Genomic DNA, 144,179 nt, shown 5'->3' with positions numbered 1-144,179 from the left:
AGCGAAAAAGGAAGACAGTGGCAGAGCCAAGAAACAGTCTGAACTGAACATTAAACATGTGAAGACATGTGAATGCCTTAACAGAATACAGTGCCATATGCATTAACTACACTTTCAGACACAATTTAAAGGAAGAAGTTGTTAGTTATGCCTCTTTTGAAAGGTATTTTTGTAAGTTTATGTGTCTGTCTGTGCCTGCATGAGATTATGTGTACTATATCTATGCTTCTGCCTGTGGAGACACAAGTTATGAGTCTCCAATTTTGGGTGTTGGGAATATATTTTGGGTCTTCTGGATGGAGAACACATTTTTATATATTTTTTTATTTTTATATTAATCACAGGTTATTTACTTTGTATCCCAGCCATAACTCTCTCCCTAATTCCCTCCCAATCTCACCCTCCCTCCCTCATCTCCTCCTGAACCTCTCCAAGTCCACTGGTAGAGGAGGTCCTCCTCCCATTCCATCTGACCCTAGTTTAACAGGTTTCATCCGGAATGGCTGCAATGTCCTCCTCTGTGGCCTGGAAAGGCTACTCCTCCCCTGGGGGGTGTCAAAGAGCCCTCCACTGAGTTCATGTGAAGGAGAACACTTTTAAAGTGCTTAGCCATCTCTATATTTTTCTTGGTTACAGATATTTCTGTCACTGGTTGCTTACTTCCTTTGAGTGGACAGAGCCTATCAGTGGGATCAAGAAAGTGGAGTTTCTTCACCTCAAGAAACACTGAGAGCAGAGTGGAATGGCAACAAAGAAGACCCACACTGGCTCTAGCCCTGGATGGCTCATCTCCATCTACCCAATTCCTCTAACCTGCTCCCTCTAATACAATTCCACAGACTCTCAACAGTCTGTTCAAATTTTGAATCACTCAATGGATTAAACTATGCATGGGTTAATGCCTTGTTAATCTAATTACTTCTAGAAATAGCCTTTGAACACACCAAAGGGTGTGTTTTCTACCCAACCGTGTTAACAGTAAAGACTAAGCAATGCACTGAGGAGTTCCCTCATGAATGTTCCTGAATTATATTAATTTGCATTATTTGCATTGTCTTGAGAGTGACCATGTCATGGAAATTCCCAAAGTAGAATGTGGGAACATTCAATAGGTCAGAAAATATAAGTTGAAATTACAGGGAGGACATGTTTAAAAACTGCTTTTTTGTGGCATAGAATTTGAATCACCTTTTTTATTCATTCAAATATTACAATGAAAAACTCTTCTATATAAGTGTTGGCTGCTGTATTATTTTCATATATTTCTAAACAGTTGCCAAGGTTTAGAAATTCAGTTGTGTAGATTATATTTCAAAATACCTGGACTGGACTTGAGAACTAATCTTCACTCTTCAACCAATAAACATAAAAATCATAACCATATGACCAAACCCAAATTGTTTGCTAGAGTAGAATAAAAGCCAAGCACATAAGAGCAGTTATCTATCCCAGGTAAAAAGAGTCAAGTTAAAACAATGTAAGAAAAACATACTTGCATATAAAATTAAAATTTTCAACCTTATGAAAATTTACCAAGATTTTCTCACAAAATTATGAACTAGAATGTAGTTTTTTTCACTGCATTTTTTTTTCATGGAGATTCAGGTTCATTTAAAATCAATGCATTTCCTTTCCTTCCTTCCTTCCTTCCTTCCTTCCTTCCTTCCTTCCTTCCTTCCTTCCTTTCTTTCTAAATATATTCTTCTCTCATATGTCCTGACTACAGTTTCCCCTCCCTCATCTCCTCTGACTTCCTCCTTGTTATTTTCCCTTTCCCCAGATTCACTTCTACATTTACCTTCATAAAATAGCAGGCATCCCAGGGATAGCAACCAAACATGGTGTAACAAATTACAATAAAACTCAACACATGCCATCAAATCAAGGCTGGATGGATGGGGCACTCTGGTAGGGGAAAAAGGGATCCAAGAACAAGCAAAAGTGTCAGACACTGCACCCACTGTTAGGAGTCCCACAAGAATATGGAAGCAGTCTAAGTTTATGTGTACTGCTGTAAAACAAAACAAAACATACAAACAAAAACTTTCTAGATACTGCATCACTTACAAAGAGCGGGATTTTACTGTTCATAGTTCTGAGGAGGGGAAACCTAGACCCAAGGGTCAGCAGATTTGATGTAAGTAGTTTCTACTTCCAAGATAATAATTTACCATTGCTCTCTCATGTGCTAAAAAGCAAAGGGCAAATGTACCTTCACTATATGATAAAAAGTTAAATTCATAATTCTATGGGAACAGGTGGGTGCTTTAGTATCTATTTGGAATGAACAGTTTAAGACTGGAGTAGAAGATATGGTGGATATGTTTGTGGCAAGATTGACTTAGAATGGAGAATTAGTAAATTTGATGACAATTTTCTCAAGAATATTGATTTTATCAAGTCAGTCTCTAACTTGGAAATACAGTATAGATTCAGACAGTTATAAATGAAAGAAACATTGGTCCCTTCTTGAAATCAGACTTTGCCCAGTGAATTTCTTTTTTGTGTACACAAATATATCACATTTCACTGAACTCTCCTTCTCAAAGCCATCCAGAAGGAGAGCTGAAAACCACAGCAAATGACTCTTTATCTGTGTTAGTCTAAGTTGCAGGTGAAATCAGTAAATCATTTGCTGCATGGATTTTAGCTACAATGGGAGAAACATTTTGCTTGAGAAAACTCAATAATTTGGTGCTCATATCTTTCACTTTAATATGGAGCTCTATGTAAATTCACTACTTTAAAAAGAAAAATAATCTGAGGTATATAAAATCCCTTTAGTGAGGATTTCATCAGCAACTAATTTCCTCTCCAAATTCCAAGTCAGCTTAGACATAAACTAAAAGTAGAGATATGTAGGAGCCAAAATACCTCTTTAATAATTGAGAGGTCAATAATGATGAGGAAAAAATTTGTTCACAGGAAGCTGAACTTCTAACGACCATGTCCTCAGACCCATACAGTCAACAGCAATGGAGCCTGAAAGTCTAGCTCAGTGTTTCTCAACTTGTGGATTGCAATAGCTTTGGGGTTTGAAAGAACTTTTCTCAGAGGTCACATATCAGATATTCTGCATTTTAGATATTCACTTGATTCATAACAGCAGCAAAATTTCAGCTGTTAAGTAGCAATGAAAATAATTTTATGATCGAGGGTCTCCAAATCATGAGGGTAGCAACATTAGGAAGATTTAGAATCACTGGTAGCTGAAAGTACGCTCTCAGTGAGCAGCTCAGTTTCAAGGCATAAGGTCACTATGCTTTGGTCCTTTATTTTCTTTTTTTTAATTTTAATTATTTTTTTTTACAATTAATTCACTATATACCCTGATTGAAGCCCCCTGCCTAAACTCCTCCCAGGCCCACTGAAAGGTGGAGTCCCCTGCCATCTGCCCATAGCTTATCAAGTCTCATCAGCACCACCTGGATCCTCTTCCTTTGTGGCCTACCGAGGCCACATCAATAAGGGCAAGTGATCACAGAGTAGGCAACAAAGTTCATGAGAGAGGCAGCCTCTGCTCCCCTTACTCAGGAAGCCACATAGATACTGAGCTACCAATCAGCTACATCAGAGCAGGGGGTCTAGGTCATCTACATGCTTGGACCCTGGAGGTGCACCATTCCCTGCAGGACCACCTGGGCTGAAACTTTTTATATTTGTTGGTCTAGCATACAAAATGGGAAAAAGAATCTTCACCACCTCTATATCTGAAAAGGGCTGATATAGAAAATATATTAATAACTCTAGAAATTAAAAAACAACAAATCAGATAATTAAAAAATAAGGTACAGAGCTAAATAGAGGATTCTCTGTAGAGGAATATAGAATGGCAGAGAAACATTTAAAGAAATGCTCAATGTCTTTAGTCATCAGAGAGAAGCAAAACAAAACAATGCTGAGATTTCACCCTACACCCAGCAAAATGGCTAAGATCAAAATCTCAAGTGACAACACATGCTGGAGAGGTTGTGGAGAAAGGGTATACCTCCTCAACTGCTGGTGGGAATGTAAACTTGTACAAAACTTTGGGAATCAATCTGGTGCTTTCTCAGACAATTATGAATAGTGCTTCCTCAAGTTCCAGCTAATATTGCATAGAAATAAATACAAAATATACTCAAGCATGCAACAAGGAAATTTGTTCAGCCACATTAGTAGCAGCTTCATTCATAATAGCCACAACCTGAAAGCAACCCAGATGTCCCTCAACAGAGGAACAAATATAGAAATCGTGCTACATTTACACAATGGAATACTACTAAGCAATTAAAAAAAAAGGAAATCATAAAATTTGCAGACAAATGGTGGAATCTAGAAAAGCTCCACTCTGTGACTCCTGTAGACGAGTCCTTCTCTGATTGGCTCTTGGTCTGCTCCTCAAATAGACCTCACTTCCAATCAAGGCCCTTGCCCTCTCCAAACAAGACTTCCCTACATTGCTTGGGATTAAGGTTGAGTCCTAAGGGTGTGTCAGCATTTCAGCCAGGGGGCTTTTCAGGGGTGTCTGCGTTCCAGCCCCAGCAGGCAGACCATGAAGATCTCTAGGTGTGACCCCCCCCATTGCCAGGTTGCAGGACTGAAATTCCTCTAAAACGGCCTCCCTCCACCAATCCGTTTTGCTTTTTAGCAAGGAAGACTCAAGAGCCACCTGCTCAGGGGAAATCCCACTAGCTCAGAGAGACATGGAGAGCACCCAGCTGACCTTGTACTCAACTGAGGACACAGAAGGAGCAAACCCTCCCCCGACCCCCTTCACCAGGCTGTCCTAAGGACCCTCTGATTCAATCTCTCTCATTCCTGGCATCTTTCAGCCGAATGGAAACATTGTGCTGGGTTTCAGACTTCCAGCACAGACTATCACCCACTCCCCTAAACTAAACAGTGGAAAAATCCACCTGAAGATTCATGCCTTCATGCCACTTTCCCCTCGAACATCTGTAACCTCAGCAAATGTCCATTTCAGGATCTAGGTCTTCCCGTCTGTCTGTTTCAGGAACTCACTGTCCTCTTTCAGTCAGGTCGATGAGCTCTTCCTGCACAAGGGCATGGCGGTTGTGGAGCTGGTGTTGGTGTTGGTGTTGTGTGTGTGTTTGTGCAGGGGCTGTGGGTGGTATCAACTTTCCGGGTGGGACCATGGCTCCGGGTTGCCCTCTATCTGCCTCCTTTCCTTCCTTGAGTAGAGGCTTTCATGGGGAATCCTCTCTCACTGGGGATGGGCTCCTTTGCAATTTGATGGAACCCTTAGGCTCTGCTCACCTGTGGAAATATAGGCAAAAGCTGCTTCTCTGAGTGTCCCATTACCTGAAACCCATCCCACTCTTTTGAAAATCCCATTGAAGAATGGAAGCTCACACTCATCATCACGTTCTCCTACAATCCAGGGACTTTAAACAGCAGTTATCTTCCTGGTTGCCAATCAGGAAATTTCAACTTAAAACAAAACAAAACAAAACAAAACAAAACAAAACAAAACACAATGGTCTGTATTTGTGGGAGTTACTTCTCCCTGTTTCTGTTCATTTAGAATCTCCATTTTGTGTACACCAAACATCTGTCACTCCTTTCTCCCATACCATACAGCAATGTTCCCTCAGGGAAGGAACTACCAACAGGTGGCAGATCCTAGTTCCCTCTCCTGTCCTCTCCCCACCACACCGTGAGTGCAGTCTCAGCCCAGCTTTGCATCCAACACGAGGCCAGGGAGGGTGTTCAGGTCTATCGTGGATGGATGAGCTAGCAGAATCTGGTCAATTCTCCGTTTCTGCTCAGAGTGCGGGAAGATGCTCATCAGCGCCTCCCTCAACTCGCTGGTCTCTGCCCAAGATCTCTGTGCGGGCCTGCCCAGTTTCTGCTGCATCCTAGGCAGTGTGACCGGGACAGTGAAGAGCTGTTGCTGAGGCAGCCCAGGGCTTGGAGAGGCTCCGTGGTTCTGGGGTGGTGGCCAGTGGCTGGGGCTGGGGCTGGGGCTGGGACTGGGGCTGGGGCTGGGGCTAGGGCTCCTGAGGACAGAGTCCAAAGAGCTCATGCCTGGCGGGCCGCTGTCATCAACCAGCTGCTTGTCTGGAGGAAAGAGGTCCTTTTGAAGAAATTCTTACAGCCGAGGTCCGTGCCTTCCCAGAGGGTCATCGGGAACCATAAATATGTCTCCCACGAATGTGTACTGAAGCAGTCTCCTGGCAACAATTTCTCTCCAGGACGCCGACTCAGTCACAAACTCTCTCAGGTTATCATTGGTCACGATGATCCCCCCGGTCTTCTCTGCCAGGTGCAATAGGAACCTGTCATCATGAGAAGAGATTCTTTCTCGGGAGACCATCCGGGCAGGAGTCAGAGCCACTATGCTGAGGTCCTGGAGCTGGCCCAACAGGTGTTGTTCCATGAAGTGAGGATCCCGTCTCGTTCTCCACTGCGGGACAAACACGGTGATGTTTCTGTTGCCAAGCTTCCAGAAATACTCCACGGCGAGGGCTATTCCGTGGCAACTGAAGAACTTTTTCAGGCCATGGGCCATGGCCACGTTACTTCCGTCTATCACCACATGCTTCAGATCTGCCCTGCTGGGCTCATTTCTCAAGGCCAGACTGTATGGGGTCTTGAGGGCCTCTTGAAATCTCTGAACCCCTGTGAACGAGGCAGTGGGGTCCTCATAGGATCCACCCAATTCTGCGGATCCTGTCTCTGAAGGAAACAGCCGGGGCTGCTGCAGGAGTGGCTCAGAAATTGGGGGGCACCTCGGCTTAGGCTCAGGCAAGCCCCCTAAGTGTGAATGCTTTCCACGGGGAGGCTCCTTAGATTCTGCAAGCACAGGTCCCGCGGGTTGTTGAAAACCCTTGTCAGGCGTTCCTCCCTGGGCCAATGGGAAAGGTGGTGGGGGTTGCTGCCCTTGTTCGGTTTCCTCCTGAGCCAGGGGCGACTCAGGTTCCATGGGCTGTCTGTCCATCCCGGCCCCCTGACCCATCACGTACCCTAGTTTCTCCTTCGAGGGCCTTCGGTTCTCTCACTCCCCTTCTCTCGTGTCTCTGCAGCCTCAGTAACATCACAGCTAATTTCGCTTGTTGCACGACTACCACTTCTTGCAGTAGTGCTGCTTTTCCAGAGGCTATTGAGGTACGTTCTTGTTGGACACATATTGGTCCAAGCTTCTCGGAGAGAAAGTAGAGAAGGACAGCTGCAAGTCCAAGTACAAGCAGGCTGGTGATCGCGACGGTGATCAAGGCCCAAAGAACTGCCGCCATGGCTTTCCCGAGGAACCCCTCTAGGCCTTCAGTTTCCCCCCTCTCCAAAATGAAACCTCCTATGTGTTCTCCAGCAGGAGCCAGGTGAAACAGATGCATCCTCTGCAGAGGATCCCAGGGAATTTCTCCTCCTCCGAGGCTCTCCCTCAGACGTCTGCTCTCCTCTGAGACCTTTCTGTCAGATGTCCTCTGCCTCCTGCAATCTTGGTGGGTTCTCTCCTTCCCGATCAGGTTGGGTTCCACTGCAAACACTTCTGGTCCCTTCTGACTCTCGGGATTCACGTGCCTCTCTTCACCAGCACAGAACCGCACTCAGAAAATCAACAATGGGTGGTGGGTTGCTGGAGGGAAGGGGGTGGGGTGGCGATCCAGCACTCAGCTCCACCTCACTGCACAGTGAGAACTCAACTGAGCTGCTCTAGAGTGCTGCACTCTCTTTAAGAAGCCTCCCTTTCCTGGTGGGCGGATCCTATCTCTGATGCTTGCTGAGGAGTCCTTCTCTGATTGGCTCTTTGTCTGCCCCTCCACTAGACCTCACTTCCAATCAAGGCCCTCTCTCTTTCCAAACTAGAGTTCCTTACATTGTTTGGGATTAAGGTGTGTCCTAAGGGTGTGTCAGCCTTTCAGACAGGGGGATTTTCAGGTGTGTCAGTCCCAGCAGGCAGCCCATGAAGATCTCTTGGTGTAACCCCTTGCTAGAGCAGCCAGGTAGCATGATTGAAATTCCTTTACAACTGCCTCCCTCCTCCAGCAAACAAACAGACCAAAAACAATAAAAAACACAAAAACAAACAAACAAACAAACAAACCAGTCTAATTCCTTTTGCTTTTTGCCAAGTTGGACTCAAGTTCCACATGCTATTTATTGGATGATGATGCTGTAGGGTGTTCGAAGTTTACAATGATTTGATCATTTTAGGTGAGCAGTACATCTAGTCCTGCCCCTATCTGATTTGGTGAGCTATGATTTTCTGGACTGGTTGTTGGGCAATGTTATCTCATACTGCATATCTGGACATTCCTCTGCATCAGGGTGGAGAATTTTGGTATTCCTTTGCAACAGTGTGGGTCTTTTCTCAATTCACCTGCTTTTCCTTTTGTCCTTCTGCTTTCTGGAAAAGTACTGATTGAAGTTAGTTTATTATGGGGTATAGATTTCATAAAGTGCCCTGTAGAGCCAACTTGTTCCTTTCATTTTTCTGTATTTTTAAATATGTTTATGTCATGTATTGTGTATGTCATGTGTATAGCATTGTTGAGGCATGCACATATGAATAAGCTGCCCATCGGGATTGAAAAGGATGATCAAATCATGAGACAGACAGTGATGCTGGAAATTGATCTGGGGTCCTTTATGAGGGCAACAGACATTCAACTGCTAACTCATTGTCTTTCTCCAACTTATCTAAGTTTCTTTCCACTTCCGTTTCAAAATCATTGCTAAAACCCCACAGAAACCCCCACTGTTTTTCCAGGAGCTCATTTTGAAATAATTATAATTCCCATGAACTAGTCTCATTATAATAGTTTTAATATATTTTAAATAAATTTTAATAAAGTATAAATAGTCCATCATTCATTATTTTGACACATATTAAGTAAAGGTATTCCTGCTATATGATACATTTCTTCATTATTTACAGTTGCTTTGACAGCATCAAAGGTGGTAATACTTCAGAATAAAATAGACCTCTGCACCCTGCTGTCTGGAACCATTTCAGTGGTACCCAGAACACCAAGTATTTGTTCAAAAAGGCATGTAATGAAGACAGTTATTTTGATCTGTGGATACAGAGTCAGGAGTGGTGAGAGGATGGAATGATCCTTACATTAGATATAGAATGCATGACTATCTGATTTGCATGGATATCTCAGAATGAAAGAAAAAATGGTAAGTAGCTTCAAGTAGCTATTTCGATATAATAACAACACACACAGAGACATACACACAGGAACACACAGACACACCACACACATATACACAGACACACACATGAGTCTATGAAGTCTATGAAGTCACGGTTCCTCACCAGGAACTCACATAACAGTTATAGCGAATCCAAAACTATTTAGAAAACAAATACAATATCATAGCTTTATCTGTATTCTCTGTTTATGCCACTCAGGCACAATATTCCTCCGCAACAGTTTTGATGTGGTTTTTCAGAGGCTTTCTCATTGTATAGTAACTGCAGGAAGTCCTTTTAATATCTAAAATTGTGAGAGGAGAAAGGGTCTTAACTGACATACAGGTTTATATGAGATGTGAGTCTCACACCCATAAAACTATTAGAAGTATTCTAGCTTCAAATAAGAAGTAAACGATTACTCCAAGGTGGATTACAGATTTGAAAAAGCATTTCAAGATTCACAAAATTGGATTTTTTTAGATGGATGTATTTCTAAGTGCTGGGTGCCTTTTAATAGGAAGTTCATTAATAAAAAAATATGGGAATCCTTTTTCTAAAAAAAAACACATTTACTTAGTTCAAGTTTCCTGATTTTTCAGGCATCATTGATTTTATGAATTAAACCCCTGATATCACTAATGGAGCTACTTTATGAATTTGCTGTTAGCACAAGGTGTAATAATTGATAAAGTAAGATTATGTAAAATCCATCATTAATTTTTGTTTAAATGCCTTTATTAATTATCAACTGCCTAAATATATCTGTACAAATATTCCTGTAAGATACTACTATTCTACTGCTGTAAGACTTACCATGATAAATTTGTTTGAAAACATAATTTGGTAGTAAAATAACAACTGGTTCCAAAATTTTATGAAAATTAAATTATATTGTAAAACCTAATTGGTCTCAACAAAGCCTTCATTGGAATATTTGTCTGTTTTGTTGGGTTTCTTATAACTCTACCTCCCTTCCAACTATTATCCAACCTAATCCCTTCCAACTCCCAGACACTAGGTAGTAGAGAAAGAATGATAAATGGGAAAGGGCCATAGATTTCTATGGACTATTTCCTGATGTTTATGCAGCTCTTATGCTATTTCCAGGTTTCCTGGGACAAGTCCAATCTTCGTCTTCAGGATATTCAGCAATGCAGCAAACCAGCAAGTCAGCAGTAGCAAATGTAACAGTCAATGCAGCAGCAAATGCAGCAGCAGGATGAACCTTAGCAGGACGGAGATCAGAAGCTGCCTTCTCTGTCTGGGAGTGCCCTCTGGCATGCAGACAATGGTTTCTTATCTGCTGTGGATTTCTTACCTGCTACATTTTACAGTTTGAGCACTGCAGAGCATTCATACTGTAATGAAGATGACACCATCTTCATAAATTCTGGCCCTATAACACGTGCTTCTAGTTGCAATATGTCACATATAGGCATTCTAAGAGAAAACATCATTTAAGACATGTTTATATACATATTATTTTATTTAAAACTTGTAACATGTTCCCCTTTAAGATTAAGAGTATTCATAGTAGTGGCGGGTTTTGGGGAGAAAAGATCTTATTCTACAAATGGGAACATGAAGGTTAGGCTAATTCTGTTGTTTCTTTGTCTACAGACAGTATTTACTGATATTGAATATTGTGTTTAACTATGTTGCACTATAAGAAAGAAAAGAGCCTTCCACCTGAGCATATATGCATTCAATTCTTGAGACTCACATGGTGGAGTGAATTGATAACACAAATTGTCCTCTGATCACAAGAACATATGTACCCATACACATAGTAATTAAAAAAGAAAAATTCGTTGAAGATATTAATGCAATAAATAAATAAATAAATCCATTTAAGTTCATGTAATTAGCAAGTAAAATAATCTTGTTGTAAAAAGGGATTCTTCTCATATTGTAAGTGGCAATTAATATTTACTATTGATACATCTTTTAGTAACGCTGCTGTTAGTCCTAAACAGCTGTATAACCAAATCACCACACAGAGATTGGGTTTATTTAGTTAACCTAAATAAACAATCATTCCCAGTGATAATGAACTCAATCCTGTGTATGCAACAGAGCATACCTATATCTTCTTGAAAAAACAAGTAAATTAAATAAAGATTGGATATGACTACATCAAAACACTTTATAAATTATATATGATGATTTCCATAAAGATAGGTTCTATAGATTTATAGAAAAAAATAAGCTTATGATGAATGTCTGGGGGTATATCCAGTTTGGTCTCTGGACTCGGAACACAAACTTCACCCAGACAGAATGCACATCTGTTCCCAGCATTCAGGGAAGATAAGAGGTTATCCATACCTTCTGTTGAAGGAACACCTCAGGTTTCTTGAGTGATTCTCTATGAGAACATGGGCCTCCATACCTCTTACAGTGGCTGAAGTGCTGTCAGAAGAAGTTGGTCGCTGCTACATAGTTCTCAGTCTGTATCAACCATAATGGCTTTTTTGCTTTCTCCCAGCTACACAGAGAATTGTCTGTATCACTCTCATTTCAAAAGCTCTCTGGCTTTTTCTCTTTCTGCCCAATATTTTTCAAGTTCTGTTGAAATATAAAGAATTCCACCTAAAATAATTGTATCATGTATATGTATGTATGTATGTATGTATCAAAGCAGAGTCTCACTTTGTAGTAGCCCTTACTGGCCTGGAACTTGCTATATAGATGTGTCCTGAAACCTACAGAGATATACATACCTCTGCATCTTGAGTTCTGGAGAGTCTTGCACCATTACATCTGGATTGAATTACATCTGTGTGAGACATCACAATCCAATCATGAGAAGATAATCTTCACATGATAAGTCCTTCCCATATTAAAGGGAAGAAGATTATGTAAGAAGTGAGAATATAGATAGTAAATTTCTGATTCTGTGTATCTCAGCATTATCAACAGTTCAGCATTTACTAATTTCTAGACATATCTGTATTGCTGAAGAGTTGGTTCAGCAGTAGAATCATACACTGTAGAGAATATCAGTTCACCTTCCAGAAATCATTTTGGGCAGCTTACAAGCACCTACAACTCCAGCTGCTAGGAATATGTCTCCTTCTTCTGGTCTTATTTGGTCCTGCACCCACATGCACAAAGCCATATTCTCCACAAATGCATTCACCCCATTAAATATAAAGGTTTAGAGACACTTGCTTGTCTTTTAATTTTGCAATATTCATTCCAGCAGAAAATTTAGAGGTTATTGTGCTAGTGTTCTTTCTACTTCTATGCACCACCTTCTTTCTAGAGAATCCCTCATTTTTTATTATGATAGATTCACTACATGTATCTGATTAATTTTAGTACCTCTTACACACTGCTATTTTTGTCTTTTCTTCCTTCCCCCATTGAATACCTTCTTTCCAATAAGTCATCCTACTAATTTCACATCTTTTTGTATTTGTAGCTTACTGTGATATAAAAAGGTTACCTGCCTCGCATGGATGGGAGGTTGCTTACCTGAGTATGGACTAGTTCTTGTATCATCTGTACAAGATTGAGCACCTCAATATTTCATTACAGAAGGGGTCAGAGCTTATAGGGGCCTACCCTTTCCTGAGGGACTGTGGTGACTTAAAAAATGGTGTCACTTAATTTTTTTTATTCTAAGCCTACATCATGACCTCAGTACTTTCCATATGCTCAGTTTTCACTTATTTGTAACCTCAAAAGGATAGGATTCAGTTCAGAGTAAACACACTAGAGTGAAATATGAGATCTATATCATGAATAAAATCAAGTGGTCAGAGTCCAGGAAATATATGTTTTTATATCTTTTCTTTATGAAAGAGTATGCTTAGTAGTTCCAAGCATTATTTCCCCTAACTTCTTGTAGAAATAGCTACAGAACTTACAAAACAAAACGATGGATACTCAGAAGTACTAGGAACTTGATCTAGCCAAGACATTCCACAATCTGCTGCCTTAATGGGTGTGTTGTTTTGTGTTTTGATAAATTATTTTCTGAAATGTCAAATAGATAGCATAATCATGGCCACCCAAGTGTGCATAATTTTACAAAGCTGACACATGCATGTCTTACTGTTTTGAGTTGGTCTTTCAGCCACAGATCAGCAGTGCATTCTTCAAGGATAAAAACTGAGCAAGTATTTTCTTTGTCACCTACAAGTGCAATTTACTGTCTTCGCAATTTTCCAACTTACAAATACAAAGCAAATGTAGGACATTAGAGAAATAAGTACACTAGGTGATTTATGGGGAAGGGGGTTTCATGATACCCAGAATAAACCAGTGTCACATGGTAGATGTAGTAACATTATTGATATCTGGTAAAAACAAACAAACAACAAAGGCAAAGAATGTAAAAAGTAAAACAGTAGCAGGGAAAAATCACATCTGAGTGTGTCAGAACCATGTGTGTGTTAGAACTGTACTGAGCTTCTACTGTGAAGAGCAAACAAATCAGAACTCAGTCACTCAGAAAACAGGGTCAAGGGAAATTCTCATCCTTACATTTCAGCAAATAGTAGGAAGAAAATGATTTCCTGTCATCTAAACATCAGTTTCCAGAAAGACAAATCAACAAGCACCTTGTGAAATGTATTCTAGTAAAAAGTATTTTTCCTTGGGATATTTTGCTAAAGATTCAGAAAGCTGCAAAGCTTTCTGATTTTACAAAGCTGCACAAGGTTAATATTTATTTGCTCAAAAGTTTTTTAACAAAATGACAGACATAAGATAACAACAAAGGTAAGAGACACTATCCTAAGAATAAATCATAATATTGAACATAAGAGATGCTCACTTCACAAGTAGCTAAAAAAAAATCTATCAGAGCGTAATGCTGCAGTTTCATTATCTCAGACACGTAGACAGTGGGCACATTGCAAGTTCAAAACTAGCCTGGATTACAGACTGTGCAAAGCTAGCTAGCCTCCATAAATAGGACTGGGGCTAACTAAAGCTAACTGACATGTGAATGGCCCTTTGTCTTGTCACTTTTACTCTAGAAAAAAAATCCAATGGACAACAATGCTACAGATACAAGACAACAACAACATCACTAGACACATGGCATAAGAAAACGAGGAAAGGTGTAATTTTTTTTGCTATTCTTTTGCATAAAAAGGAAATATTCAAACACATACCTTGGCTATTATAATTACAAACCAAAAACAAATGTTCTAAACTTCCAGGTAAATGATTTGCTTTGTTCTACGTATTAGAGTTACATCTGGTTTCATGTTCATGTAGAGACACATAATAATAAATTCTGATTTTTGTACTATTTATACTGAATAGTAGAAAGATTAAAACAAATGCAGGGATGATTTGCTTTAAACAATCAAACAAGGGAGAGCTTCACAAAATAAAGACAGGAATAGCATAGTAGAATTTTTATGTACCATTTTTCTGTCTAGATTAAATATATTAATTTTTAAGTGCATTGAAAGATCAATAGAGAAAGTGGTTTAATAATCCAAAATTACAGAATCAGTTTTCCTTGGGGGTGGAAATCAGAGCAATTTTTATTTTTTATTTTTTTATATTACAAATGTTATTTCAATAGTCTCTAATGTTTCATTATGAAATTCCTTATGAATATAACTAGTCCAGTCAGTTTTAAATATCTTATATTATTAAATTAGGTACATTTATTTGTTAAATTAAATAAATATATTTTGTAAATAATTTTTATTTTACGGAGGTGGGATGAACTTTATTTAGAAATCATATCAATGACTGGTAGGAGAGTTCATGGATGCTTGTGCCACATTCGTGGATCTCTAGGACCTACTTGGCTGAAGGACTAACAAGTTGTCCTTTAATCTCCACACCCACTCCATGATATAGCATACACATAAATAAATGTAGTAAAAAAATTTAAAAAATAATACCAATGGTGAACGGTTAATAGACTCACGGCAAGAAGTTGTGACTGTTGTCATATCAAAATACTTTGATCAGGTAAGTAACACTTCCTGACAGTCTGTGTTTAATTGGTGGGCAAATATGTTTACTTAAGACACACAGAATTTTTCACTGTTTGAATATAATCTTAGTTGGAAACCATGGAGCATCTACTCCTGTAGATAAAAAGACATAAAAACATTATAATTGATTAATCAAGAGGACATATGCAAGAAAAAAAGAAATTAGCTAACAGATATCCAACCATTTGTTGTGATATTCTATTCATATTAAATGATTTTTACCATTCAAAGAATAAAAGGACTTATTATAAGAAAAGGCATTACAATAGCTTTGTAAGGTATGTTTAAAGAATTATAAAGACATTTTGAAAACATGTCTGATGAACAGTAATCATTTTTTAAAGTACTTTAAAGATTATTTGGTTGCATTAGCATGTAATAGGATTCCAAACACTTTTGAAATATTATGAAAAGGAATAAGGTTCACAGAAAAAAAAAAAGAGTGAAGGACACTTTATTCTAGTCAGGTTTTTGATTCTTGCTGTATGTGGGGTACCGCTGTCATGCTGGGAATGAGCTAATATCGCAATTCTTACAGTGCATGGATAATGAGCACAGACTGCCAAGAAGTAACTCTAATCATAATAACCTCCACTTGCAGCCAGCCACATCTCTGCTCTGCTCAGTCTTTCTTCTGCCCATTGACCATCTAGCTTTCTATTTCAGTGTTCTCAACCTTCCTACTGCTACAACCTTTTAATACAGTTCCTCATGTTGTGATGACTCCCAATCATAAAATTATTTTTGTTGCTACTTTATAACTATAATTTTGCTACTGCTATGAACTGTAATGTAAATATCTGATATGCAGGATGTCTATTATTGTGACCCACAAATAGAGAACATCGGTTCTAGTTGGTCATGGAAGGGAAATGTGGTCCAGGATCTTCTGTTCACTACTTCGCTGTATTTCAACCTAACACCAAGCTTCTTGTAAAAACAATTTCTTTTGTTTTTGTGTTGGTGTTTGTCTACTTGCTTGCTTTTGACATTTAAATAAAATAAAGAAAATTAAGCAAAAGAAGTCCTTTGCTGTGTCTGAGAATATTTTCTGAAAAGTTAAAATTTGCTAACAAAACTGACTGCTGAGGAAAGCATGTATATCATGTGATATATGATATCATGTATATCATGTAATCCTTGCCTGAGCAAGGATTATTTTCCATAAGATCATAATATTTGAAGAGAAAATGTGGACTCAGTAACTAGAGACAGTAAATGGGTGTGGAGAAGGGGAAATCAGAGGTAAAATGTTTGGGTTAGGATAAGAAAAGATTGGATGGTATTTCATGGGTGGGAATAGCAATTCAGCTGCTATAAAGGATCATATGTACAGCTAAATTTTGGCTTCTCATTTTTAAAATTTTCTTTCTGTTGTTTTGGGTTTTTTGTTTTTGTTTTGTTTTTTGAGATAGGGTTTCTCTGTGTAGCCTTGGCTGTTCTGGACTCACTTTCTAGACCAGGATGTCCTCGAACTCAGAGATCCTCCTTCCTCTGCCTCCCTGAGTACTGGGGTTACAGGCATGTGCCACAGCTATTGGTTTCTTTTTTAAATTCCTAAATTTTGGCTTTGAAACAATTTACACTTATCTAATTATCTATATCTTTTGTCAAGATTTCTAAGGATGCAAAACGTGTATTGTGCTGGATCCCCAGCCCCATACACTAGAGCAGACAATTTCCTCCACCATTTCTTTATGTGTTTTCTCACCTGCACCAGAATCTAGGATGTGCACCCCCATTTCTCACCAAATTGTTAGGAGGACTCCATTTCAGGCCACTTGTCTTTCACCAAGTACAGCCAAATATTTCATTACGGGATTGATTTTACTTTCTTCTCCATGGACACATCCCATAGATACTACCCACACAGCTGGACAGCTGTTAAGTAGTTCTATAAATCATTGTCCTACTCACTTGCCTTGCCACCATTCAAGAGAGACAGGGGTAATTGATGCGGCTGCCGTCTTGCCAGATCTATTTTACCAACCACAAGGAACTTTTCAAGTGCACTGCTGAAGCCTCCTTTCCGACACTTTCCATATGATACATGGAAACTTACGCTTTTAAAAAAGAAAGATTTTCTTTTGACAGTTTTAACTTGAGGACAAGTCTGTGACAAGCAGCTATTGTGCCTTCTTGCCATTGCCTCTGTGCATTCCTATGGCAGCGCAGTGCCAAACTTGTGTGTGAAGTCTTTTGAAAAGGTTTTTGTGGTTCATTTGTTTTTTTTTTTTTATTATTATTTTATTTTTATTTTATTTTTTAAATTTCTCATCAATTACACTTTATTCATTCTGCATCCCCCCATAAGCCCCTCCCTCCTCCCCTCCCAATCCCACCCTCCCTCCTCCCTCTGCTTGCATGCCACTCCCCAAGTCCACTAATAGGGGAGGTTCTCCTCTCCTTTATGATCTTAGTCTGTCAGTTCACATCAAAAGTGGCTGCATTGTCCTCTACTATGGCCTGGTAAGGCTGCTCCCCCAAAGAGGGAGGTGATCAAAGAGCAGGCCAATCAGATTATGTCAGAGGCAGTCCCTCTTCACATTACTATGTAACCCAATTGGACTCTGAACTGCCCTGGACTACATCTGTGCAGGGGTTCTTGGTTATCTCCATGAATAGTCCTTGGTTGGAGTATGAGTCTCTGGGAAGTTCCCTGTGTTCAAATTTTCTTGTTCTGTTGCTCTCCTTGTGGAGACCCTGTCCTCTCCAGCTCTTACTATTTCCCAGTTCTTACCTAAAATTCCATTCACTCTGCCCAACAGTTGCCCATCAGGCTCAGCATCTGCTTTGATAGTCTGAAGGGCAGACCACTGATATCAAGCAGACAGTTAGGAAAGTAACTGATTTCCATTCGATCTTGCTGTCTGAGTCTTGTCATGAGTACAGGAACTTCATTTCATAGTTGTCTTAATAATAATGTTAGGCATCTCATCCTCTTCACTTTTTAAATTTGGAAGCTAAATTGATACAATTGACTTAGTACCTCATTCCTGGATTTCTTCATGTATTCTTAAATAGATGGCAACCAGATTTATGACCTGGGGCATGATCCCGACACTTAGAAGAAGGCTGAGGAGGTTTGTTAAATTCTATCAGTGCTTCGTCACCTGCTTCACATGTGTGGAAGATCATGGTGCACTTGAAGTCTTACAATCTCAGAAAATGCAAATTGTGCTAATTCAGGAAGCATCAGTCTTACAAAACATTTATCCATCAAGGTTGCATTTTTGTCTCATGTGTTTATTTGTATATTCTCAATTTGCATGCAAACCTGAAACTGTTAAGCATTTAAAAAATACCTCTAACAGCATGTTATATAAAAAGCCAATCAAAGTAAGCTAAAAATTTGCTAAACAGGCTTGTTAAAAGCCTCTCTAATTGTGCAACTGACATCATATTATCTTCAAAAATTATCCAAGTGAATGAGGAAAAATGAATCATAAACTTGAATATTTTCTTTACAAGAAATAAATCTTAATAATAAAGGTTTGAGATTGAATAAAGCCAAGGGGGTAGGGAAATTTTAATTCAGAATATGGCTGTTTTGAAAAGACATCACATCCAACGACCTTACTCGATCTCTGAGTTCAAGACCAGTGTAGTATGGAGCAAGTTTAAAGTAAAGAAAAGCTTTGGTTCAGGTGTGGTGGTACATGCCTCTAATCCCAGCACTCATGAGACAGAGACAAGCAGATCTCTGAGTTCTACTCAATTCTCTTCAAGCAGTTTGGGTGAGAGTGAGTTGGGAAATAGTATGGTGGAGTTCATTTTGTGGCAGTTCAGTTTGTGGAATTGAGAGGCAATTTTAAACTGTGTGGGTTTTGCAGAGAGGTTGAAGAGAGAACAAGCTAGACAGGGGTGAAGACAGAACAAGCCAAAGAATGAGAAGGAGCCAGAAGCTTAGAAGAGGTTTCTATAATTAATTGGATGCCAAGTAGAGCTATGCAGTGAGAAACTGTGAGAAGCCAGATTTAATCAGTCAGTTTGAGAGGCATTTGACCCAGAACAGCTGAATTGAACCAGTCAGCCTAGAGCTCAGAAAGTACAAGAAAGGGTAAGCTTATGCAGCCATAATTCTCAGAGGCTAAAAGCATTCTTGACCTAGATTAGATTGTGCAAAAACTAGAAGTTCTCAAGACTAGGCCAAGGTTAGCAGATAAAGGCAGTAGGTCTTTAGATGACAATTACGCAGGCAAATAAATGTTACTTTACCAAAGTTACATTTAACTTTGTATAATAGTCTAACAAAAGTTATATCTTGGTTTTAAATTTACATCAAAATTTGTATAACTTTAAGACTACAATAGCATTTGTATGTCTTTCTTTTGGACATGAAATCTCCTGGTTCTTCACTATGAGGTTCTTCTCAAAATGCATTTCAAATCAAAACTCTTGTTGAGTAAGGTAGCTCTTGATTCTCTAGTGTGACAAGGGTTCTAGCTAACCACTATTTTAAGAGAATTTTCTTTAGTGAATGTTGTCTTTTTTCACATAGGCTTATTTATGCTTCATCTCTTTTCATACTTTGTAAGGTACTAAGAATGACTTTATCTTGCTTGTAGTATAATTTTTGCATATATGTTTACATTTCCATCATCAGCAATGCCAGAGTTCTCTTGTAATTTTGGTAAATGCTGTGAGTTGATGATTTTAATATAAAAGAACCATATTCATTTTCTGAGCTGATGCCAGGGATCAGCCAATTTTGAGGAAAATGTACAGTGAAGAATTTTACATTACTGTACAGGTAAATAGCATGACCTCTGCAATGTGCTGGGAAGCTTTAATGGCACATTTGCAATTGAAATTATGAAGATCCATGCCTCAAGGAACAAAGCTAATTTTAGAACTTCTAGAGCCTATGTGCAAAACCTGAGCTGAACTTTTTTATTTTTTTGAATGACGTAAGGTTTTTTTTTTATTATATGAATATTTGTATATGAAGGAACACTCATTTTTTATGCCCCTATTACCTGAAGATTTTACTATCCACAAACAACTACACTATGATGAACACTGGAATAATGTTATCCATTAAAAAGTAACTGGAGTATTTCCTCTTCTGCTCTTCTATCTTTTGTTGAAGGAATGTGCTCATTTTTGTTTTGGAGCTACCTGCGAATCTGTATTATAGCTTTGTTTTTTGTTTTTTTTTTTTCATTTTTATGCTTAAAAGCTGCAACCTTATACAGAAATAGAGCTAGATAGTCCAGTCACTGTCAGTTATGGTTTGTGTGTCTGGAGAAGTCACTTGAAATCACTAGGTTATGAACATGAATCACTGTGGAGATTTTTGTTGTTGTTGTTGTTGCAGGATATTTGATCACACTGTGAACCTATAGATTGTGCTGTTTACTGGAAATACCCATTTTTAATTGTGGTGTCATTGGGCACTAGAACACACCTTTAATCCAAGACATTTCTGATTGAATTTAAAAAACTCAACCATAGGTTAAAGAGGCAGAGCAAAGAAGCAAACAGTTGGCAGGGAGTAAACATAGGAAACAAACAAACAAACAGAAAGTAAGAGGAAGTCAGAAGGAAAGACAGAGAGACTCACAGTAAGTAGAAGGGGAGGACATTCAGATCTGTGGGTGTTTTGAGAAGGCATGGGGAAGGAAGCTTCTTTTTTCTTTTGGGATGGCTGAGGAGGAAGATGAACTAGGTGCTTTCTCTACCTCTCTGAGCTAGCAGGCTTTCACCTCAGCAGCTGTCTCCCGAGTCTTCATTGGTAAAATCAAAATATTGAGATTTTTATTGACAACAACAGTTAACAATAAACTTCAAATAAAGCTATCAATAGACACTAAACTGTCAGCCACTGTAACTTGTACACGTAGTCTCACCACTTAGCATGACAAAACTGTATATTCATAAGTCTGTAGACAATGGCCTAGAGATTTTCAGGCCAGTGTGGGCTAGGTATCAAGAACCTGTATCAAACATACAAACAAGATTTAAAAAAATACAGTGCAGGATCAAAGTAAGGGATTCTGTTTCACTGATGACCTCATCTTCTATCAACCCTTGGCAGTCACCACAGACCTTTAGAAACACATGCATGTCATATTGAAGGCAATTATACTTCTAGGTACTCTAAAAAAGAGTTTAAAGAGTGGAGCTTCCCTCTTCGAGTGTGTTTTTGCTGTGACTTATTTATTGGCTTGTATTTTTTTCATCATTATCAATTCTATGCTGAATAAGTTTCTAAACTGAGAAAGAAGATACATGCAAGCAAGAAGCTTTCTGAAAAGTACAAGTATCACCATTGTCTCCTTCCAGAGCTGTGGGTGTGACTCACTGCATATTTTCTGGATTCCTGCTTTCTTTCCCCCTTTTAACTCAGGAAGTACCAAATAAGCTTTCCCACTAGAAGAAGACCATAGGTCCAGTTGCTCAACCATAATGGATCACAGTTCTTGCTAGAGCTAACTATCTTTCACATAAATGACCAAGATATAAATGACATAGCTTTCATATATGTCCCTTGATGGCAACATGGCTTTATATCCTGTGGATCCCTTAGTCTACATGAAAAGAAGAAGCTATTCAGTCTCATTGCTTCATACAAGATTGTACAGCAGAAGAGGCACTAGTCCTACTTTTAAACACTAGCCCAGATGTCATTGAGCAACTCTTCTGAGGTGTCAAAGAACATTTCAATAGCAAAGCTGCACAGAAAATAGTTAAGGAAGAAATGCTGATGCCTGTCGGGTATTGAATGAGGCCAACTGAGAAATTGTAACTTCTGGGGTAAGGAATCTTTTCTGACTTTATAAAATTCTACACAGAAAGATAACCAAGTGGCCCATTGTCTTGTAGAGTGTAACAATGGGCTCGAAATCAGGTTTCACTTGATAACAGAGTAAAGTCAACATAATTAACAACCAGTCTGGCAAGTGACAAATAGTTAAACCTTATGATTTCATCACCTACCAACTCCATCTTCCATAAGGTACACTTATCCCAGAATAATTCTGTTTACTGCTAAGCAACTTCCAAACCAGGAAAAACAAAATGGAATAGTTGTAAGTCACCTGAACCATTTCCCATCACCATTCCTGACATCACTAAATCATCTTAAATGTAAGGAAGATTGAAAATGTGGTTGATACACTTTATGGTTGGCTGTATTTTTTTCTGGATAAATAGCTTGTTTTTTATGAATATTACAAAAGTAAATGAGAACAGAGAGCATAATTCATTAATGATCCCCCTTTCAGTAGCAAAGTGCTCTTAATTTTATAGACATGTCTTTTCCTTTTAAAGACATAAACATGTCTTTTCCTCGTGTGAATGAAAAATAATATATTGTGTGCCAGAATCCAAACTTGAACACTGGTTTTTAAAAAGCAGAAATCATGTGAAGAGCCTCAACATTTGAAAAGAATTCACTGTAATTCATGTATCTTAACATGTGTTAATGGTATAGTGTGAGCTTTTGTATGACTTGCCTTGGCTTACGAAGTTCAATGAAAGAGGCCTAGAAGTCCAGTCTCTTCCTTCCTTGTGATTAACATTTTATAATCCAAAAATAACAGAAATGTGTTGAGAAATAATGCTTCTAGACATTTGATAAAATAACATTTTAATGAATATAGAATTTATGATTACAGAAGTGTTTTTCTTTAAGGAATATTATCTGTTTCTAAGTTTAGTTTTTAAATGTATTACAATTTTTAAAAGATTAAACTAACTTTGTGTTTCAGGCAAAATCTTAAACACACAGATTTAAAAGAAAGATGGCTAATCATGTTTGTCTATTTTTATATTAATCACAGGTCATTTCACTTTGTATCCCAGCTGTAGCCCTCTTCTTCTTTTCCTCCCAATCCCATCCTCCCTCCCTCATCTCCTCCCTGCCCCCTATGTAATTAGACATTGGAAGTAGGAAGACAGGGAATAGGGCAGCAGCCTACCACAGAGTGCCTCTGAAAGACTCTATCCAGCAGGGTATTAAAGCAGATATGAGACTGATAGCCAAACTTTGGGCAGAGGGCATGGAATTTTATCAAAGAAGGAGGAGACAGAAAGATGTCGAGGCAACAGGAGCTCCACAAGGATAGCAACATTGCAAAAAAAAAACATGGACCCAAGGAACCCTGCAGAGACTGATACCCCAACCAAGGACAATGCATGGAGAAGACCTAAATCCTCAGCTCAGATGTAGCCCATAGACTCAGTATCCAAGTAGGTTCCCTAGTAAACAGAACAGGGCTTTCTCTGGCATGAACTCAGTGACAGGTTCTCTGATCACCTCCACCTGGTGGTAGGGGAGTACAGTCTTGCCAAGCCACAGAGGAAGACACTGCAATCAGTCCTGATGAGACCTGATAGGCTAGGGTAAAACAGAAGGGAAGGAGGACCTCCCCTATCTGTGGACTGGGGGAGAGGCATAAGGGGAGAAGGAGGGAGGGTGGGATTGGGAGGAAATGAGGGAGGGGACCACATCCATGATACAAATTGAATAAATTGTAATAAATGATAATAATAAAAAAGAAAAAAATAAAAGAAAGATGGACACTTGACAGTATTGGCAACTTTAAATGAAATATAATGTTTGTTTTAAAGTTTTGTTAAAATAAGCCACATTAAGGTACTTGCATGTATGACTTTAAGTTTCTTTATTCACTAATTCATTAATTCAAACTATAGCTATTAGATTATTTCTATGGATAAAGAATTCTACAACAAAACAAAGTTTTGAAAATAAATAGACATAGTTTTTTCTTTCATACACTCAGGGAAGTAACTTCAGTAATCACGGGAAGAATAATACAATGTCGTAACATATGTATGTAGCAGACTAGCACAGCAGTTAAAGAGGATCTTAGGTATCAGTCAGAAGGCTACTCAGAAATTATGTATCTACTAAGATTTTAACGAGTTATCTAAATGAGAATAGAGGCTTACTTCCTTGAGCAAGGTATGCAGAAATCCAGGTAGTTGGTCAAACATTACAATTCCATTGAGTAGCAAGAAAGATCACTAAAGGCATTGGTGAGAAAGGAGGGTGTTCCCACTTAGCCTGGAATTTGGAATTTTGACATTTAACAAGGGGATGAGATAAAGGTTAATGCATAGTCAGCTAGGGCTAATTATAAAAAAGTTTGCTTCAGTTTCATATCTTTAAACATTCTTTCATTAAATGTTAATACTTTGTTAGGGTTCAACATGCACAGAAGCCTCATGCATTTTTTTTTTCAATGCAGTTTATTCAGGAACCTTGAACAATCATCTGACCCTGGGGAAAGCCAGCCCACAGCTTAAATAGCCTCTGGGTAGCCAACCCCAGCATGCCACGTGGGCAATGCAGATAGGTCCACATACATGGAAGCAAGCCAGATCCTCAGCCTTAGGCAAATATGGAGTTGTTTGTGACAGAGAGCACTCACCATCGGGAAGGTGGAAGGTGGAAACCAGCTCCATCTTTAAGGCGCGGCATTACGCAGCTCTCTACAGTTCCCCCTTTTTGTTTTAGATAAATCAGGCAAGAGTATAGGTCTGATCTCTGATAATAGAAATAAATTGGACTTTGTACTGATGTTCATTTAGGTGTCATCCACCCAAAGAGCATCAGACCCGTCTGATACCTTTTTCTCAGAGGTGGGACCTGGGGCATCAACCCGCATGCAATCAGACATGCTCTTCTCTGGGTCGAAAGCGGCTGACCCTGAGTGCAGTGCTTAGCCTCGTATCCTGAGCGTAACATTTTGACTTTTTATGGTAGCCAACCATGCTTGGGGAGACTGTCCTGCTTCAATGGCTGTAAAGGCCTGAATGGTCATGGCTGCATGACGCTGTTGTGAGGCTCTAATCTTGCATATATACCACAGGCAAACCAAGGTGACCAACACCAGAAGGCCTGCTAACGCTCCCATGCCCGCCCATTCCTTCAGATGATTCATGGCTGCAGCAATCCATGGTGATAATCCTGTGGCTAGTCCTGCGTCCACTCTGGTAGAATTTACCGTGACAATGGCCACTCTCAGCTGCTCCATCGTAGTATCGAATTCTCCAGTCCAATTACCTAAAATATAGATCTACAATTGTTTAGACAGATTTGCAGCACAGGGAAAATTCTCATGTTGTATGCTAGTGACACAAAGTCCAGCATACTTCCATTGACAGCCAAGTTGAGCGATTTGCCATAGGGTATCAATTTGCTCCTGCACGAGGTCAATCCTCTGATTGAACACCATCAAGCCTCCTGTTAGTTGAGTATTAATTCCTTTTTGTAGATCTAAGGCATGGCTAAAAGGTTATTCAGGGTCTGAGCACTCTGCACAGTATGACTCCTGGCTAATGCCGCGGTGGTAGCTCCAACAGCCGCCAATGAGATGGCAGTAACAATGGCGGCTGTAATTCCAAGATCCCTTTTCTGTCTGAAGAGAGTCATAGCGTGAGGGCCATCAACGGGCACAGGCACCCAGCAAGGCATGCGAGTAACCAGGGCGTACCTAAATTCACTAGCATTCCAGCATTGGGCAAAAAAGCAAGTATCATTACCACAGTTACTTGGCTCTATCTGGCTAATAATGAATAGAAATGGGGGATATAAACAAACAGGTGTGGGCTTATAGGAAATATTATGAGAAGCCTTAACCCCCTCGTTGGAACATCCTGCATCAGTTCTAGAACTAGCAGTGGTGGTGTCCGAGGTCTGAGTAGGTTCAGGAGACCATTGCCCCCAGGGGCGAGACGTGCTCCATGTAAATTGACTAACTCCATGTTTTCCTCCACTTTTAAAAGTCATTAAGGTTCTTAAAATATTTTCCCTTTTTTTTAAATATTTCATCAATTACACTTTATTCATTCTGCATTCCCCCATAAGCCCCTTCCTCCTCCCCTCCCAATCCCATCTTCCCTCCTCCCACTGCATGCATGCCACTCCCCAAGTCCACTGATAGGGGAGGTTCTCCTCTCCTTTCTGATCTTAGTCCATCAGGTCACATCAAAAGTGGCTGTATTGTCCTCTACTATGGCCTGGTAAGGCTGCTCCCCCCAGGGGGAGGTGATCAAAGAGCAGGCCAATCAGATTATGTCAGAGGCAGTCCCTCTTCCCATTACTATGTAACCCAATTGGACTTTGAACTGCCTTCGGCTACATCTGTGTAGGGGTTCTAGGTTATCTCCATGAATAGTCCTTGGTTGGAGTATGAGTCTCTGGGAAGTTCCCTGTGTTCAAATTTTCTTGTTCTGTTGCTCTCCTTGTGGAGACCCTGTCCTCCCCAGCTCTTACTATTTCTCACTTCTTACATAAAATTCCATTCCACTCCTGGGCATATATCCAAAAGAGGCTCAAGTACACAAAAAGGACATTTGCTCAACCATCTTTGTAGCAGCTTTATTTGTAATAGCCAGAAGCCGGAAACAGCCCAGAAGCCCCTCAACTGAAGAATGGATGCAGTAACTGTGGTACATCTATACAATGGAGTGATGAAAAATAAGGAAATCATGAAATTTGCAGGTAAATGGTGGGACCTGGAAAGGATCATCCTGAGTGAGTTGTCCCAGAAGCAAAAAGACACACATGGTATATACTCACTCATATAGATATACAACATAGGACAAACCCACTAAAATCTGTGCATCGAAAGAAACTAAGCAAGAGAGAGGACCCTAACTAAAATGGTCAATCCCCATCCTGAAAGGCATGTAGTCTTTTGTAGTAAGACCTAATGATTGTTTGGATTTCCTCAGTATCTGTCACTATGTCCCCTTTATTTTTCTGATTTTGCTGATTTGGATAGTTTCTCTTGTTGATTTTTCTCAAAGAACCAGCTCTGGGGCTCATTGATTCTTTGAATTGTTTCCTTTGTTTCTAATTCATTGATTACAGCTCTGAGTTTGATTATTTCCAATTGTCTATTCCTATTGGGTGTGACTGCTTACTTTTTTTCCTAGGGATTTTAGGTGTGTCATTAAGTTGCTTGTATGAGATGTCTCAAACTTCTCTCTGGTGGCACTTTGTGCTAGGAACTTCCTCTTAGCACTGCTTTCATTTTGTCTCTTAAGATTTTATTATTATTGCTCTGTAGTACAACTTGAAGTCAGGGATGGAGATACCTCCAGAAGTTCTATTATTATACAAAAACATTTTAGCTATTCTGTTTTTTTGTTTTTTTTTTTTGGTTTTGTTTTTGTTTTGGTGTTCCATATGAAATTGAGAATTGTTCTTTCAAGGTCTGTGAAGAATTGTGTTGGTATTTTGATAGTAATTGCATTGAATCTGTAGATTGTTCTTAGTAGGATGGCCATTTTTACTATGTTAATTCTACTGATCATGAGCATGGGAGATCTTTCCATCTTATGGTATCTTTTTCAGTTTCTTTTTTCAGAGATGTCAAGGTCTTGTCGTAGAGGTCTTTCTCTTACTTGGATAGTTATGTCAAGATATAGTATATTATTTCTGGTTTTTGTGAAGAATGTTGTTTCCCTAATTTTGTTATCAGGCCATTAATCATTTATAGTGATGCAGATTACTTATTTTATGAGTTATTTTTATAGCAACCAGTTTACTAAAGGGGGTTTATCAACTGTAGAAGATCTCTGGTAAAATTTTGTGGGTCACATATATATATACTAGTATATCATCTGTGAATAGGGATTTTTTTTTACTTCTTCCTTTCCAATTTTGACCCCTTGATTGTTTGTAGCTGTCTTATTGATCTAGCTAGAACTTAAAGTACTACACTGAAAAGATATGAAAAGAGTGGGCAGCCTTGTATTGTCCCTGACTTTACTGTAATTGCTTTGAGTTTCTCCGCATTTAATTTGATTTTGGCTTATGGCTTGTTGTATATTACCTTTATTATGTTTAGGTAGGACCTTGTATCCCTGATCTTTACAGGGTTTTTATCAAGAAATGGTGCTCAATTTTATCAAAGGCATTTTTTTTGCATCTAACGAAATGAACATCTTTATTTTTTTCTTTCAGTGAATTACAGTGATGGATTTAAATATGTTGGGCCATCCCTGCATCTCTGGAATGATGCCTACTTGATCATGGTGGATGATGTATTTGATGTGGTCTTGGTCTCGGTTTACCAGTATCTTGTTGAGTATTTCTGCATCAAAGTCCATAAGGGAAATGGATTTGAACTTTTCTTTCTTTGTTGGGGCCTTGTGTGGTTTAGGTACCTGTGTGACTGTGGATTCATAAGATGAGTTTGGCAATGTCCCTTCTGTTTGATTTTGTAAATAGTTTCAGAAGTACTTGTATGAGCTCCTCTTTGAAAGTCTGGTAGAATTCCATGCTAAAGCCATCTGGTTCTAGGATTATTATTATTATTATTATTATTATTATTTTTATTTTGGTTGAGAGTCTCCTGATGACTGCTTCTATTTTCTTAGGGGTTATAGGACTGTTTAACCTGCTTACCTGATCTTGACTTAACTTTGGTAAGTGAAATCGATCAGGAAAATTTTCCATTTCATTTATATTTTCCAAACTTGTGGGATACAGTCTTTTGAAATAATATCTAATGATTCTTTGGAGTTATTCCCCCTTTTCATTTCTGATTTTGTTTATTTGGATACTGTCTCTCTGACTTTTTGTTAGTTTGTCTAGAAGTATGTCTATCTTGTTGATGTTCTCAAAAAAAACAGCTCTTGGTTTCTCTGATTCTTTGTATTGTTTCCATTTTTTCTATGATACTGATTTCATCCATGAGTTTGATTATTTCCTGCTCTAAACTCCTCTTGGGTATGTTTACTTCTGTCTGTTCTAGAGCTTTAACATGTGTTTTTAAATAGCTACTAGAACTTCTCCTTAGCACTGCTTTCATTGTGTCCCAGAGGTTTAGGTATGTTGTCCATTCATTTTCATTGAATTCTAGAAAAACTATTTCTTCCATGTCTCAGTGGTTACTGAGTTGTTCAGTCTCCATTAGTTTTTTAAGTTTTCTCTTCTTTCTATTCTTATGGAAACCTAGCTTTAATCCCTTATTTTCTGTGTTTCTTTGGGTGCTGTTTATTTCCTTTGGTTGGGGTTTTCCTTCTAGTATCTTCTGTACAGTTGTGTACAGTTGTAGCATAGACACTGGCATTTTCAAGTCTACAGCATGGCTTCTCACTTGCTGTGGTGTCACTGCCGTCCAAGCCTTAGTAACCAAGTACACTGGGTGTCAACATTTTGGATCCTCTTAAAATCTACATCTTCTAAATGGAAATATTACTTTCTAGTGCTGGAGAAAGACACAGGACATTTTTCCAACTAAGGACGTGCTACACACTATATTATCTTCCATTTCATATATAATACTTCTACTTGTGTTCAGTAGATCTTGCATTATTTCTATGGGGAATAATTTTAATTTCATTAAACAACTGGGAAGACAAATAAACAAATGAAGCACCTTCAAAAAGAAAGCCATGTTAGAGAGAGGGAAAATGATCTTCTCTTTAAAGTCAGCCAGTAATCTGTGTGGGCCACTCATATTATATGATGTCTCTCTTCAGCTGCATCCATTTCTGAGGAAAATTAAATTTATAAATGCTGCTGGAGATGAAATAAGCTTTGATGAGAACAAGAATATTAGGGAAACGTATGATATACAAAACTATATTGCATATAGTCTTCAAAATGCATTACTACTTAAAGTGGGAGAGTTTGTCTTCAAGAGTGCACAAGATCAAGGCTTTTTCATCAATGAATTTCTGATTCAATGGCCAAGCAACTTCAAACAGGTCTGGAAATTTTTCAGCATTTAATATGAAGGGAAATATTTGTAAAGAATTGTAAAAATTGATGGTGTAATAATTTTTTGAACTTTTAAAATAATTGTGAAATTTTACTTTCTTAGCTCTATGTGACAGTGAGCTTTTGTGTGGGGGTTCATGCACACAAGCACATGTACTTCTTAAGTCCATGGTCAACTGTGGTTATCTTCTTCAATTGCTGTCCACCTTATTTTTATCTCTGAAACCCTTACTTTCTGATTTTGCTGAACTCAGTGGATAGCTTTACCTAAGTTTTCTCTCTGTCTTCATGATCATACAGTTTGGATTACAGGCCTATTTTTCTGCACCCAACTTTTCTTCCATACTTTCATCATGATCAAATTTATGTTTACCTGCTAATGTGGCAAGCATGTTAAATACTAAAACATCTCTTTAGTTCTGTTTGATGACTTTAAATCAGAAATGAACCAATATTTCAAATTACATATATGTATATATACATACACATATAAATATACATACAAATGCACACATAATTCAGCTAATTCCTTAGCTAGAATTAGGTGAATTGAATTTGAATGTGTTCATTTATAATGCAGTGAATGAATAATTGAGAGCTCATGGTTATATAGAGGCAAATATGAGTGTTTCTATATGTAAACACAGATATGCACACAAACTTAAGTAAATTTTCACATATGTTAATTATACGGGCTACCTGATATTCAAGCATTCTTCCATTCACACAACTCACACTCAAGCATATCAATAATTTTACAACGTTGTGAGCTAGCATAAATCATAAGTTATGGATTTGGACATAAGATATCTCTGTTAACAATGTATATGAGCTGCCCAATATGTGTGTCAGGAACTGAACTTATATTCCGTGCAAGAGCTCTATGCACTCTTAACAGTTGATCCAGCTATCCAGAAATATACTCCTGTTAATATGTACATATTCGTTAGACAGAAACTGAATCCAAACCAAGGCAGAAAAGAGGTCTAAGATAGAAATATTTACTGTCCTACAAAATTTCTAATATATAACAAACTAAAATTGCATTAGAATTTTATTAGTTATGTGATTATCTAAGAAAGCAACTGCTGAAAATCCCATTTGATGACTACACTAAGGTTTGAAAAGAAAGGCATAGAATAATCCCTAGCATTGGGAGTCAAGGGTAAAAGTCACAGTAACAGATTATAATTCACCAATGGCCAAACCATTTCACCAGAAAATTGAACTTCCTTTTGGAGCTGAATCAGAGTGCATGGGTGTTACTACAAGACTGGAAATATAAAGGTAGAAAGAAGTGTGCTTGGAGGCAAATGTGATTGGATTCTTGTCTTAAAACCCAAATGTCCCAAAATTCATACAATAAAATCATTTCTGGCTTGCTGCCTCACAGAAGAGAATATTTTGAAGTTCTACACATTTCACACAGGATAGGCAGTAGTGAGTCATTGTTTGGTCACCATAAAGGCATGTTGAACATTTAGTATTGGAAAGTTTGTTAAGTTTAAATCTCCATTCTACAGTCCCACATTAAAACATCAGAGTTTGTCATAAAGAAATACAATCTCCATAGGTTACATGTATTTAGCCTAAAATATTTTAATCTAATGTTCGATATCATGACGAGTTTTTCTGTGTTGCCTTCAGACTCCTCAATGTGTATGTACACAGAGCTGTGTTCCAGGATTCTGGAAAGTTCTACAAAAAGAAAGACCTGTTTGCTGTTTTTCTTGTGCATTTTGTCCAGAGCAGCACATTTCCAACCAGACAGATAGAAAAATAATACTTTTACTCAAACTGCTTGGAAATGGAGATGGGAAAAGTTAAGAAGTGACCTTGGTGTCATAATGTAATGCTGTTCCATATGATTCTAACACTCATCCCTAAATCCATTATTAGTCATTGCTGAAGCCACAAAATGTGTGAAGTTTAGAGTGGCAATTCTCATGGTGTTGTGTCATGTGCACCCTACTTTTAAAAACTTGCCTTTTGGTGCATGGAATGGCCATCTCAGCTCTTGCAGTGTTCCATGCTATAAGCTCTGCATTAAATGTGAGATCTCCAGTTGTCCAGGATTGATATGTATTTCTGTGATTAACAAACCTAATGATTCTTGCCTCAAAATAACTCCAGGAAAAGTACATGTCTGATTGTATTTGCATGCACAAGAAACTGAACTGCATTTACAACACAGTTGTCATTTTCAGTATCAACAATAGAAAAAGCAAGTCTTTGTAAATGAAAACATGGCTGCCTGTTTAGGGTTGTGGTCAACTATGTGATAACATATATAAGTAACATCATATGGAATGGGCAGGTTGCATTTTTATATACAAACACACACACAAATACACAAATACATTTAATGAGAAAAGAGTCCATGTATTTGAGAGAGAGTAAATATAAGGTGGGTCCTGGAAAAGGTTTAGAGCAAATGAAAAAGAAGAGGAATAGTGAGGTAATTATTTATAAAATGAAATTTTTTATGAAAAAAAAAGTCAGAAGGAAAATACATTAATATAATGATGAGAATTGACTGTTTATTATATTAAAAGGCCAAACCTTTTTTAATATAATCAGAACATTTTGATTTATTTCAAACAATCAAGTGTTAAAAACTTAAATATTCTTTATATTCTAAGATTTAATACTATCATAGGTTAAATTCCTTCCAGAGTGATACATGCCTTCAAGTCCTATGTTAAAAAGATATGGAGAGGCAGCCAGCTTTGCATTGTCCCTGATTTTAGTGGGAATGATTTGAGTTTCTCTCTGTTTAGTTTAATGTTGGCTATAGGCTTTCTGTATATTCTGTAATTCTAGGAAATCTTTAATTACTTTCTTTATTTCTTCCATGACACCTGTCATTGAGTAGAGTTGTTTAGGTTCCATGTGTATGTGTAGGCATTTTGCTCTTTCTGTCATTGTTGAGGTCCAGATTTAGAACGTGGTGGTGTAATTGGATCCAAGGGATTATTTCAGTGTTATTGTATCTGTTAAGACTTGCTTTGTGCCTGAATATATGGTCAAATTTGGAGAAAGTTCCTTGATTTGCACAGAAGAAGGCATATTTGTGTCTGGGTGAAAATTTCTGAGGACTTCTATTAGGTATTTGATTCATGACCTATGTAAACTTCATTATTTCACTGTTTAGGTTCTGTGACAATAATCTCTCACTTGGTGAGAGCGAGGTATTTAAGTTTACCATTATTACTGTGTTGGGACTGATGTGTGATTGAATCTTTAATAATGTTTATTTTACAAATGCAGGTGCCCTTCTATTTGGGGCATAGTTGTTCAATATATTGTTGTCCTCATGCTGGATTTTTCTATGATGAACACAAAGCATCCTTCACTTCTCTTTTGATTAATTTTGGTTGGAAGACTATTTTATTAGATATTAAGATGGTACTGCCACATGCTCCTTGGATCCATTTGATTGGAAAACCTTTTTCTAGCACTTCACTCCAAGGTAGTGTCTATCTTTGGGGCTGAAGTGTGTTTACTGTATGCAGCAGAATGTTGAATCTTGTTTCCATACTATTCTGTTAACATGTCTTTTTATTGGATTGCTGATTCCATTGATGGTGATAGATATTAGTCTCCATTGAATTTCAGTTCCTTTTATTGTGGTGTTATCGTGGATAGTGAGTTTGTGTGCTTGTTTTCTTTTGATTTTTGTTCTGATATTATCTATATTGTGTGTTTTGTGGGTGTAGTTGATCTCATTGGGTTGGAGTTTTCCTTCTAGTAGCTTCTCAAGGTCAGTGATAGTGCGTAGACATTGTTTTAATTTAGGTTTGTCATGGAATATCTTGTTTCCTCCATCTGTGTTGATTGTAAGTTTTGCTTAGTACAGTAGTCTGCTTTGACATCTGTGGTCTCTTTGCATCTGCATGACATCCTCCCAGGCCCTTCTGGGTTTCATAGCCTCAGTTGCAAAGTCTGGTGTTATTCTGATAGGTCTGCCTTTCTATGACACTTGATCTTTTTCCTTTGATGCTTTTGATATTTTTTCTTCATTGTGTAGATTTATTGTTTTGATTATTATATGCCAAGAGGATTTTCTTTTCTGGTCTACTCTATTTGGGGTACTGTAAGCCTCTTGTATGTTTAATGTTATCTCTTTCTTAAGGTTGGAGAAATTTTCTTTTATGATTTTATTAAAAATATATTCTGCACTTTGAAGCCTGGAATCATCTATTTAGTCTATTCCTATTATTCTTAGGTTTCATCTTTTCATGGAGTCCTTGCACTTTTCTGATTTTATGTTTTCTTTGGGAGGTTTATCAGTTTCTTCAATTGTAACTTCAATGCCTGAGATTTTCTCCTCCATTTCTTATATTTTGTGGGTGATGCTTATCTCTGTGGTACTTGATCTCTTCTCTAAATATTCCATTTCCAGGGTTTTCTCTTTGTTTCTTTATTGGCCCAAATTCCATTTCCAAGAATTGAATAATTTTAATAATTTACTTCACCTGTTTAATTGTGGTTTCTTGTCTATAATGGCCTCTCTTTGTTTGCCTTGTATTTCTCTGTATTTCTTCAAGACATTTATTCTTTTCCTCTTTATATGCCTCTAATAAGTGCATAAACATAGATTTAATGTCCGTTTCCTGTGTTTCAGCTGCATTAGAATATCCATTGCTCTTTGGAGTGGGTTCTGGTGTAGCCAGGATGTCCCGGTTTGTCTTGACTATGTTTCTATGCTGGCCTTTAGCCATTTTGTTGTCTGTAGCCTTACCTATTTCTTCCTGGAAACTGCACCAAAGACTGGATCCTCCTGTCTTTGGAGTTTAGAGTAGTGTTCAGGAAGATGTCAAATATGGAGTGATTCTAGAATGGGTCCTGGCAGTTCAGATGCCAGCATCTTGAAGGACAAGGCACAGAGCAGTGTATGGACACATAAATATGTAGGGACAAGTGAATTGAAGGACAGGGGTGTGCATGCACTGGAACACTGAATTTTGGGGTGCAGGTACTGGTACTCATCATTATCATGGTACAGGTGCAGGTGCCCCAGGTGGCATCTGTGAGATTCCTCAGAATAAAGCTGGGCTGCTGCTTACAGGCCTGCCCCAAACTGTGCTCCCTGTACTCAGATTTTCCTGAGCTCTGCCACTTTGGATCTGGCATCCCTGTAATTCTATTGTTCACCTGGTGTCCACAGGGTGACCAGAAGAACAGTGGCTTTGTGGCTGGGATGCTTTTCTAGTAATCCTGAACCTGACCCACATGGAAAAAGAGGTTTCTGAATTCTGGCTGATAGAGCAGAGAGTTCATGGATATGGGGATCCAAATTCACTAAAGTATGTGAAGGGACAGGTGGCCCAATGTTTGCTACTCCTGGATCAGTGAGATGGCCACAGAGGCCCTAGATCATATTGACTCCATTTCCTAGATGACTTGTCCATAACAGGAAGCTGCAAAGTTGATGCTCTTTATCTATCCACTTGTCCATACTGGTCTCAGAGTCTCAGAATCTCTGCCCCTCAGATACAGTGTACACTGATCTCCACCATCTTGGAGTCTTCTTTTTTTGATCTTTCATTCTTCCTTTCTTTTGTGGTGGGAGCCTTTTGTGACCTTTTGAATTTCCTCATGGGTCTGTTTAGGTCTATTTAGGTTGTTGAATTATTGTTGAATTCATTGTTGAATAATGGTTGCTTGGGCAAAGCTAAAACTTATCCATCTCATGTACATTTTTAAGCTTACTGGAATATAGAATGTTTTAAGAACTTTTCCTTAGAATATTCTGAATTTCGCTGGTTTCTGTAATAATGTTTTTCTGTAATTTCTGATTCTGTTAATTTGAGTACACTATTTTTTCCTTAATTTATTTGAGATAAGGGCCTGTCAATTTTCTTTATCTTCAGAAAGAGCCAGCTCTTCCTTTGGTTAATTCTATGTACTGTTTTATTTATTTCTGTTTCATTCATTTCTATTATAATGTTATTTCTTTTTATTATATTATCAATTAATGTGTGTGTACTATCACAGCATCTGCTCACATCTCTCCTCTCAGACCCTCCCTCTCACCTCACTTCTCAACCCAATATACCCCTTCTCCCTTTCTTTAAAAAAAAAGAAGTCTCCCATGGATATCAACCAACCTTGGCATATAAAGTTGCAATAAGATTATGCACAACTTTTGTCATTGAGGCTACACAAGGCAGTCCAATTAGGAGACAAAAGAAGCAGAGACAGCTTTGGTCTTGCTGTTAGGTGTCCCCATAAAGACCAAGCTGCACAACTGTTATATATGTGCCGAGAGCCCAGATCTGTCCCATACATGCTCTGTTGTTGGGAGTTCATTCTCTGTCAGATTGTGCTAGGAGCCTTTCTGTGGGGCAATCCTGAGCATGGAAAGGAGAGGTTTTTGCCTACAAGGTGTTCCAGAGAGCAGATGAGGGGTCAACGATGAGAGGGAGTTAGTCAGCTGATGTGGTCAGTGGAATCTAGCAGCTGACTTATAACATTAAGACCTTTCTTTGGCTCTGACTTATTGTTGACAAGGCTCTTCTTGTTTATTCAAGGTTCACAGTACAAACACAGATTAATGATTATACAAGTGGTACAGAAAGGGTGTTTGATTTTTTTCATTATCCAGGGATAAAAGCTCAGTTACAATTTAAACAGTACACACAGAACATATTTGATTATCATTATTAGCCCTATAACTCTGCTTTACTCTGCTTCAAGAATGTCTCCTTCAAAGAAAACACATTTAATCTGTGAAAGCCTGCTTTCAGGCTCCCATTGTTTGCAGTATGTGTGTAGTCCAGAGAAACAGAAAACACTTTAACTGGTCTCTTTATGCATAGCAAATACAAATAAATAGCTCCCTTTACTCTATGTATCATCATCTATGCTACAAAGAAGAAATAGTTTATTTAAGTCAATCTATCTTATTTACTGAATTTTATTCGGTCAGGAGTATATCCTCTGTGACCTATCTTTAAACTAAATTTTCAGGGAGCTCTAAGCGTATAATAAAATATCTTAAATCTATACCTGAATCTCCAGGCCTCTCAGGCTTTGCATATTGCCTTTATTTACCCTGCACCAATATACTGTTTAGGGACACATACCCCAAGAAAACTCCTGAAATAATGGCCTTATCTCTCTGCTTAACTCTGCTTAATAATCTCCAGGGCATAAAGAAGATTTGCAAACAGTGGACATATAAAGTTAAATTTAGTATTTTCATAAGGCTCAGGTCTCATCAGGGCTGGCTACATTGTCTTCCTCTATTGCCCGGTAAGCCTGCTCCCTATTCAGGGGAGGTGATCAAAGAGCCAGCCCCTGAGTTTCTGTCAGAGGCAGTCCCTGTTCCCCTTACAATGCAGCCAGCTCTGATGAGACCTTATAGGCTAGTGTCAGAGGGAAGGGGAGGAGGACCTCACTATCAGCAGACTTGGAGAGGGGAATGGGAGGAGATGATGGTGGGAAGGTGTGGAGGGAATGAGCAAGGGTGCTACAGCTAAGATACAAACTGAATAAACTATAATTAATCAAAAATGCCTAATTAAAAAAAAGACTCAGAAATAGTTTTTATGTAGAAAAAAACAGAAATTGAATCATAATGCAGAAATTCCCCAGTAATGCAACACACAACAATAACAAAAACAGAAGTTAGAGATAGAAGAACAATAATTATAACAATATGCTCTGCTTTTCTGGAATAGCACCAAGCAACTGTTCTGTATTCATGACTCAACAATTTCATTGAATATGGCTGTGTCATTCTCCCTTCCTAATTTAACATTTTTGTAGATTTATGGTATTTATGGCATGCAGGTCATTTTTCAGTCTCCAGAATATTAGTGCAAGAACAAGAGTGAAAATTAGAACAATTCCCAGGATTATTCTGGAATTAATAATGAAAGAGAAAGAGTCCTGTCCTGACTCAAAGGATGTAAAAGACCATAGAAATTTATTTGCAACTTCCACAGCTGAGATAGGTAATGATTGGTCTGATCTTATAGCTGCAGTTTGTTGGTGCAACTGTTGTATATTCATCTCCAAATCAGAACTGTTCCATAGGTCATAGAGATGGGACCTGTCTTGCTCCCATGTTACCTTAGAAAAACTATAGGAGTTGGATAACAAATATCCACTGAAACAGCAAGTAACAAGAAACATGAGATTAACTCATGATGATGGAGACAAGGAAGTGCATTTTTATACACTGATGTCATCAAAGTACAATCTACACATACTTAGAAACTCAAAGTATATAAAAAACAATCGCAGGCTTACATGACAGTATTACTTTATCTCAATATGAGTAAAATAGATTTCACTGTCCTACAAAAACAGGTTAAGCTGTTGAGTAGAAAGCTTATTTATAATTAAACAAAATATACAGTAGAAATGGGAATTATAAAGAGTTCATGTCCTTGGCAGTAATACCAAGGACAGGTATTATTCAGCAGGAAGCAGAATATACCAATGTACACACATCATTGGAAAGCAGTCTAATGAATTAAATGTGCAATGAGTAGATACTTATATAAGGTGAAATGTTGATCCAATTTCTTCTACACAGATCAGCAGGAGTGTATCCCTTGCCCAAGTCATGAGTACCCAAACCTAGAGAGAAACCACTGCCTATCCAAGGCAGTGACCTTCCTTTCCTTTGAGGATCCTCTGGGCATGACTCTGGCCTGAATAGCTCTGTGCTTCTCTATCAGCACAATTGCAGTTCTGGGGATTTTTCTCAAACACCGAGAATCAGCCATTGTTAAAGCCAATAACCGGACTCTCAGATACATCCTGCTCATCTCCATCCTCCTTTGCTTCCTCTGCTCCTTTCTCTTCATTGGCCACCCAAATACAGCCTCCTGCATACTGCAACAAATAACATTTGCACTTGTGTTCACCTTGGCTATTTCCACTGTTTTGGCAAAAACTATAACTGTAATTCTGGCCTTTAGGGTCATGAAGCCAGGAAGAACAATGAGAAGGTTGTTTGTCTCAGGTGTCTTTAATGCTGTCATTCCCATCTGTGTTTTGATTCAACTTATTCTCCCTGGAGTCTGGCTGGGAACCTTACCTCCCTATATTGACACAGATAAACACTCTGAACATGCTCATGTCATCATTTTATGCAACAAGGGCTCAGTTACTGCTTTCTACTATGTACTGGCCTACTTAGGGACCCTGTCCCTAGGGAGCTTCACTGTGGCTTTTCTCGTGAGGAACCTGCCTGACACATTCAATGAGGCCAAGTTCCTGACATTCAGCATGCTGGTGTTCCTTAGTGTCTGGGTCACCTTCATCCCTGTCTACCAGAGCACCAAGGGCAAAGCCATGGTGGTTGTGGAGGTCTTCTCCATCTTGGCCTCCAGTGCCGGGATGCTGGGGTGCATCTTTTTTCCCAAAGTGCTACATTATTCTCTTAAGACCTGATAAAAACTCTTTGAGATGTATTAAAAACAAAAAAATAGCAAATAATAATTGATTATTTTGTTATATTACTTTTGTAATAAACCCATTAGTATACTAAAATTAAATTATTTACCTACTTTTAAGAAGCTTTTTGTGAAATGTATATTTAAACAAAAATAAGAGCACCTCACTGTGTCTCACAATCATAGACATTGTATTTCAGAATAGAAGCTGCTGCTGAAAACACGTTAGTAAGTTATGCATGTTACTTATTAATTTGTGGACAATATTCATATTCAAAATGTAATTATATGATAGTAATTGAGATAAATAGTACATGAACTAAATATTTGTTCTCTCTGTTATTCTTGGGAGTATAACAGGGCTTTGGGTGGTGTTTGAGATTCTTTTATAGAACAAGTAAGAAAATTGGCCTCTGGAAGAGGAAGGGAGCTTTTAAACAAGTTAAGCCATTCCAGAAAAAAAGTGTAGAGGATTTTCTAAAAGGGAAAAATAAATCTGACCCTGCTCTCTTTTCCTAGACATATGTAAAAATGACTCAACATCCCACTCTAGAAATACTTGCTCAGTCACCTTCATTGCTATTCTGTTCTCAAAGGTAGGAAATGGAAACTCATAAACATCTTTAACATGATAAATGGATAAGAAAATGTCATACACATAAATACATGTAAGTAGAAAATTTATAATTTAGGCAACCCATATCCAGAAATCAAATATCTCTCATTCTCTACTCTGGGGCATCTAGCTCCAAATGTTCAGATGTGAATATTCACCATGGAATAACTGTAGAAACAAGAAAACATGTTGAGCATGCAATACAATGGCAGAGAGAAATTGATCCGCTTGGAATAATGTGCCGGGGTTATTCTAAATATGAAGGTGGATGAATATGAAAGAAGGAAGTGAGTTAAATAACGATAAATATTTGTGAAAGAGTTTTAAGAAATCATACTGTGAATTATTTACATAAAATTCCTATAATACATGTAAGTCCATGCATGAATATAAACACGTTACAACCTAAATATTTTAATAATGCACATAGATAAGTATAGTTCACCACTGACCAAAGAATCTTTTCTTTGCAACAACAATCATGACTGAAGACCACAACCAATCACAAGGCAGAATTCTGAAGAAAACTCACACCTGATACATCTACAATATAATTCCTAGATCTAAGGCTCAGTGATCATGCAGAATAGGTGAGGACAAAAATTATAATAAGGCAGAAGATCAGAGTATGTTTGGATAGTGTCTCTCCTAGTAATACCAGAACCTACACCCATAAGCCTAACCAATATAAAAAAAATAAATAAAAATGCTTACCAATATACCTGCATAAACATGAACTAAACATTGAAAAATGCTAATAGACATGCGAACATGCTCCAGGAAGAAACCAGTGGCCTCAATCCTACGAAAAAAAAAATTATAGGGAACTAATAAAGGCTGACAGTGAGATATAGATTTTTCTAAGGAAAGGGCATAAAATCAGTTATTTATCCAAAAGCCAACAACCAGCCCTAAAACATGCATAGAAGTCACATTATTAGACTAAGCAACTTATAATTAGAAGTCTATATCAAACATATATTGACATAATATGAATTCATGAAAAAAGATCATGAATTTGAAAGAAAGACAGGAGAGGTATTTAGGAATATCTGGAGGGAAGTAAAGAGAAAGCAGAATATTATGTAATTATACTATAACCTCAAAAATAAAGTACATATTGGTTCATTAGTTCATGATTTTAAAATGTATTACTATTCAATAGTTGAGAAAATAAAATTTGCAGTGAAATGTGTGGAACTAGAAAAAAATCATGTTCTGTGAGGTAATTCAAGCTCATAAAGACAAACTTCACATGTTTTCTCTTATAAGATTCCTAGCTAAAACTTGAGTATGTATGTACTCAGATATGAGTCTATATCTGGCAGTAACTGCAAAAACCAGGAAAGGAAAGTGACCATTTCCAAGGTGAGAATGGTGCTGTTGTGGGGGCAGTAGAATACTAAAGGGTATATGTGATTTTAAAAGGAAATGGGAAAAACATGAGGGGGTTATAATAATCAGGGAGGTGAGATTGAGATAAATACAAAAGGCTTTCTTAGACCATGATTACTTTTATGAAATTTTTATTTACTTTTTTTTTTAATTTTTGAGTCTAAGAGCCATTCATTTGGAGAAGTTCAATAGCCATCTGAGCTTTCTGGAAGGGAGGGCTGGTATTTTGTAAGGTCTGTACCCTGATACACCCCAGAATTGTTTCCAGACTCTGATACTCCTTTATTCTGTGCTACTGTGTCTCTTAAAAAAATTCTGGGTTGGCATGAACACTCACTTTCTGGGTTTTTACCATCTCTGATTGGATAAACTTCCTATGGGATCTTCATGAAGAGGCAATGCTGTTCACATGAATTAATTCCTGATTATGGAATTCCTGATTTTACTAAAACAATCTTAGAAGTTAACTTGTTGAAGAACTTCTAAAACAAGTTTTCAATTTCATGGCAGCAATAAATACCTTTCTGAATGCCTCCATATGCCTCACTAGGAGAAAAGCTTGAGACAGATTTGTGGCTTCAGGTAAGCTCTCAGTCTAAGGATGGATCCATTAATTTCTTTATACACCATAAATATAGGCAAGTTTACTCTTTCCCAAACCCAAAATATAATGGGGACATATATCTTCTTGTAACCTCTTGGACCCTGTTACCCTTTAACCCTTGTCAACTATTGTTGTATGAATTTCTATAATGGAATCACAAATACGAAATGTCTAGTTTTAATGAAAATACATGTAACCTGTTCCATGTTCAAATGCATCTTTATCTTGAGAGGTTGAAAAACTTAGAGGTAATTTTGGGAGGGGCAGTCACAGTCTTTTCAGAGCAAAACTCCAGCATCTAGATTAACCTTAGGGTGTCACTAGGGTCACATAAGACCCTAAGAAAGCCCATGGAATGTGTGAACTCCCCCTTGCTATAGCCTAACCTGCACGTTACAGCGTAGTATGGGGGGGCAGGTGTCCCCCAGGTAGCCAGACTTAACTGTTTGCAGTTTTGGCACCTAAAAACAAACCACTCATTTTAAAGGTCAGCTCCCCCTAGAGACCCTCTCACTCAATCCTATAATGCCAAGACCTGCAATTCCCTGTTTGCATTTTGTCCCCTTAAAAACCCTGTTCCCTCAGAGTTGGGGGTCACTTGCCCCTTTGTTCTTATAAAGGGCAGCCACCCAGTGAGTTTGTAATAAAGGACCCGTGGGTGTTTTACATCGGACTCAAAGCCTGTCGGTCATTTGGGAACTTGCATCTGGGTATTTCAGTCTGTAATCATTTTTTACTATGAAGTAATTCCTTTGTCTCAGACATATAAAAGCTATGAACAGACAATAGCAAGATAGAAGCCCATTGGAATTTGCTTTATCTGTGAATTGTGAGTATGTAAATATGTATATTGATGTGTTTGCATGAAATATATATATATGTATATTTTGTACATTACATGAGTGTATGTCAATTTTCTGGCTGTAAGGAGATCCTTTTTATCATCCATGCAATATGTTTGTGAATATATACAGGTTTATATGTCTGATCATTTGTTTATATGCATGCATGAGGGAACCAGCTGGTCGAAAATGTGTTCCCCAAGGACAGCCTGAACATGCTACAATTTCAACAGGGGAGATGCTAGCTGACATCAACATCATCATTTTATGTAAGCTTGTGGGAATTTCTTAGTAAAATTTCCTGTTCCATCCACTTTTTTTTCAGTGAGCTTATGTGCCTGAGACCTCTTCCCCCCATTTCTCTTTAATTTGCAGGAGGTTAATGGGCCCCTAAACCTCTACCAGCCCTCTGAGCCTACAGTAGAGAGAGGACAGAGGATTGCCACTGAGCCCATAGAAGCCTGAAGAAAGTCTATGATTCAACAAGCCTGGAACTCCTTGTCAGTCTAATTAAGACCACCTGTTGTTAAAGAATAAGGACTTTAGGGAAAGAGTGATTTTGGTGGCAAAGAGAGCAGAAAACCTTAAGTGGCTCAGCTGGTAAAGTGGTAGGCTCCAAGTCTGGAGGTTGGGGTTCACACCTAAATAAAACTATTTACTTCCTCATCAAGATGCCCAAATAAATTAAGTTTAGGTATACACAAAGATACAGATATCAGTACCTGAACCTGAATTCACCTGCCTCAGTTTTTCCTTTCTGGGTATTGACTTCTGGATATTAACACTTACAAATTATTTTAAGTCTATAATTTCATTACAAAATTTCTTCCTTCCCTTTTCTCCCTCCAGTACGTCCCACATGTTCCCATCTTCTCACCTTCAAATTCACAGCTTCTTTCTTCATGGTTATTTCATGTGTTATATATAGACATGTATTTTGAAAAATAAACTGCTGATTTTTTTTATAATGTTATCTGTATGTATGTTTTCAGGGCTGAACAACATATTTCCTTTTATAAGGAAACTGAATGTTCTAAGTGATTGTAGTTAAGTTATAGTTAAATATGATGAAAATAAAAGCAATAATAATCATATTTTAAATCTAGAGATAACACCAAAATCAACAAAATAATGGGAATTTATAAACATGTTCCAGTAAAACCTTAGTAGTAAGAGACTCAATTTAACACAAAGTGGCAAAAATTGTTAAACAAAAAAATTGACTAGAATTTTTGCTGCCTTTAAGAAAGTTTAATACATCAATCATAGAGATTTGATTTATTATTTTTATTTCTATTATTTTTCAGTTCTGATATAACTTCAAGCATAATATAACATCATCATTACCTCTCTTCATTCCTCCTTCTAAACACTCCCATACATTCCTCATTGCTCTTTTGTGAAATTGTGGTGTCTTTTTTCATTATTACACACACACACACACACACACACACACACAATGTTGGATCATAGCAATAGAAACACTAACAAAGAAAAAATCTTAGACTGGAAAATGCTTCCCCCAAAACTACCCCATGCTCAAGAATAACTGCCAGAACCCACAATTTATTAATGAAACGTTAGAGGCAGGACTAAGACCAGAAATTTATACACTAAACCACCATGATATGTTCTCCCCATCAAGCCACTTAAAACCTGCAGCCCATGGTACTACAGCGCAGAATCTCCACTCCTCCCCCCTCAAAAAGACTAGTGCATCAGTGTTCTGTTTGAGAGAAAAATCCTCCATCTGGACATGCCTGTCTTCTCTCTTTTAATTCCATGTCAACTGCATGAATCCTGATCTAACAGACACTACAATGTGCATTGAGGAAAGCAGAGAATCATAGGTTCATATTTTAAATGACTTTATTCAACTAAACTTTAAATTGTAAAAAAAAATGTTGACTTCTACAGTTATAAAATCTAACAACATTAAATCAAGATGAAGTAAATTATTTAAACAGACACAACACAAACTGATAAAAACAGTAATTCACATCTCTCAATTAAATGTAAAAATAAAAGAAAGCAAGCCTAGGTCCAGAGATTCAGCATGAATTCTACAAGGGTCTCAAAGTACTCACTGCAATACTCCTCAAAGTATTCCACAGAAGAGAAAAGAATAAATAAAAGGAAAAATATTCCAAATTTTTGTTGAGATCCCAGTATTATCTTGATAACAAAAAATCAACTTCTGAAAATTAATAATGCAACCTAATATTGTTAACTAATTAATAACTTGTGTTAAAAAACTTTTATAGAGATACACAGTCATGTGTACAAGAGATGTACTAACTTACCTAATATACTATGACTAGAAGCTGTGATTACAGATTTTGTCAATATCAATGACAAATATTACTGCTTCACATAATACTAAAAATTACATAGTATACTAAACATTCACAGTTCTTTTATTTACTTACCATTGACTGAATGAAAAGTTCAATTAACTTGCTCAGCCATCTTCTCAATAATACCCTCCTTGAAGGCATGTATGTTTAAATGAGTCTTAAGTTATATCTTGTTGGTTTGAAACCCACACATTATACTTATCACTAACATCTTGAGATATGGCCCAGTCTCAGGAGCACTGTCTGTGTTCTAAAATTTAATAATGGAAACACAGTTTTGGTTTCACCTTCATCTTACCTTATTAATACTCAATAATCTATGAAAGCATTTACTTTTCAATTACTGCTGACTGTTGGACAAGCTATTTATCATCCATAAAAGGATCTTCTTAGAGTTTTGTGTCATAAATATAGATTGTATTTTAGGTGAAATGGCTGCTTTGGATATGATCCCTTTGTCTGTATCTTAAGGTATTGGACATATTGAATGAAATTATAAAAATTTTGGTTCTTTTAACTTGTTATATTTTTCAATTGATTACCCATACATCTTTTTTATGACTTCTTTGTCATTTTTATTAAATTTTTTATTCTTTTATATTATTATAGTTTATTCATTTTGTATCCCATCTGTAGCCTCCTCCCTCATCTCCTCCCAAGCCCCTCTCTAAGTCTACTGATAGGGGAGGTCCTCCTCCCCTTCCTTCTGCCCCTAGCCTATCAGGTCTCATCAAGACTGGCTGTATTGTCTTCCTGTGTGGCTTGGCCATGCTGCTTAGAGTAGGTGTTCAAAGAGCCAGCCACTGAGTTCATATCAGAGATAGAATTTCATCTCACACTAATAAAATATTTTCTGAAATACATTTAAATTTAATGTCTTCAAATCAGTGCTTTCAGTCCCCAAATCATGTAAGATAATTACCAATATAGTCAAATAGCCTGTGATAGAACCTTTTTCCATTTAAACTTATATATTTAATTATAAGAAGAAAAATATTGTATTGGCTTGACCACAGTAAATTACTTGCCAATGATCTTAGATCCTAATGCTTCCTGTGCTTATGTGTGAGGCTTCCCTGCCATATTAGAAGCCCCAGCTTGTTTTAGTCTTCTTTAGACCCATTTCTGTTTTGCTCAACAGTATTTTATGAAGGGCATAGGCCACTGCATTCCATATATTGTAGATGGACTCACAATTGGTCATCACACTATTTTTTTCTGGTTTAATCTTTATTGAAATATTTGCTGGGTATTGTGTATGACTTTCAGATAGCAAAGCAGGAAGTAAGCAATTAAAATTGTCAATCCAGAATTTATGGAAATAAGACTCTGCTGGGTACTGGGAGGGTGTAGGTGCCTCGAGAAAATGGTTTAAGCCAGTGATAGTTCTTGTCTTTGAATATGAGAAGCTTCCTCTGAAAAAGTTTACCAAACCCTTCTTATTTGATACAGACTCTAAATATAATGTGTTGTTTTGCCATGTTCCACACCTTTTTTTCTGGTTGAAAATATTTTATTTATCGTGCAGAAAAACATCAATTATTCATGTCACTATAGAATACCTGCACATTTACCTGTGTATGTTGGTTCAAATAAAGCATATCAACACTAAATCGTACCCATGTTTCAATTAGCTGGGAGTTTTTCTGTAAAAACCACACAGATATCTTTCTTACTTTTCTTCTTCCCTTTCCTCTTCTTTATCCTCCTCCTTTTTGTCTCTGCCCACGTGTGTATGCTTTCAGGCCAGCAGAGGTGACAGGATTCTTATGTACTGAGTCCCAAGAACCCTAACAACAAAGCACAGAGCACCTTAGCTACTCAGGCCCCTGCACCCTCAACACTATTTATACACTGTTCAGCATGTGTGTATACCCTCAGGTCAACAGCTGCGGCGAGATCCTTATGTACTGAGACCAAGTACCCTAACCACTAAGAACAGAGCACCTTACCTAATCAGTCTCCAGCACCCTAAAAATTATTTATAGTGTCCTGCCTTATTGCTTACCTGAAGGCTAGCTGAGGGCACCTATACAATCTATACAAGGTCGTGCACAGCCTGAACCCCTGGCAGTGTGCACCCACCTCCTCCAGGATGCATGCAGACATGGTGGGAGCCTCACGAACAAGCCACTCATGGACTTCAGAGAGACAGAAAGATGGACAGCTTCCCCGTGTGAGTGGGACTCAGAGTTTAGGCAAACAGCTTGGGATAAGAAGGATGCTGACGAGGGAAAGCCAGTCCTACAGTGGCGCAGGTTAGCAGAAGTCCCACCCTTTCAGTCTTTGCTCCCGGATCCACCCTACTGGGAGCAGAGACTTCCAGGATCAGAGTCTCCAAGGCCATACCACCATCTCCCTGGCCTGGCCGCTGCTCCGGGGATGTAAACACAAAGCTTCTAGTCACATACAGAATTCTATCCCTTCAGGTCCCACTTCAGAGTGCTCCCTGGTCAGGGAAGTACCAACCATCCCAAGATTTATTGCAGCAGAGGTCCACCTGCCTGATAACTACAAACATGGCTTCAGACCATGGACTTCTGGGATTGTAGCTGAGAACTGTATAAACGGTATACTGGCGTTGCAATGCATACTGGGATTGCTTAGAGTCAGGCATCTATGTCTCTGCCAGTATTCTGCCTGGACTGTGGTCTGGGTGCCACCTAGGAATCCCAGAATCCACCACGTGCTATTCCCAATAAAAAGTGTCCTTCTTCCTCAGCTTCGCTCACTTGGTGAGAAGCCTGGAAGTAGGAGGCTCAGAAAGCCTCTTCATGCTGCTATAAGCAGCTGTGGCCCATTGTCATCCTCAGAGCCCACGCAGCCTTTCCCCTGGTCTCCCTGCAATGCTGTAGTGTCCCTGGGATCACAACTGGCCAGGAGCTGCGTGAGGTCATCGCACAGCCACTTTTCCCAGAAGTCACCACATCAGAAGCTGGTGGTGCTGCTTCATTAAAACATGTCCAGTCCCTGGCATTTTGAGAAGGTAGTCTTGGGTCTTTGCGCCTTTGATTATAGCATTGGGAGTCAGACACAGATAATCTTTTAAAATATTAAAAAAAAAATAAAGCCGGTGTGTCGGCACATGCCTGCCACCCCAGCATTCCTGCAAGCAGTGGCAAGCATGTCTCTGACTTTTTAAATATTCATTTATTTATTATATTACAATGTTGTCTGCATGTACACCTGCACACCAGAAGAGGACACCAGATCTCATTGTAGATGGTTGTGAGCTACCATGTGGTTGCGGGGAATTGAACTCACGACCACTGGAAGAACAATACAGTGCTCTTAACCTCTTAGCCATCTCTCCAGCTCTGGGTCTCTAAGTTTTATTCACCCAAAAATCCCACTGCCAGATGAATTGTACAGTTTTGTTTGACAGTAATTAATACTCTATTCTCATCATTAAACATAATGATGAACTGCTGGAGGGACAGCTCAGTGGTTAAAGTGGTGCTTACTCCTCCAGATGGACATAGGTTCAATCCCCAACACCTACCACTGTGTTTGAATCCAGTTCCAGCGGATCTCACACAGTCACACAAACAAAATGGCTAAGAGATATTTTTCTAAAAAAATAACATTTCTTAAATATGAGAATAAAAACTCTGATCTCAGAAGGACTGTGAGGATGGCAGCAATGTCTGATTTAACATCTGTGCAAGCACAGGCACACACACACAGATAATAATCAGAGGTCCCCTCATCCAGCCACTCAGAAATCTTATAAAAAGATTAGGATATAAGAAACCCTCCCTTAATCAAATCCTTAAAAATCTAAGGTCTTACCAGGCATGGTTGCACAAGCCTTTAATCCAAGCACATGAGAGGCAGACACAGGCTGTATCTGTGAGTTCAATGTTGGCCTGGTTGACAAAGTCCAGGACTGTTAGGATCCAAGAAATGATGATGTGCACAGCAGATTTTATATGAAAGAGGTTTATTGGAAGAAGATGAAGAGAGAAAAAGAAGGAGAATGAGAGACAGGATGAGGAAAGGGAGGGGATGCCTTGACAGGAAAGGGGAGAGGGTAAGAGGGCAAGAGAAGAGAGGGCAAGAGAGACAAAGTGGCAGGTTGAACCTGTTAAGAAGAAACATGCAACCATGCCTGCCAGGTGTAGCTATTTGGTCAGTGACACATGATGACATCATAGGTTGCTAGGTAACTGAGAAGCAGGCTGCCTAAATGCTAACTTTCTTCCCTTTTTCTATAATTAAAAAACTAAAGACCTTGGGCTGCTTCTCATGTAAGGCAAGTTAAAGTATATACATTTAGGTTCATTGGAAGCAGCTCTTGGTTGCCGAGAGAGAGAGAGAGAGAGAGAGAGAGAGAGAGAGAGAGAGAGAGAGAGAATAACAAAATATCCAGATTACATGGTCAAGAGGAGGAGAAGAATCCACTGCCCTGGAAAGTTCAGGGTAGAGGGTTGGCTGTAGAGTTGCCAGCCATGCAAGCTAACAGGTAAGGACTGAGGAATGCTGGGAGAACCTGGAACTACCTGTACTGGGACTGAAACACATCATGCTGGGCTTTTGATAATAATAAGTGAATAACGGGTGTAGATTCTCTTCTGGATATGTCCTGCTGATACTGGGGGGCTCTGTAGGTAGGTCAAAAGGCTGAAACTCTGGTTAAGTCCAGGAAGGACAAGCTATTTTGATGCTGTTTAGTGTTTGTGAGAACATCCATGGCTGGGAGAAAAACTGCAAGTCCAGCTTGAGGAAGTGTGTGAGGTCAGACTGGAATACTTGTGGTAGATGCTTTGGTGCTGTTGTGGATATAGGAAATATCTGCATCTGGCAGGATACTGAAAAAATATATTTGTATTTTATATATCTGTATATATATATGCATATTTGTATTATATATTTGTATTCTTTCTATATATGTATTATATATTTGTATTCTGTCTATATATATATACATATATATATGTATATATGTATTATATATTTGTATTCTTTCTATATATATGTATTATATATTGGTATTCTGTCTATATATATATACACATACATATATGTATATATATAATACAAAGTCAAGTAAGTTATGCAGAAAATTTATTCAGGTGTACATTTAAAACTTTTGAGAGAACAGAGTTGGAAACTTTGGGTCAAAGAGACTTGAACATGGGAACCTACATTTAATTAAAGTAACTTCCATTTACCAAATCACTGGCTGTAATTAGGAAGGGTCTGCTTTGGATCTGTCATTTAAGAAAATTGAAGTCAAGTTTGGTTACAGAGGTGTGTAAGCTTAGAGGCACTTAAAGTGAACACTAGCTGTAGAAATCTTAAGTTCTCCAGAAGACATCCCAGAAGAGAATCTAGAGGAATGGAAGAATGGACTATTTACTGGAGAGGTAGGAGTCAGTGACTGTCACGGCATCCAAAGAGCAAGGTTTAATTATAGTAGTATGTACAATCTGTTCCAACAGCTGGTCAGCACTGGCCAGAGATCAAGGGCACAGTAGCATATAGCAGATATGGTTTACCTAGCTAGGATTTTCATAGACAAGTGAGAGGTGGATGGAGAGAAACCATGCCAGTAGAAGGAAAGTCTTAACCAAGAGAGAAGGAGGTCCTAGGTGAATGGTTTGAATGTAGGTTGGTGAGAATGGTAGGATTTGCCCCAAGCAGAAGTGAAGACTCACCAAATGGCTGCTGTTGGATGTATGGATGTAGCAAGGAATTGATACCAACCAGAAGGAAAGACTCACCAATAAGCCAGTGTTGGATGTAGGAATGCAGCAATCAGGTAGCCAGGAAAGGGAAGTCCCAAAACCAGGGAAAGGGGAAGAATACCACCCTCTGATATAGACAATAAGTGTAGTCCTTACCTGGAGCCCAATTGACCCGAGAGGTGGATTCAGATGAATTACCTTCAGTTTACAAGAATAATTTTTAAGTTTTATGAAGGAGATAAAACTTTAGACATGTTAGCATAACAACTGTAATCTGCACTGAAATATAACTTGTAGAAAATGGAGTAGACATACAATTTGTGTTAACATGATAAGCATTCTTTAAGGTGAGCTCTGAGAAAGCAAAAAACTTTTGTGAAGTTGAAGGGACAAAAGCTCACTTGATCTTAACCTTATAGAGATTTAAAATGGAACCATGAAAGTGTGTAGTATAGCGGAATGTTTTGAATTAGAGTCAGATTAATGAATCAGAACTCTATTGATAAAGGTCAAAGCTCGGGACCATCAAAGTAACAGTAGCATAGCAAGAGGAGGAAATATTAAGCCTTTTTACCTATTTAGGATACCTTAAATCACCTTAGACCTTGCAACATTTATATCTTGCATTTACCAACCTTAAAACATTTAAACTTGCAAACATCTATAAGTTTTCACCAACCTTAAAATATTTTCTTAGATACTCAAACATCATTAGGCCTAAGAATCTAGTCACTTACCATGAGACATAGTTGAGAGTGTTATGAACATTTATTGTCCTTTAGCTACCAAGATGACAAAAGGTTATATCCTGGCCTATTTCTTGAGTCTGACAACAAGGCATGTTGTGTCTAGGACTGACAGTAAGAGCTCTAGGACCCAGGCTTAAGCCTGGTCTCCTGCATCTGAACAGAACTCAGAAGACATCTGAAGTCTCCCAAGACAGAAGTTGGTAACATGTCTGTGTGACCCCTTGTAAGGCCAAAACAGACCTGTAATGTTATCCTGGGGTGAGCGAGGGTGGTGGAGGTCTCTGAATCAAGGAGCCATTTGTCCTTTGCCAGGCCAAGGAGTTGGAAGGCTGGAATTGTCTATGGCTCTTGTGTTGGTTGAGCCTCCATGGCTGGGCACAGAGAACAAGCCTGCATGGGAACATTTTGACTTCCAGAGGCAGTCTGCCAGCAGGCAGCCATGGCTTGTTGAGGCAGCTATGTGACCAGCATTTTCTGGCTGCATTTGAAACACTCATCTGTGGAATTGACTTTTGGCTATACCCCAGTGGAATGGGGCATTGCAGACCTCTTGTTTTCTGTGCGGGAAAGCCAAATGCCTGAGACCAGCAGCCAAGTTCTGGAGCATACTTTTTGCTGTAGGTGAGCCTTTCGGGAAGGCTCTTTCTATACTTTTACCAACTCCTGTATGGTGACCTAAGGACCATTCTCAGCTGTTTATTAAAGAAGGCAGTGAGACCATGTTTGCATCTGTAGGACTATAAATATATTTCTGGATTTGTTAGAGGACTTGATCAGCTATGAGATGACTGACTATTAACTAGCATTTGTTAACCATCAAATATTAGGACTTTAGGTTTTGTTCCTGTTAAGTTGGAGCCTTAAAAGTCATTAATATAGTCCATTCAAGTGACAACACAGAAATTTTATTGTATGATTTAGTATATAATATATAAAAAGTTTATAGCTTATAAAAGTCTAAGGCTATAGAACACATTAATAATGATACCATTTTTTAAGAAAAGAAGATCAAGCATATTTTAACCTTTTGATAGTGAAGATATAGCACAATGATCAAGTTTTAACATAAATAAATGCCTCTAAAATTAATAGATCCTAATTTATTATAACAATTATTAAAGTATTATTACTAATGGTACATAGTAACCCTTGAGTTATGAGTTTTAAAACAAACAATAGAGTAGAACAGTATAAAACGATTTTAAATTTACATTTGAATTTAGTATAGCAAACCTGTTAGCCAGAAAGCCTAATGGTGAATCTGGATCACAGGCAGTTCATAGCAGGAGACACAGCATTTATTAATTTAGGAATTGATAAAGACATAGGCAGTTAGACATACATTTTAAATTAGCTTAATTTGAAGACTTTTTTAACTTTGCAATTTTAGCATTATAAAAGTTATTTTGAACCAGGGCTGAATCATATATATTGTAAAACATAACTGAATTTTAATAGATACCAATTTAAAATGAGGCTTGTTGTTGTCCTAGTCTAAAAGGAGATAAAATAAACAGAGTTAGTTATGATTAAGGGAATCTTATGTATGTAAACACAGAGAAAATTATAAAAATAAGTACATAAGAATTTATAGCATTTAAATATATTTATATATTAAGAGCATACTGTACAGAAATCAGGAAGAAAAGATTTTTAAAAGCTTGGAAGTAGTACCTTTGAAGTCAGAAATATTGAGAGCCAGTGTTTATAATGTGCTGTATGGAGTTTTGCAGGAATGAGGGTGGAGCAAGTACATGGTGTGGCTTCTCTATTTTAAAATCAACATGGCAGCTTGGCATGTGTGGTGTGCAACTGTGGCAACACAGAGAGGCCAGGTGCTTTCTGGTGGGAAGGCTGTAATGCCCTGGTTTGAAAATCTGCCTGCATGTGGCACAGCTGATTGGAAGTCTGCACAACTGAAAACCCTCCTCTGCAAGACAGCCTCTCAGGGCAGGCATTCAGCAGGAAATTTAAAATCTCTCCCATGGGGCCGGAGGCAGCAGTGCAATTTAAAGCCATCTCTGTGTGCACAGGGTCCCCAGCAATTGCTTACCTAACAGCAATAGCTTAGAAGCAGGCTGTGTCTGCGTCTGAAGTGGCAGTTTCAGCGTATGGTGTGAGCAGTTTTCTCAAACTGGTTTTGGTGCATCCTGAGTTAGCTTCCTCCCTGGTGCTTGGTGGTCAGAGCATCTGACAGGATGCTGAGTCTGAGCAGCCTTGAGCAGAGGTACAGGCGTGTGCAGTAAGGGCAGCTGAGAGAAAGTGTAGGCTTTAAATTGTGGTTAGGGATAGATAGAACAGGAAAAATATTGCAGGCCTCTTGGTGAGATTAAAGGGGTCCTTTAATGACTAGACCGGGTGCTACCAGGACAGTCCTTCCTGACAAAAAGCCCAGATGTCAGGACCAATGAAATGATGATGCACACAGCAGATTTTATATGAAAGAGGTTTATTAGATGGAAATGGAGAGAGTGAGAAGGAGAGATTAAGACATAATAGGGAGAGGAGAGTAGTGCGCCCCAACAGAGAAAAGGGAGATGATAAGAGACAAGAGGGCAAGAGAGAGACAAAGTGGCAGGTTGATCCTTTTGAGGAGAAACTTAACGATGCCTGTCAGGTGTGGCTACCTGGCAGATGACACATGATGACATCAGAGATGCTAGGCAACCCAGAAGCAAGCTGCCTAAATAGTAACAACTGTACCTTGGTACCTGGAAGAACACACCTCCTCTTATCCAGGCAGGCCCTGATTGGCCAGTATGTCTTGAGTGACATGAGCCCCTCACTTAGGGTTAGAGTGTGCAGAAGGGGAAAAAGCATAACACTACCAGTACCAGGCTTCCTGTTCAGGGCCATGCCTTTTCAAGATCTGCACACATTTGTATTTCAGTAGCCCTTGTGACTGTCCTCCAACAGTGTACAAATCTGTATTTCCATCCAGCTTCAGGACCCACCACTCTATCGAGCTGTGCTCAGCAGCCTGCTACTCCCATTTGTGGGCAATGACCTTCCACTCACCATTTTGGGAATTTGGGGCTTGAGTGAGCTTCCCTCACAACATTCAGCAGCAGCTCTCACATCTCATCACAGGCAGATGTTCAAGCTTGCTCAGAAACAAAGCAGAACCTAGAGCAGGGCACCCAGAAGGACCCGCCTTCTCTTTAGACTAGACTCCCTGATTGGCCAGTGAGTCTTGAGTGACATGAGCACCTCTATTAGGGGGAGACTTTGCTGAGGGACACAGCATAATACTACCAGGCCCAGATTTCCAGCCCAGGGATGTGCCTTTTCCACACCTGCAGAGACTTGCATTTCAGTAGCACTTGTGCCTGTCTTCCATCTGTCTTCCGACCTTTCCTCAGGCGGGACCCACCACTCCAGCTAGCTCTGCTCAGCAGCCTGTTCTTCCCATTTATGGGCAGTGACCCTCCACTCATCATTTTGGGATTTGGAACTTGCTTGAGTTTCCCTCACAAAACCTAGCAGCAGTGCTCAGAGCACCTCACACCGAATCATTCAAGCATGATCAGCTACAGAGAAGAACCTCCAGCATAACTAGCTGAAGAACTGCCTCCTAGCCTGACAGGCAACTCTCACCAATGGACCATTCCTCCAGACAAAAACTAATCTGTTGGCCTGCCAGCTCAAATGGGAAGCTGTCCTGGGACTTGGGAACACAGGAAAAAACAGCTCTGAGGTGGGACAGGGTCCCCATAGAATGGAATCCTGAGACATGAGAGCCCAAGAACCACACAACTCTGAGAGGAGGTCTCTACAGCATTAAGTGCTACAGCTTCCATGGAAGGGTATCCCCAATTGAACTGAGGAAGTACATCAGGATCTTCAGCTCTAATCCTTTGCCTCTTCTCTGCTGTGCTTCTTGGCTCTTTCCACTAAGAGTCAGAGCATCCAGTAAACCTCAAAAAAAAAGGATTTATATTGGAGGATCCAGCGAGTGGAAGAAGAAATCCAGGAGTGGCTGCCTCTTCTCCCTGGAGATGGCAGCAGAGAAGCGAGCAGACAGTCTTCATAGGAGATTTGTTATGGGGTAGAGCTTTCTAGGGCAGAGATTTTCAGAGTGAGGATTGGTAGGATTTCAAGTCCTGAGCTTTGGGGAGTTCAGGATTTCCTGGGGTTTTTTTTGTTTGTTTGTTTTTGTTTTTTGTTGTTCAGAGATTGGTCTGATCTCCAACTCAGGGATAATTTATGTGTGTGTGGGGGTTAATTTAGGAATTGATGGGCTTTCCTGCTCAAATATTAGTGAATTTTTGTTTAGAGTTTTCACTTAAACTTAGCATAATCTGGGATGGGTCCTACATAGGGGATGGAGATGCCCTTTGTGACAGTTACAGAGGCAAAATGGAATTATGACAGTTACAGTAGTGTGCAGGAGAGGGTCCCATGGACTCCTGTCTCAAGGGGTTCACAGACTTCAATTCTGAGCTAAACAAAACAACTTTTCTCAAATAAACTCTGAACTTATGCTGAGTGGACAGATACCTGGCTTTGGTCCCTGGCTCACCATGCCAGACCATGTATAGCTCCTTGCATCAGGGGAATGACTAGTTTATTCATTCAGAGATGGTTCTGGAGCTCACTCACTAGCTCCAAATGGATAAGTCAGTTAGGAGCAGCCCCACCTGAGGCTTCAAGAGCTGCTGCCTTCTCCTCCTTTTATGGCTTTATACATTCTTTCATATCAGTTTTCAGATTTACACACTTAGTGTCCTTTGAAAAACAAATGGTATTTCACCCCTTTATACTACTGTAAATAGCACAACTGAAATGATGTATTAAAAACTGTTGGCTATATTCAATTTGCAGCATAAGTTCAATGCAATCCAAAGAAAATTTCTACAAATGTATAAGAGGAAAGATGATCCCAAAGCTATGTGTCATGTTAAAAAAAAAAACCTACGAATTCTCAAAAGGATTACAAAGAAATTGTACACAAATTGGGACAATGTGACTTCTGTACTTAGCACAAAGCTACAACAATCAAGAATATGTACAGTATTTCTGAAAGAATGAGGGGATGGTAAGATACAGCCAAAAATGCATGCCTAAAATATATTCACATTCTAACAAAATGATCTAAGGGAACTATGGAAAGAAAAATGTGAATTTGACCTGTAAGTTTTCATTCTATGTGCAAAAAAATACATGAAACAGACTTCACAGCTCCTACAGAAACAACTGCAAGTGATACCTTAATACTGTTGTATTTCTAACCCTTCAGCTACTACTGATCTCTCTTCCAAACAGAGAGGCCCCATACTCAAGCAGTCTCTGTGGGAAATAATGTTTATCAAAAGGTGGGCTATGGCTCTGCAGCCCTTCACCCCCAATTGTGTATTCAAGCAAATCCAGCACTATTGAATCCCGTATACATAACAAGGATGAAAAATTATTTAACATCTACTTCCTCCCACAGGGACTGTGTCACAGGATGTGGAATCTGCCATATCCAACCTACCTAACACCATCCACACCTGAGAAATCTCTGCATCTCAGAAATTGCTTTAGTATCCTTAAATTGAATTTCCCTGCATTGTGTCATTGAAGCTGGTGGTACTAGAAAGCCAATAAAGATTCTAATCAAGTATTGCTGAAACATGATCCTAATCATGTCACGTCTACTAGTTTCAAAACTATGTATAGAGTTTGTCACATAAAATTGGATGTAGAAGGCAAGGTTCAGAACTTCTAGGAACAAGACTTTTTGTTTTTTAATCAGTCATCCAATAGCACACCATAAGCAAAACTGTTTGTGCACACTGACAGTACTAGTATAACAACCATACCTTTCCACTGCCAGGGCTAAAGAGCTTCCCTGTTCCTGGGAAACCACACATGGGAAGGGTCAGATGACAAGGGCTTCTGCCCATGTCACCCAATAGACCAATAGAACCACAGTCTGACCCAGGTCCATGTCATTCCCAGTAGACTCTTATACATAGCTCAGCAGACTTGTTTATCCTGGCCCAGGGAAAACACACTTCACACACATACCATTGTATGGTTTGTAGCCTCCCTCAGAGTGTCCAATAGCTACATCAGGGGAGAATCTAGGAAAGAACTTGAATACTATCTTCTACTGATGTTCCTGATTACTAGGCCTTGACAGAGTCTCCTATTAACTTGGACAACCCAGCTGGACCTCAGAACATTAGCAGCGAGTAGGTCTTCTACTTGGGAATCAGAGATCAAATGACTCAGACAGCTGAGGCCTTTCCAGCTAGGGGCAAACAGGGCCCTCATCTGAGAAATTTCTATTTCTGTATAATTTTCCAATCTCCAGGAGCTCTTCTTGTTCCTCTTAAAAGGCACATTCATTTCCACATTCAATTACACATTCAACGTCCAGTGTTGATATCCCTACCTCATAGCTGAGAACCCCTGCAGCCCACCTTATTCAAAGTCAAACAGTAACAACAATTAATAAAAACGGTCGTCATCAATTTAAAATTAACACACAGTAAATGAAACCTGCCTTCTAGCTTGACAGGCAAGTCTCCCTGGAGACACTGATTGGCCAGTGTCTTGAGTGACAGGAGCCCTTCCCTTAGGGTTAGTGCCTGATGAAGGTACACAGTATAATAGTCCCAGTCCCAGGTTAGCCATTCAAGCCCATGCCTTATCCAGACCTGCAGAGATGTGCATTTCAGTAACACATGTGCCTGTCTTCCATCTATCTTTCCACCTATCCCACCAGGCAGGGCCCATCATTTCAATCAGCCCTGCTCAGTGGCCTACTCCTTCCATTTATGGGCAGTGACACACCACTCACCATGTTGGTATTTTGGAATTTGCTTGAACTTCCCTCACAACACCTAGCAGCAGTGCTCAGAGCACTTCATATGGAATCATTCAAACCTGATCAGCAACAGAGCAAAACCTCCAGCATAACTCCCTGAAGAACCTGCCTCCTGGCCTGACAGGCAAGTCTACCTGAAGGCCCTGGTTGGCTAGTTTGTCTTGAGTGACATGAACACCTTTGTTAGGGGTAGAATGTGCTGAAGGTACCTAGCCTGTTGGTTCCGGATTCAGGTCTCCTATACATGGACAAAACTTTTCTAGGTATGCAGAGATTTGTAATTCAATAACACTTGGTGCCTTATCTCAAAGCCTTCCTGTCTTCCCATCCAGCCCAGGGAGGACCCAGCACTTTACTTAGTGATGCTCATCATCCTGCACCTCCTATTTGTGAACAATGACACTCCAATCACCATTTTGGGCCTTCAGAACTTCCTTGAGCTTTCCTCAAAAGATCCAATGTCCACTCTCAAATCTCAGAACACTGGGGCCTTCCAGCTTGCTCAGAAACAGAGCAGAACCTAGAGTGCTGCATCTAGAAGGACCTGCCTTCTCTTCTGCATGGAGACCCTGATTGGCCATTTAATCTTGAGTGATATCAACACCTCTGTTAGGGTTAGAATGTGCTTAAGGTACATAGCATATTGGTTCCTGGTTCAGGCTTCCTACCCAAGGACAAAACTTTTCCAGGTATGCAGAGATTCACAGTTCAGCAGCATTTGTCCTTTCCTCCTGCCTTCCTGTCTGTCTTCCCATCCAGTCTAGGGAGGACTAACCACTTCAGCTTGCTCTGTTCAGCTGCCTGCTCCTTCGCTTTGTTTGTAGTGATACCAAACTCAGCAAGTAATAGCACCAATGAATACTTCCCCTTCTTCATACTGGAATCAAGGTGGATAACTAGTATAATGAAATTGGAGTTATCAGTCTGTCCCACAATTACAAAAAGAGAGTTTAGGAAACAAGGGTTTGAGCTTTTTTCTTTATGTTGTGTTCAGGTAAACTACAGCTACTTTTTAAATGGTAGGCATGAGACAAACCTAACAAAAGAGCAAGAAAGTGATGATAAACACTGAAGTGCATTATTGTTAGCCTGTACATCTTCCTCAGTGAGGAAGGGAAAAAGAAACACAGATATATATATATATTATATATATATATATATATATACACACACATATATATATATATATATATATATATGTGTGTATATATATAATTCAAGGTTCCATAGATGAACAGAACTCATAGACTAAATCTCTATGTATATAGAAAGTTTATTCATTTGAATATCTCACAAGCTGTGGTGCAACTAGTCCAAACAATGGCTGACTACCAATCGAAAGTTGAAGAAGCAAATAGTTATTCAGTGCAGGTAGCTGAATATCTCAGATGGTCTTCAGTGTATAACAGAATTCCAAGGAGTAGGCTTAATGAGAGTAAAAAAAAAAAATGAACTTGGTAGCCAGAGGTAGGGCAAGCAGAAAAAGAGAAAAAGCTAATACTTTCAATGTCCTTTACATAGATAGAATATAATCAGACTAGACACTAGCTGTGGATGAGACTAAAGAAGGGTTGTTTTCCACTTTAAAAGCTATGAGTATGAAAAATTCCCCACAGTACCCAACTCTTTGTGTTTGCCATAGGTCCACATACAGTCAAAATGACTGCCTAGATTAGCCATCACACTAGGCAATGCAGAAAAACCGAGAAAGAGGTTTTTGCTGGGGCAGGCAATAAGAGCATGTGAGGCCTTTCCAAAGCAATGGTTTTCTTCAACAAAGCAAGCACTGGGATTTCACTTAGGGAATATGGATATGGCCAAATGTGGGTTCACCTACTCTGAGCCATGCTAAATAATATCTATGCTAAATTAAATCCTACTCTGAATGTAATCACAATGTAAAATCAGAGCTTTAAGGGCACTCTTTGCACAAAGTCATGCTGAAATATATGTAATTTCAAAGAATGATGGACAGAAATGCCTTTGGAACTTTTATTTTGGACCACAATTTCTTACCTGAAAATTAAGTAAATGACTCTACTAAAGTAGATTGCTCAGTAGGCAATGCCTTCTAGTAATCATGATTTCTGATCTATCAGGTTGATGTTTTAATGCTACATTTCCCACTTATACAAAGGACAGAGAGCACCAATTCACAAAACTTCAATTCAAATATACATCTGTCAGCACTGGGGCCAGTATCCTTGAGGGGAAAATGCAATATACTGTATATTTTTGGAATCGTTTTGATACATAATACTTCCACATAACAATGGATGCTTTAGAATTTAATCTGTGGATTTGGGCATGGTGGCACACACCTAGAATAACAGCACTCAGGAAGGATGAAGCCCAAATTTGGGGCCAACCCGGTCTACAAATTGAGAACAGGACAGCCAAGGCTACACAAGGAAATTCTGTCTGTAAAACAAACAAACAAACAAACAAGCAGACAACTCACTCTGTGGACCAAGATGACCATAATCTCAGAGGAATTAGCCTACCATGGACTCCCAGGTCTAGGCTGACAGGGATGTACTTCTGATCCAAATGGAGATATGTTTTTAAAATGACCTATCCTTGAATCAAGGAACGAAATGATAAAATAAGATGTACAAAGGAAACATTTTTCTTTTAATGAACAGTGGTAAATCTTCAAATGCTACAATTATTTACACCTGAAAATCATTTGTCATCAATAAGTGGGTTCTTTGCTTTGTTAATATTATCCATTTAAACTTGTTTGAGTGTGTTTCTGTGTACATACCTATGCTATGGTGTGTGTATATGTGCCAGTGAGAGGACAACTTGTTGCTATTTATTATCTGCATCCCATATGTGAGTTCTCAGCATGGAACTCAAAGAGTCTTTTGGCCAGTGACCACAATGGCCTTTATTTAGGTTGAAAAAATATTTGTGTATGTGCTAGTGTGTGAGTTTGCATATACACAGCACAATTTTACAAATGTTAAAAACATTTGTAGGAGTGATATAGGCTACTCAAAGTTTGAGCTCAAATCAAGGTTAGCAACAACCAACTTTACCCACTGAGACAATTCTCTGACATTCACTTGTAGTTCTGAGAAAGTGTTATGAACAAGTCTTTACTCCTAAGAATGAACTAACCCATTTCAAAACACAAAACAGTAAATTATTTTCATTTGCTAATAGCATTTATTATTCAAGTCACATCATTTTTCCTCCATCCTCAGATGACAATTTGTTTACAATCTGAATAGAAGACAATATTATACTGATGTACTGTTTCAACTAAGTTTATTTGAGTATCAATGAACTCGGTGGGGGAATGACTGCGGTATGTAAAACTGGCAACATAACCTTGAACATCATATAACAATGACAAAACCCACAAAGTGTCACACACCCTTCATATATCTGCCATGGCCTAAGATCCCATATTTACATTACACACACACAACATGCTTTTTTGAAATACATCTCATTGCTTTTACATTATCTAACACCTCAAGATAATTCTCTTAGAAGTCAGTTCTCCAAGATGATGTGACATATAGTAAATATGTGAACACGAAGAAGCATGGAACTTCAAACAATATATACATATATAAACACTTACTATTGAGCATCTTAATACTAATTACTGACAACCAAGCAAGACTGAAAACAAACGTCTTAATGGAATTTGTAACATAGAAAAAGTACCACACTTTCTCAGAGACCCTTCCTTGAAAACTATGATCACAGACTGCCTGATATAAATAAGCAATGGGCCACATAGATGATGGAGATCCCATTCTATACATTGCAGCAGAAAAATAACTTTCACCAAGTGGAAATGCATTAGAACATGAAAGCCACCACAGAAAGAATATCAGAACAACCTAATAAACTTCTGTGAATAGATTTGCTGCACATACAGCATACTTCAATATCTACTCCAGTGTTTCAAAATAATGACCACAACCACAGCTGGTGATCTCCTCCATTACATTTAAGTGAATATTGTAAATCATTTACTTCCTCCAAGACTATGAGAAAAACATTTAAAGGAGTTTCTTTTCTTGAAAGAGAATATAGTTATTATGTCCAAAGTCATCACATCTTATATAAAAATAGGTTTGCTCTCTTCTAGGAATTCTTTTCTACTTCTTGACATCAAGATGATATATAAAGATTTAACATAGTTACAGTACTAGAGACATGGCTGTGAAGTTAAGACAAGTTCATTCCCAGGACCTAGGTCAGGTTTTTGACAACTTTCTGTAATTCCTGTTACAAGAAGATCAAATGGAAACCAGAATGGACAGGCATATAAACACACAAAGACACACTGAGATAATGATGGAAATTAAAATAAATTCTTAACCAAATATATGTTTACTCAAGAATGTTTTACTTGTGTAAGCATGCATTCCTGTAACTCAAGGGTTGAGGCAACTACAGTCTTATCCACAGAATTTTTCTTCATCAAAAATTCCTTCATGTAAGTGAAATCAAATGTGTAGGGTGAAGTGAGAGAAATGAATCCTTCTAAGTTGGTGGTATCATTTGTGAATGTTTAGGAAATACAGCACTCTTGGAGGCTGTATCTTACTTGGGAAGGGCATGATAGTATTCAACTGTATTCATCTGTAGTTCACACTCTGCTTCATGCTGCAGGTTGAGGATGTGAACTCCAAGCTTCCTACTTTATCTGCCATATATGATACTTGTGATGCCCATTTCATAGTGATCCCATATCCCTCTGGAACCTTAAGGCAAATTAAAGACATTTGGAGGTTGCCTTTGACATTGTGTTTTGTCACAGAAAGGGCAATAATACATACATGTAAAATTTATAACTGGACGATTTACTTCAGGTAACTGAAGAGAATTTTAAAATCTAAAAGGTTTACCTAGTGGTTTAAATTCCTAGGTCTTTTGTCCATATCAGTTTTTAATTGGAAACAAAATGAAGATGGATATCATAATGCATGAATACATTGTTGACACTTGTTACAATTTTCCTCCCAAATCTCCTGTAACTGAATGCAAGTTGACTTGTCAAAGACCTCAACAAATCTTTTATCCTGTTAGGTTTTCTTGAGAATGAATTCTTTCAGGTTCTCAATGACTCCTGTGATATGCAAAGGCTTTAAGAGCTTGCTCACACACTAAAGCCTTTACTCTTCTATAATGGTAATACGAAGTACAAAAGGTTACTGTACTGACTACATTCATGGGGTTTCTTTGCAGCATGACTTTTTCCTCATGATTTCAAAGACAAATCCATGAAAAGGATTTACCACATTGCATATTCACAGGGTCTCACTGAGGTATGTGTTCTTCTAAGTACGTGGAAATAACTGCATTAAGAAAAGACTTTATCACATTGATTACATGTGCAAGGTTTCTCGCTACTATCTACTCTTTAATAGACTTGAAGTTGACTTTGACATGCAAAACATGAAAAAGTAATTTGTAGGTGTAAATATGCTAAAAAAATTTTCTATATGTATTGCTTTTTAGATAACAATTCCCAATGAAATATAGGGTGAACCCAAATTTAAGTTCATCATTCCTAGGAAAGCTGCAGACTTCCCAATAGCTGACAAGCTTTCATCATTCATCTTTTGTTTCCCAAAACATGACTGTTCCATACCATATATTCACTTTGCCAAACATAGTGACTGTCCCAAACCACATTTTCTCTTCCCTAAAACATAATACCTTTTCCTAACCACAAAAGAACAAATGGATATGACTGTTTGGACTGTAAAATCTACACTTTTGCATCAGGTGAATTCCTCAATGCCATAAACAAATCCCATATCCTTAACCATGACTGATGGAAATAACTTAGTTGTAAAATGGCAGAGATGTTTATGATTTTCAACTCAGAACCTCTGTAACTTTCTGGCTTAGTGGGTGGATAGGTATCACAGTTCAGTTCCCAAGAATGTTATGTACCACTAACCAACCAGTAGTGACTGGGTGAAAATACATTTTTGTCATTTGCCTTGAACATGTGTTTGAGTTGTATTGGATTCTGTGGACCGAAAAACACAAAGGCCTTACCATGTTGCTTATGTACTCAGAATTTCTGTCCAGTATGAAACTTTTATGATGAAGACGATAGACATATGCAAAGGGCTCACATTTTGAAACATTTATAAAGTTTCTCTCCAGTTCTAATTCTTTCATGATGATGGTTATACAAATGTGGAACAGCTTAACCACCTTAAATACATTCATAGTCTTTCTGTTCAATATGAATGCTTCCATGACTTTGAGGATGATTGTGAGGAGCAAATTTTCCACATTGGTTACATTCATAAGGTTTCTCTCCAGTATGTCTTCATGTTATAGGAAATTACTATCCTGTCAAAATACTTTATCACATTGGTTACATTCATACAATTTCCAGTGTGCATTCTTCTATGTGCATGCAGATTATTATGGCATACAAAGGTTTTAACACATTGGTTACATTCATAGGGTTTCACTCCAGAAAGTGTTCTTGTTCAAGATGACTCTTACATGAAAAGACTTTAGGACATTGACAATATTCATAAGGATTTTCTGCAACATGGATTTTTATGTATTAGGAAATGACTGTGTTGTACAAAGGTGATTCCACACTGCTTATATTCATAAGGTTGTTCTCCAGGATGTGTTCATTTTGTCTTTAGAGACGATTCGGGAAATGCATAGACTTTATCACATTGGGTACATTCAAAAGATTTCTCTCCAGTGTGAGTTCTTTCATGTGCTACCAGATGACTATTCTGTGCAAAGGCTTTACCACACTGGTTGCATTCATAAGGTTTCTCTCCAGTGTGCATTCTCTTATGTTTTAGGAGATTACCCTTATGTGTAAATGCTTTACCACAATGGTTACATTCATAAGGTTTCTCTCCACTGTGAGTTCTTTTATGTAGCAGGAGAGTACTGTTACATGAAAAGGCTTTACCACACTGATTACATTCATAAGGTTTCTCTCCAGTGTGAGTTCTTTTATGTATTTGGAGAATGCTGTTACGTGCAAAAGCTTTACCACATTGGTTACACTCATAAGGTTTCTCTCCAGTGTGAGTTCTTTTATGTATTTGGAGACTACTGTTACATGCAAAGGATTTACCACAATGGTTACATTCATAAGGTTTCTCTCCAGTGTGAGTTCTTTTATGTATTAGAAGAGTACTTCTCTGTGCAAAGGCTTTACCGCATTGGTTACATTCATAAGGTTTCTCTCCAGTGTGAGTTCTTTTATGTATTAGGAGATCACTGTTACATGCAAAGGCTTTACCACACTGATTACATTCATAAGGTTTCTCTCCAGTGTGACTTCTTTTATGTATTAGGAGATTACTGTTACATGCAAAAGCTTTACCACACTGATTACATTCATAAGGTTTCTCTCCAGTGTGACTTCTTTTATGTATTAGGAGATTACTGTTACATGCAAAGGTTTTACCACACTGATTACATTCATAAGGTTTCTCTCCAGTGTGTGTTCTTTTATGTCTTCGGAAATCACTGTTAGATGCAAACGCTTTTCCACATTGGTTACATTCATATGTTTTCTCTCCAGTGTGAATTCCTTTATGTACTTTGAGACTACTGTTACATGCAAAGGCTTTACCACGTTGGTTACATTCATGAGTTTTCTCTCCTATATGTGTCCTTTTACGTCTTAGAACAAGACTGTTATTTGCAAAGGTGTTATCATGTTCGTTACATTCATAGTGATCCTCACCAGTATGCGCACTTTTATATGTGTAGGGACACCTGTGATGTGCAAAGACTTCGTCATATTGAGTATCTTCAGGGTGTTTGTCTCCACTATGACTGTTTTCATACCTGCAAAGATAATCAGCACATACGAAAGCTTTACCACATTCATTGCACTAAAGAATGCTATTGTCTATGTGACTTAATTTTTCAATTCGGTGGGAAGGTAAAGAATAATTACATCTTGAGTTTTCATCATTATTTTTACATTCATGGTGATATTATCTAGGGGGTTGTTTTGCATATTTCAAAATACCTGTGGTGGTAAAAATATTTGTTACCTGTCTCACATTTATATTACACTTTCTTCTATATAATGTTTTACCACAGATTTGTAGAAAACTTCAAGACCTCAGACCTTTAACACACTGACAGGATTCATCAATTTCCCTATACTGTGCACCATACTAAATATGCAAAGAAAACACGCAGAGTAATTTGCAGATTCCTAAAACTTATATTTTCTGTAGTGTGATTTTGTGAGAACTCCTAAAGAAGATGCATAACAAGTTCATTGATGCTGGTGCATACTTTGTGAAAGTGTGTGAATGCCGACTGCTAAGTCAGCAGAGAGATACGTGCTAATGAGATCATAGTATTGTTAGTTCTGTGGCCCATCACCTGTCCTATATTTTGTAAACATTTGTCTTTCATCACTTATCTATTGGGAATAATAAAGAGCTAACAACTGATAGCAGGGCACAAAATGGAGTGCAGAACTTCTGAGTGAGAGAGGGTTGCTGGGAAGAAAGCAAATGACAGGCAATTCACCACAGGCCAGTGATGTTAACAGAAGGACGTGAATATGAACAGAGAAGTAGAGCTGGCCATGCATCAGGACACTGTGCTAGGTTTATTTGTGTTAGGGAAAAAATGGTTCAGAATATGCCCAGGAAAATTGCCTAAGCTTTAAAATATTAAAAAGCCTCTGTGTCATTATTTGTAGTGCTGACAGCTCTAATTAGGGCATATAATCCATAACAGGTATCAATTTTTAAACATCTACTCAAAATGGGGACTACTATACCTTTTAGTTGTTATGGATAGTACATTGTTTATTTCAATATACATATACTAACATGACTGTACTCATTGTGATATATGATAAAACTATTAAAAGAATAATAAGTGACATGGTTTCATGATGCATTCAGACATTTGATTTTTTTCATCACAGACGTGCTATAGGGATTATGGTTTTTCCACAAACTTAGCAACATTACTACAAGTATATTAGTAACCTAGTTTTACTATGGACTACTTGATTAGTATAATGTTTTGGATATACTTTCATCATTCTTTACTTTGAATACATTTGGCAATATCTGAGTTGTAGGAGACTAAACAAATTGCAGTTCTACCTTATTACAGTAATGAGGCTATGAGTTAAAAATTGACCTTGTGTAAGGTATGTTTTCCTTGCATTCTTTCTTAGAGGATGCCCTGCAAAAACACATCAAATACCTAACATGGAGGTACATGGTTTAGTAACAAGTTAGTCATCATCAATAAATACACTTAAAGCAGTTCATTTACACTGTCCATTCTCTTTCCAACTTCCAAAACATATTAAAACTTTCTCAGAACCATATTCATATAAGCTTACACATGAAAATTACCTTGCATGTCTTCTATAAGGTTGACAATACTCTTCCATATTATGACCTTCCCAACTGTAGCCTAAAACATAGTAACAAAAAATGTATGCTTTATTATTGGAAATAAGACAAAATTAAAATCGTGATCTATGGTCAATCAAAGAACCATTCACCTCATTCTTCCATATTTTCAAGAGAAATTACAGAAACACATCAATAATGAATATAGATTTTTTTCCCCACATTTTAAAAAGTAAAGAAAATTCACTGTCCTACCTATAGCAGTAAGGTTCCAGTAGGTCTCCAGCATTACATCTTTATAGAGATTCCTCTGGGAAGGATCCAGCAAAGCCCACTCTTCTTGAGTGAAGTTCATATGCACATCATTGTAGGTCAATGCAGTCTAAAATAACCACACACATGTATAAAAGAAAGCATGATGCTTAGAATACTGGAAATGTATCCTTCATTTACAATATTTTCAAAGTATTCTGGTTTTTCTTCTACTTATTTTGTGACACACAAGTTTTAAGGCAATAACTAACTCTTTTTAGGAGGAAACTGAATAGTGAAGTTCATCTCTCTCATCCTTTAACTAGGATACAGACTTGCAAGAGAAATGTCAATCAACAGATAAAGAGAGAGTAAACAGATCAACAGTACTGAGCCCAGATGAGAGAAATAGTATAAACAATTCCTGACTCTTATAAGAATGGGCAGGCTGGGTGTATTATCTGATGACTTTAATTCCAAAATCACTCAGGAAACAGAGGCTGGTGTATCTCATAGAGCTGGATGGTAGCCTGCTCAATGCAATAAGTTCCAGGACACTCAGGGGTACATAATCAGATCCTGAATAATACACAAAAATTAATCAAACAAACAAGATAAAAAACTTAAAGATCTTTCTCAAGTTTCTACAAAGAGTTACACATTCACTCCAGTTCTGCATACATGTCTAGATACCATAAGTGCCTCATTTCAAACTGTAATATTAATATGATCTTTTTAAAAATGAAATGTATGCTTGAACAATTACAAAAGGAGAGATGAAAATATTAGCAATTTAAATGTTGATCATCAATAGGCAACACAGGGAATGGAGGTATGGCTCAGTGGTTAAGAACACTGTTCTTCCAGAGGACCTGGATTAAATTCCCACACCCACAGGACAGCTAATAGCTGTCTGTAACACAAATATATTCAATAAAATACTCGCAAAACAAATCCAAGAACACATCAAAGATATACACGATGAACAAATTGGCTTAATGTCAGGGATACAGGAATGGTTCAACATATGAAAATACATCAATGTAATCCACCATATAAACAAACTGAAAGATCAAGATCACATGATCATCTCATTAGATGAGAAAAAGCCTTTGACAAAATATAACACCCTTTCATGTTAAAAGACTTGGAGAAATCAGGCATATAAGGAATCAGGCACATACTTAACATAATAAAGGCAGTAAAAAGCAAGGTGAGGGCTAACATAAAATTATTTGGAGAGAAACTTAAAGAAATTCCACTCATATAAGGTACAGGACAAGGATGCCTCCCCTCTCCATATCTTTTCACTATACCCCTTAAGTCCTAGTAAAGCAATAAGACAATTAAAGGTTATCAAGGAAATACAAATTGGAAAGGAAAAATTCAAAGTATCATTATTCACAGATGATTTACTAGTATACCTCGGTAACCCAAGAAATTCTACCAGAGAATTCCTACAGTTGATATACACTTTCTACAAAGTAGTTGGGAACACAATTAACTAAAAATTTCATTAGTCCTGTATACAAATGAAAAATGGGTTGGGAATGAGATTTGGGAAACAACACCCTGAACAGTAGCCACAAACAACATGAAGTGAAAGACCTCTATGACTAGAATTTGAAGTCTTTAAAGAAAGAAACGAAAAAAAATATCAGAAGATAGAAAGATCTCCCAAACTCATGGATATATAGGATTAACATAGTAAAACAGCATTCTTTTTTTTTTAAAATATTAATTATACTTTATTCATTTTGTATCCCCCCTGTAGCACACTTCCTCCTTCCTTCACAAAACCCTCCCTTTATCCCCCTTCTTTAAAACAGCATTCTTAAAAAATGCAGTCTATGGGTTCAATCCATTTCCCAACAACATTCCAACACAATTCTTTACAGACCTTGAAAGAGCAAACATTAACTTCAAATGGAAAAATAAAACACCCTTGATAGCAGTAGAATCCTGTACAGTTGGAATAAGCACACAGAAATAAACCCACACTCCTACTGGAACTTTACTTTCAACAAAGAAGCCAAAATCATACAATGGAAAAAAGAAGTATCTTACACCACTCAAATGGCTAAAATAAAAAACTAAAGTGACAACACATTCTGGTGAGGATGTGGAGAAAAGAGAACTTTCCTTCAGAGCTGATGGGAGTGTAAACTTGTACAACTTCCCTGGTAATCAAACTGGTACATTCAAGAAAATTGGGAATAGTTCTACCGCAATACCCATCTATACCACTCCAGGGAATACATCCAAAAGATGTTCCATTTGTTCTACTATTTTCATAGCTGCCAGAAAGTGAAGAATGGATAAAGAACTTCTAGTACATTTACACAATGGAACACTCCTCAGTTATTAAAAATAAGAAATCATGGAAATTGCAGGCAAATGGATCGAACTAGAAAAGATCATTCTGAGAGAGGTAACCAAGACGCAGAAAGAAACACATTGCTAATAGACCTATAGTATAGTATAGGATATGCATACTACAATCCACACACCCACAGAAGCGAAGTAACAACTTGAAGAGTCCATGGGAGGTTGCCAGAACATCACTCAGAATAGAAAACAGAACAGACAGCAGAAGTGGATGAAAAGAGGGAACTGGGCAGGAAGGCAGAAGTTGGAATAGGGAGGGGAAAAATGTGGGTATCAGATGTGGGGAGAATTGTAGTAGGAGGTGAGAGGGTTGAGAAAAAGAAAGGAGACTGAGGCGGTTTCTCTTTGGAGTCATTTGATAGGGAAGGTTCCTGAGAGGACCTGGGTGTGACTGGGTGTGACTCCAGCTGAGACTTCTAACAGAGGGGCAGGGAAAAAGAGACATAGAAAAAGAAGTGACCACCTCCTAGACAGTCAGGACTAGGGAAGAGAAGAAACAACAACTGGACCACAAAACTCCTGATCCAAAAATTACCCTGCTTACAAGGAGTTTAGGGATGATAATGAGGGAACAAAGATTGAGGGAAAGTCCAACCAATAATTGGGTGAGCCTGAGATCTACCTAACACTAGAGAGCCAGCCAATGAAACTGTAGATTTTGCTTTGCTAAGCTTGTAGAAGAGCCTAAACGTGTCTGTTATCTCAGAGGCTCCACCCAGCAGCCAATGGAGACAGAAGCTGGAATTTGTAACTAAGCATGGGGTGGATCTCGGGGGGTCTTGTGGAAGTACTAGGGTAAAGACTGATGAACCTGGAGGGGATAGAAAGCCACAAGACCAACAGAGACAAGTAACCCAGACCCAGCAGGGGTACAGAAAATGAGACATCAACTAAGGAGCATGCATATGCATAGTGTGGACCTAGGCCCACTGAACTTATCTGTATGGTGAGCAGCTTGGTCCATGTGGGTGGAGTGCGAAGTGGAGTAATGTGAACTCTACTGCCTCCCCTTGTCAGGGCTGCCTTGCCTGGACTCAGTGGATGAGGATCTATCAGTCCTGATGTGACTTAATGTGTTGCAAGGGGTTGATACAGGGAGAGGAGAGCATCCCTTCTCTGGGAGGAGAGGGAGAAGTCTGAGGGTGGACTGAGAGCACAGGAAGGAGGGATCACATTGGGTTGTAAAGTCAAAAAACAATATATATTAATTTAATAGACTCAGAGAGAGGAACAGTGGGATTGGGAAGGCATAAGGGAGCTGTAGCTGGGATACAAAAGAACAAATTGTAATAAATAAAAGAGAATAAAAACAAAAAATACACTGTCTAAACAATCCAGAGTGCAAACTGGCAACATGATCTTGGCCATCATGTAGGAATGATCACAATAAATCCCAAAAATTCTCATCATGTCTTCACATATCTGTCATGGCCTAAGAACTCATAGTTACATTACACACATATAACATGCTTTTTTTAAAACAAATCTCACTGTTGTTACATTATCTAGTAATCTAGATAATTCTCTTAGAAGGCAGAACTTCAGCATGATGTCCCTTATAGTAACAAACGACAACATGAAGATGCATGTAACTTCAAACAATACATACAAACATATATACATATATTCTATTAAGCATTTTAATATTAACATTGGTAAATTATGTTGACAACATAGAACATATTGTGGGTACATCTTCCATCCTTGGACTCATACTCCGAAGGCTCTCACATGAGAATCAAGATTTCAAATGTAGCCTTGGCTAACATCCAAGCCAGCTTTGAAAGCAAGCATCACCATCTAGGAAATCATTTAGCATTTTTCAGTTCTACCTTACTTAATTTCTTAGAACATGAGCAGACTAAGAAAGATTGGGGGCCAAATTACCACTCAAATGACCTATAGCTTAAATTTTTATGGAGTCAATTTTCCTCAGAAATCCTAGGCTATCCACTTCCTCTGTATATACTACACTCAACATTCTGAACTTCCAGGTCCTAAAGGAAGAGCCAATTAAGCTCTGGACTTTTGCCACCTCAAGATCTGATATATTCCACAATCCTCTAAAAAGAGAACATTCTCAGGTCTGTCCAGGAGCAAAGTCACTTTCGGCATATTTTCTTTTTCCTAACCTGCTACTGCGCTGCTGTGATTGAATACTCTAAACAAAAACATCTCAGGTCATGAATGGGTTTACTTGTTTAGTCCTGTCAGACCAAAGTACATCATTGTGGAAGCCTAGGATAGAAACTAAAGTTTCGAGAAAACTAAGGCAAAAACCATGGCAAATATTGTTTACTGCCTTGTGCTCTTGTATCTTCATCATTCCATGCTCAGCTAGCTCTTTTCTAGCCCAGGGCAACTTGCTCAGAGATATTGTCATACTCAATTGAAGAGCCTTCAATAGAAATCTTCAGTCAACATAATCTCTCATTTACATAGAAACCTGCCATTTTCTCATTATTTTGTCACTTTATATACTCCTTGCAGCTCCATACCTCCTCTCCTCCTGGTATCATCCTCCCATCCTCTTCCCCTACTCCTCCTCCTCTTCTCATGAAAGGGGAGGCTCCTCATACCAACTCTTCTCAGCACATCAAGTTGCATACAAACTAAGTGCATCTTCCTCCAGTGAGGCCAGCGAAGGCAGCACAACAAGGGTAAAGTGATTCATAAACAGGCAAATGTGTCCATGTCACAGATAGCCCCCATTTCAAATGTTACATGACTGATATGAAGAAAAGCTGCCCATCAGCTAGATGTATGTAGGGAGCCTAGGTCCAGCACATGCATTTTCTTTGGATGGTGACAACCAGTCATTTTATGATGGCATGCTGCTAACTGAATTTACCATGTGAAAAAAAACAAACAAACTGAGAATTCTCAGGATTATGAAGACATTTTACACACAGAGACAAAATATAACTTCTGCACTTACTTTACAGCAAAAACAATGTAGATTGTGCACAATATTTGTGAAAGAATAACGCAAAAATTCCTAGAACATAAGCCCAATAATCTAGTCAAATGTCCATCCAGATACCTAAGGAAACCCAACCATGAGTCTTGAGTGACATGAGCATCTCCTTTAGCATTAGAGTGTACGGAAAGAAAAAGGTTTAGTGATTTCTGGTCCAGGCTCCCATTTCAGGGCAACACCTTTTCCAGATCTGCTGTTTCATATTCCAGTATCATTTTGCTCTGTCCTCCCCTAGCCTATCCTCAGTCTCCCAACACTCAGTAGGCACTTTCCCTCTTTCTCTTGGAATCAAAGTGGATAATGGCACAGCCCATTATTCAACCTGAAGGGGAGTGAAAAATCTTTCCCACTGGTGGAAGAGTGCCAAGAATATTAAGAATTAAAGAAATATTTTTAGAAAATGCAATGAGCTTTTTTTTTTCCTGTAACTTCACAGAAAAAAAATGGGCTGGGGATGTGGTTCAGCTGGTATAGTGCTTGCCTAGCATGCATGAAGCTGTGGGTTCGAGCCCAACACCACATAAAATTTGACATGGTGGCATTGCCTGTAATTAAAGCACTTAGGAGGTACATGTGGGAGAATCAGAAGTTCAAGCATATCCTTGGCTAGTGAGTTTATGACCATCCTCAGCTAAATGAGGTCATGTCTGAAAATGAAAAGCAAAACAAAACAAGCTTTTTTTCAGTATTGAGGATGAAATCTTTGGTCTCATATATGCTTGGCACACTTGCTACCATTGAGCTACCTCCCCAGTTTACCCAAATTTACTTATATCTATTAAAAATAATAATAATAAAAAACCTGAGAGGGCAAAAATGAGCTAAATGACTCAGTGAATGAAACACTTCCTGCTATTCCAAAAATAAATCTAAGTTTAATTCACAGTATCCACTTAGGGTGGCTCAAAGCAGCTGGTCCACCTCCACAGGATTTTGTGACTTCTTCTGGCCTACTCAGATGACAAAAAGAGGAACGGAACTAAAAGAAAAAGAAAAGAAAAGAAAAGAAAAGAAAAGAAAAGAAAAGAAAAGAAAAGAAAAGAAAAAAATAAAAGAAGAGAAAACAAAAGAAAGAAAGAAAGAGAAAGAAAGAAAGAAAAGAAAGAAAGAAAGAAAGGAAGGAAGGAAGGAAGGAAGGAAGAAAGAAAGAAAGAAAGAAAGAAAGAAAGAAAGAAAGAAAGAGAAAAGCCTTGAATAACAGCACTTGGGAGGCAGATTCCTGTGAGTTCAAGTCTAGCCTGGTGTACAGAGCAATTCCAGGACATCTAGGACTACATAGTAAGACACTGTCTTGAAAAAACAAAACCAACAAACTGACCAAACAAATAAATATATAAGAGAATTTAATTTTTTTTCAAATTAATTTCAGTGCATTAACAGGCCAAAAGGCAAAGCAGCTACCTTACAGCAGAGTTACAGGTAGCCATGAGCCATGAGATGTGCGTGCTGGGAAGTGACTTCAGGTCATATGCAAGAGTAACTACCAATCTTAACTCCTGACCCATCTGGCTCCTCTCCTTTTGAGACATGATTCCATGTAACCTAGGCTGCCTGCAAACTCTACATGTAGCTGAGAATGACCTTGAACTTCTATCTTTCTGCCTTCCCTTCTCCTGTGCTGGGGACTACAGGTGTTTACTACCATATCTCTCTTACAAAAGTGCTGAGGCTCAAACCCAGGGCTTCATGCATGTTAGCTAGTCACTCTACCAACTGAGCTACAGCCTCAGGAGGAGGTCCATATCATCTTGATGCTGTTCATCAGAAGCCAGCACACAAACTGGCTGTAGAAGAACATCTTTTTAAAAATAGCATAAAGGAACAGAGGAAAGTAGATGGCAGGAGCAGTTCATTGGTTTTTCTCACATGAAATTTTAGTAATACTTTGGACTTTCTTGACAGCTTCAAAATTTTAATGTGTGCAATGTAGAGGAAGAGAGTATGTGTGGCCCTAGTAATACACACCAGTAATATCTATACTCTGGAAGCCAAGGTAGGTAAATTCAGACTTTGTTGCCAGTCTCAGCTGCACTGTGAGTTGAAGTCCATCTTTGGCTATGTAGAGAAACTATATCAAAAATAAAATATTTTTTTAAAATTAAAAAAAAATATATATATTTATTTGCTTGTTCATTCATTTATTACAATCTATTCACTTTGTATCCCTGCTGCAGCCCCCTCCCTCATCTCCTTCTCATGCCACCCACCCTCCCTTTTCTCCCTTTATGCCCTTTCCCTAGTGCCCTGATAGGGTAGATTTCCTCCCATGATGATACCTGATTAAAAAAAAAATAAAGGCCCACGACAATGACAACTGTTACTCCCATGATAAAACAGAACCCCTAATTAAATGAAAGGTTAAGATCTCAGACTTTAGAGATCCTGACATTCCTTACTCTAAATAGATATCCTTGTTTTTCCTCCTGTCTCCTTATCTACAGTTACTATTATGCCCTGATCTTGAGATCCTCAGAAACCACCAGGAAACAACTCCCTTGGGAAAACAAGAGAGCTTTATTGAGAGAGCAATCAATCTTGGGACCTACATCTCACTGCTACAGCAGTAGAAAAGTGTGACCCTGAGCCCTGGGTGAACAGGGATTTTAAAGGGAAAAACTGCAAGCAGGGGATTTTTCCATGCCTTGGTGTTATGGGACGGGGTAACACCTCAGGAGTGAGGTGACCACTGATGCTTAACAATAACTGCTATTCTAAGCTATCTGAAAGTACATCTGGAACATTTGGGAATATTCTATTTTGCTTTCATTGGCTGTTGCTAGGGAGTTCACTTTGTTTTCTGCCAAATGTACATTCCATGTTTTTTCCTGGAACTGGAGTTCAGTGGCCTGTCACAGGTGCACACAGGATGGTTTCTCACCTCAAAATGGAGTCACTCAAGCTAAGTTAAGCTATTCATTACCGTGCTGAATTTTATTTTACCTAGACTCATGTAGAACTCTTTCTGTGAATCATGCTGTCATCAACTACTCAACAGTCTTGCCCAGAGGGGAATCACTACTCCTGCTGAGTCTATGATCTCACCTTTCCTTCTATGACACATCCCTCCCTACCCACCCTGTCCAAGGCCCATCCCCACAAAGATAGAATATCAAATTTATAAGTCATGCTGGCTGTCACTGATGATCCAAACATGGCCTTTGCCCTCACTTATTAAGAGAATCTAGGGTCTGGCCATGGTGATGAATGGGAGGTGGAGGAGGAAGGATCTGAAGTTCAAAGTCATCCTCTGTTACATAGAAAAGTTCAAAGTCATCCTGATCTACAGGAGAGCCTGTCTCAAACCTCAATTAAAAAAAAAAAAAAGAAAGGAAAGGGGAAGGAACAGGAAGAGAAGAGGAATCAAAAGCATCACGGGTTCATTCACTCATTCTTCAAGCTTTTATAAGCAGCTTTAACATGCGTGGCTGCTGACCAAAAAGACCTGACACAAAACACATACACCTGCCCTCTCCCATTACGGCTATGCCCCAACACAGGTAACAGTTCTGATAGGTGGATGATGCAATCAGAGTTTTGATGCCAGAATCGCACAACAGACCTGACCTGACCACGCTGCCATGGCACAAACCTGAACTCCAAAGATACTCTTTCTGTTCACGCCTTCTAAGACCCAAGCCAGAAGCCCCACCATTGTCTGATCCCACCTATACTTGCACTGGGACATGCCTCTTCAACTAGCTCCTCCACCATGTCATTTAGTCCCTGGCCTCAAGTCCCAATTCCCAGGACACCAACCTAATTCCCTTTCTCATGACTCCATTTGTCAAATACCACAAGGGCCCACCTTCCACCAGTATCACTGGCTGCTTCTACATCAATCTTCTTCACAGCGTACCTCCTCCTAGGGCCAAGGGCCAGGACCAAGGTTGTAGTAGAAAATAGATATCTCTGGACTTCTCATGACTGGGTAGGAATCCCCTAGCATGGGCCCCGCCTCATGGGTCACATATAGATGCGCCGGTTCTCTTGTTAGTCTTCTCTACTGGATCTAAGGGGCAGTAAATTAATTGAATGTGATTGTAGTGAGTCAGGGCAGTGGCTCCCATCAGTGGGAGAAATGGCAGCTAGCGAGCTGTCAATGTCCTCTGGATCCAGGAAGCCTAAAAACAGAGCCCAGCTTGCAGGGGTTGTAGGGCATGACCGCCGGCATTGGAGAAGCAGTACAGTGAAGCTTGGCACTGAGATAGTGGCACTCTCTATGCAGGTAGACCTGTCCCAGATGGCCTCTTCTCCTGCAGGCATCAAGTGCTCTAGGGCACTGTGGGGAATACCAGCTAGGAACATGACCTGGCATTGCCGCACCTCCAAAAACATGCTAGCATCATTAACAAAGTATTCCCAGCTCTGGACCCTGGAACTCAGGTCTCCTCCCACCCACTTTTTCAATATCTCTACAAGTCCCTCTCAGGGCATGTAGGACCTCCTGTCTCTCCAGGGCTCCCCACACAGGATCAGGATCCCTGTACATCTTTCCCAGAAACCCTCTCTAAGAACCTGTCCGGGGCCTCCCATCCACCAATGTGTAGATCTGCCCTCCACTATGCATGACCCCTTCCAATCCACCAGAAGGTTCCCGCACACCCTCCCATCTGCACTTCCCTTGCCTTTATGTCCTCTTAAACTCCTCATTTGTGTTAATCTTATGTGGCTGGCCTGAACCCAACAACAGAACCCTATATTCTTTACTTCTGACTCCCTGAAAAACCCATGCTTCACCTCTAAAATGAGATTTCCAACTGCATCCATAAACATCAGTTCAGCCTGCTCTTTTGGCATTCCTTCTGGTCAAGGGCACCACTATAAAAATCACTTCTTGTCTTCTGAGAAGAATATAGACTGTTGCTGATTTTGACCCATTTAGATACCAGCTTCCTGAAGAAATGAACACCCAGGAGCTCCCAAAAGATAAAATTAACACCAATTCCCCCTAAACACACCCTCGTGTGTGGGCCTGAGAAGTGTTGATCATCATAAAATTGGTTATCTCACTACACATTGCTAATGTCAACTGTTGTCAAAGCAGGAAAGTTGTCCCCTCCTTCTTGTCCATCACTTTCTGTGTTATGACTATATCAGCTTAAAATCTGGTCATAGAGCTCAGTTCTTGCACAAGGCCTTCACTTACTAAGCACACTACGAGCCAGCCAGACAGACTGGAGGACACTCAATTCAATGGCCCGTTTTACTTTTTCACTCACCAGTCAAGATCCAACATAGAAGGAATTTTAGGACTGTTTTCCCAGAATTGTGCAGCAGAGGTAGGGTAGGGTGTTCAAAGCAATTCTCAATATCATGGCAGGAGGCAAGGCAGGGCTATAAGAGGCATTGCTCTATACAGAAGTAACAATCAACAGCACATGGAAAAATGGAAAAACATTCCCAATGACATGGACACATCGGGAATAACAACACATAAGAGATTAGAGCGGTGATGCATTTAGAGACAATCAAATTTAAGAGAACTCAATAATTGACTTTTTAAAAAGATAAATATAATTGATAAAAAGACCATAGCTATAGTGACTTGAAAAAAGATCAGGCAATTTCCTGGCAGAGTTAATAGCATTCATAAGATACTGTGTGCCCTTCCCTCAAGCACAATGTTGATTGTTTATATCTGTAACCTGACACATACAGCTACAGTGAATGGCTTGTGCCTCAACCCTCAGGACTGACATAAATGTGTAAGTGAATAAGACATATCTGAAAAAGACAGTTACCTAATTGGATATTCATTATTCATTGGATCAAGCTATTCTCCCCAAATTTTACACCTACCAATCTAGTTTGTCTTCATTCATCTGACACTAATTCATATGTACTGTAAAATAATTAGATCATGAGCAGATCCTTTTTCACAATGGTGTCACCAGCAGGTAGTTACCTATCCTATTTCTCCCCATGATGTGCACAATAAGTGAGTCCTCCTATTCTCGTCTGAAGTCAGAAGCCAAGCTCAAAGTGCATTTTTTTTTCTGCTAACTGCAATGGAAGGTTAACTATATGACTCTAATAGTGGTGGTACTGCGCTGTAACTGAAATTTTATTTACCCTAATCAAGATAACAATATCATTGCACTGAACAGCAACATATTGGGATCAAGGTCAAATGAGTCAACATAGAAGAGGCTGACTCAGAAACATTTTTCTAAAAGCTTTGGGCTGTAGATGTTCTAGAATTAACATCCTTCACAGGAAAAAAATCACTCCCTACATCTAAGACTTTAATATAGAAAATGTCTTCAAAGACAGAATGAATTCAACTATGTATACTGCTCAAAGAGGAACTGACTACACAGATTTTGCATTCCACATATGCTGTCACCCTTAAATCTCTTTCAGGTTCAGATTCCAGGTTAAACTTTGACTAATTCCAATAGGGACAGAAGACTGAATGTATAGTCCTGAAAGCAGACAAAATTCTACTGAGCACATCTGTCTTCTAGAACACAATATATAGTCTATAAGATAGATTTAAAGGATTTATGATTGTCAAAATTCCCACACATAAAAAGGAGAGAGAACACTCATGCAGAAAGCATCACAGAAAAGTTAACTATGAGCACTGTTTGCAGATCTTTGATGAAAGTTATACTGAGCTATTCTAACTTTAGAATATAGTGGCTTTTGCCTCTGAGGAGGCTGGCTCACAACAATACCACAACTGCTAATATGCAGGACCAAAATGAGTTCATTTCAACTAGCCTTAGCTGCAGTCTCTCTCAGGGCTATGACATCACTGCAGCAAATTCCATTTCATTAAGCTTTATTTTAATTTATATGGATGTTTGGCATGTGTCTTTGCACAGTACCTACAGATGCCAGAAGGGGCCATCAAATTCATTGGAAATGAAACTACAGATGGTCAGCTACTAGCTGGTTTGTGAAATGTGATCTGTGTCCTCTTAACACCCAGTGCTCTTAAGTGCTATGCCATTTTTTCTTTAAAATTTATTATTTTACATGTTAATTAAAATATATTACATCAATTTCCCCTTGCCATGTCCTTTCTTCATCTCTTCCCAAATTCTTCCATTCCAATATTTCTTTTTAAGTATGTGAGCAATTATGTGCAAATATATGAATTATACCTGAGTCCATTTCTGTTGCTTCTGTGTATATGGATTCAGGGCTGAAGACTTTCCACTGGATATGTAATGAGGGAGCTCATCCCCACCTGAGGCTAATTTTCCCACTTGCAGGAGAGTTCCATTTAAGGAGTCTGACCCTGAAGTGACCTAAGCTGCCTTGGACAAGAAACATTAGAAAACCCAAAGTGGTAAGTAAATATGTTAGCAAATAATTGCTGGTGCCATGGCTCTGAGTTTCTGGAGCCGCAGGGAAGACTATGGATAGTGTCCTGGGCCAATCAACACCTCTCTTTGTTCTGAGGGCCTCCCACCATACCGCTGACCATTCTTTCCTTGGGTGACTTTGAAACCTTGAAATTCCTGCCTCCTCTTTGTAAGCACCATGATTACAGACTTGTGTTGCAATACCTGGCTGTTGTGGCTTCAGTTCATTTAGTGATGTTATAGAATGACTATTTGAGTAAGATGAGCAGTTACACATTACAAAACGTTTATCTCATTGAGCCTGAGTTTCACTCTGTAAAATGATAGAAATCTGCCCCAGTCTTTAAATGAGTTATAACAGACTGGATGATAAAGGAAAACAACATTCCTCATAGATAAGTATATATATATATATATTACTTGATCTGGAAGAACTCAGAGCTATATGACACTGATTGCATTAGTAGATTTTTTTTTTGTAGCGTGAGTCACATTACATTAATAAACTAAACCAGGACAAATAGAAGAAATTCCACATTCCTAATACTTATTGGTATTTTCCACAGTGTAACATTGCAGATGTATTCCCAATGAGGTTGGAAAAGTAATTAATTATCTTAGTATAATGTTTTAGTTTAATGTATCAGTGATTAGTTTAATGTATTAGTTTAATGTATTAGTGATCTATTAGAATAGATTTGGGGAATGTGATACAAATTTACAATTAATTTATTAACAGTTAATTTTTTAACTAAAAATGAAATATAGATTCAAAGTGTTATCACTATACAATTTTTCATCATAAAGATGTATTGGATATTTTAGAATGTACTCACCTATGATGTTGTATATCTGAACTTCACTTGGAAAGAGTACGCTTTGCCAGATTTGCTCTAAGAAAAGCTCAGCAAGCATGTGATTTTGGTGACCTACAAATTCCTTAGGTTGAACAGTGATTATTTTACAATTTAACCATTGTTAACTACTTAATAATTAATAACAATGTAATTGTAATCTTCTATCACAACTAGAAAGTGCACTCAAAGTAGTGACTACTACATATCTTCTGCTTATTCTCTGAGAGAATTATGTTGCTTCTTTAGGTATCCCTAGAGTCACATGGCTTGTAAGTATTTTGACAAATTATATCCCTATTAAAAAAATAACAAGTGAAAGATTACCACATTCATATAGTTTGACATTTTATTCCTTGTGGACATGTGGTATAAGTATTAAGATTTCTCCACAACAACATTCTTGACTCTCATAAACTTCCCCTCTCTAAATAAGTATATGAATGAGTAACACCAGCTTTACTGTGGATTATTTGCTTATTAGAATATTATTGAACATATAGGTTCGTATTATGTTCTCTTGGAATATATACAATTTATCCTTGTTCATTCAAAGGCTGATTTCTCTACCCCACTATCTGGTTTCAATCCAGACAATGCATTGTGATGCTTATTCTAAGTATCACCTGTCTCAAGTTTGTGTAAACATGCCACCACTTTTTCTCTATATTTTCAATTAAACAACCAGCCCCAATACTGTGCAATGGAGAGAATAAGGTAGGACATCCTGGTTAGGAAAGGAGAGAAGAAAGTGAGGAGGAGAGATCAGCAGGAGAGAACTTGGAACCATGAGTAGAGATAAGCCAGACCCTAGAATATGACTGAAAGCAATAATGGGTGAAATCTGAATCGTTGGAAACAATGCAGGCTTGGAGGTTTAAGATGAAATAACTATTGCCCAGCATTGTGCACTGGGTTAATTAAATAAATCCCATTCTCTGTATGGTATTTGGGTATATAGTTGGTTTAGAATTAACCACTGTGGCAGCCAAAATGGAGTTGGTAGCCAAAAAGAGTGCATATTGCTGTTTGGTGCTGAATTTGAGCAGTGGCTTCTGGTAATTGGAATTTTGCAAACATGGCCTTGGCAAACATGGGTATTATCTAAAGCTCAGTTTCTCACAGACTGACCTGGGCATTCTTTACAGCTGGGTGTTCTGTCCCTGAGAACTAGATATAAATTCATTGCAACCATGGATACCAGATAAGTAAAGTTTTTGTAACCTTAAGTAAATCCTCAGCTGCTTTGATAAGTGAAACTGTTACCGTGAGATAATTGCTTGTGACATTTTGATTTATAAGCACTGTTTAAAGGCTCAATAAATGGCACCTTGATCAGAGTCTTGACTTGGTGTCTTCCTTGTGTCACCCTGCTCTTTTTCCCCCAGGCCTCACTTAGGCAGATTCAACTGTCACTGCGGGCAGCAAAAAAAACACTGCTTAACTAAAGGTAAATAATAGTAATCATTAAGAAACACAACAAATGGCACCCAACTAATCTAAGTATCGACACCCTTTAGATCATACTTCAACATAATTTGGTGGGAGGAATAAGCTCCCAGTGATACAACCCAAATTTAAAACCTAAAATCTTCCTGGTCAATTACTGTCCCTTTAAGAGAGACTCCCAAACAGGCCCAAGAGCAAAAGACAGCCTACTGTGGGCAGATCTGAGACTGAACATAATAAAACTGAAGGCTGCTACAGTCTAACAGGAGGGGGACACAAGCATGGCTTCCTTACACTGTGGCTGGCTTAGAGCAACAGCAGCAGCCATGGCTGGAAGGAAAAGGAACTGTAGGCAGACAGATCTCTAGACAGAGCTTGGGATAGAAGTGCGTCTAAAACAACAACAAAAATGCCATGGCAGAGGGGGTTTTAATCCCTTTGGCTTTGTTTTGGTTGTCATAGTCATGGATCTGGTTGCAATATGTTTAAGGGTGATGGGTCTTCTCCATGCCTTCTAAGAGAAAGTTCAAGGAGAAAATGGGAGAAAACCCAAAGATTGGAATACTAAGTTACAGACAATAAAAAGGGCATTCCCCCTAACAAAAATTAGATTAATAACGACTAAAATCCAAAACTCTCTGACTGCAAGATACTTGTCAGCTCTTTCTGGTAAAGGTCCACCATTTAAATATAACAACAACTAAATCCAAAAAATAACCAACTTGCTTGTTACAGTCTAATTCACACAACTGACCCAAAATGTAGTATTTTCTTGTCTCTTTGCTTGATTTTCATTTAAAGGCTTTGCTTTACAATGATATGGATTTGAGAATATTTAAACAAGTTGGTGAAGGCACATTCCTTTAATCCCAACACAAAGTAAAAAGAAACAGGCATATCACAGAGTTCCTGATCAGTCTAATTTACATAATAAAAGGGTGGTATCTCCTGCTGTATAGCCACTTGCAGAGATAAGATTCAAAATGACAACATTTTCATTAAGGTTACCATGTAAGTTCTTTTTTTCTTAATAATAAATTCTATGTCTTTACTGTTCTAAAGATTGGATACATACCAATTTTAGGTTTATGTAGAGAGAAATTATATCACATTGACCTAAAAAGGCCAGCCAATCTCAAAAACTGGTACTTCCACAAAACTGGTATAAAAGGGTATTTTGGCTTAAGAAATATGTTCTGTAGGTCAATGTCAGTACTCAAAATTAGGCTGGGAGACAAACATGCAAACTGCATGTCTCCCATGTATAAAAACTTTTAAATGCTGACTAAATTAAGATGTCACACTGCTCTGGAAGCAGGCTTATCCTTTCAACTGTGAGACATGTTCACAGGAGACAAATGTTGATCATGCTTGATGTAAAAAAAGACACAGGAGGCTTACAGATGGCAAAGTACACACCAGCCTAGTTAAGTCCTAAAAGCTCAAAATTTATAATTCATATGTTTAAAAGGCAGAACTGTCCATCCCATATCAAAGAAGGGGCAAGCCAAAGATAGACAAAACAAATGTCAAAACCCAGGTGCAAGATGCCTAGGATATGTTTAAATGCTACAGGTAAAAGGGAGTTTATATAAAGTTTAGCTATAAAGGCTTAATTTCCCATTCTGTATAAAAAAGAGACAAGCCAAAGAATAGCCACAGCCAATGTAAAAATCTAGGTACAAGATGCCTAGGGTTTGCTTAAATACTAAAGGTAAAACGGAGTTTTTATTAAGTTTGGTTATGAAGGGATAACTGCCCATACTATAGAGGATAGTACAAAAACAGCTACAACTTATGTAAAAACCTAGGCATAAACCTCTAAACAGGTACAAGATGGCCAGGGAATGCTTAAACTCTAAATTAAAAAAAGGAGTTTATATGAAGTTTACTTAAAGCATGCCTTTTTAATTGCTCAAGGCAACCAATTTGTCTCAGCAATGGGAGGTCTTCTCTCAGGAAATAGGTAGCAGCTTGGCCTAATAAAACAGGCACTCAAGAGCCCAAAAATGTAATTTTGATCTATACAACCTTGTTTTGATTTTTAACATGATAATGATTGTATGTTCAATAATAATGGTAACTTATATTGCTGATCCCTTTACATGGGAAAAACTCTGAAACTGACTGACACATAAAATATGTCTCTAGTAAGAACTTCAACAATACACGGCCAAGAAATCCTTGGCTATAATAGTCTCAAAATTTATTATGCCATTCTTTCAATTGGCATAGATAAAAATGGCTTACATTTTAGTTTTATCCTGCACATCTCATACATTTATAATTTTATAACTGCATAATGCTTGTGGAAAGTTGTATGTTTGCAGAACAAAAGGACCGGACACTAGAGACACTAGATGAAACCTGACAGAAATCATCCTTTGAACATGCTGAGACATTGACATATCTGTTCCAGCATTACAAGTTCCAGCATTCTGCTTGTTCCTTCCTCAACTGCTTCAATAGTGATTTTTCATCAAAGCATGCTCCCAAGAGAACGCTGAAGAAAGCTACTAATTTCACTTTGTCCAGAATTTTAGACTGTTCCAAACAGGACTTTCATTAAGCCTGAAATTTCTCAACATTCAAGGACTAGACCACAGATGATAATGCTTGCTTAATTGGTGATTTTTCCCAATTTCCTTTGGGACCCCTAAAAGGATTTCTGCATGTCCAAAATGTCAGCTAGAAGAAATCCATGAGAACAACAAGGAATGCTTGTTAAATTTTTAATCAAGTCATAGTTGTGTAAGACACTAGTATAATTTATCATAGGAGTATACATCCTAGGTTACACAGATAGATATAAATCTGTAGACAGATCGATTACATAAAGATAGGTAGTCTTCAAAAACTTCAGAAACCTACAGAATATGGCTTCAAAAAACCTAAGGCAAAAACCAGGCAAATGTTTCATGGCCTGTTCTCTTGTTTCTACATTGTCTCATGCTCAGCTAGTTCTGTTATCCATTCCAGGGCCACTTGCTTAGGAATATTGCCACCATCAATGGAAGACCCTTCCACAGAAACCATCAATCAACAGAATCTCTCACATACACAGAAACCAGCCATTTTTCTCAATGGTTTATTTATTTATTTTTGCTTTACATCCTGCTTGCAGTTCCATACTTCCTCTACTCCTGATATCATCCTCCTACCCTCCTTGTCCCTGCGATTCCTTGTTCCATTCTTCTCAAAAAAGGGGACCCTCTCCATACTAACTCTCCTCAGCCCATCAAGCTGCATACAAACTAAGTGCATCTGCTTCCACTCAGGCCAGAAAAGGCAGCCTAGTTAGGGGAAAGTGATCCAAAAGCAGTCAACTCTGTCCATGTCACAGACAGCCCCCACTTCAACTGTTAGGCGAATGGCATGAAGACAAAGCTGCCCCATAGCAAGATATATGTCAGATGCTCAGGTCCAGTCCATGCATGCTTTATGGTTGGTGGGATCCAGCCATTTTATGATGGCATTCTGTCAAATGAAATCACCATGTGAAAACAACTCAGAATTCTCATTATGATTGAGAAAGCATATTACACACAGAAAAAAAGTGACTGCTGTATTTACTGTACAGCCACAGCAATGAGGATTGTGCACAATTATTTGTGAAAGAATAAAGCAAGGCAGAAAATAATGCCAAGAACAAAAGTCCAACAAAATAGTCAGTTTTCATCAAGGTATCTATGGGAACTCAGCCACAAAAAAATGTGAAGTAGTCCAATGTTACCTATGATTTTATACATGTAGAAATAAATACAAACATCAAAACTCTCACAAAAATAACTCAAGTAAACACTATCCTGTTCAAGTAAACCTCTGATACAACTGATCTTTTTTTTTTTTTGAACAGAGTTTCCATGTGCTAGAGCTCTTTGTAAATGGAGGTCATTAGAAATGTGGTCTATGGCACTACAGTCCCCCCACTCACCGTGCGATTTAAGACAATCTCACCCCCTCTCATTTCCATAAAGAAAACAAAATTAAAAAGTAATTTTATGTCTACTTCCAGCCACATCATATATAGCACAAGATATGAAATCTGCCCTATCTAACTGCAACATAGCCTGCACACTTGAGACACCTTTGCAGCTCAAAAACTCCTTTTATATGTTGGAATTGAGTTCTTTAAATCACATCATTGTGGTTGCTACTTGTGGAAAGTTTAAAGGATGTTAATCAAATATTGCTGAAGGTTGATCTACAGTCCTTCCTTGACAACAGTTTCTAACCGATGTGTAAATTAATTTTATTGCAAAAAATGAATTTACAAAGCAATGTTGAAAACGTCTATAAATTTGACCATCATTTTTCCAAGCTGTCTTTCCACTGCATACAAAAATAGATAGCTCATTACATGACTCACATGGGTAATTTTTAAAATTCTGCTGTGGTACAACCTTTAACTTTAAGAATTTAGGAGTTTCAACTAAGAGGAAAGCCCTCGCAAACAACAGACTGTGATCAATGTGACCTGAACCAACATATCTTATCTAAGAAATATTTTTCCAACAATTTGAAGATGGACATATTCTATAATTAGTATGCATCCCCAGGGAGAAAGTAATGCAATTAAGTTGTTAATAAAAAATTCTCTTTAATACTAGCATGCATCCAGCTCTAGTTAATGCTAAAAGAGAATACAGCTTTAAAATGATTTTGAATTCCCTATATGCAGTCATCCTTAAGTATCTTTTAAGCTCAGTCCCCATAGTAAACAATTTCAATATGGACTAGAGATTTCAAGTATGGCCAGTGAGGCAGATGGGAGATTTGTACAGCAAAGATGTTACTAGAATTATTTAAGCACTCCACTCCCCTGATACAGTGTCACGGTCATGTGTGGAATGGAACAGAGGTTTCAAATGATAGGAAAAGTTGAAGGGAGAAAGTATAAAAGCTGGTTTTAGAAGGTCTGACACAAGCTATGTCTTCTCCTAACTAAGCTTCTTAAGAAGAATGCCATCTTGTATCCTTCCAGAGAATAAATGGAAGGAAACAGGACACATCTATGAATTGATCAGAAATTCATATAATGGGAGAAAATCATGAGGAGTCTCGTGAAACAATGCTGCAAAAGGTGAACATTATTTACCAAAACCACAGTGGCCTTGAAACATAGTCCCATGTGTTGGAAAGAGTTGGCCTCTCCAAATGTGAAGCAAACCCTTTTCAAACACCCTGACCCAAATCTCAACAGTCATATACCTGGCTTTAGAAAATGAGCTCTTTTTTATTATCAATACCTCAGAATCCTGGGGAAATTTCAATGCTTATGCCCTAGGCTATACTGACTTGGCTAAGTATATCTAAGAAGGGGGGTGAGAAGCACTTATGCCATTCTCCATATATCACCACCCCTAGGAGAGCTGTGTTTCATCAGGCCAGCCCTCAACACAGCAGTGTTTTTCCTGTTCAAATGGCTGTCCCCAGATATCTTGCCCATGTGATAAAACTATGCTTTTCTCAAGAAAAAAACTGCAACTTTTTGGCATACCAGGCTTTAATGTTGGCTGTGATTCTGTAATGCACCATTGAGCAGCTTGATAGATGTCTCTTCTCTGACATGGATATGAGCCAATAGTTGCTATGCAACAAGGCTGTCCCCTTGGTTATGGTTGGAGACAAATTTGTTGACAATCCTCCTGGGCAAGCATGTTTCCTAATCTCTAACCGGCCGCGTTCACATGATACTTATCTATGGGATGATTTAAAACATCCCTTAACAAAATTATACTTGGTGTGACTTGCAGCTTCTAAGCACTGGTAAATCTATTATATCAACAATTCTACTCATTTCCATAACAGGTTTCTACTGAACGTCTACTGAACTCAACATAGATGTTATTTACAACCTCCACAATTCTTAATGCATCTTACACCTACGTGTCCAATACCAAGGGCAAAACTTTTAGAAGATACTAAAGAAAGTAGGCCTCTCCAAGTTTGGCATCCTGCCACATATATTTCTACATTCCTGCCCCTGTTACAAATATTTTGTGCATATGCAGCCCCAGGGCATATAATGAAGCAGCCTCCAGAGCACAGTCTACTCCAAGAAACTCTTACACTTTGCTACCTCATTTTGCTAGCAATGTGAAATAATTTCATATTCCCACACTTACAGAGCCATCTCCCAGTCAGCCTCTTGAAACATTTTCTTAATTATCTGTTACCTGGTTAAACTTGCTATTATTTTAATAAAGATGTCTAAATTGTTAAAATATATCACCTACAAAGCCCTCACTTACTAATGGATAGAGGACCCACTTCTTTGTTCCCTTATCACCGTGTACTCCAGAACAAACATCTAGGAATGTAAATTAAGGACCTTGGATTCCAGACCTGGGAGTAAAGTTTAAGGAATTGCAGACAGGTGTCCTGGATCAGTGCATACTCCAACAGAAACTCCCTTGCTTAACTAAACACAGTTTTAAAATTTGATTGGATGATCCCAGCACTCATCAAGTGGCTCTCCCCTTGTGGATTTAACCCTTTAAATATATAATAAAGCTTACCCAGGGCACCATTCATATCCTGAACTGGCCATCTCCCTGGTCTCAGAAAATAAAGCTTTCATTTTAACCTTCTGTTCCTGAAGTGAGTTTTCTCGGCTTCCACTCTAAACCAATATAGTGAAGATATTCAGATGTCCCCTCTGTGTGGATAGGACAGGGATCTCTCCCCTGACTGCTTCTGGCTGCAGGTTCCCACCCAGCCCCAGGAAGAACCCTACACAGCAGCTCCGACTATTCAGCCTCCTGCTCCACCAGGTTAGGGGCAGAGGACATACACTCACCATGTTGTGACTTTGGAACCCTAAAATTCCCTCAAAGCACACAGCAGCTACACTCAGACCACAGCATACCAACCATTAAAACCTGCTCAGCTACAAAGCGAACAGGAAGCATGATGTCCAGAAGAACCAGCCTCTTCCTCTGACTGGGGGGATGGCCTCAATGTCCTGAGTGGCCAGTGAGTCTTGAGTGACATGAGCACCTCCCTTAGGATTAGAGTATACTGAAGGAACAAGGCTTAGTGATTCCTGTCTCAGGCTTCCATTTCAGGGCCAGACCTTTTCCAGATCTGCAGAGATTTGTACTTCATCATCATTTGTGCCTGTCTTCCCCTAGCTTACCCTCTGTCATCCAGCACTAAGTAGGCATGTTTCTTCTCTTCCTCCTGGAATTAAGGTGGATAGCTGCTCAGCCCATTATTCAACCTGTCGTAGAGTGAACAATATGTCCCACAGGTGGAAGGCTGCCAAGACTATTAATAATTAAAGAGAAATTTTAGAAAATGCAATGGGAAATTTTTTTCTATGAAATCAGAGGAAAAAATTGGCTGGTGTAGTGGCTCTGTTGGTACAGTGCTTTCCTTGCATTCATGAAACTGTGGGTTCAAGCCCAACACCACATAAAATTTGACATGGTGGCATTGTTTATAACCCAAGCACTTAGGAAGTACACATGGGAGAATCAGAAGTTTAAGAATAGCCTTGGCTAGTGAGTTTATGACTATCCTCAGGTCCTGTCTAAAAAGGAAAAGCAAAACAAAACATGGCTTTTTTGCACCATTGAGCATAAAATCATTTCTCATACATTCCTCACATGCTTTCTACCATGAAGTTACATCCTCCAAGTCCCCAGATGTACTTATGTCAATTAAAATTAAAAAAAAAAAAAAAAAAAAAAAAACGAGAGAACTAAAGGAATGGCTCAGTGGATAAAACACTTCCTGCTATTCCAAAAATAAACCTGAGTTTGATTCATAGTATCCACCTAGGGTGGCTCACAGCAGCTGATCCACTTCCACTGGATCCCATGACTTCTTCTGGCCTCCTCAGATGACAAACACAGGAACCAAACAAAAACAAACAAACAAACTAACAAATAAATAAAGTCTTTAATGACAGCTGCAGCAGGCTGATACCTGTGGGTTCAAGTCCAGCCTGGTCTACAGAGTAATTCCAGGACATACAGGGTTACATAATGAGACCCTGTTCTGAAAAAACAAAAATAAATATGAGAATTTAATTTTTTTTCAATTTAATTTCATTGCAGTAAAGGCATATAGAGGCATCAGATATCCTAAACTTGGAATTGCAGTTGGATATGAGCCATGAGATATGGGTGCTGGGAAACAAACTCTGGTCCTGTGCAAGAGCAAACTCCTTACCTACCTGGTCAGGTGCTCCTTCCCTTCTGAGGCATAGTTCCATGTAACTTAGGATGGCTGCAAACTCTATATAGCTGAGAATGACCTTGAACTTCTGTCTTTCTGTCTTCACCTCTACTGTGCTAAAGACTACATATGTTTACTACCATCTCTCACTTACAAAAGTACTGAGGATAAAACCCAGGGCTTCATCCATGTTAGGTAGTCACTCTACCAACTGAGCTACAGCCTCAACAGGAGGCCCATTTCATGTTAATGTTCAACAGAAGCCAGCATACAAAGTGGCTATAGAAGAACATATTTTTAATGGGGTAAAGAAATAGAGGAATACAGATGGCAGGAGAAGTTAATTGAATTGTTATCACATGAAATTTTAGTGTTTAGATTTTCTTGACACCTTCAGTATTTTAGTAGGTACCATGTAGAGGGAAAGAGTATGTGTAAGCTCAGTAATACACTCCAGGATTCTCTGTACTCTGAAATATGAGGTAGGAAAATCCAGAGTTTGATGCCAGCCTAGGCTGTGCTGTGAGTTGGAGGTCAGCCTGGGCTGTGTTGAGACCCAATGTCAAACATAAATTGAAAAAAAAGGCCACATGAATGTCAACTGTTATTCACAAAATGAAAGAGAACCCCTAACTATATAATAGACCTTGTTTTTCTTCCTGTCTCCCTATCTACATCTACTGTACTGAGCTTTATTTTACCTAGAATGGTCTAGAACTCTTTCTGTGAATCAGGCTGCCCTCCAGCACTCAGCAGTCTCCCCCAGAGGAAAACCACCATGCCTGCTGTATCTATGATCTCACCTTTGCTTCTATTACACATCCCAACCTGCCCACCCTGTCCAAGGCCCATCCCCACATCCTAGAATAATCTATTTTATGAGTCATGCTGGCTGTCACTGATGGCCCAAACATGGTCTTTTCCCTCACTTATTAAAGAATCTAGGGTCTGGCCATGATGGGGAAAGGGAGGTGAGGAGGGAGGATATGGAATTCAAAGTCACCCTCTGTTATATGGAAAAGTTTGAAGTCATCCTGATCTATAGAAGATCCTGTCTCAAAAAAAAAATGAAAAATAAATAAAAAGGAAAGGGAAAGAAAGAGGAAGGGGTGACAAAACTATCATGGGCCCATTCACTCTTTCTTCAAGTTTTTACAAGCAGCTTTCACATGTATGGCTCTTGACCTCAAAAGACCTGACACACGCACACACCTGCCCTCCCTACCCTACTCTGCCCCAAGACAGGTAACAGTTGGAATGGGTGGAAGATGCAGTCTGAATTTTGACGCCAGATTCACCCAACATGGAGGCTTAAGACCTACCTTAACCACCCTTCCCTTGGTCCAGACCTGGGCTCTGAAGATGCTCTTTCTGGTCATACCCATTCTAAGACCCAAACCAGAAGCCCCACCCTTGTCTGATCCCGCCTATCCTTACACTGGAACATGCCCCTCCACTAGCTCCTCCTCCATTTCATTCAGACTCTGGCCTTAAGTCCCACTGCCCAGGACTCCAACCTCATTCCCATTCTCATGACTCCATTGGTCAAATACCACAAGAGCCCACCTTCGACCAGTATCACTGGCTGCTTAGATGACAATCTTCTTCACAGCACACCTTCTCTCATCTCAACAGTTACCAGGGCTGAGACTGAAGTAGAAAATAATGGACATCTCAGGACCTCTCATTATTGGGTAGGAATCCCCTAACCAGGGTCCAGCCTCATGGATCACGTATCAAATGGCCATGTCTCTTATCAGTCTTCTGTGGTGGACCTAAGGGGGTGGCAAATTGATTGAATCTCCTTGGGATGGGGGAGGGCAGCTGCTCCCTTCAGTGGATGAAATGGCACCTGCAGACCTGTCAATGGTTTCTGGCCCCAGGAAGCCTTCAGAGACAGCCTGGCCTGCATGGGTTGCACAGATGTGATCATGGGCATTGGAGAAGCAGTAAAAGGACAGGGAAGCTCTGCTCTGTGATTGTGGCGCTCTCGATGCAGGTAAACCTGCTCCAGATGGCCTCTTCTCCTGGAGGCATCAGGTGCTGCCAGGCACTGTGGGGGAAGCCAAGCTTAGGGCATGACATGGGGTCACCTCACCTCCACAACCATGCTAGAAGCATGGACAAAGCATTCCCAGCTCTGGACGCTGGAACTCGATCCTCATCCCACCACGTTTGCAGTCTCCCTCCACATCCCTCTCAGGGCTTCTAGGACCTCATGTTTCCTCTTCACAATTCCCCACACAGATCAGGATCCCTAGACATCTTTCACAGGACCCCTCTCTCAGAACCTGTCCTTGGCTTCCCATACACCAATCTATAGAACTGCCCTTCACCATGTGTGTCCCTCACCAATCCACCAGCAGTGTCCCAGAAACCCTCCCATCTGTACTTCCATTTCCTTTATTTATGTCATCCTAAACCCCTCACTTGTGTTTGTTTTATGTGTCTGGCCTGTACCCAACATCAGAACCCTGTGCCCTTTCCTTCTGACTCCTCAACATCCCATGCCTTGCCTCTTAAATGAGAAGTTTCCCAACTGAATCCATAGACATCAGCTCAGCCTGATCATTTGGCATTCCTCCTCATCAGGGGCACCACCATAAAAATCATTTCTTGTTTTCTGAGAGGACTATACACTGTTGATGATTTTGACCATCTAGACCCCAGCTTCCTGAAGAAATGAACATGCAGGACTTCCCAGAAGATAATGCTGAATCCCACTCCCCATAGGCGTACCATGGTGTGCTGGCCTGAGAATTGTTGATCATCATAACATTAGTTACCTCACTACAAACAGCTAGCGCCAACTACTGTCAATGCAAAAAAACTGTCCATCTCTTTCTCTTCCATCACTTTCTGTGCTGTGACTATACCAGTTTAAAATCTGGTCATAGAGACCACTTCTTGCACAAGTCCTTCTTCATTTGTAAGCCCAATAAGAGAGAGAGAGACTGGAGGACACTCATTCAGTAGCCTGTTTTTCTTTTTCACTGATCAGTCAAGGTCCAGCCTGTAAGAAGTTTTAGAACTGTTTTCCCAGCACAGGGCAGCAGGGGTAGGATTGGGTTTCAAAGAAATTCCCCATAACATGGCATGAAGCAAGCCTGGGATCTAGGAGACATTTCTCTATACAGAAATAAATAATCAACAGCATTTGAGAAAAATGGAAAGACATTTCCAATGATATAGAATCACTGGGGATAAGAAGAGATAAGGGCAGTGATACATTTAGAGACAATCAAATATAATAGAAATCAATAACTGACCTTTTAAAAAGATAAATATAATTTAAAAAGCAATAGACCATAGGTATAGTGACTTGGAAAAAGCTCAGGCAAATCCCTGGCAGAGGTAATGGCATTCATAAGATACTGTGTGACCTTCCCTCAAGTGTGACATTGCTTAGTTCTGTAACCTGACACACACAGCTACAGTGAACTGCCTTTGTCTGAACCCTCAGGACTGGCATAAATGTGTAAGTGGATTAGACATATCTGCAAACGACAGTCCTCCAGTTGGATATTCAATATACATTGGATCAAGCTAGTCTCCCCAAATTGTACACCCACCAATCTGGTTTGTCTTCATTTATCTGACATTAATTCATACATGCGGTGACATAACAAAATCATGATCAGAACCTTTTTTAAAATGGTGACATCAGCAGTTGTTGGCCTAATCTATTTCTGCCTGTGATGTGCATAATAAGCCAGTCCTCCTATTCTCAGCTGAAATCAGAAGCTGAGCTCTACATGCATATTTTTTCCTGTGATTGCAATGGAGAGTTGACTATATGACCCCAATAAGTAATTTTCAAACTCAGTGGTGGTACTGCCCTTTAACTGAAAGTTTTATTTACCTTAATCAAGATGACAAGGTCATTGTCCTGAGGAGTAACAGACTGGGATCAAGGTCATCTGAGTCAATGTAGAAGAACTTGACTCAGAAACATTTTTCTAGAAGCCTTGAGCTGCAGCCGTTCAAGAATTTACATCTTTCACAGGGAGAAATCACTTCCTACATCTAAGAGTTTAATGAAGAAAAACTTCTTCAAAGATAGAATGCATTCAACTCTGTATACTGTTTCAAGAGGAACTGACTACAACAGATTTTACATTCCATGTATGTTGTCACCCTTAAATCTCTTTTTTAGGTTCAGGTTCCAGGTTAAACTTTGAAGAATTCCAACAGGGAAAGAAGACTGAAAGTCTAGCCCCATAAGCACACAGAGTTTTAGAGAGCAAATCTATCTTCTAGACAATAATATATAATCTAAAAGGATTTATGATTGTGGAACTTCTCACATATACAAAGGAGAGAGAACACTAATGTAGAAAACATCACAGAAAAGTTAATTATGAACACTGTGTTTGCAGTTCTTAGATGAAACCTAGACTGAGCTATTCTAACTTCAGAATACAGTGGCTTTTGCCCCTGACGAGTCTGGCTCAGAATAAAGCCACAACCACTTATATGCAGGACCAAAAAGATTCATTTCAACTAGCTCTAGCTACAGTCTCTCTCAGGAGAGTTCCATTCATTAATGACTAACAGGAATCTGACCCTATGCTGCCTTGGAAACAGAACATTGGAAAACACAAAGTAGTAAATACCTTAGCAAACAATTGCTGGTTCCATGGCTCTGAATTTCTGGAGCTACAGGGAAGACTATATATACTGGCCTGGGCCAGTTTCTCTCCAGTATGTGTTCTTTCATGCCTGCAAAGACAATTGGTACATGTATAAGCTCTTCCATATTTAATAAAGTGATAAATGTTCTTATCTGTATGAGTTAATTTTATAATTTGTCTAATTGTAAAGAAAAATCAAATCTTATAGTTTTATCACTTTGTTTACATTCGTCATTTTCCCCTTCATTATGGAATGTTTTGTTTCTTTGAAGATACCTGTGATGGTGAGAACATTAATTACATGGCTCACATTATAGTGTACTTTACTATGAGGATTTTACATATCTTTATTTGGAAGAACTCAGTGCTATATGATAGTGATTGCACTAATAGATTTTTCTATAGAGTGAGTCATATTACATTAGTAAAGTGAACCAGGACTAACAGAAGAAATTCCACATTCATAGTACTTCCAGGGATTTTCCACAGTGTAAGATCGTAGATGTATTCCCAATGAAGTTGGAAAGGTAGTTAATTATATTAGTTTAATGGAGTAGTAATCTCCCAGGTAGAACAGATTTTGTGAATGTGATACACATTTATAATTAACTTATTAACAATTAATTATTTAACTAAAATGAAATATAGATTCACAGTGTTCTCATTATCCAATTTTTTATTGTATAGATGAATTGGATATTTTAGAATGCAGTGACCTATGATGTTGCAAATGTGAACTGCACTTGGAAAGAGTACACTTTGCCAGATTTGCACTAAGAAAAGTCTCTACAAGCATGTGATGTTGGTGACCTGCAAGAACCCCATGCCTACAGGTTGAACAGTGATTTTTTACTATTTAATAGTAATTTAACCATTATTAACTAATTATTAATTAATAATAAAGTAACTAATCTTGTATCACAGTCAGAAATTGTACTCAAAGTGGGGACTACTACATATTTTTCAACTTTATTCAAAGAGAGAAATATGTTGCTTCATTCAGTATCCTTATGCCCACGTGGGTTGCAATTATTCTGACAAATGATATACCTATCAAAAGAAAAATAGTAAGTGAAAGATTACCACATTCACACAGTTTGACATTCTGTTACTCATGGACATGTGCTTTAGGGATTAAGGTTTCTCCACAACAACATTCTTCACTCTTACAAACTGCCCCTCTTACTAGCAAGTACATGAATGAGTATCACCAGCTTTACTGTGGACTATTTGCTTATTAGAAGATTACTGGACATATACTTATCCCCTATTTAATGTGTATTCATTTTGCAATGTCTGAGTGGCATGAGATAATAGATTTGGAGTTCTATAGCATAGCTCTGATGTACCTATGATTCTAATGGTTGATATCTGTTAATCCATTGTTCCCTTTTCTGCTTCCTTAGAGGAATGCCTTGCAAACACAATTCATATATCTGACACTGAGGTATTTGGACTTGTGAGAATTTAATAATCATCAATATACTTAAAGTACTGTTTTTTTTTTTACACTGTTGCTTTTCAGAGGCACTGTGAAAATACATATTTGCATCCGTTTGCACATGAAGATTACCTTCCACGTCCTCCAGAACTTTGACAAGGTTCTTCAATATTATGGTGTTCCCGATTGTAACCTAAAATGTGTAACAGAAAATGTATGATCTATTATAAGAAATCCCACAAATATACACTTACTATCCTCTGTGAACTGTAGAATGATGCCTGAGTTAATCAGCTTATTCTTCCTTCATTACAATTAAAATTACATAAGAACCTCAAAAACAACAACAGTTGCCCCATTGTTTTAGAAAGTGAAGTAAATTAGCAGTCTTACCTATAGCAAACAGGTTCCAGTATGTCTCTAGCATCACATCTTTGTAGAGACTCTTCTGGGAAGGATCCAGCAAAGCCCACTCTTCCCGAGTGAAGTTCACATGCACGTCATCATAAGTCAATGCATCCTAAAATATTCCATACATGTGTACAACAGAAACCATGATAGTGGCATCACTGTAACTGTATATATCATGGAAAATATATGCACAAAAGTCTCATGCTTCCTCAAGTTATTTCCTGACACAGAAGTACTAATGAAATCACTAATTCATTTTAGAATGAAAATTAATAAGGTTCACCTCTGTATTTTCTTCAGCTTTTGCATAGGATATGGCCTGGCAAGAGAAATGCCAATTCACAGACAGAAAAAGAGAGAAGCAACCAACAGAAGAAAAGTATTGAGCACACCTCCAAGAACTTGTATGAACAATTACTAACTACAAAAATTGGTGCGCAAGCTGTGAATGTTGTCTCATGCATTTAATCCTAGTACTTTGAGGCAAAAACAGGTGTATCTCACTGAACTGGATTCCATCCTGGTTTATGGTATTTGTCCTAGGACAGGCATACGTATATATTAAGGCTCCAAGTCCACTGCAATAATCACTCTAATATACATAAATGAATCGAAGGACTCAGGGGATTTTCCTTCGGAGAAGTATAAATTCACCTGAGCTCTGTATTGACCTTCTAAAAACCTGAAGGGTCCCAGTTTAAATGATATTAATAAGATCTTACTAAAAGTATATGCAGGTTTAAACAGTTATAAATGGACAAATGAAATAGTAGCAATTCAGGTGTTGATCATACATAAGCAACATAAGGCAGAACAAATGGGTCAGCAGTGAAGAGTTCCTGCTGATCTGGAAAATAATTGAACACAGTTGCCAGTATTTACATGGGGCTCACAACTATCCATTATTCCAACTTCAGAAGCTCTGAGGTCATCTTATGAATAACCTGAGGACTACTTCTAACTACCGTGAGGCACATAAGAGGTGGCATATTCATGCATACAGGTAAAGTACTCATATTCATTCATTTAAAAAATTCAAAACAGATAGGTAGTAAGAATGTCATGCACCTGGAATGCAATATCCTGAAGACTCAGATGTGGTAAACATATGACATCCTGAGAAACAGAATATACTCTGCCAAATTTAAAAATTCAGAGGGCTAATATTAAGAATATATGAAGAACCTAAGAAGTTAAACACCAACAAACCAAGTAATCCAATTAAAAATGGTGTACAGAGCTAAACAGAGAATTCTCAATACAGGAACACTGAATGGCAGAGAAACACATAAGAAATGCTCAACATCCTTAGTCATCAGAGAAATGTAAATCAAAACAGTCCTGAGATTTCACCTTACACTCATTAGAACTGCTAAGATCAAAAACTCAAGTGACAACACACACAGGAGAAGATGTGCAGAAAAGAGAACCTGCCTCCATTGCTGGTGGGAATGTAAGCTATGGGATGTTTTAAAGCAGTCCTTAGCTAAAGTCAACATGGTGTATGACTTACTATCGCCTATGCACTGGTAAATCCTTTACATCAAAAATGCTACCTGTTTACAACACAGCTTTCTAATGAGGTGCTATGAACACATATGTATTTTCAACATCCACAAGATTAAGTCCAAATGTATCTTACACCTACATGTCAAATGCCAAGAGCAAAACATTGAGAGGATACTAAGGAAACTAGGCCTCTCCGAATTTGTGTCCTGCCAAGGACATTTCTATGTTGAAGTCCCTGCTGCAAATGCTGTGAATATGCAGGCCCATGGTGTGTAAGGAGGCAGCCTCCAGAGCCCAGCCTTCTCCCCCATTTTGGTAGCAAGAATAAACTAACTTCACATTCCCAACCTTACAGAGCTATCTCCCACCGGGCCCCTTGTAACATTTTCCCAAGTATGTGTTAACTCGTTAAACTTGCTGTTACCTTAACTGAGGCACCTAAATTGTAAAACTATATCACCTGCAAAGAGCTCACTTACTATGGACAGAGAACCACCTTCTTTTTTTCCCTGATCAACTTGAGCTCTAGACCAAATATCTACGGGGATGAATTAAGGCCATGGATTCCAGACCGAATGCTTTGGAAAAGAGTTAAAGGTCTAGAGTTCAGGTGTTCTGGATCAGTGCAGCCTCTGACAGAAATGCCCTTGCTTAACCCATAAAGTTAAAATTTAATTGGATGACCCCAACACTCACCAAGGGCTCCTCAACTTGTGGATGTAATCCTTTAAATATACAATAAAGTTTACCTTTTAGGACTGTTCAGATCCAGAAATGGCTGCCTCGCTGAGCTTAGAAAAGAAAGCTTTCATTTTAACCTTCAGTTCCTGATGTGAGTTTTTTCGCCCTTCACCGTGAACCCAAACATAGATATTCAGATGCCCCCACTGCATTCATGGCTAGTACAAGGGATCTCTCTCGTGACTGCTTCTTGATGACGGTTCCTACCCAGCCCCAGGAAGGACTCTACACGCAGGTCCTGCTGTTCAGCCTCCGGCTCCATCAGATTGGGGACACACACTTACCATGTTGTGACTTTGGAACCCAGCTGAAATCCCCTCACAGCACACAGCAGCTGCACTCACATTAACCACTCAAGCCTGCTCTGCTAAACTGTGAGCAAGCAGGGTGGCACCCGGAAGAACCCGCCTCTTCCTCTGACTATAGGGATGGCCTGAAGATCCTGATTGAGTGACATGAGTACCTCCCTTTGGGTTAGAGTGCACTGAATGAAAAAGGTACAGTGATTTCTAGCCCAGGCTTACATTTCAGGACCAGACACTTTCCAGATCTGCAGAGATTTGTATTTCAGTATAATTTGTACCTTTCCTCCCCTAGCCTACCCTTTGTCTTCCAGCACACAGTAGGCACTGTCCCTCTTTCTCCTGGATTCAAGGTGGATAGCTGCACAGGCAATTATTCAACCTGCAGCAGAGTGAACAGTCTGTCTCACAGGTGACAGGATGCAAAGCATACTAAGCATTAGAGGCATTTTAGAAAATGCAATGAAAAAAAAAGGAAGGGATTATGCTCAGTTGGTACAGTGCTTGCCTAGCATTCATGAAGCTCTGGTTCAAGCCCAACACCACATAAAACTTGACATGGTGGCAACATAAAACTTGACATGGTGGCATTGCCTGTAATCAAAGCACTTAGGAGGTACACGTGGGAGAATAGGAAGTTCAAGCACATCCTTGGCTAGTGTGTTTATGACCATAATCGGCTCCAAGATGTCCTGTCTGAAAAGGAAAAGCAAAACTACACAAGCTTTTTTTTTTTTTTTTAACAGCATTGAGGATGAAATCTTTGGCCTCATTTATGCTGAACCTGCTTTCTACCATTGAGCTACATGGTCAAATTCCCCAAATTTACTTATATCAATTAAAAGTAAAAAAAAAAAAAAAAAAATTGAGAGGGCTAAAGGAATGGATCATTGGAAAATAACATTTCTTGCTATTTCAAAAGTAAAGCTAAGTTTGATTCATAGTATCCACTTAGGGTGGCTCACAGCAGCTGATCCACCTCCACAGGACACCAAGAATTCTTTTGACCTCTTTAGATGACAAACACATCTTAAACAAAAAGTTTGTAACTAGAACAAACAAACAAAAAATAAACAAACAAATAAATAAATCTTTAATCCCAGAATTCGGGAGGAAGAATAAGGCACAGAGCTCATTTCTTGCAAAAGCCCTTCTTCATTTGTAAGCAGAATGAGAGCCAGAGAGACTGGAGGACACTCATTTACTGGCCTTTTTTTCTTCTTCACTGACTGGTCAAGGCCCAGCGTGGAAGGAGTTTCAGGACTGTTTCCCCAGCACTGTGCAGCAGAGGTGGGATAGGGTGTTCAAAGCAATTCTCGATAACATGGCATGAGGCAAGCCTGGGCTATAGAAGACATTGCTCTATACAGAAAAAAATAATCAACAGCACTTGAGAAAAATGGAAAGACATTCCCAACGACATGGAAACATCAGGGAAGAACAACACATGAGAGATTAGAGCAGTGACACATTGAGAGACAAACAAATTTAATAGAAATCAATAATTGACTTTGGAACTGATGAGTATATCTCCATGTGTTGGAAAGAGTTGGGTTCTCAGAATCTTAGAGCAAAGCCTCCTCAAATGCCCACAGCTTACCCTATTCCTGGTTTTAAAAAAAAAGGAACACTGATTTATTTTAAATACTGCAGAATTTGGGGGAAATCTCCCAAGGCCTAGGCCACAGGTTGTACTGGCTTTTACAAACATATTTGAAGAGTGTGAGAAGTTAGGTCATTCTCCATACATGAGGACCTCAGGGAAAGCTTTGTTTGATCAAGGTAGCCCTTAACACAACAGTGTTTTCCCTGTTCAATTGATTTTCGCCCATGTGACAGATCTATGCTTTTCTCAAGAAGTGCATCTTTATGGTCCACCAGGCTTTAGTCATGGCTGTGAATCTGCAATGTCAATTAAGCAGCTTGTTAGATGCTTCTTCTTTGACATGGAAATGAGCCAATGGTTGCTATGAATCAAGGCTGTCTCCTTGGTTATGGCTGGAGACAAATTTGTTGACTATCCTCTTGACAAACATGTTTCCTAGCATCCTAATCTCTAACAGGCAGGATTGACAAGCTACTCATCTATGAGGTGTTTTAAAACAGCCCTAAGCTAAATTCTGTCCTGTCACCTAAGCACCAATAAATCCCTTACATCAATAGTTCTATGCAATAATCACAGTTTTACACTGAAGTGCTACTCAATACATAAGTTATTTACAACTTCCACAAAACATGCAACCACATAGTGTGTAAGAGGTGGCCTCCGGAGCCCAACCTTCCCCAAGCAGCTCTTCCATTTTACTAGCAAGATAAATCTAACTTTACAGTCCCAAGGTTGCAGCGCCATTTTCCACTGAACACATTGAAACATTTTCCTAATTATCAGTTAACTGGTTAAACTTAGGTCCCTTAAATTGTAAAAACTATCAGTTAACTGGTTAAACCTAGGTCTAAATTGTAAAAACTATATCACTTACAAAGCCCTCACTTTCTAATAGAAAGAGGACACAATTCTTTGTTCCCTTTTCATCTTGAGCTCCAGAACAAATGTCAAGGGACATAAATTAGGGGCCTTAGATTGCAGACCGAATGTCTTGGAAAACATTTAAAGGCCTTGAGCCCAGTTGTACTGGATCAGCAAAGCCTCCAACATAAACTCCCTTGCTTAACCCTCATTTGATTGGATGACCCCGACTCTCTCCAAGGGGTCCTCACCTTATGGATTTAACCCTTTATATATACAATAAAGCGTACCCTGGGGCACTGTTCAGATCTGAACTGGCCGCTTCCCTAAGCTCAGAAAATAAAGCTTTCATTTTAACCTGCTGTTCCGGAAGTGAGTTCTCTCTGTTCCCAACCAGAAGTCAATATATTCAAGATATTCAGATGTCCTGCTATGTTTAGGGCTAGGAAACAGGGCCTCTCTAGTGGCTGTTTCTGTCTGCTGGTTCCCACCTAGCCTCAGGAAGGACCCTAAACTCCTTCTGTTCAGCCTCCTGCTCCACCAGGCTGGGGGCAGTGGACACACACTCACCATGTTGCAACTTTGGAACTTGGCTTAAATCCCCTCACAGGACACAGCAGCAGCGCTTATAGCAGAGCAGACCAACCAATCAACCCCGCTCAGCTAAAGAGCAAAAATGCAACATGGCACCAGGAAGAATCCACCTGTTCCACTGACTGGAGGAATGAAAGCATTTGATTGGCCAATGAGTCTTAAGTGACATGAGCACCTTCCTTAGGATTACAGTGTACTGAATCACAAGGTTTAGTGATTCCCGGTCCAGGCTTCTCTTTTAGGACCAAACCTTCTTCAGATCTGCACATGTTTGCATTTCATCATCATTTGTGCCTGTCCTCCCCTAGCCTACCCTGTGTCTTTCAGCACTCAGGATACAACTACCCTTTTCCTCCTCGAATCACAACTATTATTCAACCTGTAGCAGAGTGAACACTCTGTCCAACAGGTGGAAGAGTGCCAAGAATTTTAAGAATTAAAGAGAGATTTAAGAAAATGCAAGGAGTTTTTGTTCTGTGACATCACACTGGGGTCACGTAAACTGCAGCCACTTTTCTCCTGGAAGATAAGAGACAATCCAGGAAAAAAAAAATAAATACAGGAAAAACAAGACACTTTGGAGTACCATCATCAGGTAAAACTTCTTCCTCAATAGGAAGAAAACAGAAACCTGCACTAGTGAAGGCTCTCTGCATGAAATGAACTGACAGAATAAATTTCTCTGTGTATGTATACAGCTAATACATATATATGTATGTATACACACGCACACACACACACGATTTGGCGTTTTGAGACAGGGCTTCTTCTTTTAGCCCTGGTTGTCTTGGACTAGATCTGTAGACCAGGCTGACCTTGAACTCACTGAGACTGGCCTGCTTCTTCCTGCCAGAGGGCTGGGATTCAAGGCCTGTGCCACTAAATCGATCTCAGATATTCTGGTTTAATTTTATTTTTTGTTTTGTTTTTTTAAGACCAGGTTTCATCATGTAGGCCTGTCATGCTGGACTCTCTTTGTCAACCAGGCCAACACTGAACTCACAGAGAACAGCCTGTGTCTGCCTTTCAGGTGCCTGGATTAAACCTTGTGCAAGCATGGCTGGCAAGACCTTAGACTTTTAAGGATATGTTTAAGGGAGGGTTTCTTATCTAACTAAAGTTTTTTTAAAGATTTTTGAGTGTGTGGATGAGGGGACCTCTGATTATTATTATCTGTATGTGTCTGTGTGTGCATTAAATCAGACATTGTTGCCATCCTCACAGACCTTCTTAGATCAGAGCTTTTACTCTTATGCTTAAGAAATTTTATTTTATTTTTTTAGAAGAACATCTCCCTAGGCAGTGAGTTCTGTGCTGAGCATCACTTGCACTGTGGGTCTGATCCTCTGAGGGCAAGGAATCATATGAAAGAAGAGAGAGTTAGTATCACCTGGAGAGGACAGGAGCTCCACAAGGACCAAATATATCTGGCCACAGGGATCTTTTATGAAACTGTATTTCCAATCAAGGACCATATATGGATATAACCTAGAACCCCTGCTTGGATGGAACCCATGGTAACTTAGTAGATAAGTAATGTGAACAGGGACTGTTTATGACATGAACTCAATGGCTGTCACTTTGATCTAACCCCCACTCCCAGGGAGGAGCAGCCTTCATAGACCACAAAGGTGGACATTGCAGCCAGTCCTGAAGATACCTGATAAGGTAAGGTGAGGAGGACCTCCCTTATCAGTGGCCTTGGAAAGGGGCATGGAGAAAATGAGGGACAGAGGGTAGGATTGGAAGGGAGTGAGGGAGTGGGCTACAGCTGGGATAAAAAGTTAATAAACTGTAACTAATATTAAAAAATTAAAAACAGAGAACAGATCTCAATATAGAATTCTCAACAGGAGAATCTCAGATGGCTGAGAAACACTGTTCAGGTTTAGTATCCCTAGCCTTTAAGGAAATGCAACTGGAAACTACTTTGAGCTTTAATTTTACACATGTCAGAATGGTGAAGTTTAACAGGACAAGTGACAGCTCACTCACACTGACAAAGGTGTTGGGGAAGGGGAACACTCCTCCATTGCTGGTTGGAGGGCAAACAAATACAGCCAACATTGTATTTTCTCACACAACTGGGTTGTTGTCCCAGGAGGTTGTATGAGGATGCCTAAAAGCCCAGGCTGATGTTAGGAGAGAGCGTTGCTCTCTGAAAAACAACAGTAGGGCCACACTCTGGAGGAAAGCTTATACACAGTGCACTGAAAGTGGAGAGGTGGACCAGGTGCAGGCTGAAAGATTTCACCCCTATGTTCTAGTCTCTTTGGGGTGAGACAGTACTGTACAGGCTCCCAAAAAAGAAACCTGGACAGAAATCCAGAATAAAAACTACTCCACCTAAAATCTGTATTGCGTGCAAGATGTAAAGGGGCAGTGATGGCCCCAACATTGCTTGAGTGGTGACCTAATGTTTGGTTTAACTTGCAGCCCAATTCATGAGATGGAACCCACTCCCTTGATGGCCAGGAATGTCTCCAAGACATAAACATGCTGAGATGTCATGGCTGTTAGTCCTATATTTTTGTGAGACTCCTAACATTAAGAACAGGTGTAGCTTTGACTCTCTCACCTGCTCTTGAGAGTCTTTTCCCCTATTGGGTTCCTTGTACATCCTCACTGTGAGGTCTGTTGGCCTTGTCTTTTTTGTATCTTGTTTGGCAGTCCTATCTTAGAGGCCTGTTCTTTTCTGAAAAGAATATAGAGGAAGGAAGTAGTTATGGGGAAGAAGGGAGGTATGCTGGATGTGGGAGAAGGGCAGGGAGGGAAAACAGTGGTCAGAATATATTGTATGAGGGAAGAATCCTTTTCAATTAAAAAGCATTAATTTAATTTTCCTACCTAAAAATGCAAAGAAGAGACGCAATCAAAGAGAAGTGAAATAGTGAAGACAAGGAAAACAAAATCATGATGTACAGTTATTATTCTGTGTGCAAAGAGGGGAAACATCACTCAGGAGTTTAACAAGCTTATTCTTTGGTCTTATCTAGATCTATGAAATCAGATGTTTTGCTCTCACCAATGTGAAATGTGTAACACACAGGTAAAATGAGGTAATTTTCTGGTGTTATGTGGAATTACAGGGGTCCCTGCTCACTTAATTCCAAAAGAGTACTCTTTCTTCTCTATAATAAAAACTAAAGTTTGGAGCTAGAGAGGTGGCTCAGCAGGTAAGAATACTCTCTGTTCCTTCAGAGGTCCTGAGTTCAATTCCCAGAAAGCACATAGTGGCTCACAATCATCTATACTGAGATATGTTGCCCTCTTCTGGCATGCAGGTACAAATGCAGATAGAACATTAATTAAATATATAGTCTTTAAAAAAACAAAAAAGTAAATTTGAATAATATTCACAATAATATAAATAAGTATGTAATGTCATACACTATTTATGCATAACTATATAATACATTAAGTATATACAAACTGATATTTTAAAATGCTAAGTGTTTAAACATGTTTTCCCAATAAAAATAAAAGTGTCATCATCTAAGGTGGGTTAGCTGATCAAAACAAAACTAAGAAAAGTCTTACTTGTCTAATATTATTACATTTTTATTCAACTGTAATTTGTCATTATTTCAATTCAAACAAAACAAGTCAGTCTGTTTCTTAACTCATTTTCACTTCATGCAGCATGACTCATTGGCAGAAAACTCTTATGCCATGAAAATAAACCAACTTTCTGCATTTTTATAGTATATTGTAAAAGCACATTTGCTTTTTATTTCAATAACAACTTTTGCTCTAAAAAGCCTGAGATTTGATTTTCCTTCTCCGCATACCAACTAAAAATGTTACAAAAATTCTTTGAAAGTGATTGCTTTAGCTAGGTTGTGTTGTTTTTGCCCTTCATTTTCTATTGTGAACTATAAGTTAGACAAGTTGACTGAAGCTCTGCTACCCAATGAACAAATGGGAATGCAGCAAGATTGAAATCAGAGAGAGAGAAAAGTTTGTTGATTTGACACTGCTTATGCTGTAATTATACACTGTTTCATGACCAATATAGCACTGACTGTGAAAGTCTTTTGTAAGTGTGTAAGCCCTTTACCATTGTTATTGTCTTCATTCATTTACCATACCGTCCTTCTGAGTCACAAACCATGACCTCAACAAATACGGAATTAGGTTATTTTAAAAGTTATCCACCACGAACATAAACACAATAAGAGTGAGAATACAGATACTTTTTTAAAACTAAGCAAAAGCACATGAAACTTTACTGAGAAGTAAATAGCAATTTTGTCATTTTATGAGAGCTACGTGCAATGTAGGCACATGTAAACATGGATACAATGAGAAGGTGTGAAGAACATGGTTTATTGTGTTTTTTTTTTTTGGTAATGAGGAGGTGTAGGTGTAGGTAACACCAACAAATGCATCAGATTACAAACACTAAATACTTGCAGTTTTACATGAACTATAAGAACACAAACTGATGTTACTTAATTTTAGTTCAAATCTGTGGGAATTCCTAAATTCTGCTATCAAGAGATTATTTTGTATGCTAATACATGATCCCATACCACATTCAAATTTATTGTTCAATTGCGAACCATGTTTTATTTTCACTTTTTGTCTTCTCAAATTATACATGGGGGAATAACTTTTATAACCATAGCAATGTATTTTGTATCAGTAAACTCTATACTAAAGTCTTCTTTCTATGGCTGTGTAAATTATTTCATCACTTTCAATTTTATATACTAACTGTAGTTTGCTAAACAAATGATTATGTAGGATATCATTTACCCTTTTATACTAGAGTAAACAACAACAATGGGATGATGTATTTAAAAAAAAAAAGATGTTGGCTATTTTCTATTTCAGTATGAATTCACCAGAATCCAAAGAAAATTTCTATGAATTTCTAAGAGGAAAGCTGATTCCAAAGCTATGTCCCATGAAAAAATGACAAAGAATTCCAAATAGGATAATGAAGTAAGAATACACACATATGCAGCTGTGACCTCAGAACATATCTCAGAGCTACAACTATCAAGAATGTGTACAACAGTTGTGACCAAATTAGGAGACAAAGAGAAAAAGCCAAAATCATAAGCCTAAAAATATATTCAAGTTTTCCTCAAAAGACCCAAGGAAACTTTGCCAGGAAAAATGTGACTTGACCAAGGTTACTTATGGTTATATGTGTATAGAAATTAAATAAGCACAGACTGCAAAACTCTTACAAAAGCAACTCAAACTGACCCCTAAATAGTATATTTCTGACAAACCAGCTACTGTAGATCGCTCTTCTAAAAGGAGAGACCACATGCTCAATGGTCTGGAGCTCACTGTGGAAAAAAAGTGATCAAAAAAGAGGGCTATGATTCTAAAGCCCCTCATGCTTTCTTGTGGTTTCAGGCAAATCCAGTCCCACTGAAAGCAATACACAAACCAATGTGGTGAGTGTTTTCATGTTTGTTTATTCCCACATGGATTGTGCCATAAGATATGGAATCTGCCTTATCCACCTCCACAACACTAGCACACCTTAAAAACCTCTGCATCTCAGAAATTCCTTTTATGTCCTGAAATTAAATTTTCCTGAATCACACCACTTTGGCTGAAAGTAACGAAGAGAAAAAGATTCCAAACAAAAATTGATGGAGGATTCACATTGCCCACTTTTTGCAGCTTCAAAACTATTTATAAAATTTGCCACACAAACCTGAATGTGGAATGCAAGGTTCAGAACTTCTAGAGAGCAGACCATAAGTTTTCCAATTTCTCTTCTTACCACACACCAAAAGCAATGTGTGTGTGTGTGTGTGTGCGCGCGCGCACTGGACAGTGATATTTTAAGTATCACAGCTTTAAGCTGCCAGGGATGCAGAGGAATTCTCCCAGCTCCCACCCACTGCCCCCAAGGAATCCACACTCAAGGAAGATTCAGAGACCAAGGACCAATCCCCAAGTCACCACATAGATCAACAGAATGACAGTTGACCCACAGTCTCACAATATCAGACTCTGAGAGCTTAGCAGATCTGTTCCTCCTGGTTTTGGTACAGTGGCCCACACACTCAACATTGCATGGTTTGAAGTCCCCCTCACAGTTCTCTTCAGCTTCATGAGAAAAGAATCCTGGAAACAAACTATGAGCTACCTCCCACTGGTGCTACTGACTGATAGGTCTGCCTAGAGTCCCTCGTTTCCTTTGACTACCCAGCTGGGCTTAAGGGCACTAACAGCTACTCTACTGGGGGATGAGATCAAATAGCTCAGGGAGCAGAGACCTTCCCAGCTTGGCCCACACCTTAGGCACACCCAGAGCCCTACTCTAAGAAATCTGTATTTTAGTATGACTTTCCCATTTCCAAGACACAAGGAGACAGTTCCTCTTCTGCCTCACAGGGTCCTTTGTGTGCACATTCCAACACACAATCATTGTTCAGTGTCGCTATCTCTACCTTATAGCTGGGAAACCCTGAAGCCAAACAAGTCAAAGTCAAACAGTAACAATTAAAACAAAAATTGACGAAAAATTTGAAAGGAGTGGTACATGGGAAATGAATGAAAAAAAAATAAAAAATAAAAAGGAAAGGTCATGGATGATTCTAGGTATGGTGGGGTAGAAATTTTATTATAGAGAAAAGGGACAGAATAGCCAGATGCAGGGACATCTGGGGGAGTCCAGAGGGGACATGACTGTGAGCATTATGAGGAAAAGTAGGAGGGGAGAGGGGAAAGCTAGACCAAGATGCCTGGATAGTAAATGATAGATGAAAAAGCCCAGGTAACCAAAATGGTTGGATTACATAAGGAAGACCACCCAGGGGAGGGGGAACTCAGACCCTGGTCTAGAAGGCTGGGTATGCCAACCATTACCCTATGGCAGGTAGAAACAGGGATGCTGGGAGAACCAGAAGCTGAGCCTGCTTTTATTTGTTAAATAGGTACCTCAGCCATTTGTCCCAGGATTTCAGACTTAACAATAGGGAAGAATGAGGAGGTTAAATGATTTCACTATAATCTCAAAACTTGTTTTAAAAAGTTGAAACTGGAGAGCATCAGAACAAGAAAATTTGAACACAGGGAACTTCCCAGAGACTCATACTCCAACCAAGGACTAGTCATGGAGATAACCTAGAACCCCTGCACTGATGTAGCCCACGGCAGTTCAGTGTCCAAGTGGGTTACACAGTAATGGGAAGAGGGACTGCCTCTGACATAATCTGATTGGCCTACTCTTTGATCACCTCACCCTGATGGGGGAGCAGCCTTACCAGGCCACAGTAGAGGACAATGCAGCCACTTTTGATGAGAAATGATAGACTAAGATCAGAAAGGAGAGGAGAACTTCCCCTACCACTGGACTTGGGGAGTGGCATGCATACAGAAAGGGGAGGGAGGGGGGATTGGGAGGGGAGGAGGGAAGGGCTTATGGGGGATACAAAATGAATAAAGTGTAATTAATAAAAAATTAAAAAAAAAGAAAATTTGAAACTGGCTTCATTCCCCAAGATTTTTCTGGGACTAGACATACATAGAAGAGCACACCAAGTATTATGCACTCCTTTTCTCTTGGGATGCACCATTATTGTTAGAGCAATAACATTCCTGTTAGGCTCAGCCACACCTGTTTGCCCAGGTCTTCTGTGTTTGTTAACCAGTGTAACTATAGAAATTTGGTTTCTAGAAATAAGTTCAGTTCCTCTTCCAGAATCTTGATTGCCTTGGTCTGTGAACTCCAAGTAGTGCCAGTTTGGACTTTTCCTAACCATTTAAATTGAATAACTGACACTTCTGTCCAAGCAGGAAAGCTCTCACCATCCTTTTTCTCCATCCCTTTCTCTGCTATGATGACACCAGCTTCAAAGTAGGTCATTGAACTCAATTCATACACAGGTCCCTCTTTATTTGTAAATACCCACCCTATGAAAGCCAGGGATGATTGAGGGACCTCAGTCACTGGTTCCTTTTCTATTTCACTGACCAGGCTACGGTCTAGCCTGAAATGAGTTGCAAGACGCTGGGCCACAAAGGCAGGATTAGGTGGTTCAAAGCAAGTCTTAACTACATAGCATGAAGAAAGGCTGAGTTTTTGGAGACATTTCTCTAAGCTAATGAGAAATCCATTTTTAATTAGGCATGAAATTCTTTTTAAAAAATATTTAATTTTATTTTCTGTGTATTAGTGATTGCTTGAAATTGGCATTACAGACAGTTGTGAGCTGTCCCTATAGCTGACTGCCTTAGTCTTTGATCTAGCTATTGCCTACCCTGATTCACACAGCAATTGTATATAATAGATTGTTCTTCCTGTTCTGAACAGAAGGCACAAACCATGCTCCACATGCAAATCCTTTCACTGTAACTACAACACGGAGAGTTTGTTACCAACTCAAATTATAAAGCTCTTTTGTGATACAGCCATATAACTAAAGAATTTAGAAATTTTAATCAAGAGAAAAGCAAGGTCATTGCCCTAGGGAGAAACAAACTCAGTCTGAATAGCTTGCCTTGAAAACATTTCTCTACAAGGGTGAAGATGCAACTGTTCTAGAAATAGTATCCCTTCCCAAGGAGAAATCACTGCAAACACAATTAAAAGAGTAATTAAGACAGAATACATTTAATGACAGCATACATTCAGCTCTGGCCAATGCTTAAAAGGAGCCAGTCGAGGACAGAATTTTGCATTACACATATCTTGTAACCCTTAAGTCACTTTTAGGTTCAGTCCCAGGTTATGTTTTCAACAATTAAAATGTGGACTGGGGACTTGTAAGTCTAGCCACTTAGAAAGATTTACATGGCAAAAATATTGCCAGAAGTAGACTGGTGCCCTCAAACAGCAGGTCACTCTTCAGTGACAGGGTCCTGAAGTGAGTATGCCAGAAGAGGAAAAGACAGGAAAAGGCAACATTGGAAAAAATAAAAGCTGGGGCGCGGAGGTCTTATGCAAGGTATGTGTTAAGCCGAGTAAGCATTTTTGTCCTTCAGTTCATTTATTTAATCACTTAACAGCCAGATGGAAAACACCACCCTCCTTTCCTCCCTGTCTCATCCCCACACCCCACTCCTCCCTACCTCTATCCTCATAGAAGCAGATCCTCTTCCCCACTTAAGTACCAACATACCCTGATGCATCAAGTCTAAATGGAACCAATTGTTCCCTTTCCCACTGAAGCTAGGCAAGTCAGTCCAGGTGGAAGAAAAGTGATCCAAACCCAGGCACAGAGTCAGAAACAGCCAGGACTCCCACTGTTAGGCGAGCTACATGATGACCAAGCTGCACATCTGCTACATATGTCCAGCATATGGGGTTCTATGTCCAGCCCATAAATACTATTTAGTTGGTGGTTCAGCCTCTGAGAGGTCCATGGCCAAATTAGCTTCTCAAGAATAGCATCTGGTATGCTACTTTCAGGGGAAATGGAAGGAAATGGTTAACTTCTGTGATGTCAGAAGAAAATATCATAAGTAGAAACAAATTCACGAGGAGTCTAATGAAACAGAGCTGCATTAAGAGGAACACAGGGTCTCTCAAGAACATTACTAACCAAGCCTACAGTGGCCTTGGAATTGACAACCACAGCCCCATGTGGTGGGAAGAGCTGCAATCTCATGATCTGAAGCAATGCCTCCCCAAAGGCCTGGGACATAACAGTCTCTCCCAAACATTTTTGTGGCTTTTGAGAATAAACTCAATTTTATTCTCAATACATGGAGACGGTAGAGAAAGTTCCAAAGGCCTAAGCCCCAGTCTGTTACTGGCTATGCCAAGAATGTTAATGGGTTTAAGAAAGAACTATGCCATTCCCCTTATATGAAGGCCTCATGGAATACCTTTATTGATCAAGTCAGCCATGAACACAAACAAGTTTTTTGTTTGTTCGTTTTTCCCTTTTCAAAGAGTTGTCAACCAACCAGTATAGGCTCGCCCCTGTGGCAAAACTATTCTTTTCTCAAAAACAAAACTGGATCTTTAGGTAAATGAATTTTAATTCAGAACATGGCTGTTCTGGCAAGAGAACACATCCAAAGACTTTCCAGGTCTATATGATCTGGTTGGAATACAGACACACCTTTACTCCCAGGAGAAAGAGATAAGCAGTCTTTGTCATCAAGGCCAGCCAGTAGAGCAAGCTTCAGCTAAAGAAAAGCTTAGGTCTGGGTGTGGTGGTACAAAACTTTAACCCTAGCCCTCGGGAAACAGAGGCATTCAGATGACTGAGTTCTAGACATTTCTGCTCAGGCTGTTCTGGTAAGTCAGTGAGTTGAGAGGCAGTGCGCTCAAGTTGAGTTTGCAGAATTCAGAAAAAGTTTTCACTGGGAGACTTTTACAGACACAAGTTGAAGAGAGAAACTAGACACAGGTGACGACAGACAGAGCCTGAGAATGAAAACCATCAGGAATATTATAACATATTGCCAAAGTTAGCAGAGCAATTCAATCAGAAAAGGCGGGTTGATTCAGTCAACTTGGAGGGGAGTCTGAGCCAGAACAGTTGAGTTGAAAAGGCCAGTAAGAGTTCAGAAACAACTAGAAAGGGTGAACTTATTCAGCACTAAGTCTCAGAGGATGAAAACATTCTAGGCCTAGATTTGATTGTATGGAGGCTAGAAGCTTGCAGGACTAGGCCTAGGTTAGCAGATGAAGGCACTAAGCTCCTGGAGGACAATTACATCAGGGGAATAAATGTTACTTTAACACCTTTATGTCACCACAGGCTATAATGTTGGTTGTGACCCTGTAAAACCGCCTTGAGCAGCTTGGTAGAGGCCTGTTTTTTTGATATGAGGATCGGCCTGGTAGCTGGTTGTAAATCAGAGTTGTCTCTCTCCTTTGCTATGGTTGGAGACAAATTTCTGGACAAGCCCGGTCAACATGTGTTTGCTAGAGTACTAATCTCTAACAGGCCTGGTTAGCATCCTATTTACCTGTGGGGTGATTGTGAGGCAGTCCTCCCCTGGCTAAATTGTATTTACTGTCACCTACTATTTCCCAAGCATTGGAAATCCTTTACATCATCAATTCTACTCTTCCTCATCACAGCTTAATATTGGAGTGCTACCCAACACACAAGATGCCGCTTACAACCCGCCCCCCCCCGCCAAAACTACCTCCGAATGGAACTCACACCTAAAGGTTAAATGCTAAGAGCAGTACTTGTAGAAGACACGAGAGAAACTTGAACACCAAAGACTCCCGCCATGAGGATGATTCTGCACACAAACCCCTGCTGCAAACACTCTACGCGGATAAGGCTCCAGCACATGAGTGACTCAGTTGCCACCACTGGGTCCAGCAAGCGCCTAGGACCACAAGGTCCCTCCCCAGGGGCCGCTGCTGATCAGCCAGTCGCGGAAGAGACCCCGCATACCAGCTCCCGCCGCTCAGCTGCCTTCTCCTCCCTGCACTCACCATAGTGCGACTTTGGAGCTTGCCTCAGTTCACCTCGCAGCACCAAGCAGCAGCGGTGGCGCTCAGAGCACTTCACCCGGAACCACAAGAGCCTGCTCAGCAGCGGGAGCTGAACCAGCAGAAAGGGATACGGAAGGACACGCCCCCTCTTCACTGGTGGGCCCAGGCGGGGACCTGACTGGCCAGAGCGTTTTGAGTGACAGGAACCCCTCCCTTAGGGGTAGGGTGTCTCCCTTAGGGTTAGAGTGTGTGGAAGGGACACAGCCCTTTAGTTCCTGACTCTGGCATCCAGTCCAGGACTGCGCCTTCTCCAGATCTACAGAGATTCGCATTGCAGCAGCACTAGTGCCTGTCCTCCCATTGCCTACAAGTCTGCCTGCACATCCAGCCTCGGGACCGCCCAGCCCTCCTACCCTGGCCGCTCGGCCATCTGCTGCTCTCCTCTGTGGAAGGGGACCCTAGGCTCCCCAACTCAAGATCTCAGGGCATTCCTGAGCTCCCCCACAGCTCTGCTTCTTCCTCCTGGTGGATCAGGCTTCCACAGCCCATTACTAAAGTGCAGTGGAGTTGCCCATCTGTCCCACAAATGGAAGGGGTCCTAGAATAATTAACAGGTAAGGAGAACTTTTTAAATTATTCATACATTTTATAATTAAAGAACAAAATACAAATCAAGGTGACTTCTCTATTAAATTGCCATGGTGTTTAAAAGCTTTGGCAGTAATATACATATATACACACGTACATATGTGTATATATGTATATTATATATATATATGTATATATGTATATTACTGCTAAAGCTTTTAACTATAAAATATAAAAGGTAGGAATCACATACTCCAAGAACCCCATTCCTGTGAGATGATTAACATGTCTAGAGAACATATTCAGTACAATCAAACAATTCTGACAAAATGATTGCAGGCTTCATAAGTTGTGCTAAATCATATTCATCTTTGGTGGAATATCTAGTTTATAGTGATTTACAAGTACCACAAAGGAATTTATTAGATTTTATAAATGACTATCAGAGAGTTATATAGTCTTCTCAGAGAAAAATATGAATTGTGTTTTGTAATAAATGCAAAATGCACGCTTGGCAAAAAGTATAAAATCTGATAACAGAATTTTGGTTGGGACTGTGTGTTCCTTATACATTTCATTTCTTAATGTTATGAATATTTTTAAATTTTTTATATTAAGTTTATTCACTTTGTATTCCAGCTGTAGCCCCATCACTCAATCCCTCCCAGTCTCATTTTTCCCTCATTTCCATCCATGCCCCACTCCATCTGTCTTTTCTGAGACTGAGTCTCCAACCAAGGACCATGCACGGAGATAACCTAGAACTTCTGCACAGATGTAGCCCATGGTAGCTCAGTATCCATGTGGGATCCAGATTAATGGGAACAGGGACTGTCTCTGACATGAATCAGTGGCTATCTCTTTGATCACCTCCTCCTGAATGAGGAGCAGGCCATAGAGGAAGACATTAAAGCCACTCCTGATGAGACCTGAGGAGGACCTTCCCTATCAGAGAAATTTCAAGAAACAAGATTTGTGTTTTGTGGTTTCATACTGGGCTCAGATAACTGCACCTATGTTTCACCTGGTACCTGTGAACACCCTGAGAGAAAAACAGTTAACAAATGAAAAACTTTGTGGAGCAGTGTTTTTAGCAGCCATAGCTTCCCAAATGGAAAGGTAAACAAAACAAAACATATGTATTAGTAAAGATTCTCTAGCTAAACAGAACAAATGGAATGCATGTACATATGTAGACAGTGGGTTTTTTAGAATGGCTCACAGGCAGTGTTCCAACTGGTCCAATAATGCCTGTCTACCAATGGAAAGTTGAAGAACCCATGTTGCAGGATTATTTAGTTATACTGTGAACCCTGAGATGGTATCCTGGAAAAATCTGTCTCTAGTTGTGGTGTGGTTTAGTGTAAGCATATACCTTTAATCCACAAAACAGGCTTGGATTAACTCAACCATAGGTCAAGAGGCTAAGCAAGCAACCAGTTGGGAGAGATTCACATGAAGTGGAATGTAGGGACATTCAGTTTGAGAGGATTTTAAAAAAAGCATGGAAGGTGAAGTAGTTTTTGTTTTGTTTTCTGAGCCTTTGGCTGAGTAGGAAGGTAGGCTGGGTGCTTTCTCTGCCTCCCTGAGATAGTAAGTTTTCACCCAGGCATCTGATTCCAGCATCTTTATTGGTGATATCCAATATTTTGGATTTTGCTTAAAAACCAAAAATACAGTAATGGTTCAGCCAATGTAGCTTGATGTTTCAGATGGTCTTCAGTATATACCATAATTCTTAAGAAATAAGCTTTAATGCCAGTTTTTTTTTTAATGAGCTTGCTAGCCAGAGGTAGGGCCAGCAGACAAAGAAAAAGAGCTACCATCTCCAAAATTATATGTATGTATTGTGTGTGTGTGTGTGTGTGTGTGTGTGTATGTATGTATGTTACCATCAGAGACTGTGGATGAGATTAAAGGTGGGTTTTATCACATCAAAAATCTAGATCGTGATTGAAGAGTTTTTCCACTTCCCAACAATTTGGGTTTTAGTTAATTCCATACATATAGTCAATTTGGCTGCCTAGAATAGCCATCACAACAGTGAAAACAGATTTTTTTTTTTCCCCTGTGGCAGGAAAGGAGAACATGGGAGTCTTTTCCAAAGCATGATTTTCTTCATCAAAGGAAGCTTTGATGTTTTACTTTGGGAATCTGGAAAAGTTCAATTATAGGTTTGCCTATGTTAAAGCATGCTAAGTTAAATCCTTTTTCTTAACATGGTGGTAGTGTATAAGGAGATATATTTAAATGCATCTTAGCTCAAAGTCATGCAGAAACATATGTAAATTATAAAAGTGGACAGAAATGCCTCTGGAATGTTCATCTTGTACCACAAGGTCTTAGATGAAAATAAGGGACACTAGAAATCGTTTGCATGTGGCCAGTGCTACCTGTCAATCATGTTGTATGATTTCACAGATAGAAGTATCAAGGCCATTTTCTCACACATACAAATCCAGAGAATACAGATTCAGAAAATATCAAGGAAGTCACCTATCAGCACCATGGACACTATTCTTAGAGGAACAGCTTTGCTGAGCTAGTCTAACCTCACAATGAGCCTGTTTTTGCCTGTGAGATGGCTGGTTCAGAGGAATGCTGCAGCTACTTTCATACAGGAATAGAAAGAGTTCATTTTTAACTAGCCCTGGCTGCTGTCTGTCTCAATGCTGTGATATCTCTGTAGAGATTACTACAATTTTAAGTTTTATTTTTATTTTATATACATGGGTGTTTTTCTGTGTGTGTCTATGTTCAGTAACAACAGAAGCCAGAAGATGGCAGATGACATTGACTGGAATTAGAGCAAATGGCTAGCTACCATGTGGTTTCTGGAGATGGAACCTCTATCTTCTGTACCAATATCCATTGTTCTTAACTGCTAGACTATCTCTATAGCCATGTTCTAATTTAAAATATATTTAATTAAAATATATTACATTGCTTTACCCATTTCTTGTCCTCTCTCTATTCCTTATTCTTCCCAGGCTATTTCTTCCAAGCTAAGTATGGGTGAATAAGTGTGCTCAAATATTTGAATAAAACTTGCTGAGTCCCTTTCTGTTGATTGTTTATATATGGTTTCAGGACTGAACACATTGTATTGGAAAAGCAATTAGGGAGCTCATCCTTGTTTGATGCTAATTATCCTACTTTCAGGAAAATTCCACTCTTCAGTGAACAACAGGATGTTGAACCACAAAGGTCCTTGTACCCACAGATCACTAGGGAAACCAGGAATGTTAAACATGCAGAGGCCTCTTCTCAGTGCATTAGATCAAATACCTGCATTCAATCCAAAAGGCTGGGAGTGGAATTTGTTAATGACTTCTTTGCTAGCTGTGGGGGCAGACCTCACCTACTTCTTGCTACAGAGGCAGACTTTACCAAAATTTTCCAGAATGATGATTATCTCAGACTATTTCTTTCCTAGATAGTTACCCATCTGAGTGACCAAAGATGCACCCCTATCTGTAAAGGGTGGGAGAGCACCCAGTTTTTTATGAGGACAAGGTAGGTATGATGTGCCTGATTTGAGAAATGCCAAAAGACCACTAGGAGTCCAGTCCATTGAAAATTACACGAGGATCTTTATTCAAGCTAAATCTCTGGCCACCAATCTTCCCCAACATAGCAGGTTAGAGAGTGAGGCCCTTAATCTCAGGGAGGCACAGTTTTTAAAGGGAAAAAACGGCAAGCAGGGGATTCCTAGCCTTAGAGTTACAGAGGATAAGTTTTAGGTAGGGGGTTCAGCAATCTGACCTTTTGGTTAATTGTTCCAAGCCCCCTGGCCAAACCGACAGATAGTGTTATACCCAGTTTGCGGTTCGAGAGCCCCCAGAAGATCTCCAGGAATCGACTCTGTTGCAAAACACATGAGGGTCTTTTTTATTGTAAATTACAAGCTGCAGCTTAGGCCTACACAGCCCCACTGCCGAAATGGTGGGAGCTGAGCGCGACACGCCCAGATTAGTTGGGTGATATAGATTCTGGTCCCTCCCAGCATGCCCAAGGCAGGGGCGATTCCTGCCTGGCAAGCATCTATTGGTCAAGATGCTAAATTTTGAATCGATTGGCTATAGGAAGATTCCCAGACCATTAATGACCAGGTGTCCCTCCCTAGGGGGAGGGTCCAGTTTCCTAGCAACTGTATTTCTAGTGGGTGGGGAAAGAATGCAGCGAGGCGGTCCTTCCCCTCAGGGCATTACTAGACTTCTCCACCCACATAGTTCAGGCCTTAATAATAGCTGCTAATTTTTAATCTTTTTGGTCTCTCAATAGCAATCTGTATGATAGCCAGCTGGGTGAAGAGGAGGCTCCACTAACACACTCTGTGGCATTTATGATAACATGTGGGGTGGAGGCCTGGTTATAATTATCTATTTACACATTTTGTGGTATCCACAAAACCTGCAGGATGGAGGGCCATGTGGCCCTTTTTGGAACCCAAAGGTGGTGACCAAATCATTCCAAGGTCAGTCAACTTAAGATAGAGTCTGAGAAACAAAATGGAGCCACCGCTGCCATCCTCAGTTCCTTCAATACAAACAAACTGAAAAGGCCAGAATGAGCCTAAATTCGGTGTTATTTGTATACCACTAGCTTAAGACAGTCACACTGTGAATCCCAAATCTGGCTATAGATTAAGAAATTCTGTTGCCCTGGAACTCAGTATGAGTGGTGAAATTGCCATCCTGATTCACAGGGACCCATAGCCCTGCTAATAAATTCTCTAGTCCATGTCTACTCGCAAGTGTCAGTGGATGTTCCCCTGAACTGTAAATGGCAAGACTGAAGAGCTAGCAAAGAGGAAAGCTCAGGCAGCAGGTCTCTATTATGAGTATGAGGCCAGAAGGGTCTATGCAAATGAGTGCAGGTGTCCTCAGACTCCCGAAGAATGCATTTTGCACAACAGGAGCACTGCAGACACAATGGATTGTCACAGGACACCGCATAGATGCATGCGAATTTTTAAATGCTCATGGTGTGTACTGTTCGGCTTTAAATTGAATGAGTGCAGATGAGAAATTGGGTAGGTGATGCATTTTCCATTGTCAATGGTTTTTAAACTTTGAGAATATTCACTCCGAGGCATTCCTGAGACATAAACAAAAAGCTGGGAAGATGACTCAGCAGTTAGGACATTGGCTCGGTGGCCTCCCCACTATCTCCCGGGCCACCATGTTTCTGAACTGTAAACACAAACCTGCAAAGCACAGGAGCCATTTACCTCTTTCGTTGATCAATACAGAGCTCACCAAAGTCAGAAAACTACAAACAGTCCCAGAATGCATTGTGCCCACAGCAAGCTTCTGTGAGAACTACAAGCATGTCTCAATGAGAACTACAAACATGGCGGGGTGCAGAGCAAACACTTCTGGGATTGTTTGTAGTCATCTCCGCTTACGGCCAAGCCATAACGTGGTGCAGGCGCAGAAACACAATTCCCAGAATGCTGCGGGCATTGTTTATGCCTTCACAAGGCAGCCTGGGTTGTTTTCCCTCCCTGGTAGGGTAGCCTGGACCGGAAGTCGCCCTGAAGCTGTTTTCCACTGCTGCAGAGGCCCTGGTCTGGGAAGTCACCGACCAACCAGTGCACACATCCTTTCCCCCGGTCCCACGGTTCTGTAAATGTCCCCTCCCTTTGCCCCTTGCCATCTTAGGAATCAAGACCTTTCTAGGAGCATCTCCGTGATGTCATCGCCCCGCCCCCTGGTAATGGAAGTAAACACCAGCTGCTGGAAGTAGCTTGTGTAGAGGAAGAATGTGCAGTTTGCATTCTTCTGCTCAGAGGCCGCCCACCTCGTCTATGGGAAAGGAATCCTGGGGTCTCGGCCCCCCTTTTTTTTGTAATTGCGGCCCTCCCAGTCAAAGCAGCGCTGCTCTCTCGGGAAGGCAGAAATGGGCTCACCCTGATAAATATTTTTAAAGATTAAACAACATCAACAACAAAAGGCGGCGCAGTGGCATACACCTAGGATCCCAGGACTGGGGAGGCAGGGGCAGGCGGTTCTCAGTGTGTTCCTGAAGAGAAAGCGAGTCCAGGAAAGACAGGGACACAGAATCGCTATTTCTTTCCCAGGATCCCCAGGGACAACAGGTTGGATCCCCAGGGACAACAGGGTGGTGCATGAACATCTGGTTCACTCTGGTGATGTGCACGTGTCCATGAAGACAGAGCGCTCCTGCACCTAATAGCTAGATTTATATATGTGATAATTTTAATACTGTATATTTTAATTTAGTAAAGACAGAACTGTCTTGAGTACCCACATCCTCTAGTCCTGTGGCATCGTTGGATGAACCACTGAAAGATAATGGCCTTATTCTGCCCTAAGCATGGAGGGACCCTGTGCCAGAATTAAGCTCAAGGGAGTGGAGGGGAGGGGGATGCTAAGGCATTTACCTGGGCCCCTGCACCTGTATTCAACCTCTAAAAGTTGTTGCTGCAGGCTATGGAGGACACAGGTTTTCCCTTAATTTAGAAAAAAAAAAACTTGAGAGAATTTATTCCAAATTTTAATACAAACAAGTAATTGACCTGTATTGTACATGCACAACAATTTCAGTTGCTCTCCTCTGCTCACACACACAAAAAGCATAAAGTGTACATGACACTACTTCACTCTTGGAGGAAAACATGGCTGTGCTTTGGGCTGGTTTTGGGTTTCTGAGTTTTCTGCAGTGCTGTGGCAGTTATGATCCCACAGGTGATAACACATAGGGTGATCAGGTGTACCCACCCAGGTACATAAAGGGGCAAGGTGCAGCAACTTTGATACAAAGGATAAAGACCAAACAAACCATTACCGGATGTGTAAATGGACAAACACACACACACACACACACACACACACACTTGAGGACCACTTCATTCCTTCTCAAATAACAAGGGTTCCAGGTCCTGAAGTAGTTTTGAACAATTTTTGTTTTGTTTTCATTTTAATGGCCCACATACAGAAAAAATTTGGAGAGGGATTTGGTTCTGGCTCCTGATTGGTATCAAATGAGAGCAAATTCCCACTGATCTCCATTTATTGAGGAATATCTGAGGATGCATATGTCTTCAGTCATGGCCTCTTAAAAGACTATCATAATATTTAGTGAAGTTTAAATAGCAAATGATGATGTTATTCCTGTTACTCAATTTCATCTCTGGTGAAAATTCATATTCTGAGGAACATGTGGAAGGTTTTCTAAAACGACTCTCCCCTACATGCACCACTTTCACACACTCAAAAAAAATACAGCATTACTCTTTTCCCATGTCTGACAAAATTATAATTTCTGAAGAGCCTACGCTGCCAAAAACTCACTAGCTAGCACCCAGAACACATGCACCTATCACGAAGTATAAGAACCTTTGATACAATGACCATCATCATGTACCAAGATGGCCAGTATGAACCAGACAATCACAGTGAGGCTGCCCACTGACCAGTGTTATAGTGGAATTCAAATAAAATTATAGTCTTTAACCCAATAATCACTCTGCATGGTAGACTGTCCAGGTGAATCAGGGAGGGAGAATTGTGCTTGTGAGAGTAGCATCACTCCCAGCAGCCACAGAAGTAGACATGCAGCTCAGCTCTTCCTGCCAGTCTTCACATTCACCCAAATTGTGCTCAGCCTAAACCCAGAAAACCATCAGTACCCCTACCTTCCAGCTAGCTCCAAATGACAGTGAAGCATCTCCAACACTTCTAAGAACATGAACACTTCCTGATGTGTGCTTGACATCACTGAACCAGCCAGGAAAATGTCTGTTATTATCCTGGAAGTAGTAACTGCGTGGCTTTCACCACCATCATACAAAATGTTTAAATAATGTGACATCTTCCAAAACACACAACAGGAAGCATCAATGTAACTTGGTATTGTTGCCTTTTTTTCCCCTCTCATTCATCACAGCAAATTCTCAGTGTAGCTATGATTTTCTAGGTCCCAAAGTTCCTTTCTTACAATCCTAATATCTTCTCAAACCAAAATGAATGTTATAACCCAGCAGCTATTTCTTTCTTCCTGAGCAAATGTAGTTATCAAAATGGAATTGGTGAATTCCTTTTTGATGGGGTCACCCAAGCCGGTGCACCTCTCCAGAGAAGATGGAAAAGAGTAAATTCCCTAGGATGGTGTCCTAAAGTGAATCAAGTATGGCAAAGCATGATAACAGGAGCCATGCTGGCCCTGCCTTGATTTCCAGAGTCTTCAATATTTCACAAGGACAAACAGTGAGGTCAACCAAATCTCAGCATATGGTTCCTATATTATCATTTAAGATATGCTCAGGAAAACAATAGGATTTTTTATTAGGATTTCCCCCAAATACCTTCACATTGGCTGTTTGTGCATGGGGTGCCCACAAATACCCAAAGTCTCATGGGTCTGAGAAAGGTAAGAAATAATAGTCAGAGAACCAAAAAAACACCCTTGAGAGAAGACAAATCCTGTACAATTGGAATAAGGACACAGAAATAAACCCACACTCCTACTAAAACTTTACTTTCAACAAAGACAAAACCATACAATGGAAAAATGACAGCATCTTCAACAAATAGTGGTGGTCTAACTAGATGTCTGCCTGTAGAAAAATGCAAATTGACCCCTTTGTATATCACCATGCAGAAACTCAAGTCCAAGTGGATCAAAGACCTTGACCTAAAACCAGAGACTCTAAATCATTTAGAAGACAAGGTAGAAAAAAGTTTGGAACTCAGTAACATGGGAGACAATAGAAGAAATCAGCGCAGGCTCTGAGATCAACGATTAATAAATGGGATCTCAAGAAACTGAAAAGCTTCTGTAAGTCAAAGGACATTATCAAAAGAACAAAACAGCAGCCAACAGATTGGGAAAATAGCAACACCAACCCTATATCAGACAGAGCATTAAAAATGCAAAATACACAAAGAACTTAAGAAATTAAACACCAACAAATCAACTAATCCAATTTAAAAATGGGGTTCAGAGCTAAACTGAGAATTCATCACAGAGGAATCTCGAATGGTTGAGAAGCACTAAAGGAAATCATCAAAGTCCTTAGTCATCAAACAGAAATCAAAATGACTCCAGGATTCCATCTTACACCACTTGAATGACTAAGATAAAAAACTCAAGTGACAACATATTCTGGTGAGGATGTGGTAAAAAGGGAACATTCCTCCACTGCTGATGGGAGTGCAAATTTGTACAACTTCTCTGGAAATCAATCTGGTGCATTTGCAGAAAATTGGGAATAGTTCTACCTCCAGACCCAGCCATAGCACTCCAGGAATAATAGCCAAAAGTTGTTCCCTTATATTATATAACAAGGACATTTGTTCTACTGTGTTCATAGCTGTTTATTCATAACAGCTAGAAACTGGAAACAACCTAGGTGTCCCTCAAATCTAGAAGAATGGATAAAGTACTTCTAGTACACTTACATAATGGAATACTCATCAGTTATTAAAAATAAGAAATCATGGAAACTGCAGGCAATGGATTGAACTAGAAAAAAATCATCCTGAGTGAGGTAGCACAGACACAGAGAGAAACACATAGTATATACTCACTTATGAGCGGATATTAGATCTATAATACAGGATAACCGTACTACAATCCACAGACCCAAAGAAGCTAAATAACAAGAAGGGTCCACAGGAGGGTGCCAGAATGTCACCCAGAATAGAAAACAGAATAGACAGCAGAAGTGGATGAAGAGAGGGAACTGAGCAGAATTTTCTTTTGTGACTCTAAGACAGTCTATTTATTGTCCACAAAAGAATCTTTTTATGGTTTTTTTGCCATAAATATATTCTATTTTATGTGAAATGGTTGCTTTGTATACAGTCCTCTCGTATATATATCTTATAGCACTGGACATATTCCATGAAATCATGAAAATTTTGGTTATTGAACTTGCCGTATTTTTACATATTTACACATATATCTTAAGAATTTCATCTCACACTAGGAAAGCATTTGTTGAAAGACATTCAAATTAAATGTCTTCAAGTGAGTGCTTGCAGTCTCCAAATCATTTAAGATACAGATATATACACATACATGTTGACAGAACCTTTTTCCATTTTATTTTGTACTTTCAACTATAAGGTGAAAATGTTTTATTGGCTTGATGACAGTGAATTACTTACCAATAATATAAGATCCTGATGCTACCCTTGCTTACCAGTGAGGCTTACCTGGCATGGAAGAAGCCGGTCCATGTTTCTGTATGCTTTAGATCCCATTTCAATTTTGTTCAACAGCGTTTTATGGAGGGCATGGGACACTGCATTCCATATGGAATAGCTGGGCTCAGAAATGGTCACCACATCATTTTCTTCTGGTTTAATCTCTATAGAAATTGGGTATGGGTCATGATTTTCACATAGCAAAGCAGGAGGTGAGCAATTAAATCCTGTCAATCCAGAATTTATGGAAGTAAAAATCTCCTGGGTACTGGGAGGCTACAGAAGACAGAAAGTTCATTAAGCCAGGGATAGCTCTTGTCTTCGAATATGAGAAGCTTCCTCTGAAAAAGTTCATCAAGTCATTCCTATTTGATAGGGACTCAAAATAAAATGTGTTGGTTTGCCATGTTCTACACTTTCCTTCTGGTTGAAAATAATTTATTTACCATGTGAAAAAACTTAAGTTACTTATATGACTACAGAATACCTGCACATTTACCTGTGTATGTTGGTTCAAATTCAGCAAATCAACAGCAAATAGTACCCAAGTTTCAATTAGCTGGCTGTTTTTCTGCAAAGCCAAACAGATTTCTTTCTTTCTTTCTTCTCTCTCTCCTTCCTTCCCTCTTCTTCCTCCTCCATCTCTTTTTTTCTCTTTGCCCATATGTATATGCCCTCAGCCCAGCAGAGGTGGTTAGATCCTTATGTACTGAGTCCCCAGCACCCTAACAACTAAGCCCTGTGCACCTTACCTACTCAACAGCCCCCTAAAAATTATTTATAGGTTCTTCCCTGCTCGTGCACCCGCAGGCCAGCAGAGGGCGCCAAAACAACCAATACAAGGTCTTTCACAGCCTCACCCCGGGCAGGGTGCACCCATCTCCCCCAGGAAGCTTGCAGGTCTGGAGGGAGCGGAGGACTGTGCGTCTTCTCATCCCGCCAACCCTCTGCCTGAAGTTCTGCCCTCCGCACCACCAGCTGGGGGACTCCAGGCGGACGGATGGAAGGCGAGGAGTGGACAGAGGAGGGAGGCGGGGAACCCCAAAATCCCTCCTCCCCTTCCTCCCCGCACCCACTCCACGTGTGAGCAGGACTATGAATTCATAACTGCTTGGGATAAGAAGATTGCTGACCTGGAAAAACCGTTCTGGGTAGCAGCACGTCTCTGGAGGAAGTCCCGCCCCTTAGGGCTTCGCTTCCAGATCCGCCCCGCAGAGAGTCGAGACTTCCGGGCTCGGAGGCACCAAGGCCGCCCCGCCATCTCCCTGGCCCCTGCCACGGGGATGTAAACACAAACCTTCTAGTCACAGACATACCTTTATCCCTTCGTTTCTCACTTCAGAGCTCTTGCTGGTCACAGAAGTCCCAAGAGTCCCAAGAGGAATCGCGGCTTAGACTTACCGGCGCGAAAACTACAAACATGGCTTCGGAGCAGGGACTTCTGGGATTGTATACTAGAACTACAAAAATGGCGTCCAGGCGGCGCCATGCATACTGGGATTGTTTGTAGTCACGAGCCTGCGTCTCTCCCGCTCTGTTGCCTGGACCGTGGCCCAGGAGTCGCCTACAAATCCCAGAATCCGCTGAGGGCTGTTGCCAGCATCATATGCATGTGTTCTTTAGATTACCAGTAGTTGGCTTGGCGAGGAGCGTGCAAGTAGGCACGAGAAATCTTTGTCCTCAGACCCCACACAGCCTTTCTCCTGCTCTCCCTGTCTGTAAATCTCTCTGCCACTCCTTACTGTCCTAGGGATCAGGAGCTTTGTGACGTCATCGTTCCGCCCCTTGTTCACGAAGTCAACACACAGTAGCTGCTCCTGCTACTACAGTAAAAAGTCCTGTCCCTGGTAGCTTTTCCTATGTCACTGGGAGTCAGACACAGACAATAATTTTTTTTTTTTTTACATGAATACCACTCTGCCTTCTTTTGGAGGGGGACTTTTTTTAAAATTTTTTATTAATTACACTATTCATTTTGTCTCCCCCATGTAGCTCCCTCCACCCTCCCCTCCCAATTCCTACCCTCCTCCCTCTTCTCCACGCATGCCCCTCACCAAGTTCACTGATAAGAGAGGTCTTCTTTTCCTTCCTTCTGATCCTAGTCTATTAGGTTTCATCAGGAGTGGCTGCATTGTCTCCCTCTGTGGCTTCTCCTTTCAAAATGGAGTCACCCAAGCTAACTTAAACTCTTCAATCACAAAAGTAGGAAAGTAACTAAGATACCATGCACACATGATATGTACCCAAAGTTAAAATGTAAAATTCTGCTGGAGACATAAATGTATTCTACTGCCAATCAGTGACTAGTGTTTCCTTTCTGTATCGCTTGTTTTGACTGGACTATGTTTTCACAAACTCCACAGGAAAATGAGTGTCACAAATTACAGGCTAAAAATCGGGACTGGGGGGATGACTCAGCAGTTAAGAGGACTTGCTGCCCTGCCAGGGGAACTGAATTTAGTTTCCAGCATTCACATTGGCCTACTCCCAATGGTCTGTAACACCAGATCCAAGTGATCTGACACCCTCTTCTGGCCTCCGTGAGGACCCACATTCCTCTGTAAACACACACACACAGAGAGAGGGGGGGAAGTGAGAGGGGGAAAGGGTAGTGTGTGTGTGTGTGTGTGTGTGTGTATGTGTGTGTGTGACAGGATCTCCCATTTGTATTATCTTTTAAAATCACATATAAACTAAAATGACCTTGATCCAATCATCTTGCCTCTAACTCCTGGGTGCTTGGATTCCAGGTGTGCAGCACCACACCTCAGTACAAGCAGTGGTGAAGAGGGGACTCAGATTTTCTTGTGGTTGCTAAGCATTTGGTCAGCTGAACCATGTCTCCATCCCCTGACTTTATTTAACCTTTCATTTCTCCATGCACTGTGCCTACTGTGAGAATTTTAGGAGGACGTGCTGATCTAATTGGATATCAGTGGGGGTATTTGAGGGTTCGGTGGGACTGTGCTGACTGCCGGTTTCTTCACCTCCTGCCTCCATCTTTCTGCCGCTTAAAATGTTTCCTCCATGAACTCCATGACAGGTAGAGTTGCCCAGCTGGGAGAGCCTTATTTAGCTACAGAGAAATGAAGTCAAAAAGAACAGAAAGTAGCTTTAAGGAATCTCCATCATTGGCTGGGGGATAGTCTGCCCTTCCTCATCAGTTCTTTGTGTGTGTATGTGTAATTATATTTTATTTCATACAGTTTTTCATAATGGATAAATACATCAACTATTGTAATTTCTTTTATAATTTATTACAATTTATTCACTTGTATCCCAGCTGTAGCCCCACCCTCATCCCCTCCCAATCCCATACTCCCTCCCTCATCTCCTTCCAGGCCCCTTCCCCAGTCCACTGATAGTGGAGGACCTCCTCCCCTTCCATCTGACCCTAACCTATCAGGTCTCATCAGGACTGTCATTCGTAGTCTTCCTCTGTGGCATGGTAAGGTTGCTCCCCCCTCAGGGGGAGGTGATCAAAGAGCCAGCCACTGAGTTCATGTCAGAAACAAAATGTGGAAACAACCCAGATGTCCCTAAACTGAGGAATGGATACAGAAATTATGGTACATTTATACTACTCGGCAGTTAAAAAAAAATGAAATTTGTAGGCAAATAGTGGGAACTAGAGATCATCCTGATTGAGCTATCCCAGAAGCACAAAGACACATGGTGTATATACTCACTTATAAGTGGATATTAGACTTATAAGATAATCATACTAAAATATATATACCTAAAGAAGCTAAGCAAGGAGGACCCTGGGTAAGATGCTCAATTTCATTCAGAAAGGCAAAGGGGATGGACATTGGAAGAAAGTGAAAATAAGGAACAAGACAGGACCCTACTACAAAGGACATCTGAAAGACTCTATCCAGCAGGGTATCAAAGTGGATGCTGAGACTCATAGCCAATCTTGGGGCAGAGTGCAGGGAATCTTATGAAAGAAGGGACTACAAAGAGACTGAGGGACCAAAAAGATTAAAAATTAGCAGCTATTATTAAGGGCTAAACTATGTGGGTGGAGAAGTCTGTTGATGCCCTGAGGGGAAGGACTGCCTTACTGCATTATTTCCCCACCTACTAGAGATAACAGTTGCTAGGAAACTGGCCCATCCCCCTAGGGAGGGACACCAGGTCATTATGGTCTGGGGACCTTCCTATAGCCAATTCAAAATGTAGCATTTTGACCAATGGATGCTTGCCAGGCAGGAATTGCCCCTGCCTTGGGCATGCTGGGAGGAACCAGAATCTATATATCACCCAACTAACCTGGGCGCTTCGGCAGTGGGGCTGTGTAGCCCAAGCTGCAGCTTGTAATTTTTCAATAAAAAAGACCCTCATGTGTTTTGCAACGGAGTCGATTCCTGGAGATCTTTTGGGGGCTCGAGAACTGGGTATAACAAGACCAACTGAACTAATAAATCTGGGCCTAGGGATCTTTTATGAGACTGATACTCCTCATTAGATGTTTACAGAGGTGGGTGCCATTCTGTTTTCATTTTGTTGTTGTGATGATAAAACTTTCTACTCAGAAGCAACTGGCAGAGAAAAGGATTAGACTTAACACTTCCAGGTCACAATCCATCAATGAGGGAGGTCATGATGGGACCACAGAGGAACAACCCTGCTTGCTGGTTTGCTCTCTAGCTTGCTTGCTCACAGGCTCACACTTAGCTATCCTTCTTACACTGCCCAAAACTTCTGGAGTTGAAATTGTGCCACCTGAAATGGGCTGGGTTCTCCTTAATCAGTGAATAACCAAGACAATTTCCCACAGATATGTCCTAAGGTCAAACTAATCTAGACAATTCCTCAGTCAAAGCTTTCCTCTCAGATGAGCCTCCTAGGGCTCAAGGTGACAATTAAAATGGGTTTTAGAAGGTGAAAGCACATGGTGAAGGCACTGGCCACCATTAGTTTCATCCAAAACAGATCTGTACAGCAAGACTATACGTTCCTTCAGTGAACCGTCTGAAGAACCACAGTGGGTCTTTGAGAATAAGTTTCTGAAGGAAAATTTGAGAAGGATATGGAGCCTGGCAGTGGGGGCACACACCTTTGATCCCAGCACTTGGAAAACAGGGGCAGGTGGATGTTTGGGTTTGAGGCCAGCCTGGTCTATAGAGGTGTTCCAGGACAGCCAGGGCTACACAGAGAAATCACATCTTTAAAAAAAATTAAAAATAGAGAGATAGAGAGGGAGGGAGACAGAGACACATTATCATGTATATACTAGAGATCAAAGTGCACACATATGGTGGAACCAACAATTACAGTCTAGCCACAAAGGAGGAGGCAGATGAACCCTCCTTCTTGTGTCACTGGCCAGGGCTGCAGCTCCAGCCACAGGATCATAAAGGAAAGCCAATCATACAACATGGAATTTGGCCATACTGAGCTATCAAAACTAGTCCATTAGGTATGAAGATGGTCAGTTAGTAATTATCAGGTTACTGAAATTCAGAAATGGTGATTGTTAATTGATAAAGGAAGTTCTAGGCCCTAGTGGGCAGTGGTATTCCTGAAGCAGGGGATTTTGAGCAGTATAAGAGAAAAGCACTTGGGAGCTGCAGAGATGGCTCAGTGGTTAAGAGCACCAGCTGCTCTTCCAGAGGTCCTGAGTTCATTTCCCAGCACCCACAAAGGAGGCTTACAACTATCTACACTGGTATCTGAGGCTCTCTTCTGGGATGTGATAGAGCACTCAAGTGAATATTTTTGTTTGTTTGCAAGAGTAAGTTTCAAACCACCTTACATACATACATATAGGTGGATGGAACAAACTCCAAAGAGCAAGCACCAAACCACCTTACCTACATATACATACATCATGATGGATGGAACAAACACAAAAGAGCAAGCTCCATCCCAACCTTACATACATACATATACATACATCTTTTCAGATGAAACTAACTCCAAAGAGTGAGGTGCAAACCACCCAACATACATACACCTTGGTGGATGGAACAAGACCCAGAAGGCCAGTTCGGACCACATTTTTACTCTTTTTCCACAGCTTATCTATCCCAGCAAGATCTTTCAAGCTAAACACACAATATGGTTACACTCAATTTTTCTTTAAGTGAGTGAGTACAATGAATATATGAAAAAAAAACCCACATATTCCCCTATACCTTCACATGATCAAATGTTTTATGTATTATGGGTGAAAAACAAATATAAAAAAACAAGTTAGTCCCAAGACCCCATATACACTTCTAATTAACCAACTTGTGATAAATTAACAAGATGAGCCAGCAACTTAACTTCTCAGCCAGCATTTCTTTACTGGCAAGGTGAAATTTGGGGTAACCAAGAATCAATTACAATAAAAATAATCTTATGAAAGTCTTTAAAGTATCACAAATCTAAACTTTTATATAAAAAATAAGCCACCTCTACTTTAAATCTTGATGGGTGGGGTGTGCATCTGCTCATTAATAACTTTATTAAAACATATCAAGAAGCTGAGGGCAAAAAACAAGTATAAGGAAATCAATTGTTGTCTCCGTTACAGGCCCAGCTGGAGAGTGTCAGTCAGGAGGTGCTATCTTGGGCTTTTATTTCTGCTCATCAACCTTAAAGAGTCCCTGGCTTTACTACTAAGAGGGTATTTTTTTAACTTTACATGGTTCTCTAAGATTTTTTACATTAGTCATTAGTAAAAACATCTTCCCTGACCTTGCAAAACAATCTACAAGTTGCTAAGGGGAAGAGAGGTTAGCCCAGACTCTGAGCAGGTAAACTCATAGTAGGGAGTGGGGTATGCCAGCCAAAAGAACCATATTATGCTTTGGAATGACTGAGGGATTTCTTGGAGGAAATTGGCAGCTAGGTTTAATGTGATAATAAGGAACCTCTGCCATTTGTCTCAGATTTGAAACCTACATCTATGGAAATAACAACTTTAGAGAGCAGTATGGTCTCCAATGAGTAATGATTATCAAATGAGCCTACAAGAAAGACAGGTGGCAAAGAAGATTCTATAATTTTTTTACTTTCTTTAAATCTCCTTTCTTTTCTGTAAGGGAGGGCAGTTACACAGGCTGGCCTCAAATTTCTGCTCTTATTTCTTCTCCATAGGCCGCTCTGTTCAACTGAGAAGATTCTGTAACCTGAGTCTTGCTTGCAACATCACTGAGAAATAAACGTTACCTGTAACTCATTTTACAGAGTCCCACCCCCAAAGCACTGGGTGAGTGGGCATCTCACATCCAGAAACATCTGAAATAAGAAATGCTGTGACGTCTCAAACTTTTTATCCCAAGCATTTCAGAGATAAGGTGTTTCTCTTCCAGCCTCAGGGCATGTTTCCCACCAACCCAGGAAAGCAGGAGGGGAAGATTGGGTGAAAAGCTTGGAAGCCCAGCAAACATGACTGAGATCAGACATTCTAGGAACCACCGCAGAGCACAAGTTCTACTTTAATTCAAGAAAACAAAGACTATATGTTGCTGGAGCCTGCCAGTTGAGTTGAATGGTTCTTGAGTTGGGAGTGAGGATTAAAATAAATAAACTAACACACAACACATGGAACCTTTCCGAGAGGCTCTATTGGAGAGTAGACTCAATCAGCAGCCTGGCTTTATTGCTGAGTGCTTTTAAGCCAGAGTAAAAACAGCTCAGAACAATGGGTTAAATTTACAAGAAGGTGAAACAAGAGGTGTGATCTTGACAAGCTATCTCACCTGCTGTCACAAACAAAAGGAGATGGGCTTGGAAATTCTTCCCTGACTTCAGTGAAGGCCTGGTAAAGCAGTCTTTCCGCTGAGATTTAAATATCAAAGCAGCTGCCAGAACAGTGGCTCCCAACAACATATCCCTTGGGACTGGGGTGCTCCAAGGATTGGTGTATATAATTGTTTAAAATTAGGCACGTCTAGGATGCTTGCTTTGCATTAAACAGCACACTCCTATCATATGAACAAGAACACAGTACCAAATAATTATCCTATAGGTGAAGGGAGTGGAGAGTTAGCTAGGCTGTGTCCAAGGCCATCCATCAAATGTGGTTGGTGGCATCTGAGAGATCAGGAGGCTCTGGTGGGGAGAGGGAGTCCTGCACCTTAATGCATAGCTCCGAATGGCTATACAGAAGGGAGGGCTGCAACCTTAAACAGCAGGGTACTTCTATCCAGAGAAGAGACATTCTGCCTGCAATTTGCATGTAATTAACAACTAAAAATGGAGATCTTTTGTTGGCAGATCTTTTCAAATTCACAAACTCGGGTCCTCAAGAGCAAAAAGTGCTCTTATCCAATTAATTAGCCAATTAATCAGCCACTGTTCTAGAGTACCAGTTCAGTTCCTACTGTGCACATCAGTCAGGTTACAATCTCCTTTAACCTTACCTTCAAGGAGTCTGAAAGTTTCTTCTGGCCTCCAGGGATACCTGCACTTACTGTGCATATACGTCCATACAGACCCTTACAAATATACTTAATTAAAAATAAAATAAACCTAAAAATATATCTTTAAAAATCAACTTATACTTTGTTTTTACTAAAGACAGATGAGCATGTAACTTGGTAAAAAGCTGAAGATCTTCTGTGTTCCTTATTCTTCTCCTCTCTCAAATGTTGATATTACAAGCCATGTGCATCAAAGTCTTTATACACATTTTCAAAAATACTGCTTCATTAATGAAATTTATCAATTATACAGAACTGTAATCTGTGTGTGAATAGGCACACAGTATATATATTTGTGTGTGTATACATAATTCAAAATAAAATAATTAAAACACTAATAACAGTTGAATACAATTAACACTGTCATATTGTTACCTAAAAATTAATCAGAATCATCTGGATGGTGGGTGGCTTAGGCCTTTAATTCCAGCACTCTGGAGGCAGAGGCAGAGAATTCCCTGTGAGTTTGGGGCTAGTCTGATCTACAGAGGGAGGTCCAGGATAAATATAGTTAAAAACAAAAACAAAAAAAAATCGTAGTTTAGCTGACTAAAAGATTTGAGGGATATGCAGCACAAAAAACAAACAAACAAACAAACAAAAAAAAACCCAAACAAACAAAAAAAGCCATGTAGACTAATATTTTGAGTGTTTATTACTTAATTTCTTTTTAAATATTTTCATGTTCTCATAAGGCATTGAGTGTCATTTTTTCATCTGGTGATATGTTTGGAACCAGTTCTCAGTTTCTGGACAAAGAAAAGAGGGATCCTGAGACCATAGGTACCATTTCTCTGTAAAACAACTTAGTCTGTTCAAGGGAGAAAACTAGTTCAAGCTCTAGGCCAGGCACATGGTCTCACTGTGGGAGTTGGAAATGAGGTTTACAACAGGTGTTAGTTAGCTTTTTAAAATGAGGTTTTCGGTATTACACATCAGTGCCTGTGATTATGTGGAAGTGTTCCATCTCTTTGGATAAGCTACTGTATTAAGATCAGTGCTGTGGGATTGCAGAAAAATCACAGGCCTGGCCAGGCTCAGATCCAGAAAGCCAGGAGGTGCAGGCCTCTTGGACTAAAAGGCAGGTCTCAGCCCAGTGGGTGCTTCACCTGAGGTCAACAGAGTTTGTAGATATACTGCACTATCCAGCCACCATAGTTGGCAGCCAAGCCCTGGGAATTCAGTGGCAAATCTCCAGGAAGGAGGGGAGTACTCCCTCCCCCCAGGATAAATGATTGACAAATTTCAAGTAGCCATGGTGGAAAGCTGATTATATCATGAAACACATTTTTGTCCTGTGATATCAAGGATTTATAATCCTTGGGCCTTAGGAGAGATTAAAGGGTACATGTATTTGATTCCCTGGGGATAGAGATGCTAGGGATATAGTTGATTTACATGTTGTGGTACAGTACCTCATTTGCATGTAGTATCACAGTACTATTACAAGGAGAATATGTTAATTAATTATCCTATTCATGGGGGAACATCTCCAGGTACAGTTGAAGGGCATTTGCTGAAAGCCAAGATCTCCTTAGGATAGGGTAGATTATTTTCAGGAATCCACAGGTGCTTGCTGAGCAGGTTTCTTATCAGGAAAAGGACAGGCATGTAATTGTTACTTAGGGCCATGTGGTACTCCTTATAGGATCTGAGGTTCCCCAGATCAGGCAAAGAGAGAATTCCACTGAGAAAGTGAGTACACTGTTACACACCAAGTTCAGAGGCTATCTGGAATGGTCATACTACAAAATTATATTCAGAGTCCCACAACTGAGGTTCTGCAACCACTCCTCAGTATCAACAGTTTGTTTAACAGTGCTCCTTATACAGTACCAGCCTGTCTGTTGGCTGTTTTGTGATGATGAGAATCAAGGCAAGGGCCTTCTGCCCTGGCAGGTCCTCTAGCAATTACCAACATCATTTTTTTCCCATTATCAATGACAACATCTTATATAGTTATGGTTTTGCATTTCTGTGAAGATTTTTAAATAGTGCAAACGTAATTTTTAATATATTATGCCATAAAAGGAATCATGCCTTGTCAACACCAAGAGTCACTTAAGAGCAGTCAAGGTCAGTATGTAAACTGTTAGAAGACTGAAGGACACATTGGCTACCTGAGTCAACAATCCTTAGAAACTTCTCTAGGTTGTAGAATTCAGTCAAAAACAGTTACAGGAATCAGGTCTGTAGTGTCTGTAGTGAAGGAAAAGGAAAGTAAGAATGTCCAGAATAAAGAACACAGAAAATCAGAGAAAACTCACTCTTGCCATCATTACACAACTAGGGTCTTACACAGCAGGGTCTGGCAAAACTTATGCACCTAAAATAAATCTATTTTAATTTCTAAAGAAAAAATAACATATACAGGAAGAAAACCTTAGGAAATTACATGTGCATGTGTATTGTCACCATTTTCATTGTCTTATCCTCTAGGATGCCAGAAGACTACATTTGATATCCTGGACTTGAAAACAGACAGTTCTGAGCCCTTGATGTAAGTGCTAGGAATTAAAATTGGCTTCAAAAGGTAGTAGTACCACTAACTCTCTAGATCCCAGTGATGTCATTATAATGGAGAGGATGAAGATGCTGTATTGTGCTTCTGTCTCCTAGCACTTAAAGGTGATGAAGACTCTGATAAATGGCTGCTGGATTTCTCCCCCTATGTGAATGGACTTCCCATATTACTTCTTTTTTTAATTTTATTATCATTATTATTATTAATTACACTTTGTTAATTTTGTATCCCCCCATATGTCCCTCCCTCCTCCCTTCCGGATCCCACACTTCTTCCCTTTTCTGCATGCATGCTCCTCCCCAAGTCCACTGATAGGGGAGGTCCTCCTCTCCTTCCTTCTGATCTTAATCTATCAGATCACATCAGGAATTGTCTTCTCCTGTGGCCTGGTAAGGCTGCTCCCCCCTCAGGGTGAGGTAATCAAAGAGCAGGCCAATCAGTTTATGTCAGAGGCAGTCCCTCTTCCCATCACTATGTAACCCACTTGGACACTAAACTGCCATCGGCTACATCTATGCAGGGGTTCTAGGTTATCTCCATGACTAGTCCTTGGTTGGAGTATGAATCTCTGGAAAGTTCCCTGTGTTCATATTTTCTTGTTCTGTTGCTCTCCTTGTAGAGTTCCTGTCCTCTCCAGCACTTGCTATTTCCCACTTCTTACATAAAATTCCATTCACTCTGCCGTCAGTTGGCCATCTGGCTCAGTATCTGCTTTGATAGTCTGCAGGGCAGAGGCTTTCAGAGGCCCTCTGTGGCAGGTTCCTAGGTTGTTTCCTGTTTTCTTCTTCTGAGGTCCATCCTCTTTGCCTTTCAGGATGGGGATTTACTGTTTTAGTTAGGGTCCTCTCTTTTGTTTAGTTTGTTTAGATGTACTGATTTTAGTGGGTTTATCCTATGTTGTATGTTTATATGAGTGACTATATACCGTGTGTGTCTTTTTGCTTCTGGAACAACTCACTGAGGATGATCTTTAACAGGTCCCACCATTTACCTGCAAATTTCATGATTTCCTTATTTTTCATTGCTGAGTAATACTCCATTGTATAGTTGTACCACAGTTTCTGCATCCATTCTTCAGTTGAGGGGCATCTGGGCTGTTTCCAGCTTCTGTCTATTACAAATAAAGCTGCTACAAACATGGTTAAGCAAATTTCCTTTTTGTGTACTTGAGCGTCTTTTGGATATATGCCTAGGAGCAGTATGGCTGGATCTTGAAGAAGCACTATTCCTAGTTGTCTGAGAAAGTGCCAGATTGATTTCCAGAGTGGTTGTACAAGTTTATATTCCCACCAGCAGTGGAGAAGGGTTCCCCTTTCTCCACAACCTCTCCAGCATGTGTTGTCACTTGAGTTTTTGATCTTGGCCATTCTGATGGGTGTAAGGTGAAATCTCAGGGTTGTTTTGATTTGCATTTCCCTAATGGCTAATGAGGTTGAGCATTTCTTTAAATGCTTCTCTGCCATTCGATATTCCTCTACAGAGAGTTCTCTGTTTAGCCCTGTTCCCCATTTTTAAAGTGGATTGCTTGGTTTGTTGCTTTTCAGCTTCTTTAGTTCTTTATATATACTGGATATGAGTCCTCTGTCAGATAAAGGGTTGGTGAAGATTCTTTCCCAATCTGTAGGCAGTCACTTTGTTTTGATGACAGTATCCTTTGCTTTACAGAAGCTTTTCAGTTTCATGAGGTCCCATTTATTGATTGTTGCTCTTAGAACCTGTGCTGTTTGTGTGCTGTTCAGGAAGTTTTCTCCTGTACCAATGAGTTTTAGGGTATTCCCCACATTTTTTTTCTAGCTGATTTAATGTGTCTGGTTTTATGTTAAGGTCTTTGATCCATTTGGACTTCAGTTTTGTGCAGGGTGATAAGTATGGATCTATTTTCATTTTTCTACATGTAGACATCCAGTTAGACCAGCACCATTTGTTGAAGATGCTATCTTTTTTCCATTGTATAGCTTTGGCATCTTTGTCAAAAATCAGGTGTCCATAAGTGTGTGGGTTTATTTCTCGGTCTTCTGTTCAGTTCCATTGATCCACCATTCTCTTTCTATGCCAGTACCATGCAGTTTTTATAACTGTTGCACTATAGTACAGCTTGAGATCCGGGATGGAGATACCTCCAGAAGATCTTTTATTGTAGAGGATTGTTTTGGCAATTCTGGGTTCCTTGTTATTCCATAGGAAGTTGAGAATTTTTCTTTCCAGGTCTGTAAAGAATTGTGTTGGCAATTTGATGGGAATTGCATTAAATCTGAGATTGCTTTTGGTAAGATGGCCATTTTTACTATGTTAATCCTGACAAGCCATGAACATAGGAGATCTTTCCATCTTCTCATATCTTCTAATTCTTTCTTCAGAGACTTGAAATTTTTTTCATACAAGTCTTTTACTTGCTTGGTTAGGGTTACACCAAGGTACTTTATGTCATTTGTGGCTATTGTGAAGGGTGATGTTTCCCTAATTCCTTTCTCAGCCCTTTTGTCTTTTGTATACAGTAGTGCTACTGATTTTTTTGAGTTAATTTTGTATCCGGCCACTTTGCTGAAGGTGTTTATCAGCTGTAGGAGTTCCCTGGTAGAGTTTTTGGGGTCACTCATGTATACTATCATATCATCTGCAAATAGTGATAATTTGACCTCTTCCTTTCCCATCTGTATCTCCTTGATATCCTTAAACTGCCTTATTGCTCTAGCAAAGACTTCCAGCACTATGTTGAAGAGATATGGAGAGAGTGGGCAGCCTTGTCTTGTCCCTGATTTTAGTGGGATTGCTTTAAGTTTCTCTCCATTTAGTTTGATGTTGGCTATAGGCTTGCTGTATATCGCCTTTACTATGTTTAGATATGTGCCTTGTACCCCTGATCTCTCCAATACTTTAAACATGAATGGATGTTGGATTTTGTCAAATGCTTTTTCAGCATCTAGGGAGATTATCATGTGTTTTTTTTTCTTTCAGTTTGTTAATATGGTCAATCACATTGATGGATTTCCATATATTGGACCACCCCTGCATACCTGGGATGAAGACTACTTGGTCATAGTGGATAATATCTTTGATGTGTTTGTGGATTCGGTTTGCAAGTATTTTGTTAAGTATTTTTTGCATCAATGTGCATAAGGGAGATTGGCCTGAAATTCTCTTTCTTTGTTGAGTCTTTGTGAACTTTAGGTACCAAGGTGAATGTGGCTTCATAGAATGAGTTTGTTAATGTTCCTTCTGTTTCTATTTTATGGAATAGTTTGAAGAGAATTGGTGTTAGCTCTTCTTTGAAGGTCTGGTAGAATTCTGCTCTGAAGCCATCTGGTCCTGGGCTTTTTTTGGATGGGAGACTTTTGATGACCACTTCTATTTCTTTGGGAGATATAGGACAATTTAGTTGATTTACCTGGTCCTGATTCAGCTTTGGTAAGTCAAATCAATCAAGAAAATTGTCCATTTCATTTAGATTTTCAAATTTTGTGGCATATAGACTTTTTAAGTAAGTCTTAATGATTGTTTGGATTTCCTCAGTGTCTGTAGTTATGTCCCCCTTTTCATTTCTGATTTTGTTTATTTGGGTGGTGTCTCTCTGCCTTTTAGTTAGCTTGGCTAAGGGTTTGTCTATCTTGTTGATTTTCTCAAAGAACCAATTCTTGGTTTCATTGATTCTTTGAATTGTTTTATTTGTTTCCAATTGATTGATTTCAGCCCTGAGTTTTGATTATTTCCAGCCGTCTACTCCTTCTTGGTGTGTCTGCTTCTTCTTTTTCTAGGGTTTTTAAGTGAGCCATTAAGTTGCTTGAATGAGCTGTCTCAAATTTCTTCTTGAAGGCACTTAGTGCTATGAACTTTCCTCTTAGCATTGCTTTCATTGTGTCCCACAAGTTTGGGTATGTTGTGTCTTCATTTTCATTGATTTCTAGAAAGACTTTAATTTCTTTATTTCTTCCCTGACCCAGCTGTCATTTAGTAACAAGTTGTTCAGTTTCCCTGTGTGTGTAGGCTTTTTGCTATTTCTGTTATTGTTGAGGTCCAGCTTTATTCCATGGTGATCAGACAAGATACAAGGGATTATTTCAATCTTCTTGTATCTGTTGACGCTTGCTTTGTGACCCACTATATGGTCTATTTTGGAGAAGGTTTCATGAGGTGCTGAGAAGAAGGTAAATTCTTTTGTGTTTGGGTGTAAGGTTTTGTAAATGTGTGTTAGGTTCGTTTGATTCATGACCTCTGTCAGAGACATTGTTTCTTTGTTTAATTTCTGTTTTGTTGACCTGTCCTTTGTTGAGAGTGGGGTGTTGAAGTCTCCCACTATTAATGTGTGGGGATCTATATGTGGTTTAAATTTTATTAATGTTTCCTTAACAAATGTGGGTGCTCTTGTATTTGGGGCATAGATGTTCAGGATTGTGATGTCTTCCTGGTGGAATTTTCCTTTGATGAGTATGAAGTGTCCTTCCCCATCTCTTTTTCTTAATTTTGGTTGAAAGTCTATTTTATCAGATATTAGAATGGCTACTCCTGCTTGCTTCTTGGGTCCATTTGCATGGAAAGTCATCTTCCAACCCTTTACCCTCAGGTAATGTCTATCTTTGTGCCTTAGGTGTGTTTCTTGTATGCAACAGAATGCTGGGTTTTGTTTACTTATCCATTTTGTTAATCGGTGTCTTTTTATTTGAGAGTTGAGTCCATTGATGTTGAGAGAGATTAATGACCAGTGGCTGTTAGATCCCTTGATTTTGATTTTGGCTGTGGTCATCAGGTTGTGTGCTTGGCTGCTTTACTGTAGTAAGGTTAAATATTTCCTGTGTTTTCTTGAAAGAAGCTAATTTTTTGGGGTTGTATTTTCCCTTCCAGTGTCTTTTGTAATGCTGAATTTGTGTGTAGGTATTGTTGAAATTTGTTTTTGTCATTGGATATCTTATATTCTCCGTCTATGAGGACTGATAGCTTTGCAGGGTATAGTAGCCTGGGCTGACATGTGTTCTCTTAGGGTCTGCATGATATCCGTCCAGGCCCTTCTGGCTTTCATAGTCTCTGTTGAAAATTCAGGTGTGCCCATAAATTCAACCAGAGAACTCCTTCAGCTGATAAACACCTTCAGCAAAGTGGCAGGATACAAAATCAACTCGAAAAAATCAGAAGCCCTCCTATATACCAAAGACAAAAAGACTGAGAAAGAAATTAGGGAAACAACACCCTTCACAATAACCACTAATAACATAAAGTACCTTGGTGTGACTCTAACCAAGCAAGTGAAAGACCTGTTTGAGAAAAACTTCAAGTCTCTGAAGAAAGAAATCGAAGAAGATATCAGAAGATGGAAAGATCTCCCGTGCTCATGGATTGGTAGGATTAACATTGTGAAAATGGCCATCCTGCCAAAAGCAATGTACAGATTCAATGCAATTCCAATCAAAATACCAACTCAATTCTTTACAGACCTTGAAAAAAAGATTCTCAGCTTCATATGGAGAAACAAAAAACCCAGAATCTCCAAAACAATCCTGTACAACAACAGATCATCTGGAGGTATCTCCATTCCAGATCTCAAGCTGTACTACAGGGCAACAGTAATGCATGGTATTGGCATAGAAACAGAAAGGAGGATCAATGGAACTGAACAGAAGACCCAGAAATAAACCCACACACCTATGAATACTCGATATTTGACAAAGAAGCCAAATCCATTCAATGGAAAAAAGACAGCATCTTCAACAAATGGTGCTGGACCAACTGGATGTCTACATGCAGAAAAATGAAAATAAATCCATATTTATCACCCTGCACAAAACTAAAGTCAAAGTGGATCAAGGACCTCAACATAAAACCAGATACCCTAAATCAATTGGAAAAAAAGTGGGGAACAGCCTAGAACTCATTGGCACAGGAGACAACTTCCTGAACAGAACACCAACAGCACAGGCTCTAAGAGCAAAGCAAAGGACACCGTCATCAAAACAAAACGACTGCCTACAGATTGGGAAAGAATCTTCACTAACCCTTTATCTGACAGAGGACTAATATCCAGTATATACAAAGAACTAAAGAAGCTGAAAAGCAGCAAACCAAGTAATCCAATTAAAAAATGGGGAACAGAGCTAAACAGAGAATTCTCGACAGAGGCATATCGAATGGCAGAAAAACACTTAAAGAAATGCTCATCCTCATTAGCCATCAGGGAAATGCAAATCAAAACGACCCTGAGATATCACCTTACACCCATCAGAATGGCCAAGATCAAAAACTCAAGCGACAACACATGCTGGAAAGGTTGTGAAGAAAGGGGAACCCTCCTCCACTGCTGGTGGGAATGTAAACTGGTACAACCACTCTGGAAAGCTATCTGGCACTTTCTAAGACAATTAGAAATAGTGCTTCCTCAAGACCCAGCTATACCACTGCTAGGTATATACCCAAAGTTCGTTCAAGTACACAAAAGGGATACTTGCTCAACCATTTTTATAGCAGCTTTATTTGTAATAGCCAGAACCTGGAAACAACCCAGATGTCCATCATCGGAGGAATGGGTACAGAAATTGTGGTATTTTTACACAATGGAATACTACTCAGCAATCAAAAAGGAGGAAATCATGAAATTTGCAGGCAAATGGTGGGATCTAGAAAAGATCTTTCTGAGTGAAATATCCCAGAAGGAGAAAGACAAACATGGGATATACTCACTTATATAAACCTATAAGATATGATAAACATAATGAAATCTATACACCTAAAAAAGATAATCAATTGAGCGGACATGGGGCAAGATGATCAATCCTTGTTTAGAAAGACAGATGGGATATGCATTGAATGTATGACAGGAGTCTACTGAGCACATCTGAAAGACTCTTACAGCAGTGTTTTCAAAGCAAAGACTCATGACCAAACCTTTGGCAGAGTACAGGGAATCATAAGAAAGAAGGGGAGTTAGTCTGATGGGGAAAGGATAGGAGCTCCACAAGGACCAAATATATCTGGGCACAGGGTCTTTTCTGAGACTGACATTCAACCAAGGACCATGTATGGATATAACCTAGAACCTCCACTAAGATGTAGCCTGTGGTAGCTCAATTGGTTTCCCAAAGTGAGGGGAACAAGGACTATTTCTAACAGGAACTCAATGACTGACTCTTTGGCCTCCCCACTTCCGAAGGGAGGAGCAGTCCTGTTAGGCCACAGAGGAGGGCTTTGCAGCCAGTCCTGAAGATACCTAATAAAACAGGATCAGATGAATGGGGAGAAGATCCCCCCCTATCAGTGGACTTGGAAAGGGGCACAGTGGAGATGAGGGAGGGCGGGAGGGACTGGGAGGGAATGAGGGATTGGGACATGGCTGGGATACAGAGTTAATAAAATGTAACTGATAAAAAAAATAAAAAATAAAAAAAGAAATTACTATTAATAGCTGAATAAAAGTATAAGGTAATGAAGCTCAAAAAATAATCTTATTATATGGTTAATTTTAAATGATTTATTGTTATATATATTTTATATACATTGGTGTTTTCTGTCCATGTATATCTGTGTGAGTGGGCCAAATCCCCTAAAATGAGTTGCAGATGGTTGTGAGCTGTAATGTGGATGTGGGGAATTGAACACTGCTTCTCTGGAAAAGCAGCTGATGCTCTTAAATGTGGTTAATTTACAATATTTTCATTAGGATAATAACAGTAACAGAACATACAAAAAATTAATAGGAAAGATCATACATGAGACAAATTTCTGCGTTTTTTTTTCTAAATTTCTACAGAATCAGAGCGTGTGAAAGACTTCCATGAAAAAAATAATTTGAAGTCTTTGAAGAAGGAAATAGATGATGCTATCAGAAGATGGAAAGATTTCCCATGCTCAAGGACTGTTAGGATTAACATGGTAAAGATGACTAT

At 39.5% G+C, this 144,179-nt stretch overlaps 2 protein-coding genes across 3 annotated transcripts; both read right to left on the bottom strand.

Annotated features, from left to right (window-relative positions):
- Positions 1–5,671: 5,671 nt before the first annotated feature.
- On the bottom strand, positions 5,672–6,943 carry LOC132651044 (NEDD4-binding protein 1-like). The gene is given in 1 exon segment (XM_060376356.1): positions 5,672–6,943. A coding segment is annotated over 1 exon segment (1,272 nt).
- A 57,035-nt stretch (positions 6,944–63,978) lies between these two features.
- On the bottom strand, positions 63,979–125,537 carry LOC132651059 (zinc finger protein 431-like). 2 transcript variants are annotated; one of them, XM_060376367.1, is made up of 5 exons: positions 125,380–125,537; positions 97,588–97,714; positions 67,694–67,754; positions 66,097–66,143; positions 63,979–65,928 (listed from the first exon to the last, which is right to left on the bottom strand). In XM_060376367.1, exons 1-5 carry the CDS (start codon positions 125,425–125,427, stop codon positions 64,958–64,960), a joined length of 1,254 nt encoding a protein of 417 aa, XP_060232350.1. In that variant the 5' UTR covers positions 125,428–125,537; the 3' UTR covers positions 63,979–64,957. The 2 variants fall into 2 exon arrangements, 1 of the variants encoding a protein (XP_060232350.1); XR_009588975.1 differs by lacking the exons at positions 63,979–65,928; positions 66,097–66,143; positions 97,588–97,714; positions 125,380–125,537 and adding an exon at positions 67,949–68,064 and having other exon boundaries at positions 67,691–67,754.
- Between the last annotated feature and the right edge of the window lie 18,642 nt (positions 125,538–144,179).

The sequence above is a fragment of the Meriones unguiculatus genome, assembly GCF_030254825.1.
Source record: "Meriones unguiculatus strain TT.TT164.6M chromosome 13 unlocalized genomic scaffold, Bangor_MerUng_6.1 Chr13_unordered_Scaffold_39, whole genome shotgun sequence".
Taxonomy (NCBI): domain Eukaryota; kingdom Metazoa; phylum Chordata; class Mammalia; order Rodentia; family Muridae; genus Meriones; species Meriones unguiculatus.
Note: the sequence above shows the minus strand (reverse complement) of the source record. Positions and strands in the feature narration are given on the sequence as shown.

What these genes read in the sequence shown, in the direction of transcription:
- LOC132651059 (XM_060376367.1), bottom strand. Translation starts at nt 125,427, where the DNA reads ATGGGATCTAAAGCATACAGAAACATGGACCGGCTTCTTCCATGCCAG. An exon ending in ACCGGCTTCTTCCATGCCAG is followed by an intron (nt 97,715 to 125,379) that starts GTAAGCCTCACT and finishes GGAATATTTTAG; the next exon opens with GATGCATTGACTTATGATGA. An exon ending in CTGGAACCTGTTTGCTATAG is followed by an intron (nt 67,755 to 97,587) that starts GTAAGACTGCTA and finishes ACTATGTTTTAG; the next exon opens with GCTACAGTTGGGAAGGTCAT.